The sequence below is a fragment of the Nerophis ophidion genome, linkage group LG11 (genome assembly GCF_033978795.1).
Source record: "Nerophis ophidion isolate RoL-2023_Sa linkage group LG11, RoL_Noph_v1.0, whole genome shotgun sequence".
Lineage (NCBI taxonomy): Eukaryota > Metazoa > Chordata > Actinopteri > Syngnathiformes > Syngnathidae > Nerophis > Nerophis ophidion.
The window spans coordinates 3,646,230-3,790,408 of record NC_084621.1 but is presented as its reverse complement, the minus strand read 5'-3'; the positions used below and the strand labels follow the sequence as shown (position 1 = coordinate 3,790,408).

General features: G+C 41.1%; 5 protein-coding genes across 11 annotated transcripts in view; 1 reads left to right on the top strand and 4 right to left on the bottom strand.

Moving 5' to 3' along the window:
• adgrb1a (adhesion G protein-coupled receptor B1a) overlaps positions 1-26,869 on the bottom strand; it is a 468,831-nt gene extending 441,962 nt beyond the window's left edge. For all 6 annotated transcript variants that reach the window (XM_061914951.1, XM_061914947.1, XM_061914950.1 and 3 more), the window contains exon 1: positions 26,431-26,869. The gene's annotated coding sequence lies outside the window, so the exon portion shown is untranslated. The remainder of the gene's footprint in view (positions 1-26,430) is intronic.
• Positions 26,870-55,140: 28,271 nt separating this feature from the next.
• si:dkey-26c10.5 (uncharacterized protein LOC563797 homolog) lies at positions 55,141-75,471 on the bottom strand. Its single transcript, XM_061914954.1, has 8 exons — positions 75,333-75,471; positions 75,097-75,250; positions 74,917-75,003; positions 65,316-65,420; positions 65,126-65,206; positions 57,158-57,303; positions 56,973-57,073; positions 55,141-55,579 (listed from the first exon to the last, which is right to left on the bottom strand). The coding sequence occupies exons 2-8, from the start codon at positions 75,176-75,178 to the stop codon at positions 55,405-55,407; spliced, it is 777 nt and encodes a 258-aa protein (XP_061770938.1). The 5' UTR covers positions 75,179-75,250; positions 75,333-75,471; the 3' UTR covers positions 55,141-55,404.
• Positions 75,472-75,527: 56 nt separating this feature from the next.
• On the bottom strand, positions 75,528-94,313 carry zgc:92606 (uncharacterized protein LOC100000242 homolog). The gene is made up of 5 exons (XM_061914955.1): positions 94,120-94,313; positions 91,225-91,314; positions 91,065-91,143; positions 83,717-83,835; positions 75,528-79,289 (listed from the first exon to the last, which is right to left on the bottom strand). The coding sequence occupies exons 2-5, from the start codon at positions 91,312-91,314 to the stop codon at positions 79,224-79,226; spliced, it is 354 nt and encodes a 117-aa protein (XP_061770939.1). The 5' UTR covers positions 94,120-94,313; the 3' UTR covers positions 75,528-79,223.
• Positions 94,314-96,681: 2,368 nt separating this feature from the next.
• On the bottom strand, positions 96,682-135,343 carry arhgef5 (Rho guanine nucleotide exchange factor (GEF) 5). 2 transcript variants are annotated; one of them, XM_061914944.1, is made up of 15 exons: positions 134,795-135,343; positions 125,789-128,600; positions 122,027-122,072; positions 121,865-121,914; positions 114,729-115,102; positions 112,099-112,259; positions 108,731-108,883; positions 108,525-108,654; positions 105,064-105,138; positions 101,445-101,534; positions 101,221-101,363; positions 100,931-101,074; positions 100,787-100,857; positions 97,239-97,343; positions 96,682-97,152 (listed from the first exon to the last, which is right to left on the bottom strand). In XM_061914944.1, exons 2-15 carry the CDS (start codon positions 128,577-128,579, stop codon positions 97,010-97,012), a joined length of 4,476 nt encoding a protein of 1,491 aa, XP_061770928.1. In that variant the 5' UTR covers positions 128,580-128,600; positions 134,795-135,343; the 3' UTR covers positions 96,682-97,009. The 2 variants fall into 2 exon arrangements, with proteins under 2 accessions (XP_061770928.1, XP_061770929.1); XM_061914945.1 differs by having other exon boundaries at positions 126,419-128,600.
• An 8,439-nt stretch (positions 135,344-143,782) lies between these two features.
• The window catches only part of m6pr (mannose-6-phosphate receptor (cation dependent)), an 11,788-nt gene continuing 11,391 nt past the window's right edge, over positions 143,783-144,179 (top strand). Inside the window, exon 1 of the mRNA XM_061914946.1 lies at positions 143,783-144,072. Within this exon, the coding sequence (XP_061770930.1) occupies positions 144,067-144,072 (6 nt within the window). The 5' untranslated portion in view covers positions 143,783-144,066. The remainder of the gene's footprint in view (positions 144,073-144,179) is intronic.

The following is a 144,179-nucleotide window of genomic DNA, read 5'->3' as shown; positions in this document are numbered from 1 at the left end:
AAGCACATCAAGCTGTGCGGCTTCATAGCTTACCAAAGTCATACTTAAATATTCTGATAGATTTTTGAGCGCTGTGTGTTATATTCTATATTTTCAATGGAACATATAAAATGTTGGCGTTAATTACTTGAGTCATATTGCCATCACAGTGATGTCTACACATATCTCTTATGTTTGACGGCGATCTACTGGTCACACTTATCAATACACCATGTACCAAGTAAGATTGCTTCAAGGTCGGTAAGCCAAACCAGAAGTATTACGTACATTAGGTTACAGACACACTGTCAAGTTTTGAGGGGGGGAAAAAAGGATTTTAGGGGTGGTTTACAGTCCGGAAAATACGGTATTAAGTTTATCTAATAAAACATTTTGCCGGTCCCAATAAAATGATTGGTGTTTACCAAGGCCACCCGGTCTCGTCAACTCTTACGTGCAAAAGCAGTCCAAGAGAAGCAACAAACAATCTGCAGTCACGTTGTTGTTATGATAGAATATACATTCAAATATAGCTAACACTAGCTATCCGTATCGGTATCATTGGCCAACAACACCCAAAGCTAATGCGCGGGCACAAGTTACGTAAGTAGGTAGTTACGTCATGATTTCCGTAAGAAGGGGGGATGTACTGTGTGAAATACTTTAGAAAGTTAGCGGCCTCTAAGTAACTTTGTAAATGTTGCAAACAGCAAGGAGTTACGATGCCATCGATTAACTAACTAATTAACAAGCAGCTTCAGACGGTCCCGTAATTAAAGGTGCAAAAAAGAATTGATTCCCATTCAAATCACGATTTTTACTCATTCCTATTCTAAATTGATCCATAATCTTTAAACATAGATTTGAAAAATAAATAAAAAACAAATAAATATATATATATTTTTTTAATAAGAATTAAAAAAAATTTTTTAAAAAGGTTTACAGGCCATCTCTATTGAAACAGAAGGAGCTTTTCTAACATGTAACCTGTTTTGAAAAGGTTTCATTATTATAATTATACCAAATAATACATTGCGAGAATCGTGTTCAATTGAGAATCGATTCTGAATCGAATCGTCATCCTAGGAATTGGAGTCAGATTGAATTGTTAGATGCCCAAATATTCACACTTCTACCCGTTATAATAGTTTTTTAGCAAAGGCGTGACAGGTAGCACCAAATTTAATAGTGGAAGTCCAAATGTATTTGTGGCAGGTTGCAGGAAAAGATTTTTTTTTTGGTAATACCAAAATCCCTTGATGCAATAACCTGGTCTTTCAGTACAGTCAGCTATTTTCATCGTTTTGAGCATGTAACGTTGGTGAAACTAAACCTGACTGTGAGGGGAGGAGTAGCTGGCGCTGTTTGTAGGAGTAAAAGTCACCGCCGCTGTCCGTGGTACTGAGGACGAGCACCATCGGGCAGGGGCGGGGCATGTGCTGACGGCGAGACACAGCTGGCAGGTGATTAGATTTCATAGGTGGTACGTGTTAATCTAATCATCTGTTGTCTTTAAAAGTGAGCGGCCGGAGGATGTTTGGAGAGAGACTGGAAGAAAACATCGTATTTAATGGTCGTGTTGAAAAACATTAAACCTGTTGTCAAATCTGTACGCTTGTGTACTTTGACGTGCATATCTATGGCACCGCAAGACAGCGACTTCCACACTGACCAACTGCAACAACCCTAGCAGTATTTGCTCAGTTGACTTCATGTAGTGACCTTTTTTTTTTTGGCCGGGCAGTGTATTGACAACTGTATTTATTTTTTTACAAACCTTTTTCTCTTCAGTTTTCTGTAGGTGAAAAAGGTGCTCCGTTATGGAGGTTCTCAACCAATTGGTGTGTAATAGCAAATTATCCTTCTGTGTCACCCCTGAGGCAAAGTTCCAGTGCACAGTTTTTGTGTATCTAGAGAAAATCTTCCATGTTTGGACCACTGGATTGGTGTGTGCACCAGTAGAGCTGGGCGATATATCGAGTTTTTAAGCTGTATTAAGAAAATATTGTCATATCGATGTCATTTATTTCACGTTAAAATGACCAAACACAGCTTATTTGTTGTGTTTCTTGTTCTCCCCCGCTTCCCACTCCCTCTCAAAACTCCATTGATACTAAACCCCTCACCTTCCTCCTTCCAAGACGTGCTTGCACGTATAAGAATATCCATGATTGGTTGGTTGTTTACTATGCTGAGAAAGGGCGGGTCAGGGAACCAGGAAGGGAAATCACAACATACATCCCAAAAGACGACTAGAGAGTCAAATAAGAGAAGAGTAAATTTTCAAGCGAGCAACTTCCATCCATCAATCCATTTTCTACCGCTTATTCCCTTTCGGGGTCGCGGGGGGCGCTGGCGCCTATCTCAGCTACAATCGGGCGGAAGGCGGGGTACACCCTGGACAAGTCGCCACCTCATCGCAGGGCCAACACAGATAGACGGACAACATTCACACTCACATTCACACACTAGGGCCAATTTAGTGTTGCCAATCAACCTATCCCCAGGTGCATGTCTTTGGAAGTGGGAGGAAGCCAGAGTACCCGGAGGGAACCCACGCAGTCACGGGGAGAACATGCAAACTCCACACAGAAAGATCCCGAGCCTGGGATTGAACCCAGGACTGCAGGACCTTCGTATTGTGAGGCAGACGCACTAACCCCTCTTCCACCGTGAAGCCCTATTAAGGATCCCGAGCCTGGGATTGAACCCAGGACTGCAGCGTGAAGCCCTATTAAAGATCCCGAGCCTGGGATTGAACGCAGGACTGCAGGACCTCCGTATAGTGAGGCAGACGCACTAACCCCTCTCCCACCGTGAAGCCCTATTAAAGATCCCAAGCCTGGGATTGAACCCAGGACTGCAGCGTGAAGCCCTATTAAAGATCCCGAGCCTTGGATTGAACCCAGGACTGCAGGACCTTCGTATTGTGAGCCAGACGCACTAACCCCTCTTCCACCGTGAAGCCCTATTAAAGATTCCGAGCCTGGGATTGAACCCAGGACTGCAGGACCTTCGTATTGTGAGGCAGACGCACTAACCCCTCTGCCACCGTGAAATCAGCGAGCAACTTATATATTTAAAAAAAAATGGTGGAAGATGGCAGAGGGATTCTCTTCCTTAGATTTTGGCGATGCAGACGACGTCCACATACTTGCCAACCCTCCCAGTTTTTCCTGAAGACTCACGAATCTCAGCGCCACTCCCGAAAACCTCCCGGGACAAATTTTTTCCCGAAATTCTCCCGAAATTCATGCGGAGCTGGAGGCCACGCCCCCTCCAGCTCCATGCGGACCTGAGTAAGAAGGACAGCCTGTTTTCACGTCCACTTTCCCACAATATAAACAGCGTGTCTGCCCAATGACGTTATAACTGTAGAATGATCGAGGGCGAGTTCTTGGATTCTTATGTGGGTTTATTGTTAGGCAGTTTCATTAACGTCCTACCAGCGCAGTAACAACACACAACAACAGCAGTCACCTTTTCGTCTACCATAAAGCAGTTCAGGACAATACTGCCATCTACTTTACATGCATATGTGACAATAACATTTACGGTTGTTAGAGAGTGCAGTGCACAACTGCGCATACGACAAGGAGACGAAGCAGAAGAACGAGGAATGAGTGTTATGTGTGTGCTTGGCAACTCGAGAACAGTTTTGATTGGTGCTTATGTGGTAAACAACTCAAATGAATGTTATATGCAGACGCATACATTTGTCCAAATGTGGCCAAGTAGATGCATTGTGGGTTTCCTGGACGTCCATTCTTACCAACCTTGAGACCTCCGATTTCGGGAGGTGGGGGGCGTGGTTAAGAGGGCAGGAGTATATTTAAAGCTAGATTTCACCAAGTCAAGTATTTCATATATATATATATATATATATATATATATATATATATATATATATATATTAGGGCTGGGCAACGAATAAACATTTTAATCTAAGTTAATCGCACTATTTCTCTGATTAATCGCGATTAACTGCATTGTATACGCAAAGCCCAATAATGAATTCAAAAGTAGTGTGTAGTGCACCTTTATTGGAATATTCTCCCACATGAACAAAAGCGCCAAAACATTTGTTGTGCAAACACAATTTAAATCAGTCCTTGTTAAACAGTAGCAGTTAAATAGCATATTTTATGAAAATCTACTCAAAAAATGTAAATACAAACATTTAAGCTTATTGCCACTGCCAGGGTATTTAAGTTATCCTGTTTGTTATGGAAAATAAATATAATCTACATACAAATCTCTGAGCCACAATCATAACATCTGAACAGGGAATTTCTGAGGTAACAGCAGAAACATTTTTTTTAATCAGGGATCTTATGTTTAAAAAAACTATATTATAGGTAGTGGGCTGTTTTAGGGAATTTATGATCAAATTATCCGTAGTAGCAATATTAATAATGTTGTGTTTATTCTGCGTAGTGCACTTAAAATAATTATGACCATATCTAGGAATTGATATGATGGGAATTTTCCGATTGTTTGCTTGGTGCTTTGATAAACTGAACGCATCATATACATGGTACTATATTGTGATGTTATGAGCCAGGGAAAAAAAAGAACTACCCTACTCAGCATGCAACAGGAGTGACGAGCATGCGCGGTAGCCCGGTATAGGTTGTGTCGCCATGACGGCATCTTGTATGTTGTGATATGCACGCTCTGAAAGCAAACGTTAAGAACTCAGCCAACACTCCTGGTCTGCATTATTCATAAATAGACAGACAACACATATACTCCGCTGCTTCACAGGCCGCTGGATGTAGCCGGCAAAGTATTCCCATGCTAGCTAGCCGGTCTAGCAAGCACGCCTCATTCAGTCCAAAACGGCCCGATCTATCCACATCCAGAATTGTCTGGCGGTCGTAAGTGATCCCGGAGTGACCACGCTGTAAGCCAGCCAGGAAATTTGCAGAATTGTCCGGTATTTTTGCCAAATGTTCCATCTTTACCAAGAGCCCCTCCACGCCGGGCGACGGCATCTTGTTAAGAAAAGGCGTTAACAAAATAAAAGCATGTAAACAACATACGCAAATGTGCGATAAAATAATTGTCGGCGTTAATAGATTGATGAGTTAACTCATAATTAACGCACTAATTTGCCCACCCCTAGTAAAAACATATCGAGATATACTTTCTGGTTTATATCGCCCAGCCCTCTGCACCAGTGACCACCACTACTTTGACAGGTACAATTGTACAAAGTGGTACATCATAATGTGTCTTCTGAATTTGTGATCACCTTCGCCCGAGCCGCCTTCAGATATTTTATTTTCCCCGGTGACTAATTAATGGCAAGCAGAGGCTACAGAGATGTACACTTTGATTTTGCCGATTCTGTAAACGTTCATATTCATATTCTATTAGCATGGCAGTTTTACATCCTCATGACATTTCCTCCCCCATGTGCGAGACATTTGCTAATGTGGTGTGCTTTATGAGTTATTTCCTCTTCTCTTCTCGTCCTTTACATCCCACAACTGGCGAGTGTTTCCTAGCAAAGCCTGATCTGACCTCTCTGTTCAAGAATGTCACCACTGGTTTGCAGCTTGCAGCAAAAATGTGTTCTTTTCTACTGGATTCTATTTATTGTGATCGATGATGTAAAATTACCTTTTTAATAATGATTTTCTCCATGTTGTTTTTTTAAATTCTATTTCAATCTGTGTGGGTACATTTCTATTTGTTCAAGTTTTGTTGCACGCATTACACCGGAGAAGGAGCCATTGCACTCACGTGCGGGCACGCATACAAGGGGGAGATGTCAGAGTGATGGTGCAGCAAAACGATATTGCGGTCCTTGAGCGGTTTCAGAGATCTGTGCCTAGTCGAAGAGCTTCCACCCAGTTTAATTTCCTATTTTTTTTCTACCGGGCAATTTCCCAAAGCAAAGATATTCCTCCCAACTGTACTGACAGTGTTTACCCAACCATTATATTAAGGCCCAAGTTAATGTTATTTTCCACCCTTTCACATATATTCATATATACGTGAACGGATTTGGCACAACTGGCACATGCTCTGAAATCGCGTTAAAATTGAAAGACAAGAAATGTTTCTCGCGTCATGCCTACTCCGAATCAAATGCATGCGGTCAAACGCCGCCTCCATAAAGTCAGAGTGTGCATTAACGCCGCAGTGTAAGGCGAATGTGTGGAAGCGTGCGGAACACCTCCACAGGCTTTGTTGCTTGAAAGACAGAAATTGGAGACACTCTTCTGTCATTTGGCAACACTTTGCATTTCCAGTGAAATACCAAAGATGTCCAAAGTGCTGCCTGAGTGCCATTTTCGGACCACGACAGAGCAAAAAGCGATAATGTAATGAAAAAATCAATTAAATGTTGATGCTAAAACTGACAATAACACAAATATTTGTCTTTAAACATATTTATGTCTTCATACAAATACACATATATACTCACATACACCCAATTATTCATACATATACACATACATACTGTAGGTACCTACGCTCCCACATACATACACAAATACAGTACATACCTACACACTCAAAGTTGGTACATCCACACGCACATTCACTGCACAAACATTCATATACACATACTGTATATATGTAAGCACTAGGGCTGGGCAACGATTAAAAAATTTTAATCGAAGTTAATCGCACTATTTCTCCGATTAATCGCGATTAACTGCATTGTATCCGCAAAGCCCAATAATGAATTCAAAAGTAGTGTGTAGTGCACCTTTATTGGAATATTCTCCCACATGAACAAAAGCGCCAAAACATTTGTTGTGCAAACACAATTTAAATCAGTCCTTGTTAAACAGTAGCAGTTAAATACCATATTTTATGAAAATCAACTCCAAAAATGTAAATACAAACATTTAAGCTTATTGCCACTGCCAGGGTATTTAAGTTATCCTGTTTGTTATGGAAAATAAATATAATCTACATACAAATCTCTGAGCCACAATCATAACATCTGAACAGGCAATTTCTGAGGTAACAGCAGAAACATTTTTTTGATCAGGGATCTTATGTTTAAAAAACCTATATTATAGGTAGTGGGCTGTTTTAGGGAATTTTGGATCAAATTATCCGTAGTAGCAATATTAATAATGTTGTGTTTATTCTGCGTAGTGCACTTAAAATAATTATGACCATATCAAGGAATTGATATGATGGGAATTTTCCGATTGTTTGCTTGGTGCTTTGATAAACTGAAGGCATCATATACATGGTACTATATTGTGATGTTATGAGCCAGGGAAAAAAAGAACTACCCTACCCAGCATGCAACAGGAGTGAGGAGCATGCGCGGTAGCCCGGTATAGGTTGTGTGTCGCCATGACGGCATCTTGTATGTTGTGATATGCACGCTCTGAAAGCAAACGTTAAGAACTCAGCCAACACTCCTGGTCTGCATTATTCATAAATAGACAGACAACACATATACTCCGCTGCTTCACAGGCCGCTGGATGTAGCCGGCAAAGTATTCCCATGCTAGCTAGCCGGTCTAGCAAGCACGCCTCATTCAGTCCAAAACGGCCCGATCTATCCACATCCAGAATTGTCTGGCGGTCGTAAGTGATCCCGGAGTGACCACGCTGTAAGCCAGCCAGGAAATTTGCAGAATTGTCCGGTATTTTTGCCAAATGTTCCATCTTTACCAAGAGCCCCTCGACGCCATCTTGTTAAGAAAAGGCTTTAACAAAATAAAAGCATGTAAACAACATACACAAATGTGCGATAAAATAATTGTCGGCGTTAATAGATTGATGAATTAACTCGTGATTAACGCATTAATTTGCCCACCCCTAGTAAGCACATATGCATACACACACTCATACATACAGTATAATCACGTTTAATCAAACATATATTAACGTTGTCAGCCAAGGGCAGCATGGGGCTCTTTTGCACCGCCCAAGTGGCTCTCTGGAGCTTTTGCAAAAACGTATGAAAAATGGAAAAAGATGAAGGGAAAAAATATATTTTTTGTTTTAATATGGTTTCTGTAGGAGGACAAACATGACACAAACCTCCTTAATTGTTATAAAGCACACTGTTTACATTAAACATGCTTCACTGATTCAAGTATTTGGCGGGCGCCGCTTTGTCCTACTAATTTTGGCGGTCTTTAAACTCACCGTGGTTTGTTTACATGTACAACTTTCTCCGACTTTCTAGGACATGTTTTATGCCACTTCTTTTTCTGTCTCATTTTGTCAACCAGACTATTAATGTTGCGCGTGAATACACAAAAGTGAGTTTTGTTGATGTTATTGACTTGTGTGGAATGCTAATCGGGCATATTTGGTGCCTGCATGACTGCAAGCTAATCGATGCTAACATGCTACTTAGGCTAGCTATATGTACACATTGCATCATTGTGCTTCATTTGTAGCTATATTTGAGCTCACTTAGTTTTCTTTTCATTAATTCAAATTACATCTCATGACACACTATCCGTATGTAATATGGCTTTTAAATTTGTTTTGCAGCTCCAGACAGTTTTGTTTTTGTATTTTTGGTCCCTGCCCTAGGGGAAACTGGGTAACACATGGCACACTGAAAAAGGATAACCTATTGTTACTATAACAATCTACAAGGTTAATACAGTTCGCTTATCTTTCTTCCCCTTCATGTATCTGCTTTCTCTTGTATGTTAAGTTATCATTACATATATATATATATATATATATATATACATATATACCTCCATGTTCAAACTGCTTCCACAGTGGAGTGTTTTATGTCTCGTCTTAAGACCCACTTTTATTCTTTGGCTTTTAACACTACGTGAGTTGTGTGGTCCTTTGTTGTCCTCTGTGTTTTTTATACACTTTGATTTCTATTTTACTGTTTTAATTGATTTTACCCTTTAAAATAGTTTTTAATCATATTTGTTTTTATACTGTTTTTTTAATATTGTTTTTTTATTTTTTTATTTTTGGTTTTTATTCAGTCATTGGTGGAGCATAATGTTTTTTTAACATTGTTTTTAACATGGCTGTGCAGCACTTTGGAAACGTTATTGTTGTTTAAATGTGCTATATGAATAAAGTGGATTGGATTGATTGGATATATTTATTGTCGCAATTGAAAGAATTGTATTGTTGATCATAAGAGGTAAATTATTGTTATTATTCATTATCAATAGGGATATTTCTATTGGCATTTGTATTGCTCCATTTGTAGAGTAATAATGCTCATTGTCATTTCTGTGATAATATTATGAATATTTATTACACTAACTGCTTCTTTGCTATCACTTTTACCATCATTGTTGTACAAACCCTATTCACTGAGGCTGTTCTGTTGTTGTTGATGTTGTTGTTGTCGTCTCTTTGTCTTGTCTCCCACTGTCTTCCTCCAATCCCGATCCAATTTTTTTGGCCTCAGATTTGATTTTCAGTTCCGATCTGATACTTTGACAATAAACATCTGAGGTCCTCTCCAAGGTTTCTCATAGTCAGCATTGTCACTGGCGTCCCACTGGATGTGAATTCTCCCTGCCCACTGGGTGTGAGTTTTCCTTGCCCTTTTGTGGGTTCTTCCGAGGATGTTGTAGTCGTAATGATTTGTGCAGTCCTTTGAGACATTTGTGATTTGGGGCTATATAAATAAACATTGATTGATAAACATTGAAATAATAGAACTTAAAACGTTTCACAGCGAGAAGCTAAAATATCCTATTACATTTAGAATTCAATAGTCCATCCATCCAGCCATTTTCTACCGCTTGTGCCTTTTGGGGTCGCGGGGGGTGCTGGAGCCTATCTCAGCTACAATCGGGCGGAAGGCAGCGTACACCCTGGACAATTTGCCACCTCATCGCAGGGCCAACACAGATAGACAGACAACATTCACAATTTAGTGTTGCCAATCAACCTATCCCCAGGTGCATGTCTTTGGAAGTGGGAGGAAGCCGGAGTACCCGGAGGGAACCCACGCAGTCACGGGGAGAACATGCAAACACCACACAGAAAGATCCCGAGCCCGGGATTGAACCCAGGACTACTCAGAACCTTCGTATTGTGAGGCAGACGCACTAACCCCTCCTACACCGTGCTGCCCCAATTCAACAGTAATGTTGTAAATTATATGATGATATCAAATGTGTGATATTGAACCCTACATACAAAAAAAACTAAATAAAGTTTATATTGCACAGTCACTAAACAAAACAAAAACTACTATTGGCTCTCATTTAAATGATTTGTGATTTCCCTCCTGAGTTTGTAAACAACAACAAATACAACCCCATGAATAGTTTGTAATAATACGAACAAGAAAAATAAATGATTGCTTTTGACAGCTTCGCTCGTCTTCTCTCTCGTCCACTTTCTCGTTTTTCTTTGAGTTACTGTCTCTTAATCCGCACTGCGATGTCCCACTCCCCAGATGCATTAGCATAAGCTACATCCGCCATAGGTGGACCACTCTCTTGTGCACTGTATTGAAACAGCCTTGCACTTATTTCACTCACTAAACAAATCATCGAAGCAACAAAATACAGATCGATGCTTTCTTCTAATTGAGCAATCAATTTACTGGATTTGCTCCATTGCAGCCCTAACTAGCACACAGCTGTGGTTAGAGGTGGAAATCTTTCGGCACATCACGATTCGATAACGATGACGATTCAGGAGCTACGATTCGATAATAAGTGTACTATTAATTCATCTTTAATTTATGTATATTGATGCAGTTTTACATTCATTTTCGTTTCAATAAATAAGCATTTATCGCTTATAACTTTAAAAAACTGTGTATTTGCAATAAGAAACACTTAAATTAATTCCAACATTTATTACATTATAGAAAAAGTGTGCAAAACTGGAACATAAGAGCCCTGTAATAAAGGAGCTGGTGGGATCTCTCAGTAAGGAGGCTCGCTGCAGTCAACCAAATTTTAGAACTGTCTGCCTACTTTATTTACAATAAATACAATGTTATCGATTATCGACGTTTATTAATCGATTTTATGATTGTTCTTGTCCGAAAATCGTTTATTTCCCCCAGTTCTACCTGTGGTAAATATCGAATGGACTCGCAGCTCTTCAGCCGATTACCAATCAGTTAAGAAAGGCAAATATCCGATCCAATGACCCTAGAGCCGCGGTGTCATTTCTCACACATAAAGGAAAATCTATTCCCAAGTGGGCCGGACTGGTAAAATCCTGTCATGATAACTTAAAAATAGAGACAACTTCAGATTGTTTTCTTTGTTTAAAAATAGAACAACCACGATATGAAAACATACAAATTATAATGTTGCTGTTCATAGTATTATATCTTCATTTGTGGCGATCTATCATTTCTGAATAAATTATGTGATAATGTTCATCAGTCAATAGGTGAGAGTCTGGCAAAGTTTTAAAATGCTCTCATTGGTCCATCCATCATCCATCATCTTCCGCTTATCCGAGGTCGGGTCGCGGGGGCAACAGCCTAAGCAGGGAAACCCAGACTTCCCTCTCCCCAGCCACTTCGTCTAGCTCTTCCCGGGGGATCCCGAGGCGTTCCCAAGCCAGCCGGGAGACATAGTCTTCCCAACGTGTCCTGGGTCTTCCCCGTGGCCTCCTACTGGTTGGACGTGCCCTAAACACCTCCCTAGGGAGGCGTTCGGGTGGCATCCTGACCCGATGCCCGAACCACCTCATCTGGCTCCTCTCGATGTGAAGGAGCAGCGGCTTTACTTTGAGTTCCTCCCGGATGGCAGAGCTTCTCACCCTATTTCTAAGGGAGAGACCCGCCACCCGGCGGAGGAAACTCATTTGGGCCGCTTGTACCCGTGATCTTATCCTTTCGGTCATGACCCAAAGCTCATGACCATAGGTGAGGATGGGAACGTAGATCGACCGGTAAATTGAGAGCTTTGCCTTCCGGCTCAGCTCCTTCTTCACCACAACGGATCGGTACAACGTCCGCATTACTGAAGACGCCGCACCGATCCGCCTGTCGATCTCACGATCCACTCTTCCCTCACTCGTGAACAAGACTCCTAGGTATTTGAACTCCTCCACTTGGGGCAGGGTCTCCTCCCCAACCTGGAGATGGCATTCCACCCTTTTCCGGGCGAGAACTATGGACTCGGACTTGGAGGTGCTGATTCTCATTCCGGTCGCTTCACACTCGGCTGCGAACATTGGTGTAAAATTTTAATCCACCAGAAGATGTAATAATTAGTAATATCAAACTCAAATTACAAACTGTTATTAATGTAATTTACTCGTTTTCCTCAACTGATGTCCTAACATCATGTGGTTTATTCTGTACATATGTAGCATCATCAAAACAAAACCTGTGAATTTGGACTCATTTCATGAATCACACATGAAGTTAGAAGGGGATACATGTGATTTCAGCATATTTATGTGCGAGCAGATAATGTGTCCCCAGTCCTCTATATTCTAAAGGCTTAGTGGCCACATGCGTGGACAGCACCTTTTCACTTTTATTTCCAAAATTGTGTACACTACTGAATTGGGGTCTTATGGCCGCTTATGTGGACACTTATACTGCCATCTGGTGGTTTCATAAAAGTATAACATACAATGAAATTTGGAGAAAAAAAAGTGTAAAAATAAGAATTAACATGTCACTAAACATCAAGTACACGGTTGGGCACTTATGGACTAAGTACATCATATCCAAAGATGATTCTTAGTTTTTATTCTAATTAGTAGGGCTGCGAATCTTTGGGTGTCCCACGATTCGATTCAATATCGATTTTTGGGGTTGCGATTTGATTATAAATCGATTTTTTCGATTCAACGCGATTCTCGATTCAAAAACGATATTTTTCCGATTCAAAACGATTCTCTATTTATTCAATACATAGAATTTCAGCAGGATCTACCCCAGTATGCTGGCATTCTAGCAGAGTAGTAGATTTTTTTTTTAAAAAGCTTTTATAATTGTAAAGGACAATGTTTTATCAACTGATTGGAGTAATGTGAATTTGTTTTAACTATTAAACGAACCAAAAATATGACTTATTTTATCTTTGTGAAAACATTGGACACAGTGTGTTGTCAAGATTATAAGATGCCATGCAAGTGTAAGCCACTGTGACACTATTGTTCTTTTTTTTTATTTTTATGATTGTCTAATAATAATTCGGGATTTTTAATCACTGCTATGTTGAAATTATAACTAATATTGTTACTGTTGTTGCTAAAATTAATTTTTGTTTCACTACTTTTGGTTTGTTCTGTGTGGTGTTTGTGTCTCCTCTCAATTGCTCTGTTTATTGCAGTTCTGAGTGTTGCTGGGTCAAGTTTGGTTTTGGAATTGGATTTCATTGTTATGGTATTGCTGTGTATTGTTTTGTTGGATTGATAAAAAATATATATATATCGATTTTTAAAAAAATGAACAATCGATTCTGAATTGCACAATGTGAGAATCGCGATTCGCATTCGAATCGCATTTTTTCCCACACCCCTACTAATTAGGGTCCAATAAGCCCAAATAGCAAAGAGAAACTAAAAAAAAAAAGCATGGTTTAACCGAGCACATAGCTCCGCCCCCTCTGGAGTCATGTGCACTCCTGCATTAGGGGATACAAAGAATTGCTATTGCGACATCCAGTGGACACATTTAGAAGAGCAGTTCCTTTCATTCCAAAATTTCAGCTAATTTTTATACTAACCAAAATCATCTCACGGGCCGGATAAAACCTGTTCGTGGGCCTGTTCTGGCCGGTTTGACACCCCCTGTCCTAACGGGACTGACTATTGGGCATAGCAAATGCCACAATGCACCGCTTAAACATCCCACCAAAACATCCAGTTTCTTACTCGCTAGCATTAACTCATTTAGAGACTTACACTAACTTTTATTGTCATTCAAATTTGGAACTTTACAGTACGGATAAGAACGAAATGTTGTTGCATTAGCTCGTTGTAGTGCAGGATAAAAGAGCAATATTAATACTATTATTGCGAGAAATCGACATCACTTCAGTTTTCCAACTATGGGAATGAATAAAGTAAGTGTGAAGGAGAGTACTGGGAATAAGACATAGATGATAGTCAATGAATTAACGAAACGGATAACCAAAAATCATTGTGACCATCTTTTTTTGCGTTGTTTAAAATCCAATATTTCTCATTCAAAAGTATATTTTTATTTGTCACATATTACATAATGTATTGATTGATTGACTGATTGAAACTTTTATTAGTTTACACAGTACAGTACATCGACCACTAAATGTCATCCATCCATCCATCTTCTTCCGCTTATCCGAGGTCGGGTCGCGGGGGCAGCAGCCTAAGCAGGGAAGCCCAGACTTCCCTCTCCCCAGCCACTTCGTCTAGCTCTTCCCGGGGGATCCCGAGGCGTTCCCAGGCCAGCTGGGAGACATAGTCTTCCCAACGTGTCCTGGGTCTTCCCCGTGGCCTCCTACCGGTTGGACGTGCCCTAAACACCTCCCTAGGGAGGCGTTCGGGTGGCATCCTGACCAGATGCCCGAACCACCTCATCTGGCTCCTCTCGATGTGGAGGAGCAGCGGCTTTACTTTGAGTTCCTCCCGGATGGCAGAGCTTCTCACCCTATCTCTAAGGGAGAGACCCAAACTCATTTCGGCCGCTTGTACCCGTGATCTTATCCTTTCGGTCATGACCCAAAGCTCATGACCATAGGTGAGGATGGGAACGTAGATCGACCGGTAAATTGAGAGCTTTGCCTTCCGGCTCAGCTCCTTCTTCACCACAACAGATCGGTACAACGTCCGCATTACTGAAGACGCCGCACCGTCCACTAAATGGTAACACCCAAATAAGTTTTTCAACTTGATTAAGTCGGGGTCCACGTTAATTGATGGTACACATACATTACATTTTAAGATGGTGATGTTTTCGGGGGCTAAGCACGAATGAAATTTATTTCAATTGTTTTATATACAGAACATACAAACACTTTATTTATTAAATCACAATTATTGAAATTCAACGATTGTGTGCATTTGCAAACAGCTAAAATTATGTATAAAGCAAACTACGACCTGCTACCCAAGAATGTACAACAATAATTTTTCAACCAAAGAGGAGGTACATAACCTAGAGGAAAATGTAATTTAAAACATTTGTATGCTCGTACAACACTTAAAACCTTTAGCATATCTCTATGTTAAATTATGGAATGGATTAACCCCATCCATCCATCCGTTATCTACCGCTTATTCCCTTTTGGGGTCGCGGGGGGCGCTGGCACCTATCTCAGCTACAATCGGGCGGAAGGCGGGGTACACCCTGGACAAGTGGCCACCTCATCGCAGAGAATGGATTAACCAAAGAAATCAAACAAAGCAGCAATATGATTCAGTTTAAGAGACTGTTCAAACTACAAGTGTTCACAAAGTACACAGAACAATAATTATGAACATTTTGAACCCTACCCAGTGGCCTAGTGGTTAGAGTGTCCGCCCTGAGATCGGGAGGTTGGGAGTTCAAATCCAAATACCAAAGACTATAAAAATGGGACCCATTACCTCCCTGCTTGGCACTCAGCATCAAAGGTTCGAATTGGGGGTTAAATCACCAAAAATGATTCCCGGGCGCGGCACCGCTGCTGCTCACTGCTCCCCTCACCTCCCAGGCGGTGATCCAGGGTGATGGGTCAAATGCAGAGAATAATTTCGCCACACCTAGTGTGTGTGTGACAATCATTGGTACTTTAACTTTAACATTAACTTTTTATTAAGACAAATATTATTTATGTATTTATCAATCAATCAATCAATGTTTACTTATATAGCCCTAAATCACTAGTGTCTCAAAGGGCTGCACAAACCACTACGACATCCTCGGTAGGCCCACATAAGGGCAAGGAAAACTCACACCCAGTGGGACTTCGGTGACAATGATGACTATGAGAACCTTGGAGAGGAGGAAAGCAATGGATGTCGAGCGGGTCTAACATGATACTGTGAAAGTTCAATCCATAATGGATCCAACACAGTCGCGAGAGTCCAGTCCAAAGCGGATCCAACACAGCAGCGAGAGTCCCGTTCACAGCGGAGCCAGCAGGAAACCATCCCAAGCGGAGGCGGATCAGCAGCGCAGAGATGTCCCCAGCCGATACACAGGCAAGCAGTACATGGCCACCGGATCGGACCGGACCCCCTCCACAAGGGAGAGTGGGACAGAGGAGAAAAAGAAAATAAACGGCAGATCAACTGGTCTAAAAAGGGAGTCTATTTAAAGGCTAGAGTATACAAATGAGTTTTAAGGTGAGACTTAAATGCTTCTACTGAGGTGGCATCTCGAACTGTTACCGGGAGGGCATTCCAGAGTACTGGAGCCCGAAATGAAAACGCTCTATAGCCCGCAGACTTTTTTTGGGCTTTGGGAATCACTAATAAGCCGGAGTCCTTTGAAGGCAGATTTCTTGCCGGGACATATGGTACAATACAATGGGCAAGATAGGATGGAGCTAGACCGTGTAGTATTTTATACGTAAGTAGTAAAACCTTAAAGTCACATCTTAAGTGCACAGGAAGCCAGTGCAGGTGAGCCAGTACAGGTATATATGTATGTATATATGTATATAAAGGTATATACAGTACAGGCGTAATGTGATCAAACTTTCTTGTTCTTGTCAAAAGTCTAGCAGCCGCATTTTGTACCAACTGTAATCTTTTAATGCTAGACATGGGGAGAGCCGAAAATAATACGTTACAGTAATGGAGACGAGACGTAACAAACGCATGGATAATGATCTCAGCGTCTTTAGTGGACAGAATGGAGCGAATTTTAGCGATATTACGGAGATGAAAGAAGGCCGTTTTAGTAATATGTATTTGCTTACTATGGTATATTATTCATTATTTATTTGTTCACTGTCCTGTTACAGAGAACAAGGAAATTGGATAAAACTGCCATGGTATGAAAAGGGGTAGGATTAAATAAGCTCTGCTTCTTCCTACTCCTTTTCGGACGTGCTGTAACAAAACAACTGAAAATGTGTGATGCATTACATTGTATCTTGTGAATTTTTTCAAATAAACTGAAACTGAACTGAACTGAATTCATTTCAACGGACAACGCTGTTCGGAATGCAAGTTCTTAGAGGTAGTGGCAAGGTAGGAGCTGTGCCACAGCACAAGTTTAACTTGTACCCCGAGGTACAACTGTACTCTACTGTAGCTCCCATCCATCTCACCCCCCACAAATAGATTGCAGTCTTGTCACTGCGGGACATACTGTTTTCTACACAGCAGTGCAAAATGGGTCATTAATTTATACCATTCCTCTTGAACAGGTTTATAACTTGTATTTTCATTCAACTAAAAAGCCTTGTTGTTTACTTCCAGTATATGACGGGATGTCATTTGAATCGCATTCCCAATTCCCCGCTCTCTGTATTGCATTAATCGCATGACATCTTTGATAGAGCTTGCCCCGGGATTTGACTATATATTACTTTGGAGTCAGGGTGTTTATTTGAATTTTTTCAAGATAACGGTTATATATAACTCTACATGCCCCTAAAGCTGACCAACATGCCGGACTGTAGTCAGCTGGAGGCGTGTCTTAATGAAATTAAACAATGGATGTCCGCTAACTTTTTGCAACTCAACGCCAAAAAAACGGAAATGCCGATTATCGGTCCTGCTAGACACCGACCTCTATTTAATAATACAACTCTAACATTTGACAACCAAACAATTAAACAAGGCGACACGGTAAAGAATCTGGGTATTATCTTCGACCCAACTCTCTCCTTTGAGTCACACATTAAAAGCGTTACTAAAACGGCCTTCTTTCATCTCCGTAATATCGCTAAAATTCGCTCCATTCTGTCCACTAAAGACGCTGAGATCATTATCCATGCGTTTGTTACGTCTCGCCTCGACTACTGTAACGTATTATTTTCGGGTCTCCCCATGTCTAGCATTAAAAGATTACAGTTGGTACAAAATGCGGCTGCTAGACTTTTGACAAGAACAAGAAAGTTTGATCACATTACACCTGTACTGGCTCACCTGCATTGGCTTCCTGTGCACTTAAGATGTGACTTTAAGGTTTTACTACTTACGTATAAAATACTACACGGTCTAGCTCCATCCTATCTTGCCGGTTGTATTGTACCATATGTCCCGGCAAGAAATCTGCCTTCAAAGGACTCCGGCTTATTAGTGATTCCCAAAGCCCAAAAAAAGTCTGCGGGCTATAAAGCGTTTTCATTTCGGGCTCCAGTACTCTGGAATGCCCTCCCGGTAACAGTTCGAGAGACCACCACAGTAGAAGCATTTAAGTCTCACCTTAAAACTCATTTGTATACTCTAGCTTTTAAATAGACTCCCTTTTTAGACCAGTTGATCTGCCGTTTCTTTTCTTTTTCTCCTATGTCCCACTCTCCCTTGTGGAGGGGGTCCGGTCCGATCCGGTGGCCATGTACTGCTTGCCTGTGTATCGGGCTGGGGACATCTCTGCGCTGCTGATCCGCCTCCGCTTGGGATGGTTTCCTGCTGGCTCCGCTGTGAACGGGACTCTCGCTGCTGTGTTGGATCCGCTTTGGACTGGACTCTCGCGACTGTGTTGGATCCATTATGGATTGAACTTTCACAGTATCATGTTAGACCCGCTCGACATCCATTGCTTTCCTCCTCTCCAAGGTTCTCATAGTCATCATTGTCACCGACGTCCCACTGGGTGTGAGTTTTCCTTGCCCTTATGTGGGCCAACCGAGGATGTCGTAGTGGTTTGTGCAGCCCTTTGAGACACTAGTGATGTAGGGCTATATAAGTAAACATTGATTGATATGCAACTGGCCAAGAGCGTCTACTTGATTCTGCAAGCTTGTACGTTTGCTGGACTTTGTCAAAATAATCAAATTGCTGCAAAGCTTAAGTCTATCATTAAGAACTCGATCTGGGTATGGTTCACCTCAGGGGTGTCCAAACTTTTTCTACTGAGGGCCACACACGGAAAAATTAAACAATGCGGGGGCTGTTTTGATATGTTTCATTTTCAAACCATAAAAAAATATATGGATTCTTTTTTTTTTTACCTTTAGGACTCCCAGGGACCATAGAGCAGTGGTTCTCAGATAAGGGTACGTGTACCCCTGGGGGTACTTGAAGGTATGCCAAGGGGTACGTTAGATTTTTCAAAAATATTCTAAAAATAGCAACAATTCAAAAATACTTTATAAATATATTCATTGAATAATATTTCAACAAAATATGAATGTAAGTTCATAAACTGTGAAAAAAAAATGCAATATCAGTGTTGACAGCTATATTTCAGCTATAAGGTTTAGAATTAAGTTCATGATCCCAGATGGATCTCTACTAAAATCCCAAAGAGGGCACTTTAAGTTGATGATTTTTTTCTATGTGTAGAAATCTTTATTTATAATTGAATCACTTGTTTATTTTTCAACAAGTTTTTAGTTTGTTTTTTTATCTTTTTTTCCAAATAGTTCAAGAAAGACCACTACAAATGAGCAATATTTTGCACTTTTATACAATTTAATAAATCAGAAACTGATGACATAGTGCAGAATTTTACTTCTTTATCTCTTTTTTTCCACCAAAAATGCTTTGCTGTGATTAGGGGGTACTTGAATTAAAAATATGTTCACAGGGGGTACATCACTGAAAAAAGGTTGAGAACCACTGCTATAGAGGGTCTCCGTCATTAACATGTTAAAAATAAGTCAAATCATTATTTTCATTTTTTATGTAACGCTTACAGTACATCTCTATATCAACTTCAGGTTGATATAAAGTTAAAAAAAAAAAAAAAGGTTTTATGACTTTTCTGTCAAAGACAACTTTGTTTTTTATAGTTAAACTGAAATATGCAGTATTTCCCCCATTGCCCAAAACATTCGGAAAGCAGTGTTTGATCTGAAGTAATTGGAGCCTTAAAAAGATCAATAATGCAGGACACCATTGATTTAGATGTATAAATATTTCTGAGTAATCACAGTGAAAAAATAAATAAAATCCCACTAAATATCTTTGGGATCCAAAAGGTCCCCCACTCATAAAGTGATACATTTTTATTATTATTTGTTTACTTTCAACACTTAAGTTACGAGATCAACTTCAGATATATCTGTTGAATTTACGTTTTAAATATTATTTTGTTTGTTTCATGCTCTTTTGTCAAAGAAAACACTGTTTTTATATGGCAACCACACAGTATATGCACATAATATTTTCTACATAAAACATCCATCTTCTTCCGCTTATCCGAGGTCGGGTCGCGGGGGCAGCAGCCTAAGCAGGGAATCTCAGACTTTCCTCTCCCCAGCCACTTCGTCTAGCTCTTCCCGGGGGATCCCGAGGCGTTCCCAGGCCAGCCGGGAGACATAGTCTTCCCAACGTGTCCTGGGTCTTCCCCGTCGCCTCCTACCGGCTGGACGTGCCCTAAACACCTCCCTAGGGAGGCGTTCGGGTGGCATCCTGACCAGATGCCCAAACCACCTCATCTGGCTCCTCTCGATGTGGAGGAGCAGCGGCTTTACTTTGAGTTCCTCCCGGATGGCAGAGCTTCTCACCCTATCTCTAAGGGAGAGCCCCGCCACACGGCGGAGGAAACTCATTTCGGCCGCTTGTACCCGTGATCTTATCCTTTCGGTCATGACCCAAAGCTCATGACCATAGGTGAGGATGGGAACGTAGATCGACCGGTAAATTGAGAGCTTTGCCTTCCGGCTCAGCTCCTTCTTCACCACAACGGATCGGTACAGCGTCCGCATTACTGAAGACGCCGCACCGATCCGCCTGTCGATCTCATGATCCACTCTTCCCTCACTCGTGAACAAGACTCCTAGGTACTTGAACTCCTCCACTTGGGGCAGGGTCTCCTCCACAACCCGGAGATGGCATTCCACCCTTTTCCGGGCGAGAACCATGGACTCGGACTTGGAGGTGCTGATTCTCATTCCGGTCGCTTCACACTCGGCTGCGAACCGATCCAGTGAGAGCTGAAGATCCCGGTCAGATGAAGCCATCAGGACCACATCATCTGCAAAAAGCAGAGACCTAATCCTGCGGTCACCAAACCGGAACCCCTCAACGCCTTGACTGCGCCTAGAAATTTTGTCCATAAAAGTTATGAACAGAATCGGTGACAAAGGACAGCCTTGGCGGAGTCCAACCCTCACTGGAAATGTGTTCGACTTACTGCCAGCAATGCGGACCAAGCTCTGACACTGATCATACAGGGAACGGACCGCCACAATAAGACAGTCCGATACCCCATACTCTCTGAGCACTCCCCACAGGACTTCCCGAGGGACACGGTCCAATGCCTTCTCCAAGTCCACAAAGCACATGTAGACTGGTTGGGCAAACTCCCATGCACCCTCAAGAACCCTGCCGAGAGTATAGAGCTGGTCCACAGTTCCACGACCAGGACGAAAACCACATAAAACATTATAAAGTTAAATATTTGAAGTAATTGTAGCCTTAAATAGGTCCAGAACGCGGCAGCAGGACTTTTAACAGGGGCCAGGAAACACCAGCATATAACCCCAATTCTTCAGAGTTTGCACTGGCTCCCTGTTCATTTTAGAATTGATTTGAAAACATTGCTGTTTGTTTTTAAATCTTTACATGGACTGGCACCTCAGTATATCTCGGACCTCATCCAAATTTACATTCCCGCGCGCGCTCTGAGGTCCGAGAGCCAGTTCCAGCTCGTGGTGCCCGAGACCAGACTTAAGACCAGGGCCTTCTCTGTGGTCGGCCCTAAGCTCTGGAACATTCTGCCCCTCCATGTTCAAACTGCTTCCACAGTGGAGTGTTTTAAGTCTCGTCTTAAGACCCACTTTTATTCTTTGGCTTTTAACACTATGTGTTTATACACTTTGATTTCTATTTTACTGTTTTAATTGATTTTACCCTTTAAAATAGTTTTTAATCATATTTGTTTTTGTATTGTTTTTATTGGTTTTATATTCATTTATTTTTTGTTTTTATTCAGTCATTGGTGGAGCATAGGGCTTCACGGTGGCAGAGGGGTTAGTGCGTCTGCCTCACAATACGAAGGTCCTGCAGTCCTGGGTTCAAATCCAGGCTCGGGATCTTTCTGTGTGGAGTTTGCATGTTCTCCCCGTGACTGCGTGGGTTCCCTCCGGGTACTCCGGCTTCCTCCCACTTCCAAAGACATGCACCTGGGGATAGGTTGATTGGCAACACTAAATTGGCCCTAATGTGTGAATGTTGTCTGTCTATCTGTGTTGGCCCTGCGATGAGGTGGCGACTTGTCCAGGGTGTACCCTGCCTTCCGCTCGACTGTAGCTGAGATAGGCGCCAGCGCACCCCGCGACCCCAAAAGGGAATAAGCGGTAGAAATGGATGGATGGATGGTGGAGCATAATATATATATATATATATTATTTTTTATTTTTTTATTTTTTTTTTACAATTGTTTTTAACATGGCTGCGCAGCACTTTGGAAACGTTATTGTTGTTTAAATGTGCTATATAAATAAAGTGGAATGGATTGGATTGAATAATTAATTATAAAAAAACTTTTAACTTTTTTTTTTTTTTTTTTTTAGCATTGACAATAAGAGCAAAATAAAGAAAAACAAAAGAAGAAAAAAACAGCCTGCATGGCAGCTTTGTGTCAACATTGCAACTTTTCCCCGTTAGATTTCACCTCATTCTACTTTTTTTGTGTTTTTTTTAATTTATTTTTGCAATAGTGAATTATATTTATATAGCGCTTTTTCTCTAGTTACTCAAAGCGCTTTACATAGTGAAACCCAATATCTACGTTACATTTAAACCAGTGTGGGTGGCACTGGGAGCAGGTGGGTAAAGTGTCTTGCCCAAAGACACAACGGCAGTGACTAGGATGGCGGAAGCGGGAATCGAACCTGCAACCCTCAAGTTGCTGGCACGGCCACTCTACCAACCGAGCTAAACCGCCCCATAGCATTTCCAGAATGTGTGGCGGGCCACTAAACAATTAGCTGTGGGCCTCAAATGGCCCCCGGGCCGCACTTTGGACACCCCTGGTTTACTTTAATGAAGCGAGGGTTACTGAAATGTTTGAGTAACGAAAGCTGTCTACTGTATTTATTTTAAGCCTCAGTGGGCAAAGCAAAGTCATCTATCCCTCTCAGAGGCAGCAGAATAGCACTAGTCTGTCTATGTCACACTGTGCCGTATTTACATTCCCTCTTGATAGTGTTTTTAATCCATCTTCTGTCGTCCCGCTGACGGTTTCTGTACTACCCTTCTATTCATTTCTCTTCTTTCAATAACTGCCTTTGTACTAACTGCCACACTGTCTCCTCGCCCACCCTCTGATGTCACCAATTCAGATATGAGGTTTCTTGACGGTGGACAGCCTTTGACACCGTTGTCCTGTTTTTGGGGTAAGGGGCGGGATGGGGGTTAGTGATCATAAAAGTATTTAAATGGCAACAGGAAAACGTAAGATGCAGAAACAAAAGGGGACATGTGGGTTAAAAAAGCATGCATGGATGATCCTGAAAAGGCCTGTCGTGTTGCTGGCTTGTCTCATCCCGATGACTCCCAGCCAAGTCCACAGCGTTTGCCACAAATCTATTTTCCTAATCCTTTTTTATTATTATTCGTATCCGTCTAGACGGCGCACATAACATCTGCATAAATATTAGCATGCGACATCGAACTTTGTCAAGGGAGCCTTTTTAATTCCAGTACATTGAGAGTGACCCTTCTCTTTCTTAAATCAAGTCGGTGTTTACATTTGAAAATATTTCCATTTGCCACACGATATCACAAGCAAATAAGCTTCTCATAAAGCACCATCTTTAATGATGATATACATATTTCGAATGGTGTACTTTAACGGGTTGCTTTTTAAGCCTTTTGCCAACATTCTCACTCAAAATAGTTCATATCCACTCACGTTTGGCATATTTTTTTGGAGTAATTTCCTCTTCTCAGGTTTAACTTGATTGGGTTGAGTTTTTTCTTGCCCTGGTGTGGGAACTGAGTGGCTTGTGCAGCCCTTTGAGACACTTGTGATTATCCATCCATCCATTTTTCTACCGCTTATTCCCTTTTGGGGTCGCTGGTGCCCATCTCAGCTACAATCGGGCGGAAGGCGGGGTACACCCTGGACAAGTCGCCACCTCATCACAGGGCCAACACAGATAGACAGACAACATTCACACACTAGGGCCAATTTAGTGTTGCCAATCAACCTATCCCCAGGTGCATGTCTTTGGAAGTGGGAGGCAAACTCCACACAGAAAGATCCCGAGCCTGGATTTGAACCCAGGACTGCAGGACCTTCGTATTGTGAGGCAGACGCACTAACCCCTCTGCCACCGTGAAGCCCCACTTGTGATTAAGGGTTGTATAATTAAATTGTGATTGATGGATTGATTTTACCTATCCGAAAAATATAATCTCACCTGTGGCGTTTGTCGCAAGATACTTTTTTCTTGTTTGCCTCAGAAAAATGCATCGCTTTGATTTTGAAAAAAAGACCTAAACATGCCTTTTCACAGCAATTAGCTTTTTTTTTACCCCCAAAGATGATTGTACCAAAACAGCAGATAACTATTGACATGTACCTACCTAAAAAAAATTCAAATGCACAATCTCCACCTCTCTCACCGTCTCTCGCGGTTAAAATAGATGCAGAGCTTACTTTACACTGATGGATATTTATTTTTAAGTTTAACGTTGGAAAATGAAATTTGCGTTTTTGGGAAGAAATTCCAAAATGTGTTACACATCACACTACTTCTTCTCTACGTGATTCACCACTTGTGCAACTATTGTAGTAAATTTGAATAAATTAGAATAACAATTGGTTTTGGAGATCATTTAAATCTTTTATTTACTGAATTAAAAATATTGCAATTCAAAAGACTGTGCTTTTGCAAACAGCTACAATGATGTACAAAGCAAATGATAATGTATGTACCCAATAATATACAACAATTCTCCTAAAAAAAAAAAAAAGAGGACGGATATAATCTTTGAGAAAAATGTAATTTAAAATATATGCATGCACGCACAACACTTAAAACCTTTAGCATATCAGTATGTGGGAATAAATTATGGAAAGGATTACGCAAAGACGTAAAACAATGTACTGCTATGATCCACTTTAAGAAATGGTTCAAACTCAAAGTGTTTACAAAGTACAAAGAAAAGAAATACTGATCACAATATTGAACCTGATTGATTAATGACACATAATCCATCACATATTCAGTAAATTATCTCAACCGTACAGTAAATTAACCACCAATTCATGCAAACTGTTTTGGCATTTATTCATTCATTCATTGTGAATGATTCCATCCATCCATTTCTACCACTTATTCCCTTTTGGGGTCGGTGGTACGTATCTCAGCTACAATCGGGCGGAAGGCGGGGTACACCCTGGACAAGTCGCCACCTCATCGCAGGGCCAACACAGATAGACAGACAACATTCACACACTAGGGCCAATTTAGTGTTGCCAATCAACCTATCCCCAGGTGCATGTCTTTGGAAGTGAATAATTGTGTTAGAAGAATAATAAGATGTGCTTCTTTCTTCTTCTTTTCAGACATGATAGAATGTGGAACTGTCGACATGTAAATGTAAACATCACTATGTTGTTTCTTTCTTTTATTTTATTTTTTTTAACATGTGCCTAAATAAGTATCTACAATATGTGTAATACATTTTATGGAACAGTGGTCCCCAACCTTTTTGTGGCTGCGGACCGGTCAACGCTTGATAATTTGTACCGGAGGGAGTTTTTGGGGGTTGGTGCACTAATTATAAGTGTATCTTGTGTTTTTTTATGTTGATTTAATAAAAGAATAAATAAATAAATAAATACAAATAAAAATTAAAATAAAAAATTATTCTGCGGCCCGGTGGTTGGGGACCACTGTTATGAATAGAGATTGCATTTTTTTTCTATAGCATGTATCTATTCCTCCATCATTCCATTTTCTACCGCGTGTCCCTTTTCAGGGTCATTTGATGGGAAAATCATAACACAGGTAATGTGAAAACAGACACTATTTTTAAAGTCCCCCCCCCCCCCCAAAAAAAAAAAATATATATAATAATAATAAATACAGATTGCATTTCCTTATACCAACCGAAATTGTATCATTATTAGTGTTATTGTCATTATTTCAACAAAATAAATATTTATTGATAAGCCCAAGGCACACGTTTAATTTTTAATTACCGTCAATCGCACCTTTTAAAGTTGATTCAAGAACAAATAGTGATATTATATTGCGGTATTGAGAATTAAGTGGATGGAAAAAGGGGAAGCAAATCCCTCAAAAGTTGATCTTTCTTCCAAACATAGAAGTCAGCATAAATTGAATTGACAGCTGCAAATGTTTGGTAATTATAGTCACATTAGCTCATTTTGTCAAAAAAACACCACAAAAAAACACCAAAGTGGAACAAATTACATTCATAAAACTTGATTTAAAATCAAATAGGAAACATTTACTTTACCTTGAAGTAATTCGCAGGATACTTATTCCGATATTTTGGGGGAAAAGACATGGCAATAACTCCAAAGGTAGCTCCACGGAATCCACAAATGTCTCAAATGTTTGTAATGAAATCCCAAAGAAGTTCGTTGGTTGTGATAAATGGTACAAAAATGACGACTTTAATCGCTCCTTTTTTTTTGTTACTCCTTAATGAATTGACAGAAAATCCGTCAACACGTGCTGGGATAGTTTTCAAATAATTCGTTGTTTTTTTTTTTTTGAATAAAAAAAAAAAATCCAAGAGTTTTCACAGTCTTCCGGGTGACTTGTGAGGGTTTCACCGACTCGAGCTCATCCCTGAAGCCGCCTTCCACTGTCCAGCTCGCGGCTTCGGTTGAGTCTGTCTCCGCTCCCCTCGCAGGAAACAACCGGATTCCTTATTTGGACATCTCGTGCTTCACGCCACCGTCAAAGAAGGGGATTTAAGCAAAATTACTTCCAGCTCAAAGTTTCAAAATAAAAGACATTTAATTATTCCCCGGGGAATATTTTTATTTTGAAGGCCAAAAAACACCTCAATTTCCTGTCAAATTCGCTGCGTGCTGCGTTTTAAAACTGACAGGGAAGCCCTCGCATAGAAAATTCACCCAGCAGCCCCATCTTCTGGAGACAAAGAGCATCACCCGTAAGAATACATACAATATTTAAATTAAAGAAGGTGATCTGTGGTGGAATTATCTTTAAAAAAAATCGGTATTTATGGCCACAAAATATTACAATTGTTCAAATGATGACTTAAAATGTTTGCAGAATTTACTAATGTCACAGTCACTATAGCTCAGGGGTCACCAACCTTTTTGAAAGCAAGAGCTACTTCTTGGGTACTGATTAATGCAAAGGGCTACCAGTTTGATACACACTTAAATAAATGGCTATAAATAGCCAATTTGCTCAATTTACCTTTAATATATATATATATATATATATATATATATATATATATATATATATATAAATGGGTATTTCTGTCGTATTTCTTTTCCTTTTACGGAAGGTTTTTTTGTAGAGAATAAATGATGAAAAAAACACTTAATTGAACGGTTTAAAAGAGGAGAAAACAGGAAAAAAAAGAAAATTACATTTTAAAACATAGTTTATCTTCAATTTCGACTCTTTAAAATTCAAAATTCAACCGAAAAAAAGAAGAGAAAAACTGGCTAATTCGAATCTTTTTGAAAAAAAATTAAAAAAATAATTTATGGAACATCATTAGTAATTTTTACTGATTAAGACTAATTTTAGAATTTTGATGACATGTTTTAAATAGGTTAAAATCCAATCTGCACTTTGTTATAATATATAACAAATTGGACCAAGCTATATTTCTAACAAAGACGAATCATTATTTCTTCTAGATTTTCCAGAACAAACATTTTCAAAGAAATTCAAAAGACTTTGAAATAAGATTTAAATTTGATTCTAAAGATTTTCTAGATTTGCCAGAATATTTTTTTTTATTTTAATCATAAGTTTGAAGAAATATTTTAAAAATATTTCTTCGTCGAAAAAACAGAAGCTAAAATTAAGAATTAAATTAATATGTATTTATTATTCTTTACACGAACAAAAAAAAATGACTTGAACATTGATTTAAATTCTCAGGAAAGAAGAGAAAGGAATTTAAAAGGTATATGTGTTTTAAAATCCTATCGTCATTTTTAAGGTTGTATTTTTTCTCTAAAATTGTCTTTCTGAAAGTTATAAGAAGCAAAGTAAAACAATAAATGCATTTATTTAAACAAGTGAAGACCAAGTCTTTAAAATATTTTCTTGGATTTTCAAATTCTATTTGAGTTTTTGTCCCTCTTAGAATTAAAAATGTCGAGCAAAGCGAGACCAGCTTGCTAGTAAAAAAATAAAAATTAAAATAATAGAGGCAGCTCACTGGTAAGTGCTGCTATTTGAGCTATTTTTAGAACAGGCCAGCGGGCGACTCATCTGGTCCTTACGGGCGAGCTGGTGCCCACGTTGGTGACCCCTGCTATAGCTGTTCCTAGTTAAGAGAAAAAAATCTGCAAAAAATCAACAATCGTGGTAATGTCAGGTAAATAATACTGTGATGAGAATAGTCATCACACAAGTTGATCATCATAGTATATACATTAAATTATTTACATTATTTACAACGATGAGGTGGGTTGATATCAGTACTTCAGTCATCAACAATTGCATCAACAGAGAAATGGACATTGAAACAGTGTAGGTCTTACTTAGTAGGATATGTACAGCCAGCAGAGAACATAGTGAGTTCACATAGCATAAGAACAAGTATATACATGAGAAATATATTCGATTATTTACATTAGGTTATTTACAATCCAGGGAGATGGGATGTGAATGGAGGAGGGTGTTAGTAAAGGGTTGAAGTTGCCTGGAGGTATTGTGGTGCATGTACAGTAGATGGCAGTATTGTCCTGTTTGAGTGTAACAGGGTCAATTACGTCTTGTAAATAATTTATTTCCTAATGTTTTATTATTGTTATAATTACACAAAATATGTAAGTTACATGTAAATACCTGAACATTGTTTGATGTTTTGTCAATGTGGAACCATTGTCTCGTTGTCCCTCCTACTGCAATAATAACTGTGACACCTGTCTTTTTATATGCGTTGGACACGCCTTCCAACTTCCCTTTTTGTCCACGATAACGGGAGAGGTAGGCGTTCATGCGACGACAGAAAATGTCTTGTTACGAACTTTAATTAATTTCTTGTTCGTTATTATATTTGTGTGGGGGCTCGACGATGGCACAAAGTTTTTAAAGACTATTGTATTCTGTGTTATCAGTAAAGTGCGGTGGAGAAACCCATGGTGTCGGTTGTCTTGCATAAACAACACACAACGCAGAGGAAAAGACCACCGGTTACATGAGAGTGTCATAACATTGCTGTTTATGGCAGACGAACTGCTTTACGGTAGACGAAAACGTGACTGCTGTTGTTGTGTGTTGTTATCGCACCGGGAGGACGTTAATGAAACTGCCTAACAATAAACCCACATAAGAAACCAAGAACTCGCCCTCGATCATTCTACAGTTATAACGTCTTTGGGCAGGCTCGCTGTCTATATTGTGGGAAAGCGGACGTGGAGCTGGAGGGGGCGTGGCCTCCAGCTCTGCCTGAATTTCGGGGGATTTTCGGGAGAAAATTTGTCCTGGGAGGTTTTAGGGAGGGTTGGCAAGTATGGTATATCTTATGTCCTCTGTCTTATTTTTATAAATTCCATGACATTTTAGATATTATGGGATGGCGAATGCAAAAATTCAGTCACATGTTTCTCACATTTATCACACTGTTGTCCCATTTAGCACACAGGTTAAAATGAAATGTTGACTCAAAATTGGTGGGAACTCGCATGTCTGCTGTTGTGTGTCACCGAGTATGCAAGAATCCAGGAGAGTTGAGTGAAGGTAAGAAAATAATTTAATACTCATAAGAAACAGAAATAAACATGAAGCAGTCTTGTATAGTAAATTCTCCAACATAAATTTTATCATCGAACACTGAGGAGTGCTCGAGTGAAACATAAATAGAGACTAGTGTGATTGACAGCAGGTGTGAACCGCTGCCAATCAACGAAAACAGAAAAACAGTGCTCCGTGAATAAAACAGGAAATACAACAAAATAAGAGCACTGAACAGGAAGTAAATACAAAAACACGAAAAACTAACAGAAATGAAGTGACAGATTGTCACAAAAATTTTACATCGAAAATGTTAAATCTAAATACAAATGTTAAATTCAAATCTAAATGTTAAATCTAAATACCAAATGTTACATCTAAACCTGAATGTTATGTCTAAATGTATATGTTAAATCTAAATCTAAAATATAAATATAAATGTAAAAGAGTCTGTATTTTAAATATAAATGTTAAATCTGAACTGCTATGTATGCATTATTTACAAATTTGTAAAGAAAATAAATAAATAAATGAATAAAATTAAAAAGTCCTTGCACACAAGATTGTTACGCTTGTGTGGCATTGTAATGCCGGATTCGGTCCTCCGTGGATGCGTCCGCAAGAACACAGCAAAAAGGTAAGAACTAAGGGATTTATTAAACAAAAGGAGCTATGAACAAAAACACTGATACAAATAGAAAAGGCAAATAAAAGCGCTAGCATGGAAAGCTAGGACAAACAAACCGAAGCACAAGGGCACACAAAAGGAAATACAAAACAACTAGCGTGAAAGCTAGGAATAAAAATAAAGCTTAGCGTGAGAGCTAGCGAAAACGAGAGTGAGAGACAAGTCGTAAACAGATGTGAACAAACTAAGATCCGACAATCAGTGAACAGAAAACGCTGGCTTATAAACAGTTGGTGATTAGTAAAGACAGGTGTGCTGGAAAAGAGAGTAGCAGCTGAAACTAATGAGTGACCATGGAAACGAACAAAACAGGAACTAAGTATGTCAAACCGCAGAGTGATATAAAAATGGAACAAAAACAACAATATGGTGATGATCCGACCATCGGATCACAACAAAGATGGCTTTAAGTCAGATTCAGATCCTGTGCCAATTGTAATTTTTGCTTTTGTTTACTTATTTTACACTACTGACTTGATTTTTGCTCAAAATATTGTACCTAAATCAATCAAGGGACAAAAGGAAATGTTACATTATTTTGCGGCTATCGTTACATTGTTTTGTATTTTGTGGCGTCAAAGGATTAATATTTACAGTGAAGAAAATAAATATTTGAACACCCTGCTATTTGGCAAGTTCTCCCACTTACAAATCATGGAGGAGTCGGAAATGTTCACGGTAGGTGCATGTCCACTGTATGAGAGATAACCATCAATCAATCAATCAATGTTTATTTATATAGCCCCAAATCACAAATGTCTCAAAGGACTGCACAAATCATTACGACTACAACATCCTCGGAAGAACCCACAAAAGGGCAAGGAAAACTCACACCCAGTGGGCAGGGAGAATTCACATCCAGTGGGACGCCAGTGACAATGCTGACTATGAGAAACCTTGGAGAGGACCTCAGATGTGGGCAACCCCCCGCCCCCTCTAGGGGACCGAAAGCAATGGATGTCGAGCGGGTCTAACATGATACTGTGAAAGTTCAATCCATAGTGGCTCCAACACAGCCGCGAGAGTTCAGTTCAAAGCGGATCCAAGACAGCAGCGAGAGTCCCGTCCACAGGAGACCATCTCAAGCGGAGGCGGATCAGCAGTGTAGAGATGTCCCCAACCGATACAGGCGAGCGGTCCATCCTGGGTCCCGACGAGCGGTCCATCCTGGGTCTCGACTCTGGACAGCCAGTATTTCATCCATGGTTATCGGACCGGACCCCCTCCACAAGGGAGGGGGGGACATAGGAGAAAGAAAAGAAGCGGCAGATCAACTGGTCTAAAAAGGAGGTCTATTTAAAGGCCAGAGTATACAGATGAGTTTTAAGGTGAGACTTAAATGCTTCTACTGAGGTAGCATCTCGAACTGTTACCGGGAGGGTATTCCAGAGTACTGGAGCCCGAACGGAAAACGCTCTATAGCCCGCAGACTTTTTTTGGGCTCTAGGGATCACTAATAAGCCGGAGTCTTTTGAAGGCAGATTTCTTGCCGGGACAAATGGTACAATACAATCGGCAAGATAGGATGGAGCTAGACCGTGTAGTATTTTATACGTAAGTAGTAAAACCTTAAAGTCACATCTTAAGTGCACAGGAAACCTAAAAAGATCATTTCCAGAAATCACAATCTATGATTTTTTAACAATTTATTTGTGTGATGCAGCTGAAAATAAGTATTTGAACAAATTAAAGACTCAAACCAAAATCCATCAGTGAAGACTTGATACTGATACTGATTATCAGCAGGCCTATCGTGGCTTGTATCGACCCTTTTGCGTCAATTTTACAGTATTTCTATCCAGTCATAATGTGAAATATTCATATTTTTATAATAATAACACGGCATACGAGAATCAACAAAATCTAACGGTTTTGCAAGAACTTATTTGAAAAAAAAAAAAAAAAAAAGGAGTGTTTTAGTGATTGTGTGTGCCTCCTGTTGCAATTGTGTCGAAGTACTTTTGTCCCGCATGTGCGTCTTAATGTGGTTCTTTGGAATATTTTTGTTATGGAGCTTTGACTTGACTTGATTAATAATTAAAAGTCTTCTTTTTAAACCTTGGCAAAAAGTACAAAATAAAAACTTTATGAACATGTCTGACATGACAAGGTTGGTGTAATAAATAAGTTAAAGACCAGCAAGAAGGTTCCTGCTGCTTTTCTTTCTTCCATACATGAGACAATTTGGAATAAAACATCTGAGGTTTTACGGCATGTTAGTTCCAGAAAAATATTACTGCTTAAAAACATGCACGGCGTACATTTTATAAGATAAATATTTGGATGCCGAGCCAAAAAAAGTATCCAATTCTGTTTTGTCAGAGTGATGTTTTTGTGCTTAAATTCCTTCTGTTGTTTTCATGTTTTTTTTTTTTTTATGTGACACTGGCAAGTGTTCCACCAGAAATACAAATCATGAAATAGTTCTTCATCGTTCTCCCTTATCATCATCATCATTATCATCAGTCAGCTCACACTTTAACAAGGCACATTTAAGCAAGAGTTAATACAAAACCTAAAACCAAAGAAGTTGGCACTTTGTGGAAATGGTAAATAAAAACAGAATACAATGATTTGCAAATCATTTTCAACCCATATTCAGTTGAATATGCTACAAAGACAACATATTTCATGTTCAAACTGATAAACATTTGTTTTTTTTTGGTTTTTTTTGCAGTTAATCATTAACTTTAGAATTTGATGCCAGCAACACGTGACAAAGATGTTGGGAAAGGTGGAATGCTCATCAAACACTTATATAGAACATCCCACAGGTGTGCAGGCTAATTGGGAACAGGTGGGTGCCATGATTAGGTATAAAAACAGCTTCCATGAAATGCTAAGTAATTCACAAACAAGGATGGGGCGAGGGTCACCAATTTGTAAGCAAATTGTTGAAAAGTTTTAAAACAACATTTCTCAACGAGCTATTGCAAGGAATTTAGGGATTTTACCTTCTAAGGTCCGTAAAATCATCAAAAAGTTCAGAGAATCTGGAGAAATCACTGCACGTAAGCGGTGATATTACGGACTTTTGATCCCTCAGAAGGTACTGCATCTAAAACCGACATCAGTGTGTAAAGGATATCACCACATGGGCTCAAGAACACTTCATAAAACCACTGTCAGTAACTACAGTTGGTCGCTACATCTGTAAGTGCAAGTTAAAACTCTACTATGCAAAGCCAAACCCATTTATCAACAATATCCTGAAACGCCGCCGGCTTGGCTGGGCCCGAGCTCACCTAAGATGGACTGATGCAAAGTGGAAAGGTGTTCTGTGGTCTGACGAGTCCAAATTTCAAATTATATTTGGAAACAGAGGACGTGGTGTCCTCCAGAACAAAGAGGAAAAGAACCATTCCGATTGTTATAGGCGCAAAGTTGAAAAGCCAGCATGTGTGATGGTATGGGGGTGCATTAGTGCCCAAGGCATGGGTAACTTACACATCTGTGAAGGCACCATTAATGCTGAAAGGTCCATACAGGTTTTGGGACAACATATGTTGTCATCCAAGCAACGTTATCATGGACGCCCCTGCTTATTTCAGCAATACAAGTGTTACAACAACGTGGCTTTGTAAAAAAAAGAGTGCGGGTACTTTCCTGGCCCGCCTGCAGTCCAGACTTGTCTCCCATGGAAAATGTGTGGCGCATTATGAAGCGTAAAATACGACTGAAGCTCTACATAAAACAAGAATGGGAAAGAATTCCACTTTCAAAGCTTCAACAATTAGTTTCCTCAGTTCCCAAACGTTTATTGAGTGTTGTTAAAAGAAAACGTGATGTAACACAGTGGTGAACATGCCCTTTCCCAACTACTTTGGCACGTGTTGCAGCCATGAAATTCTAAGTTAATTATTATTTGCAAAAAAAAAAAAAGTTTATGAGTTTGAACATCAAATATGTTGTCTTTGTAGTGCATTCAACAGAATATGGGTTGAAAAGGATTTGCAAATCATTGTATTCTGTTTATATTTACATCTAACACAATTTCCCAACTCATATTGAAACGGGGTTTGTATATTCAATTGAATAGACTGCAAATACAAGACATTTAATGTTCCAACTGAGAAACTTAATGACTTAAGTTAGAATTTAATGGCAGCAAAACATAGCAAAAAAAGTTGGGACACGGGCATTTTTACCACTGTGTTACATGGCCTTTCCTTTTAACAACACTCAGTAAAGGTTTGGGAACAGAGGAGACCAATTTTTGAAGCCTTTCAGGTGGAATTATTTCCCATTCTTGCTTGATGTACAGCTTAAGTTGTTCAACAGTCTGGGATCTCCGTTGTGGTATTTTAGGCTTCATATTGAGCCACACATTTTCAATAGGAGACAGGTCTGGATTACAGGCAGGCCAGTCTAGTACCCACACTCTTTTACTATGAAGCCGCGCGGTTGGAACACGTGAGGGGAGCAGTGAGCAGCAGCGGTGGCCGCGATTGGGAATCAGAAAGAGTTGCTCCTCATAACGTAATTCAATCAATCAATCAATGTTTATTTATATAGCCCCGAATCACAAATGTCTCAAAGGACTGCACAAATCATTACGACTACAACATCCTCGGAAGAACCCACAAAAGGGCAAGGAAAACTCACACCCAGTGGGCAGGGAGAATTCACATCCAGTGGGACGCCAGTGACAATGCTGACTATGAGAAACCTTGGAGAGGACCTCAGATGTGGGCAACCCCCCCCCCCTCTAGGGGACCGAAAGCAATGGATGTCGAGCGGGTCTAACATGATACTGTGAAAGTTCAATCCATAGTGGCTCCAACACAGCAGCGAGAGTCCCGTCCACAGGAAACCATCTCAAGCGGATCAGCAGTGTAGAGATGTCCCCAACCAATACAGGCGAGCGGTCCATCCTGGGTCTCGACTCTGGACAGCCAGTACTTCATCCATGGTCATCGGACCGGACCCCCTCCACAAGGGAGGGGGGGACATAGGAAAAAGAAAAGAAGCGGCAGATCAACTGGTCTAAAAAGGAGGTCTATTTAAAGGCTAGAGTATACAGATGAGTTTTAAGGTGAGACTTAAATGCTTCTACTGAGGTAGCATCTCGAACTGTTACCGGGAGGGCATTCCAGAGTACTGGAGCCCGAAATGAAAACGCTCTATAGCCCGCAGACTTTTTTTGAATTGTGAAGTCATGTACTAGAAATGATCCAAATCACCCCCAAAATAGAATCACGGGTTTTTTTAATCCCATTTCTAACATTTAATGGCAGCAATCATCCATCCATCCATCATTTTCTACCGCTTATTCCCTTTCAGGGTCGCGGGGCGCCTATATCAGCTACAATCGGGCGGAAGGCAGGGAACACCCTGGACAAGTTGCCACCTCATCACATGGCCAACACAGATAGACAGACAACATTCACACACTAGGGCCAATTTAGTGTTGCCAATCAACCTATCCCCAGGTGCATGTCTTTGGAAGTGGGAGGAAGCCGGAGTACCCGGAGGGAACCCACGCAGTCACGGGGAGAACATGCAAACTCCACACAGAAAGATCCCGAGCTTGGATTTGAACCCAGGACTGCAGGACCTTCGTATTGTGAGGCAGACGCACTAACCCCTCTGCCACCGTGAAGCCCTGGCAGCAACCAATCAACCAAAATTTTACAAGGGTTGGGATGTTGATTTGACCATTGAATTTTGGTCATTTTTCAACCAATATTTTAAAACATATACATAACGTTGAAACAAACATTTATTCAATGTCAGGTTGTGACGTTGATTTGACCATTGAATTTCGGTCATTTTCCAACAAATATTTGACCACATATATACATACAAGCGACCGGAATGAGAATCAGCACCTCCAAGTCCGAGTCCATGGTTCTCGCCCGGAAAAGGGTGGAGTGCCATCTCCAGGTTGGGGAGGAGACCCTGCCCCAAGTGGAGGAGTTCAAGTACCTAGGAGTCTTGTTCACGAGTGAGGGAAGAGTGGATCGTGAGATCGACAGGCGGATCGGTGCGGCGTCTTCAGTAATGCGGACGTTTGTACCGATCCGTTGTGGTGAAGAAGGAGCTGAGCCGGAAGGCAAAGCTCTCAATTTACCGGTCGATCTACGTTCCCATCCTCACCTATGGTCATGAGCTTTGGGTAATGACCGAAAGGATAAGATCACGGGTACAAGCGGCCCAAATGAGTTGGGTCTCTCCCTTAGAGATAGGGTGAGAAGCTCTGCCATCCGGGAGGAACTCAAAGTAAAGCCGCTGCTCCTCCACATGGAGAGGAGCCAGATGAGGTGGTTCGGGCATCTGGTCAGGATGCCACCCGAACGCCTCCCTAGGGAGGTGTTTAGGGCACGTCCAACCGGTAGGAGGCCACGGGGAAGACCCAGGACACGTTGGGAAGACTATGTCTCCCGGCTGGCCTGGGAATGCCTCGGGATCCCCCGGGAAGAGCTAGACGAAGTGGCTGAGGAGAGGGAAGTCTGGGTTTCCCTGCTTAGGCTGTTGCCCCCGCGACCCGACCTCGGATAAGCGGAAGATGATGGATGGATGGATGGATGGATATACATACAATGTCAAATATCTTGTCTTTGTAGTGCATTCAATTGAATATGGGTTGAAATGATTTGCAAATCATTGTATTCCGTTTATATTTACATCTAACACAATTTCCCAATGCCCTGCGATGAGGTGGCAACTTGTCCAGGGTGTACCCTGCCTTCCGCCCGATTGTAGCTGAGATAGGCGCCAGCGCCCCCCGCGACCCCAAAAGGGAATAAGCGGTAGAAAATGGATGGATGGATGGACAATTTCCCAACTCATATGGAAACGGGGTTTGTAGATTATTTTAAACCTAATACTCAATATACTGTTACTGTTTATAGTATGTTGTCTATTGCCGTTCACTCACTTTTTGGCTTTTATCTCAGTTTTTTTGTATGAGTGAGCGTCTTTGATCACGTTGAAGCCTGGCTGTATTATGAGGAATATAAGTTGTGGTGCAGAGTGGGAGGGAGGGGTGGTGTCGAGGTAGAGCCTGTCAGATTTGCTGTCTGTTGCTTCTGCTGATCTGGGGGGAGCTCAAGAAATGATCAAAGCACAGGTTAAGTCTCTAATAGAGCTGTCATTTAAGATAATCTACTGCCTCCCTCTCAACTCTTCAACCAACACTGGGAACAGCGAGCCTATTCCAACACACACAAGTCTTTTAGGCTGGTTGTTTAAGTAATCATTACCTGATGGATTAATTTAATGAAACAATATTTATCAATTAGATATTCCTTTGTATTCTTGATGTTGTTGATGACTTTATTCGCTCAGATTGTCAGTCTTTGTGTGTTGTGCCTTTTTTGTAGTCGAGATGATCTTTGATATTTCCATCCATCCATCCATCTTCTTTGTGTTTGTATATTTGGTTCCGTTATTATTTAACAACAGGTACTTTGTATTCCTTTGATCTTCCATTGATGCTGATGTACGTTTTGAAGTTGATCCTTTAGATCAGGGGTCCGGAACCATTTTGGCTGAGAGAGCCATGAAAGCCAAATATTTTAAAAACGTATTTCCGTGAGAGCCATATAATATTTTGGTAATACTTTGATATGGGGAACATATTCACCATTAATTAGTTGCTTATTAACATGCAAATTCGTAACATATTGGCTCTTAATTAGTCATTTTAAGTACTTATTAATGCCTTTTTCTGCATGGCCTTATTTTACAAGCAGTAAGCCTTTAACAAAGAGTTTTCCCTCAATAACCTCAGAATTATTGCTTATTAGTACCCCTAACCCTTATATGGTCCCCTAGTGGCCAAATAACTCTTAATTAAGTCTTTGTTACTTAGAATATCTTCCCCATACTAAAGTGTTACCAATATTTTTTAACAGTGAATACAACTAAATGTGTGCAATTTAAAGTTAGACCAACATTTTTAGAGCATAATAAGTCTCTTATTCTTTTTATTAACATTGTTATTCTAAAGCTAACAAATAATAAATAAAATACTTCTTACCATTAATGCAACTTCTAGGATTGATGGAATAAAACGCATGAGAATGTTTTTCATTTTGAACGTTATTTTTAACTTTGTGATTACCAGCCGAATCATTCATTACTTATCGTGTTAACCCTTCTATTATGTTGAGGGTCAATTCGACCCATTTCAGTTTTTGTGTTTATCAAAGTACTGGTTATCCTTTCTTTTTCTTGCTGAAATTTGGTGACTTTTCCTCATCTAGGGTCATGAACTGGTGTGTAAAATCTGGACACTTTGTTGTGTAGTGGAATGTTTGTGCATGGTTTGTATACAAAGATGATGTTGCGGGTCATTTTGACCCTGACGCTTTAATGTGGGTAAATAGCTGTTCAGATCCAAAAATAATAATGTCTCCTTGATGTACTTTTTACTCGTGTGTGGTTTGTTGGTAGCGGGGAGGGGGTGTATATTGTAGCGGTCCGGAAGAGTTAGTGCTGCAAGGGGTTCTGGGTATTTGTTCTGTGGTGTTTATGTTGTGTTACGATGCGGATGTTCTCCCGAAATGTGTTGGTCATTCTTGTTTGGTGTGGGTTCACAGTGTGGTGCCTATTTGTAACAGTGTTAAAGTTGTTTATACGGCCACCCTCAGTGTGACCTGTATGGCTGTTGATCAAGTATGTAGAAGCCACATATATTACGTGAGTGGGCCGGCACGCTGTTTGTGAGGAGGAAAAACAGTATTGATGACAGGTTGTAGGTGATGCTAAAGGCAGTGCCTTTGAGGCACACCCCCAATATTGTTGTCCGGGTGGAATTCGGGAAAATGGTTGCACCGGAAATTCGAGAGTCTCCCGGGAAATCGGTGAATGCGGTGTTACAGCGGCACCGCTAGATAACACCGGCGGGCCAGCTCTAATGTTAATTTGATATTGCCTCAAGGGCCAAATGAAATTACCCGGCGGGCCAAATTTGGCCCGCGGGCCAGAGTTTGACAACTGTGGTTTACTGAGTGTTGTTAAAAGGAAAGGCCATTTAACAGAGTGGTAAAAATGCCTTTTGCAATGTGTTGCTGCTATTAAATTCTAAGTTAATGATGATTTGCAAAAAAAAAAATTTAAAGATCTAGTTTTTGGAGTCTATTCCATTGAATACAAGTTGAAAAGGACTTGCAAATCGTTGTATTTTATCTTTATTTACCATTTACGAAACGTACCAACTTCATTGGTTTTGGGTTTTGTATTGTACTACGCTTTTCTACCTTCAAGGTACTCAAAACGCATTAACACTATATCCACTTTTACCTACTGATGACGCAGCCTTGGGAGCAACTGGAGGTTCGATACCTTGCCCAAGGATACTTTGACATGGTCACCGAGGGAACTGAGGATTGAATCCACAAACATCGGGTCAAGCCATTTAGTCGCCATTATTTACTACAACAGGCAGCTAATAGCTAGTCAACAAGAGTTGTGGTTGCTCACTCAGTAAAACACTGCTCTCCCGTGCTGCTTTGGAAGAGAATTTTAAGTCATGCGTAAACCACGGCAGACATAAATCAAGACGCCGTCAGAGGACATGCAAGCTATGTGACACCAGAGCATATTTCAGCCTCGAGCCTGGCATCTCAGCCGCTAGTGGAACCACTTCCCAGCTCCAAAAAAATGTCAAAGAATTCGTACCTCTGGCCAGACAATTTCCAGTCGAGGGTGTTTGCAGGTCATCTTACAATTATGGTCACAATTTGTGGTCAGGAAAAGCATCAAATAGTCCAAAATATCAATCCCAGGTACCGTATTTCCTTGAATTGCCGCCGGGGCGCTAATTCATTTAAAACCTCTTCTCACTCCGGCGCTTACCAAAGGCATGCGGTAAATTTAAGCCTGCATTTATAAATTTGAGTGTGATGTAAGGATACCATCATGAAAAGCACATTTAATAAAAAAAAAACTTTATTATGGTCTTACCTTTACTTATAAATGAAGTCCATGGGCTGCTCCTTCTGATCAAAAGCATCAATATCTTATCAAATGTTAGAGTTGTATTATTAAATAGAGGTCGGTGTCTAGCAGGACCGATAATCAGCATTTCCGTTTTTTTGGCGTTGAGTTGCAAAAAGTGGTACAAGCTGGATGTGTGGCATGTCCTGATTTATCAATCGCATGACCTGAGGGTAGAAACTCCTCTGGAGTCTCTTGTTGTGTTGTGTAACAGCATAATTATACTTTTCCCGGCGAGGTAAGATTAAAATGGGGATTTTCTACGTTCCATGTTTACATTTGGTGCAAAGCTCTTGTTGCCGCTGACATTTTCAAGATCACAGCGCCGACGCAACTGGTCAAACAGGGCTAGCTGGTCTCGTAGGCTCCGAAATCCGAAAGTGCAATTTGCGTCACTTTTGTCAACAGATGGCCGTGCATTAGCGAGAATGATAGAATGAAGTGTGTCGCCGGAGGATAAGACCGAGGATATACAGAGGCATTAAGTTTGCACTGTCAGGGTGGGAGAGAAAGGATGGCAGAGAAAGTTTATAAGGCAAAGTTTAGGCAAAAAAAAACGCATGAGAGAAGAGAGGGAATCTGTGGTGGCCAGCTGCAAGAGGGGAGATAGCGTAGAAAGGCTTTTAATTCTCAATCCCTACAGAGCCTTTGAAAATTACCAATCTTCTTATCACATACACAGGGCTGCTTATGCAAATTGTTGTGGAGTGGAACATTTAAATGGAAAATTACTCGACAGCATTTTTCCCCCCCTCCTTCTTGCCTCTTCCCTCTCCCTCTCTCCTCCACACAAAAAGCCTGTTTGGAGTCTCAGATAAGAAGATGAATTGCGCTTTCCCTGCTTTGAAGCGCATCAGGATTTAAAGACTCCAGCCTCAGCTCTGGTCTAATGCTCCTGCTCTTTCCGCCTTTGTAGAGGAAAACATGTGGAAATTGGAGAGAAAGAATTTCAAAAACAACGTACGCATTCTTCGCCGCAACGCATTGTCCGCGCATGGGGAGCGGGCAAACAATAACGGAGTTAATATACCATAACCCCTGCTCTTCATGCCGTTTAATTTCATCTTTTGTTTAACACTTATCATTCATTTTCCAAACAGTGGAAGTCATTGATGTCTAGAATATGGGGGCGGGGGCGTCCAAGAGTAAACTCAAGTCAGCTTAGAATGAACTGAATTGAAGGTCAACTTGAGGTTTATCGTATTACACTTTTGTGTTCATCCATCAAATCCGTTGGTGTAAAATTCACCAGGAAAAACAGGAACGCTACATAAAAGTAGCAAAAAGAGCAAATAGTATTACAATGTTTGGAGTAGTGAAGTGGGACCCTTGTCCATCCATCCATTTTCTACCGCTTATTTCCTTTTGGGTTCGCAGGGGGCGCTGGCGCCTATCTCAGCTACAATCGGGCGGAAGGCGGGGTACACCCTGGACAAGTCGTCACCTCATCGTAAAAACTGAATACATTGATTAGCAGATCCTTTTCAACCTATATTAAATAAATAAATGGGTTGTACTTGTATAGCGCTTTTCTACCTTCAAGGTACTCAAAGCGCTTTGACACTACTTCCACATTTACCCATTCACACACACATTCACACACTGATGGAGGGAGCTGCCATGCAAGGCGCCAACCAGCACCCATCAGGAGCAAGGGTGAAGTGTCTTGCTCAGGACACAACGGACGTGACGAGGTTGGTACTAGGTGGGATTTGAACCAGGGACCCTCGGGTTGCGCACAGCCACTCTCCCACTGCGCCACGCCGTCCCTTAAGTATTCAATATATAATATATAATATTCAATATTCAATTGAATAGACTGCAAAGACAAGATACTTAACGTTCGAACTGGGAAAATCCTTGTTATTTTTTGCAAATATTACCTCATTTGGAATTTGGTGGCTGCAACGTGTTTCAAAAAAGCTGGCACGAGCGGCAAAAAAGACTGGGAAAGTTGAGGAATGCTCGTCAAACGCTTATTTGGAACATCTTACAAGGTGAACAGGCTAATTGAGAACAGGTGGGTGCCATGATCGGGTATAAAAGCAGCTTCCATGAAATGCTCATTCGTTCAAAGACGAGGATGGGGCGAGGGTCACCACATTATTAAACAAATGCGTGAGCAAATTTTCGAACAGTTTAGGAACAACATTTCTCAACGAGCTATTGCAAGGAATTTAGGGATTTCATCATCCACGGTCTATCTTTAAAAGGTTCAGAGAATCTAGACAAATCACTGCACGTAAGCCATAATATTACGGACCTTTGATCCCTCAGGCGGTACTGCATCAAAGCGTGTGTAAAGGATCAATCAATCAATCAATCAATGTTTACTTATATAGCCCTAAATCACTAGTGTCTCAAAGGGCTGCACAAACCACAACACAAACCACTACGACATCCTCGGTAGGCCCACATAAGGGCAAGGAAAACTCACACCCAGTGGGATATCACCACATGGGTTCAGGAACACTTCAGAAAACCACTGTCAGTAACTACAGTGGGTCGCTACATCCGTAAGTACAAGTTCAAATTCTATTATACAAAACGAAAGCCATTTATCAACAACACCCGGAAACGCTACCGGCTTTGCTGGGCCCGAGCTCACCTAAGATGGACTGATGCAAAGTGGAAAAGTGTTGTGGTCTGACGAGTCCACTTTTCAAATTGTTTTGGGAAACTGTGGACGTGGTGTCCTCCAAACCAAAGAGGAAAAGAATCATCCGGACTGTTATAAGCGCAAAGTTCAAAAGCCAGCATTTGTGATGGTATGGGGGTGTATTAGTGCCCAAGGCACAGATTATTGTCGTGCTACATGTCATGTCATGGGGCGGCATAGCTCGGTTGGTAGAGTGGCCGTGCCAGCAACTTGAGGGTTGCAGGTTCGATTTCCGCTTCCGCCATCCTAGTCACTGCCGTTGTGTCCTTGGGCAAGACACTTTACCCACCTGCTCCCAGTGCCACCCACACTGGTTTAAATGTAACTTAGATATTGGGTTTCACTATGTAAAGCGCTTTGAGTCACTAGAGAAAAGCGCTATATAAATATAATTCACTTCATGTATTGTCGCTCCTGTCGTGTCGTATCTTTGCAGCGTAGCGTTAAGCTATATTTCGTTAGATGTTTGTAGCTTACTGTTTTTTGTTCCCTGCTTCCAATTTGTCATTTATACAACATGTAACGACTTCTGTTCCCGGTTCTGTTTATGCTAGCCTCCATGCTAAGCCCTATTTGTTTTTGCTAGCTTCCATCCATCCATCCATTTTCTACCGCTTATTCCCTTTTGGGGTCGCGGGGGGCGCTGGCGCCTATCTCAGCTACAATCGGGCGGAAGGCGGGGTACACCCTGGACAAGTCGCCACCTCATCGCAGGGCCAACACAGATAGACAGACAACATTCACACACTAGGGCCAATTTAGTGTTGCCAATCAACCTATCCCCAGGTGCATGTCTTTGGAAGTGGGAGGAAGCCGGAGTACTCGGAGGGAACCCACGCAGTCACGGGGAGAACATGCAAACTCCACACAGAAAGATCCCGAGCCTGGATTTGAACCCAGGACTGCAGGACCTTCGTATTGTGAGGCAGACGCACTAACCCCTCTGCCACCGTGAAGCCCTTTGCTAGCTTCCATGCTAAGTTAATTTTTGTTTTCTAGCTCCCACGCTAGCTCCCTTAGTTTGTTATCCGCCTCATAGAGAAAGTTTTCAAGAGTGTATAAATTAGGAGTGTAAACATTGATCTGTTATTCGGTTTAACTTTAGAGATATGACTACATAATTTGGCGAGCCTCTGGATCGATCTTTATATAGTATGGGTCGATCGATGTCCGGTTGGAAAGTCGTGAATCGGTTGCTTGTAGATCAGGGGTCGGCAACCTTTACCACTCAAAGAGCCATTTTGACCCGTTTCACAAAGTAAAGAAAACAATGGGAGCCACAAAACTCTTTTGAAATTTATGATGAAATAATACTGCATACAAAGTTTTTTTTTGCTTTGTGCTATGTATAAACCAGGGGTCTCAGACACGCGGCCCGCGAGTTTTATATGAATGCCGCTTGACAGCGTCACACCTGCCAACCCTCCCAATTTTCCCGGGAGACTCCTGAATTTCACAGTAATTATTCTCTCGAATGTACGCTGGTGTTCACCCGATGAACAATAATAAGGGCGTACAATGATGGCACTACCGCTAGCGCCCTCTACAGCTTATACAAATAGCTTGCCAGCCCCAAAAATTGTTTGACGAGGCTATTGCAGACATACGAAAGAGACTGCGGGGCATCCTTGTTCAGCGGCCATACGGGTCACACTGAGGGTGGCCGTTTGAACAACTTTGGCACTCGGCGTGGCGCAGTGGCAGAGTGGCCGTGCGCAACCCGAGGGTCACTGGTTCAAATCCCACCTAGAACCAACCTCGTCACGTCCCTTGTGTCCTGAGCAAGACACTTCAATCAATCAATGTTTATTTATATAGCCCCAAATCACAAATGTCTCAAAGGACTGCACAAACCATTACGACTACAACATCCTCGGAAGAACCCACAAAAGGGCAAGGAAAACTCACACCCAGTGGGCAGGGAGAATTCACATCCAGTGGGACGCCAGTGACAATGCTGACTATGAGAAACCTTGGAGAGGACCTCAGATGTGGGCAACCCCCCCCCCCTCTAGGGGACCGAAAGCAATGGATGTCGAGCGGGTCTAACATGATACTGTGAAAGTTCAATCCATAGTGGCTCCAAGACAGCAGTGAGAGTCCCGTCCACAGGAAACCATCTCAAGTGGATCAGCAGCGTAGAGATGTCCCCAACCGATACAGGCGAGCGGTCCATCCTGGGTCCCGACGAGCGGTCCATCCTGGGTCTCGACTCTGGACAGCCAGTACTTCATCCATGGTCATCGGACCGGACCCCCTCCACAAGGGAGGGGGGGACATAGGAGAAAGAAAAGAAGCGGCAGATCAACTGGTCTAAAAAGGAGGTCTATTTAAAGGCTAGAGTATACAGATGAGTTTTAAGGTGAGACTTAAATGCTTCTACTGAGGTAGCATCTCGAACTGTTACCGGGAGGGCATTCCAGAGTACTGGAGCCCGAACGGAAAACGCTCTATAGCCCGCTCCTGATGGGTGCTGGTTGGCGCCTTGCATGGCAGCTCCCTCCATCAGTGTGTGAATGTGTGTGTGAATGGGTAAATGTGGAAGTAGTGTCAAAGCGCTTTGAGTACCTTGAAGGTAGAAAAGCGCTATACAAGTACAACCCATTTATTTATTTATTTATTTATACGCGCTTTGTGTTAGTACCTTTTTGTTTGTTCTTGTTCTATTATTTTAATTCAATCATGTCTCCTATTCACTGCCTGCCTCCATCTCCGCATCTTGGGGTTCGTCACCAACTAACATTGACTCAGTACATATCTTTATTTCCTGTCAAAATAAAAAAGAAGAAAAGATAAACTACTACATTGATGCATATTATTTCCAGGCTTTCACGGGTCATTCAAAATAATTGAGTTTGACACCTGTGCACTACGTGATATGTTGTTTTTAATACATAGTATTATGATCAATAGTCCGAGTCCATGGTTCTCGCCCGGAAAAGGGTGGAGTGCCATCTCCGGGGTTGGGGAGGAGACCCTGCCCCAAGTGGAGGAGTTCAAGTACCTAGGAGTCTTGTTCACGAGTGAGGGAAGAGTGGATCGTGAGATCGACAGGCGGATCGGTGCGGCGTCTTCAGTAATGCGGACGTTGTATCGATCCGTTGTGGTGAAGAAGGAGCTGAGCCGGAAGGCAAAGCTCTCAATTTACCGGTCGATCTACGTTCCCATCCTCACCTATGGTCATGAGCTTTGGGTCATGACCGAAAGGATAAGATCACGGGTACAAGCGGCCCAAATGAGTTTCCAGGTCTCTCCCTTAAAGATAGGGTGAGAAGCTCTGCCATCCGGGAGGAACTCAAAGTAAAGCCGCTGCTCCTCCACATCGAGAGGAGCCAGATGAGGTGGTTCGGGCATCTGGTCAGGATGCCACCCGAACGCCTCCCTAGGGAGGTGTTTAGGGCACGTCCAACCGGTAGGAGGCCACGGGGAAGACCCAGGACACGTTGGGAAGACTATGTCTCCCGGCTGGCCTGGGAACGCCTCGGGATCCCCCGGGAAGAGCTAGACGAAGTGGCTGGGGAGAGGGAAGTCTGGGTTTCCCTGCTTAGGCTGTTGCCCCCGCGACCCGACCTCGGATAAGCGGAAAATGATGGATGGATGGATGTAATATTTTAAATGATTTACAGGATGTAGTATTATTTGTGGTGGTGTACCCCGCCTTCCGCCCGATTGTAGTTGAGATAAGCACCAGCGCCTCCCGCGACCACAAAGGAAATATGCGGTAGAAAATGGATGGATGGATAAGGATACTTTTTCATGTATTCAATTACCAATGTGGAACGTTATGTAATACATACTCAATGCTAAAATTACTAAATATTTATCTACAGTAAATATGTTATAATGTATTATGTTTACTAGTATTATCAACATCATATCATGTCTATTATTATCACTATCCTTATCATTATTATTATTACCATTATCTTCAATATTATTACAACATTTAATGTAGCTTTTTTATGCAGTAATGCTATTACTGTATTACTAAATAGCTTCATAGTTGATCCTTAGGCTGTTGCCCCCGCGACCCGACCTCGGATAAGCGGAAGATGATGGATGGATGGATGGATGATCAATAGTTATTCAGAACTATGCAGCCCATTGATTTGTGACCATTAATGGTGCACCGAGACAGATCCGAAGCAAAGACGGAACATTTTGGACTTTCTGACGCAGCAAGGGAAGTTCTTTGGGCGGACCGTGGTTAAGCCGTGTCTGAACAAGTGTGACAATAAGATCTGTTGGAAAGGCAATCCTCTTAGGCAAAGCTTTTTGGGTAAACTCACTTCATGCAAATTCTAAGCCCCATTAGCTTTAAGCGACCAGCCAGCGGCATTGAGATTAATGGCCAACTGACTACCTGATTTAATAGGGTTATTTGACATCTTAAAGGAACAAATAAACAACAATTTTAATGCAATGCATTCATCACTGACAAAGTCAATCCCAGCACCTTTTCTTTTGTGCAGAGACTGCTCCTCCGAGTGTTTATGAGGTTTCGGATGAATACAGGGACAGTTTTATTTCCAGGGTTATTAATAAGGAAAATTACAGAAGCTAGTTATTATAAGAGCTATGGACTTTCACAATAAGGGGAGCATTTGGGTTGTATTTCTTTCTGCAAATGTTGGTATTGATTCATTACACACGTCTGCACGACCAATACCCATTGTTGTTATTATCTAACAAAATAATTTAGCAGAATGATATTTTGCATTCATTTTTTTAATCATGGTTATAATCGGAATAATACACAATCATTTGTTTATTTTTTCAAATCCAACAAAATGTAATTTCAACAGTATAAGACGAGGGGTGTCCAAACTTTTTCCACTTAGGGCCGCAGACTGAAAAATCAAAGCAAGTGGGGGCCATTTTGGCATTAAAAAAAAAACAAAAAAACAATACAGTATATGTATAAAAAATATACATTCAGGCCTCCGCTCAAGCTTGATCGCGGCGACCCCAAAGGGTTTTGATCAAAAAAATATTAAAAATGTGTCATTATTCAGTATTATTTTGTTTTATTATTATTCAAGTTTTAATCTCCAGATCAACATTAAGTCTATCTCCCACTTCCAAAGACATGCACCTGGGGATAGGTTGATTGGCAACACTAAATTGGCCCTAGTGTGTGAATGTTGTCTGTCTATCTGTGTTGGCCCTGCGATGAGGTGGCGACTTGTCCAGGGTGTACCCCGCCTTCCGCCCGATTGTAGCTGAGATAGGCGCCAGCGCCCCCCGCGACCCCGAAAGGGAATAAGCGGTAGAAAATGGATGGATGGCACTGTATCAAAAACCGACATCAATCTCTAAAGGATATCACCACATGGGCTAAGGAACGCTTCAGAAAACCACTGTCACTAAATACAGTTGGTCGCTACATCTGTAAGTGCAAGTTAAAGCTCTACTATGCAAAGCGAAAGCCATTTATCAACAACATCCAGAAATGTCCAGGCTTCTCTGGGCCCGAGATCATCAAAGATGGACTGATGCAAAGTGGAAAAGTGTTCTGTGGTCTGACGAGTCCACATTTCAAATTGTTTTTGGAAATATTCGACATGGTGTCATCCGGACCAAGGGGGAAGCGAACTGTTCAGACTGTTATCGATGCAAAGTTGAAAAGCCAGCATGTGTGATGGTATGGGGGTGCATTAGTGCCCAAGGCATGGGTAACTTACACATCTGTGAAGGAACCATTAATGCTGAAAGGTACATACAGGTTTTGGAACAACATATGCTGCCATCTAAGCGCCGTCTTTTTCAGGGACGCCCCTGCTTATTTCAGCAAGACAATGCCAAGCCAAGTTGTATGCTCTTTTTTTCAAAGAAAACCCTGTTTTTAGATTGAAAAAAAAAACCAACACAAAATATGCAATATTATCACCCAATATTTTTTTAAGTGGAATATTTGAGATTATATAATAATTGGAGCCTTAAAAAAGTCAATAACTAATAACACCATTCATTTTAATTAATTAATATTTTTTGAGCAATGACACTAAAAAACAAATCACACTTAAATGATTGGGGATCCAAAAATGTTTAACACTCATTAAAATGTTAAAAAATAAATTATACATTTTTTTACTGTTTACTTTTAACACAATATCCTCGAGATCAACTTCGGATCTATCCGTCAATTATAGGTTTTATTGTTGTTTATGTTTTTTGTTTGTTCATTTTAGGCCCTTCTTTAAAAAAAAACAGCAGTTTTTTATATGGCAAACACATAAAATGCAACATTTTCCCCATAAAATAACTCAAAGTGGAAAATTTAACGTTACATAATTGTCCAGGGTGTACCCTGCCTTCCGCCCGATTGTAGCTGAGATAGGCGCCAGCGCCTCCCGCGACCCCGAAAGGGAATAAGCGGTAGAAAATGGATGGATGGATAATTGGAGCCTTGAATAGTTCAATAATTCATAATGACATTGATTCTGATTCATTATTATTTTTTAAAGAAAGAAACAGCCTGCATGGCAGCTTTGTGTTATTAGAGTCAACATTGCAACATTTTCTTGTTACATTTCACCCGTTTGCTCCTTTATATCACTTTTTATGTTTTAAACATTTTTCAATCGTATTTTCAAAATGTGCCGTGGGGCCGCACTTTGGACCCCCCTGGTATGAGACAAACATAATACAATGAATCCCTGTCATTACTTACAATTGTTTGAGCATCATATAGTCAATAGTGCAAAAATAACTAAACAAATATTACTGTCACATTACTATCATTTGATAATATGAAAAAACAAAAAACATTGTGAAAATAAATATATAAAAAGAAAATCATTCATTTTTTCAACCCATCACACTAGTATCAATCACCGATACTAACCTTGATATCGATACTGTTGATATTTGGATCGATCCACCCACCTTTAGTACAGCTGCTGGGTATCACTGGCACGTGTAGAGCAGGGGTCACCAACCTTTTTGAAACCAAGAGCTACTTCTTGGGTACTGATTAATGCCAAGGGCTACCAGTTTGAGACACACTGGAAAAAAATTGCCAGAAATAGCCAATTTGCTCAATTTACCTTTAATAAATAAATCTACATATATAAAAAAATTAGCATTTCTGTCCGTCATTCCGTCGTACATTTTTTTTCTTTTACGGAAGGTTTTTTGTAGAGAATAAATGATAAAAAAAAACACTGATTTGAACGATTTAAAAGAGGGGAAAACATGAAAAAATTTCAAATAAAATTTTGAAACATAGTTTATCTTCAATTTAGACTCTTTAAAATTCAAAATTCAACCAAAAAAAAATGAAGAGAAAAACTAGCCAATTTCAATCTTTTTGAAAAAAATTTAAAAAAGAATTTATGGAACATCATTAGCAATTTTAGAAATTTTATGACATGTCTTAAATAGGTTAAAATCCACTTTGAAATAAGATTTAAATTTGATTCTACAGATTTTCTAGATTTACCAGAATATTTTGGGGGAATTTTAATCACAATAAGTTTGAAGAAATATTTCACAAATATTATTCGTTAAAAAAACAGAAGCTAAAATGTAGAATTAAATTAAAATGTATTTATTATTCTTTACAATAAAAAAAAAAATAATTGAACATTGATTTAAATTGTCAGGAAAGAAGAGGAAGGAATTTAAAAGGTAAAAAGGTATATGTGTTTAAAAATCCTAAAATCATTTGTAAGGTTGTATTTTTTCTCTAAAATTGTCTTTCTGAAAGTTATAAGAAGCAAAGTAAAAAAATGAATGAATTTATTTAAACAAGTGAAGACCAAGTCTTTAAAATATTTTCTTGGATTTTCAAACTCTATTTGAGTTTTGTCTCTCTTAGAATTAAAAATGTCAAGCAAAGCGAGACCAGCTTGCTAGTAAATAAATACAATTTAAAAAATAGCGGCAGCTCACTGGTAAGTGCTGCTATTTGAGCTATTTTTTAGAGACCCCTGGTATAGGGATTCCCAATAATTGTTATATTTAATTGAATTGGTCCGAAATGTTATATTTATTAATAAAGCTTGTGTAAAATTAGGGTTGTTACTGTTATCGCGAAAATAATAGAATAATATATACCACAGAATTTTCATATTGATATACTGCTACTCACGTCAGGCGCATATTGAGAAAATATAAACCTAAAATGAAAACGAATTACATTTTTATAAACACAGCAGGGCAAAACAAATCAATAACGCAGCTAATTAAGTATGAAATCGACATAAAAGGACGTTGAAAAATATCCGAACTCGTGTAAAGTATTTAAACCGGAAGCCTAATTTTCAAGTGTTTTTATTTCCTGGTCTTTACTGCCACCTAACGGGCGTTTGCTGTAACTACAAGGCAGTTCACTTAAAATGACACTTGCTGTAAATCCCAAGCATGTTAGCTAATATTAGTCAATCAAACATGTATGACATAGATGGAGCTTTTAGAACATGCAAGGAAATGTATTATTATAGAAACATATAAATGTATTATTACAGAAACATATAAATGTATTATTACAGAAACATATAAATGTATTATTACAGAAACATATAAATGTATTATTACAGAAACATATAAATCCCATCATCTGCCATCAGGTAAACATCATTTACTGGCATGTACCGCCCAAAGTGTTGCATGCAGGAGACCAAAGATTTGGAACCAGCTTAATGAGAGCCTCAAGATGCTGTATCCATTCTCCAACTTCAAAAAGAAACTGACAACTTACCTATTAACCACATATCTTTAATGCCTCATGTGGGGTAGACTATTATTGGGTTTTGCATGGTTGAATGAATGAATGTATGCTTGCTTTAGTACTATTATCTTGTGTTTATCATATAGCTTTGTTGTTGCTTTGTTTTTGTTTTGTTGTCGTTGTGCTTGCTAGCATGTTTCATCTTTCCATGTAAATACTGTCTTCTGGACCCCCTGTCAAAAGCTTCTTCTAGCTTATTTGGGTCACATACCAACATCTTTAAATGATGAAATTCACCACTATTGTAATTGTTATATAGTATTGTGAATAAACTTGAAATATGTGCATGAATATAATTACACGGTATGGCTAGTTCACTTTATTAAATGTAATAATGTCATCAGAAATAAGTAGCCAGTGTTATATATTGTGGAGGTGAACCTAATTAGGGATCCAGTTAACAGTTTCAAATAAATGAAGTTGAAGCAGAAACAAAAAGTTTATGTATATATATATTTATTTATTTATGACAATAAAACTTTATTGAAGCAAACCTAAAACCAATAGCTTTGAGTAATATGGAGTAAGAATGTAGAGTTCAGGCCAAAAGTTTGGACACACCTTCTCATTCATTTTCATGACTATTTACTATTTACTATTTACGTCAGGGGTGCCCACACTTTTTCTGCAGGCGAGCTACTTTTCAATTGACCAACTCGAGGGGATCTACCTCATTTATATATATCATTTATATTTATTTATTTATGAAAGAGACATTTTTGTAAACAAGTTAAATGTGTTTAATGATAATACAAGCATGTGTAACACATATAGATGTCTTTCTTTCACAAAGACAAGAATATAAGTTGGTGTATTACCTGATTCTGATGACTCGCATTGATTGGAATCAGACAGTAATGATGACAACGCCCACATTTTCAAATGGAGGAGAAAAAAAGTTGTCCTTTCTGTACAATACCACATGAAAGTGGTTGGTTTTTGGCATCTAATTCATCCAGCTTCCATACATTTGACAAGAAAAACATTGGCGGCAAATTCCGTAGCTTGCTTGATTGACATTCACGGCACCCGAGGGTCTTGTGAGATGACGCTGGCTGCTGCCAGTTCATTATTATGAAAAAATGACAGAGAGGAAGGCGAGAAACACTTTTTATTTCAACAGACTTTCGCGCCGTCCCTTCCGTCAAAACTCTAAAGGCCGACTGCACATTTCCTATCTTCACAATAAAAGCCCTGCTTCATGCTGCCTGCGCTAACAAAATAAGAGTCTCGGAAAGCTGGCGTGCACAAGTGATGTGCACGCCAGTTTTCTGAGGGATCGCTTCTGCACGCCAGTTTTCCGAGACTCTGTATTTAGTTAGCGCAGGCAGCATGAAGCAGGGCTTTTATTGGGAAGATAGGAAATGTGCAGTCGGCTTTTAGAGTTTTGACGGAAGGGACGGCGCGAGAGTCTGTTGAAATAAAAAGTGTTTCTCGCCTTCCTCTCTGTCATTTTTTCATAATAATGATCTTGCAGCAGCCAGCGTCATCTCACAAGACCCTCCGGTACCGTGAATGTCATTTAAGTGACGTCTTGGTGAAGATTGATGATCACTCATTTTTAGGTCTATTTTTTTTTTTAAAGCCTGGCTGGAGATCGACTGACACACCCCCCGCGGTCGACTGGTAGCTCGCGATCGACGTAATGGGCACCCCTGATTTACGTGGACCCCGATTTAAACAAGTTGAAAAACTTGTTCGGGTGTTACCATTTAGTGGTCAATTGTACGGAATATGTGCAATCAACTTATAAAAGTTTCAATCAATCAATCAATTTATATTGTAGATTGTCACTGAAGGCATCAAAACTATGAATAGACACATGTGGTGTGGTGTTATGTACTTAACAAAAAAAAGGTGAAACAATTGAAAACATGTTTTAAAATGATGACAGAGGTCTGTCATTTTCATCATAGGTACACTTCAACTGTGAGAGACAGAATGTGAGAAACATTCACATTGTAGGAATTTTAAAGAATTTATTGGTAAATTATGGTGGAAAATAAGTATTTGGTCAACCATTCAAAGCTCTCACTGATAGAAGGAGGTTTTGGCTCAAAATCTCACGATACATGGCCCCATTCATTCTTTCCTTAACACGGATCAATCGTCCTGTCCCCTTAGCAGAAAAACAGCCCCAAAGCATGATGTTTCCACCCCCATGCTTCACAGTAGGTGTGGTGTTCTTGGGATGCAACTCAGTATTCTTCTTCCTCCAAACACGACGAGTTGAGTTTATACCTTCCATCCATCCATTTTCTACCGCTTATTCCCTTTCGGGGTCGCGGGGGGCGCTGGCGCCTATCTCAGCTACAATCGGGCGGAAGGCGGGGTACACCCTGGACAAGCCGCCACCTCATCACAGGGCCAACACAGATAGACAGACAACATTCACACACTAGGGACCATTTAGTGTTGCCAATCAACCTATCCCCAGGTGCATGTCTTTGGAAGTGGGAGGAAGCCGGAGTACCCGGAGGGAACCCACGCATTCACGGGGAGAACATGCAAACTCCACACAGAAAGATCCCGAGCCTGGATTTGAACCCAGGACTGCAGGAACTTCGTATTGTGAGGCAGACGCACTAACCCCTCTGCCACCGTGAAGCCTTGAGTTTATACCAAAAAAAACCCAAATGAAACCAAAATAGAAGTTTTTTTTTTTTTTTTTTTTGAGTTTATACCATAAAGTTCTATTTTGGTTTCATCTGACCACATGACATTCTCCCAATCCATTTTTGGTATAAACTCAACTCGTCGTGTTTGGAGGAAGAAGAATACTGAGTTGCATCCCAAGAACACCATACCTACTGTCAAGCATGGGGGTGGAAACATTATGCTTTGGGGCTGTTTTGCTGCTAAGTGGACAGGACGATTGATCCGTGTTAAGGAAAGAATGAATGGGGCCATGTATCGTGAGATTTTGAGCCAAAACCTCCTTCCATCAGTGAGAGCTTTGAATGGTTCTACCATAATTTACAAATAAATTATTTAAAATTCCTACAATATGAATTCCTGGATATTTTTTTCTCACATTCTGTCTCTCCCAGTTGAAGTGTACCTATGATGAAAATTACAGACCTCTGTCATCATTTTAAGTGGGAGAACTTGCACAATCGCTGGCTGACTAAATACTTTTGTGCCCCACTGTAACTCCACGTGTTCATTCATAGTTGTGATGCCTTCAGTGACAATTTAAATAATCAAGAAATTAAAGAAAACACATTGAATGAGGAGAAAGTGTGTCCAATATTTTTTGGCATGTACTGTATAAGCATTCAATAAGAGCAGAGTGGCATTAAAATGTATCAAAAAGATACCAACCATTCATTGTTTAAGTAGTTTGCAGCTTGACAAGCATCAGTTTGTTATGCAAGTAAAATAATCGACTGTACTGTATGTAACGATGAGTAAATGTGTTGGGGTGCCTATTATTATGGCCGATAAGTCTTCCAGCTCTCACATTCTAAAGCACAACGCACACACATTTCAGTAGCGCACATTATTCAGCTGGTACCCTCAGGTACTCTTGAAAAGGCTGCGGGTGCTGTTCAAGAGGCTGCTGACAAACAAAGTAGGAGTGACTCTCGCATTTATATCCCATCCAGTTGTTCTCCGTCTGCTCTTTACTGATAAGCAGCCCACATTCCCCTTTGCTGTCTTTCTTTCCCCAGTAACTGCAAAGCAAACAGCATAGCATGTATTTACATTGTATTGTTAATTATTGGTATCATTGTGATGATTAACAATAATATTTGATGTGTTCAATTACTCTTTTTTTTTTTTTACGCCGTATAGGTTTTAATGAATTTATAAGTATTTTTTCCAGACATTTTTTATATAGTAAAATTATAGATCATTAATTTGTAGTTTATGACTACTATTTTTAATCACTTAGTAATGCATCTATTCCTATTATTAGTTACCATCACTATTAATACTACTATAGTATTTATATTAGTATTAGTAGTGTGAAGTGAAGTGAATTATATTTATATAGCGCTTTTTCTCTAGTGACTCAAAGCGCTTTACATAGTGAAACCCAATATCTAAGTTACATTCAAACCAGTGTGGGTGGCACTGGGGGCAGGTGGGTAAAGTGTCTTGCCCAAGGACACAACGGCAGTGACTAGGATGGCGGATGCGGGAATCGAACCTGCAACACTCAAGTTGCTGGCACGGCCGCTCTACCAATACTAGTAGTAGTATTGGTACTAGTTGTAGTAGTCCTAAAGTCATTCATCCTCGCTCATCCTGGGTTTCCCTGCTTAGGCTGTTGCCCCCGCGACCCGACCTCGGATAAGCGGAAGATGATGGATGGATGGATGTAATATTTTAAATGATTTACAGGATGTAGTATTATTTGTGGTGGTGTACCCCGCCTTCCGCCCGTTTGTAGTTGAGATAAGCACCAGCGCCTCCCGCGACCACAAAGGAAATATGCGGTAGAAAATGGATGGATGGATAAGGATACTTTTTCATGTATTCAATTACCAATGTGGAACGTTATGTAATGCATACTCAATGCTAAAATTACTAAATATTTATCTACAGTAAATATGTTATAATGTATTATGTTTACTAGTATTATCAACATCATATCATGTCTATTATTATCACTATCCTTATCATTATTATTATTACCATTATCTTCAATATTATTACAACATCTAATGTAGCTTTTTTATGCAGTAATGCTATTACTGTATTACTAAATAGCTTCATAGTTGATCCTTTGTTCGTTGTCATTATATCACAATATTTAATGTCACATGTATTTACTTATAGGCTATTTTAATACTCCCACAAAATAATATATTTAGCAAAATAAGTATAAACATCCATATATAAAACCCAAATAAAAGAAAACCCTAACATTTACACAGTTATATAATTGTATGAAGTAGAATTTATTTTCATTCAAACATATCATATTAGTATTATTGGATTGGTTTGATTCGAAATACATAATAATAGTTAATGCACTGTTTTAATGTAACCACTACTAGGCTATTAAGACTTAAATATTCTATTAGTATAAAAAAAATATTATAAAAAGATAGAAGTCACCTTTGTTCCAGAACATTGTTGTTGACCCATGTCCACGTTCCCCCAGTGAGTCGCAGGCCGATCCAGTACCACAGGCCGTTCCCCTTTTGAGTCAGAAAGTTCTAGAAGAGAGCAGCTCATTCAAAAACAATTACAACCTGCCAAAAAAGAAAGCTACAGTTTTCAGTGACTGGGGTGAGAAGCACCTGAACGTCCCGGCTGCTGACCACTGCCAAGGAGCCTCCTCCTACTGAGCAGTTCCTCCGGCTGTCTTCCCAGTTCAGCCGGAGAGTGGAGAGGTAGAAACAGGACTGGTCCAGCCTCAGCCACCCGGTGGGACACCCGTTGGGAGCTGCTCACACAAGAGAGGGGACATCCATCTGTGTTTCCACTATGCAGATTGTGCACAAGGAAAGATTTGCAAAGAAAGGTGTCCCACAAGGATGCCTTTTAGGTCCATTGAAGTTAGCATAATCATTGTCATCTAATACAAAATCCAAAACCAATGAAGTTGTTTAAATAGTAAATAAAAACAGAATACGATGATTTGCAAATCCTTTGCAACCTATATTCAATTGAATAGACTGTAAAGACAAGATACTTTATGTTCAAACTGGTAAACTTTGTTATTTTTTGCAAATATTAGCTAATTTGCAAATTGATGCCTGCAATATGTTTTAAAAAAAGCTGGCACAAGTAGCAAAAAAGACTGAGAAAGTTGAGGAATGCTCATCCAACACTTATTTGGAACATCCCACAGGTCCATCTCCATCCATCGCGGGGGCAACAGCCTAAGCAGGGAAACCCAGACTTCCCTTTCCCCAGCCACTTCGTCCAGCTCTTCCCGGGGGATCCCGAGGCGTTCCCAGGCCAGCCGGGAGACATAGTCTTCCCAACGTGTCCTGGGTCTTCCCCGTGGCCTCCTACCGGTTGGACGTGCCCTAAACACCTCCCTAGGGAGGCGTTCGGGTGGCATCCTGACCAGATGCCCAAACCACCTCATCTGGCTCCTCTCCATGTGGAGGAGCAGCGGCTTTACTTTGAGTTCCTCCCGGATGGCAGAGCTTCTCACCCTATCTCTAAGGGAGAGACCCAAACTCATTTCGGCCGCTTGTACCCGTGATCTTATCCTTTCGGTCATGACCCAAAGCTCATGACCATAGGTGAGGATGGGAACGTAGATCGACCGGTAAATTGAGAGCTTTGCCTTCCGGCTCAGCTCCTTCTTCACCACAACGGATCGGTACAACGTCCGCATTACTGAAGACGCCGCACCGATCCGCCTGTCGATCTCACGATCCACTCTTCCCCCACTCGTGAACAAGACTCCTAGATACTTGAACTCCTCCACTTGGGGCAGGGTCTCCTCCCCAACCCGGAGATGGCATTCCACACTTTTCCGGGCGAGAACCATGGACTCGGACTTGGAGGTGCTGATTCTCATTCCGGTCGCTTCACACTCGGCTGCGAACCGATCCAGTGAGAGCTGAAGATCCCGATCAGATGAAGCCATCAGGACCACATCATCTGCAAAAAGCAGAGACCTAATCCTGCGGTCACCAAACCGGAACCCCTCAACGCCTTGACCGCGCCTAGAAATTCTGTCCATAAAAGTTATGAACAGAATCGGTGACAAAGGACAGCCTTGGCGGAGTCCATCCCACAGGTGAACAGGCTAACTGGGAACAATTGGGTGCCATGATTGGGTATAAAAGCAGCTTCCCTGAAATGCTCCGTTACTCACAAAAAAGGATGGGGCGAGGATCTGTCAGTAACTACAGTTGGTCACTACATCTGGCCATTTATCAACAACACCCAGAAGCCGCCGGATTCACAGGGCCCAAGCTTATCTAAGTGTGACGGTTGGCTGGCAATATAGTGATGGTTCGTTCTCTCGCATGATGCAGTTGGACTTGGACACAGCGTCGAGGTAAGAAAGTATGATTTATTAATACTAACAAAACAAACTAAAAACAGAAACACTTGCACAAGGCACTAAAGGCAAAACAAACAGAACTAGCATGGGAGCTAGAAAGAATAAAAAGCGCTAGCATGTGAGCTAGGGAACAAACAAAGGAGTAGCGCGGGAGCTAACAAGTACAAGAAATAGATTTTTACCACAATTGGGAGACAGCGTCGTCACCTGTCGTACGGAACATAAACCAGAATGCGAGAGCGAGTAACGAAAAAGGCAGGCTTAAATAAGGAGAGTCATTACGAGGCAGGTGCGCGTCAAAAAAAAAAGGCAGGTGACACTAATGTGTAACTATGGCAATGGAACAAAAAAGGAAGTGCCACCAGGAGCTAAGGAAGTCAAATAACAAAACACCATACAAAGTAGCGGATCATGACACTAAGATGGACTGATGCAAAGTGGAAAAGTGGTCTGATGGGTCCACTTTTTGAAATTGATTTTGGAAACTGTGGACGTCGTGTCCTCCGGACCAAAGAGGAAAAGAACCATTCAGACAGTTCTAGGCGCGAAGTTGAAAAGCAAAAGGACGGCGTGGCGCAGTGGGGAGAGTGGCCGTGCGCAACCCGAGGGTCCCTGGTTCAATCCCCACCTAGTACCGACCTCGTCACGTCCGTTGTGTCCTGAGCAAGACACTTCACCCTTGCTCCTGATGGGTGCTGGTTGGCGCCTTGCATGGCAGCTCCCTCCATCAGTGTGTGAATGTGTGTGTGAATGGGTAAATGTGGAAGTAGTGTCAAAGCACTTTGAGTACCTTGAAGGTAGAAAAGCGCTATACAAGTACAACCCATTTATCATTTAACCCATTTAAAAGCCAGCATCTGTGATGGTAACTTACACATCTCTGAAGGCACCATGGAGCAATATATGTTGCCATCCAAGCAATATCTTTTTCATGGACGCCCCTGCTTATTTCAGCAAGACAATGCCAAGCCACGGGTCACAACAGGGTGGCTTCATAGACCCCGGACTGTTGAACAACTTAAGCTGTACATCAATCAAGAATGGGAAATAATTCCGCCTGAAAAGCTTCAATATTGGTCTCCTCAGTTCCCAAATGTTTACTGAGTGTTATTAAAAGGAAAGGACATGTAACACAGTGGTAAAAATGCCCCTGTGCCAACTTTCTTGCAATGTGTTGCCGCCATTAAATTCTAAGTAAAGGATTATTTGCAAAAAGAAATTATGTTTCTCAGTTGCAACATTAAATATCTTGTCTGTGCATTCTATTCAATGGAATACAAGTTGAAAAGGTTTTGCAAATCATTGTATTCTGTTTTTTATTTACAATTTACACAACGTGCCAACTTCACTGCTTTTGGGTTTTGTATGTGATAATGGGCTTGATAGACGCTGGGAGTTAAGTGGATGCTGCTTATTTCATAAAAAAATATTGTGGAAGAAGAAAAGAATGAAGGAAAATATCTAATTAGCACCCACATCCTTCCATTTTTGTACTGAATCTATCTAAATTGTTTCAGGCACCCCGATTATGTGGCGGGCTACTTTAAATGATGCGGTGGACCACATTGAATGACATGGCAGGCCACATTTAAATGATGTGATGGACCACATAAAATGATGTGGCAGACTACATTGAATGGCACAGCAGGCCACAATAATAATGTGACTGACCAGCATAAATGATAATTGATGTGGCAGACCACGTTGAATGGCATGACAGGTGACATTAATGACGTGAAGAACCACATTAAATGATGTGGCAGGTCACTTTAAATGATGCGGTGGACCAAATCAAATGAGTGGCACTTTAAATGATGTTCCAGTTCCTTGAATGAAAAGGCGTGCCACCTTAAATGACAGACAGGCCAAATTAAATAACGTGATGGACCACGTCAAATGAAGTGGAAGCCCACATTGAATGACTTAGTGGTCGACATTAATGGTGTGATGGACCACATAAAATGATGTGGTGGGCCCCTTTAAATGAAGTGGCAGACCACATTGAATGGCAAGGCGTGCCACGTTAATGACGTGATGTACCACATTTAATGACGTGACAGGCCACATTAAAAAATGTTGCGGGCAGCTTAAAATGAAGTGGTATACCACGTACAATGACATGGCGACCCACGTTAATGACGTGAAGAACCACATTAAATGGTGTGACAGGCCTTTTTAAATAAAGTGTTTGACCCCATCAAATGAGATGGTGTGCCACTATAAATGATGTGACAGGCCACTTTAAATAACGTGGTGGACCACATCAAATGAAGTGAAAGCCCACATTGAAAGACTTAGTGGTCAACATTAATGGCGTGATAGACCACATAAAACGATGTGGTGGGCCCCTTTAAATGACGTGGCAGACCACATTGAATGACAGGGCGTGCCACCTTAAATGACGGACAGGCCACTTTAAATAACGTGATGCACCACTTCAAATGAAGTGGAAGCCCACATTGAATTACTTATTGGTCGACATTAATGGCGAGATGGACCACATACAATGATGTGGTGGGCCCTTTTAAATGAAGTGGCAGAATGGAATGGAATGGCGTGCCACAATAATGACGTGACGTACCACATGAAATGACGTGGCGGGCAACTTTAAATAATGTTTAAATGGATGGATGGATGGATGGATGGATGAATGACATAGCATGCCACGTTTAATGACGTGACAGGCCACATAAAAAAAGTGGCAGGCTGCTTTAAATGAAGCGGTAGACCACGTAAAATGGCATGGCGACCCCCATTAATGATGTGAAGAACCACCTAAATTGGTGTGGCAGGCCACATTAAATAAAGAAGTTGACCACATCAAATGAGTGGCAGCCACATTGAATGAGATGGCGTGCCACTTCAAATGATGTGACAGGCCACTTTAAATAATGTGGTGGACCACATCAAAAATGAAGTGGGAGCCCACATTGAATGACTTAGTGGTCGACATTAATTACGTGATGGACCACATAAAATGATGTGGTGGACAACTTTAAATGAAGTGGCAGACCACATTGAATGGCATGGCGGGCAACATTAATAAGGTGACAGACCACAATAAATGATAAATGATGTGGCAGACCACGTTGAACGGCATGGAGGGCCACTTAATGATGTGACGTACCACATAAAATGATGTGGTGGGCAACTTACATGATGTTTCAGTACACATTGAATGAGATGGTATGCCACATTAAATGACGTGGCAGGTCACTTTAAATGATGTGGCGGGCTGCTTAAAATGCTACGATAGACCACGTTGAATGATATGTCGAGCCACACTTAAATGATGTGACGGACCACACAACATTTTGTGGCAGGGCACTTTAAATGACATAGCAGGCCAAATTAAATGACGTGATGGGCCACAAAAATAATGAAATGGGCCAATTCAAATGATGTGGAAGGCCACAGAGAATGACATAGCAGGTGACATTAATGATGTGACAGACAATGTAAAATGACGTGGTGGGCCAATTTAAATGATGTGGCAGACCACATTGAATCACGTGGCGTGCCAATATAAATGACGTGAGGGACCACATTGAATGTGGCAGGCCAGAATGAGTGACATGACGGGCCAGATTAAGTGATGTGGTAGGCCACTCTAAATAATGTAGCAGACCACGTTGAATGACATGGCGTGCCACTATAAATGATGTGACGGACCACATTGAACGTGGCAGGCCACAATGAGTGACATGACGGGCCACTTTCAATGATGTGGTAGGTCACTTTAAATGATGTAGCAGATCACTGTGAATGACATGGCGTGCCACTCTAAATGACATGACAGACCACTATGAACATGGCAGGCCACAATGAGGGACATGACGGGCCAGATTAAATAACGTGGTGGGCCATTTTTAAATGATGTACCAGACCACATTGAATGACATGACGTGCCAAAATAAATGATGTGACGGCCACGTTGAAAGTGGCAGGTTACAATGAGTGAAATGGGGGGTCAGATTAAGTAATGTGTTAGGCCAAATTAAAAAATGTAGCAGACCACATAGAATGGTTTGGCGTGCCAATATAAATGACGTGACGGACCACATTGAATGTGGCAGGCCACGATCAGTGACATGACGGGCCAGATTAATTGACGTGGTAGGCTACTCTAAATGATGTAGCAGACCACATTGAATGACATGGCGTGCCACTCTAAATGACGTGACAGACCACATTGAATGTGGCAGCCCACAAAGAGTGACATGACATGCCAGATTATGTGATGTGGTAGGCCAAATTAAATGATGTAGTAGACCACATTGAATGGCATGGCGTGTCACTATAAATGACATGACGGACCACGTTGAATGTGGCAGGCCACAATGAGTGAAATGGGGGGCCAGTTTAATATTGCGGTAGGTCACTTTAAATGATGTAGCAGACCACATTTAATGGCATGGCGTGCCACTATAAATGACATGAGAAACCACTTTGAATGTGGCAGGCCACAATGAGAGAAATGTGGGGCCACGTTAAATAATGGGGTAGGCCACTTAAATGATGTAGCAGACCACATTCAATGACATGGCGAGCCACACTAAATGACATAACGGACCACTTTGAATGTGGCAGGCCACAATGATAGTGACATGACGGGTCAGTTTAAATTACGTGGTAGGCCACTCCAAATAATGTAGCAGACCACATTGAATGACATGGTGTGCCACTATAAATGGCGTGACGGACCACATTGGACGTGGTAGGCCAAAATGAGTGACATGACAGGGCAGTTTAAATGACGTGGTAGGTCACTTTAAATGACGTGACGGACCACATTGAATGACATGGTGTGCCACAATAAATGACGTGACGGACCACATTGAACGTGGCAGGCCACAATGAGTGAAATGGCGGGCCAGATTACATGATGTGGTAGGCCACTTTAAAGGATGGAGCAGACCACAGTGAATGACATGGCGTGCCACTATAAGTGACGTGACGGACCACATTGAATGACATGGTGTGCCACTATAAATGACGTGACGGACCACATTGAATGACATGGTGTGCCACTATAAATGACGTGACAGACCACATTGAATGACATGGTGTGCAACTATGAATGACGTGACGGACCACATTGAATGACATGGTGTGCCACTATAAATGACGTGACGGATCACATTGAATGACATGGTGTGCCACTATAAATGACGTGACAGACCACGTTGAATGACATGGTGTGCCACTATAAATGACGTGACAGACCACGTTGAATGACATGGTGTGCCACTATGAATGACGTGACGGACCACATTGAATGACATGGTGTGCCACTATGAATGACGTGACGGACCACATTGAATGACATGGTGTGCCACTATAAATGACATGACGGACCACATTGAATGACATGGTGTGCCACTATGAATGACGTGACGGACCACATTGAATGTGGCAGGCCACAATGAGTGAAATGGCGGGCCAGATTACATGATGTGGTAGGCCACTTTAAATGATGGAGCAGACCACAGTGAATGACATGGCGTGCCACTATAAATGACGTGACGGACCACATTGAATGACATGGTGTGCCACTATAAATGACGTGACGGACCACATTGAATGACATGGTGTGCCACTATAAATGACGTGACGGACCACATTGAATGACATGGTGTGCCACTATGAATGACGTGACAGACCACATTGAATGACATGGTGTGCCACTATAAATGACGTGACGGACCACATTGAATGACATGGTGTGCCACTATAAATGACGTGACGGACCACATTGAATGACATGGTGTGCCACTATGAATGACGTGACGGACCACATTGAATGATGCAGGCCACAATGAGTGAAATGGCGGGCCAGATTACATGATGTGGTAGGCCACCTTAAATGATGGAGCAGACCACAGTGAATGATATGGCGTGCCACTATAAATGACGTGACGGACCACATTGAATGACATGGTGTGCCACTATAAATGACGTGACAGACCACATTGAATGACATGGTGTGCCACTATAAATGACGTGACAGACCACATTGAATGACATGGCGTGCCACTATAAATGACGTGACAGACCACATTGAATGACATGGTGTGCCATTATGAATGGCGTGACGGACCACGTTGAATGTGGCGGGCCACTGTAAATGATGCAACATGCCATTTAAAATGAAGTGGCCCACGGGTCTTGAGTTTGACACCTGTGCTCTATCATCTACTCATAAATGCAGCAGTCTTGGTTTTGTTGTTGCACTCACATTCAGGCGCCCTCTGTAGACCCTTACAAGTACCGCACTGATTCACGACGTATGAGTCCGCCCTGCGGTCGGTGGATCCGGCTGCGATTAGAGTTTAGAAAACAAATAAACGGTGAGTAGTAGTGATTCATTTGCGCCATTTCTTGGGCTGCTTGTGTTGCGTTCCATTGTTCTGTGAGTGTTCACTCACCTTTGACACAGAGGACGATGACGACCAGCAGCAGCACCAAGCAGACCAGAGACAGGATCAAGCATCCAACACGGAAACGCTGCATGCCGCCTTGAGCCTGTTTGTCTTGACAAGTCATGCATTTATTGTTATCAGCCAGATAACATGTTATGTTCAACATGCGTGGCAGAATTGCACTCCAAAATATCACAGGTTTATATACTTGCACAACAACATTTAGTAGAGAGAAGAGCTAATGTGATCCTGCTCCTTGACCAAGTCTCAGTAATTGTTAATAGTCTGTTTTGTTTTTATTCAAATATGATTGTTTGCTTATGCATTGTGTTAGACAAGCTGAAGAGAAACTAAACTTGCCGTTTGATTGAACTTAGGTTGACCTGCCAACCTCAAAGAGGAGTTTGGGGATGAGACAGAGCAACACTGGAAGTTACTGCATCTTTTGTATTTGCAGGTGTTATGTTCTCACCACAGCTGTAAATCCCCCTTCCTCCCTTAGTACATACTTGCCAACCTTGGGACCTCCAATTTCGGGAGGTGGGATGGGGGCGTGATTGGGGGCGGGGTTAAGAGGGGAGGAGTATATTTACAGCTAGATTCACCAAGTCAAGTATTTCATATATATATATATATATATATATATATATATATATATATATATATATATATATATATATATATATATATATATATGTAGGTGTGGGAAAAATCACAAGACTACATCTCTACAGAACTGTTTCATGAGGGGTTCCTGCAATCATCTCCTGATGATTGCAGGAACCCCTCATGAAATACACCCCCCGCTACCACCAAACCCCGCCCAACTCATTTTTATTTTATTTTCGAATTTGTTAGCCTGTGGAAAAAGTTAGAGTTGATATTTACCTCAGAAAGCTGCAAATAAAAAAGAGGCATTAATTTTTTGAATTAAATTTTATTTAATATACCACTGATGTTTTTTCGTTAGTTTTTTTAAAGTTGATTTTGCACTATTATGTCATATAAGCTCTGCCTGTTCCATGGAGGGAACCCACGCAGTCACTGGGAGAACATGCAAACTCCACACAGAAAGATCCCAAGCCCGGGGTTGAACCCAGGATTACACAGGACCTTCGTATTGTAAGGCAGACGCACTAACCCCTGTTCCACCGTGCTGCCCTATTTAAGCCTTGCTTGTTCAATATTCATTGCAAAACTTGTTTGGGTCCCTTTTAAAAGGTTAAATTCTTCAACCTTTGCCCGCGGCTTTGTTCAGTTTTAAATTTTGTCCCACTCTGTATTTGAGTTTGACAACCCTGTTTTAAATGAATGAAATCAGGATAAATGATATCACACAACGTTGTTCCAATTAAAAACGTATAAATGCATTATTTCAGGCGAATGATATCAGAAACAGTGGGATTCATTAAATAATAACGGATTAAAGAATTCATGACAAATGATATCAGACAAGCACTTTGTAGCAACACATGTGTTCACTTCCCGTTTTCAATATGTAGCAAGCTTTTCTAAATACCACAGTTCTCTTTATTAATAGTCAAGTCATTTATGATTCACAGAAGAGATGAATCATATCTTATTTTGTTTTCCGTCCTTCTACATTGTAAACACTTTGTGTCGGAACAACCTCTCAAACTGCATCAAGTTACATTCTTTGACTTCTTTGCTTAATCCAATCCATAATTGAATTCCATATGCTGAAGGTCTTAAGTGTTGTATGTGCATACAAATGTTTTAAATTACATTTTTGTCTGGGGTTATAGTTTGCTTTGTCATAATGCTCGTAAACCATCAACAAAATTGCACTTCCCCTTTAAAAATGTATAAATTAATGAATTGGGGATAAAATATTAATACAGGCACTGTGGTTCTAATTAAAAGAATATAAATAAATAAATTCAGGATAAATTATATCAGACACTTTGGTTCTAATTAAACATGTATGAATGAATGAAATCAGGATAAATGGTTTTAAGGTAGTGGCATTCATTAAATAATAATGAATACATGTCTGATTTTGTTTATATTCAACATAAACAATAACAGATACCTTAGTATTCATCACATAATAAATGAATTTCAGATATTAGACACTGGTATTTTCTCCTCCTGTTGGCTTGCACTGTTTCTCAAAGTGGCTCATATTGGTACTATTGTATTTTTATTGTACTATTGTAGTTCTTTGCGGAAGTCTTACTCCAAATACTGATATAGTATGTTTAACGTTTGTGCACAAAGTGTGGCAAGGAGATGAATCAATTTATCTTATTAGTCTGTCATCAAGGAACAGTTTGTTGTTGGATTTTAGCTGCTTGAAATATGCAGTTTTGGGAATTAAAAATATGTGTCTTTTCTTTATGGTAAGAAAATTTCTACATATTTTCCTTCTCCTAAAGCTCAACAAGACTGCTAATTAAAAAAGAACAACGTATCCCTCGGCTCTTTACAGGCTGCACTTATCTTGTTGTCATAGCAACGCCACATTGCTTATCCTGATGTTTATGAAACTTTGGCCTTGAAACTTTCAAACATGGACATTGTGTCTCTTGATGGCGTCACAGTGAAACTAATAAGTGTTGCGGGCCAAAGCATGAAATGTAACCACATTTTAGTTTTGACATCCGCATTTTGTTTTCCCAAAATTGTTTTTAAATATTAATACAGATATAAACTCCACTTGTACTTCAATTTTTGTATCAGTGACGGTAGTCGTAACAGATTTTTTAACCACAACATTGAAATATATATAAAAAAATATATATATAAACAGGAAATATAGTTCAGAAAGTAGTTTATCTTTGTTCCATTGTGTTACTGTATTTTGTCTCATATAGCTTGAAAATAGTGAGGATTTTTTTTAAGTGTCTGTATGACATTTTTTCCATTAAAAATCCACAAAAGAGGCAAATATCGTCTTTTTAAGTTTTTTTTATATAAACATTTTCTTTTAAAGACAAGTCATTTAAAATAAAAACATATTATACTTATCTAATAGTACAATTATGATACATATTTAATACTTAGCAACAGTTTTGACACACACAAACAAACACAGACACACAACTGCCACAACTTCTTCTTTAGGTTGAAAAAAAATTGTGTCACCTTTTTATTTCAGAGAATATTTCTTATCTCGGCTTCACATAAACGCATTTGCATACTGTAAAATATGGTGATGGCGAAATGCCCTGAAAGGATGCGTCAACCTCACCAACTACTTCATAAGGAAATATTAATAATTGTACGTCTTCGGGGTGGAAGGAAAACTTTAATTGGATTATTGTATTATTTTCATTATACAATATATGTTAGCACGTATTTTTTTCATTTTCTTTCTTTCATAACTGCCTAAGCTATCAATATATTACGAGTAGTGCTGTCAAATGACATTTAAAAAATCTGATTCATTTGGATTCATCACAAGTTATTACTTGATTGCATAATTTAGATTAACTTAAAAAAAGCCTAATATTTGGACACATGCAATTTTATTGTCAGAATGTCATACAGGATTTGTAAAAAATATTTTACTTGAATGTAACGTCATTTATTTGGTAACGAGGAGGAATTTTCCAGCAAGCACAATAGTCAGTCCCTCCTCCCTCATCTTTGCACTGAGGTATGCATTACCTGACCACTTACCCTACAGCCTTCCAGATAACCATCCACAGCTATAATAAAGCAGCATATGCAGTCAAAATAAATTGCGTGATAAATTTCTGTATACACACGATTAAAGGCCGGATTTTTTGTGATCAATCACATGAGTTAACCCAGGGGTCGGGAACGTTTTTGGCTGAGGGAGCCAAAAAGCCAAATATTTTGAAATATATTTCCGTAAGAGCCATATAATATTTTTTTTAACACTGAACACAACCAAACGCGTGCATTTTTAAGTAAAACCAACATTTCTAGAGTATAATAGGTCCCTTTTTCTTTGTAATAACATTGTTATTCTGAAGTTAACTGTGGAGGGGGCGTGGCCTGCGGGCCTGCTGCGACAGGTGCGTAGATGGCCCACCTGGGCCTTGTTATCTAATCACCTGTCGCTCTGTTATAAGCAGCAGCCAGGAGGAGAGATGGGGTTGGGGCTGGAAATACAATTGCTGGAAAACAACTGAGAGATTTATTGAAAAATAAAACAATATTGTAACCCTGAAACAGGCTCTCATGTCGGTGCTTGGGGGTCTGAAAAACCCCCAGGAAGGCAAGCCCTACACTAACCAATAATAAATAAATAACTTCTTACCATTGACGCAACTTCTTGAAGCGGTGCGGTAGAAAACGGATGGAGGGATTAAAAATGCATGAGAATAATTGATATTTTGAGCATTATTTTTAACACTGTGATTACAAATGGAATCATTCATTACTTATCGTGTTAAGCAACGTCAGCTCAGATTTATCCGAGAGCCAGATGCAGTCATCAAAAGAGCCATAGGTTCCCTACCCCTGGACTAACCCGTTATTTTTGACAGCCTTCATCATTACACATTCTCTATTCATTTACTCCTTGTGTCTTTATGTTCATAGTCACATTTTAAACACAGTAATTGTTGAGACACAAAAAAAGGGTAAGTTTACATTAATTATGATTTGCTTCTTCTTACTCGTTTTTGGATACGTTAAAAGTGTAAACGTGACGATCTTTCATGTAACTTTACCAAGCGAGTCCAAAACAAAACAATGACCACCTTTGGATGTACACCAACATGAATATGTATCTTACATAAGCTGTGCTTCTTCCGACTCTTGAGACCTCCGATTTCAAAACACGACGACTTGAGTTTATACCAAAAAGTTCTATTTTGGTTTCATCTGACCACATGATGTTCTCCCAATCCTCTGCTGTATCATCCATGTATCCATTTTGGTATCAACTCAACTGGTCGTGTTTGGAGGAAGAAGAATACTGAGTTGTATCCCAAGAACACCATACCTACTGTGAAGCATGGGGGTGGAAACATCATGCTTTGGGGCTGTTTTTCTGCTAAGGGGACAGGACGATTGATCCGTGTTAAGGAAAGAATGAATGGGGCCATGTATCGTGAGATTTGGAGCCAAAACCTCCTTCCATCAATGAGAGTTTTGAATGGTTGACCATAATTTACAAATAAATTCTTTAAAATTCCTACAATGTGAATTCCTGGATTTTTTTTTCACATTCTGTCTCTCACAGTTGAAGTGTACCTATGATGAAAATTACAGACCTCTGTCATCATTTTAAGCGGGAGAACTTGCACAATCGCTGGCTGACTAAATACTTTTTTGCCCCACTATATATATATATATCCATCCATCCATCCATCCATCCATTTTCTACCGCTTATTCCCTTTCACGGTCGCGGGGGCGCTGGCGCCAATCTCAGCTACAATCGGGCGGAAGGCGGGGTACACCCTGGACAAGTCGCCACTTCATATATATATATATATATATATATATATATATATATATATATATATATATATATATATATATATATATATATCCATCCATCCGTTTTCTACCACTTATTCCCTTTGCACACACAGATATATATATATATATATAAACACACACACACACACACACAATTGTTAATATTATTCACATAATTTCTTGATAATATTCTTGTATTAGTGACTGCAATACTTTAATTTGGAGCTAAAGTTGTTTATATTTATTGTACGCTACAATCGGTAAACAGCAGTTGGATGATGTCACTTCCGCTAAATTTCTTCCTGTTGTTTGACTTCCGGTATTCGTTCGAAAGCAAGTCATACATGTTGCGATCTTCTCTAGTCATTTCTGTTGCCATCCTACACAAAGCGGCGAGAAAGCAATGCTGTAAGTTGTCTTTAACAAGTTAACAACATTTCAGTTACGTTAACAAGGGGAATAGTGCCGATATGTTAAATTAAATTGTTTATATAGATAACAAGGGGAATAGTGCCGATATGTTAAATTAAATTGTTTAAATAGATAACAAGGGGCATAGTGCCGATATGTTAAACATAATTTTCGAACAAGACACAATGTGTTCAAGTCATTTAGGCAGACGGGAGTCTCCGTCTGCTGGATCTTTTGGGACTTCACCGTTACATTTTATATGTCATTATAGACAAATATGTACAGAGGCAATAAGTGTGTTGGTGTCTCTTTGTCCTTTTCAGTTTTTCACCATCTTGTATATATATATATATATATATATATATATATATATATATATATATATATATATATATCCATTTCCTACCGCTTATTCCCTTTGGGGTCGCGGGGGGCGCTGGTGCCCATCTCAGCTACAATCGGGCGGAAGGCGGAGTACACCCTGGACAAGTCGCTATCCCTTCGCAGGGCCAACATACATCCATCCATCCATCCATTTTCTACCGCTTATTCCCTTTCGGGGTCGCGGGGGGCGCTGGCGCCTATCTCAGCTACAATCGAGCGGAAGGCAGGGTACACCCTGGACAAGTCGCCACCTCATCGCAGGGCCAACACAGATAGACAGACAACATTCACACACTAGGGCCGATTTAGTGTTGCCAATCAACCTATCCCCAGGTGCATGTCTTTGGAAGTGGGAGGAAGCCGGAGTACCCGGAGGGAACCCACGCATTCACGGGGAGAACATGCAAACTCCACACAGAAAGATCCCGAGCCTGGATTTGAACCCAGGACTGCAGGAACTTCGTATTGTGAGGCAGACGCACTAACCCCTCTGCCACCGTGAAGCTTGGGCCAACATACATACATATATATATATACACACACATATATATATATGGCGACTTGTCCAGGGTGTACCCCGCCTTCCGCCCGATTGTAGCTGAGATAGGCGCCAGCGCCCCCCGCGACCCCAAAAGGGGCCAACATACATACATATATATATATACACACACATATATATATGGCGACTTGTCCAGGGTGTACCCCACCTTCCGCCCGATTGTAGCTGAGATAGGCGCCAGCGCCCCCCGCGACCCCAAAAGGGAATAAGCGGTAGAAAATGGATGGATGGATATATATATATATATATATATATATATATATATATATATACATTAACGATATCTTTTTTTATATAAGCTGCGAAAAAAATATTTAAATTTTATTTTAAAAACTGGCAGCTCAGTCACCAGAATTTTTCAGTAAAAGTAGTGGTTTCTTACAGCATATGAAAAAATTTAGAAAATGGAATGGAATGAAAAAACAATACTACTGTTTTAGCGGTAAAATTCAAGCAACGGAGCTGCCAGTTTTTTTTTTACCGTATAATCTTGTTGTTTTAATATTTTTTTGTTTGTTTTTCAATGTTTTAGTGTCTTACTGCATATGGAAAAAAACAGTACCAACTTTGATTGTACCGTAAAAAACTCAGTCGGCGGAATTTAACCGTAAAATCTATTGTCAATTTTACAGTCCACTCATTCATTTTGAAATCATAAGTCAAGCAGATATTTAAGTACAGTATTTACAGTATGTTTGTTTTAACCCCAAAAATTTTGAAGACATGATAATATAATATTTGGATTTTGATAATATTGAATTATAAAAGATATGCAATTGCATGCAATACATTATTTTTAATGTCAAAAGGGAAAGAACAAATATATTTGGTAAGAAAAGAGTAAGTATTTTATTAACGCATATTATTCCCAGGCTTTCTCGGGCCAACCCTCCCGATTTTCCAGGGAGACTCCCGAATTTCAGTGCCCCTCCCGAAAATCTCCCGGGGCAACCATTCTCCTGAATTTCTCCCGATTTCCACCCGGACAACAGTATTAGGGGCGTGCCTTAAAGTCACTTCCTTAAGCGTCCTCTACAACATGTCGTCACGTCTGCTTTTCCACCATACAAACAGCGTGCCGGCCCATTCACAGATCTTACACACACGTAAGTGAATGCAATGCATACTTGATCAACATCCATACAGCTCACACTGAGGGTGGCCGTATAAACAACTTTAACACTGTTACAAATATGCGCCACACTGTGAACCCACACCAAACAAGAATGACAAACACATTTCGGGAGAATATCCGCACCGTAACACAACATAAACACAAACTAACAAATACCCCGGAACCCCTTGCAGCACTAACTCTTCCGGGATGTTACAATATACACCCCCCCCCGCTACCACCAAACCCCGCCCCATCTCCTGAATTCGGAGGTCTCAAGGTTGGCAAGTATGTTCGCGGGCCATTTAAAATAACGTGGCGGGCCAGATTTGGCCCCTGGGCCTTGACTTTTACACATTGGAACTACATCATTAGCACACACACATATAGGAATTATATATATATATATATATATATATATATATGTATATATATATATATATATATATTAGGGGTGGGCAAATTAATGCGTTAATTATGCGTTAACTCATCAATCTATTAACGCCGACAATTATTTTATCGCACATTTGCGTATGTTGTTTACATGCTTTTATTTTGTTAACGCCTTTTCTTAACAAGATGGCGTCGCCCGGCGTTGAGGGACTCTTGGTAAAGATGGAACATTTGGCAAAAATAGCGGACAATTCTGCAAATTTCCTGGCTGGCTTACAGCGTGGTCACTCCGGGATCACTTACGACAGCCAGACAATTCTGGATGTGGATAGATCGGGCCGTTTTGGACTGAATGAGGCGTGCTTGCTAGACCGGCTAGCTAGCATGGGAATACTTTGCCGGCTACATCCAGCGGCCTGTGAAGCAGCGGAGTATATGTGTTGTCTGTCTATTTATGAATAATGCAGACCAGGAGTGTTGGCTGAGTTCTTAACGTTTGCTTTCAGAGCGTGCATATCACAACATACAAGATGCCGTCATGGCGACACAACCTATACCGGGCTACCGCGCATGCTCCTCACTCCTGTTGCATGCTGGGTAGGGTAGTTCTTTTTTCCCCTGGCTCATAACATCACAATATAGTACCATGTATATGATGCGTTCAGTTTATCAAAGCACCAAGCAAACAATCAGAAAATTCCCATCATATCAATTCCTAGATATGGTCATAATTATTTTAAGTGCACTACGCAGAATAAACACAACATTATTAATGTTGCTACTACGGATAATTTGATCAAAAATTCCCTAAAACAGCCCACTACCTATAATATAGGTTTTTTAAACATAATAAAAAAAATGTTTCTGCTGTTACCTCAGAAATTGCCTGTTCAGATGTTATGATTGTGGCTCAGAGATTTGTATGTAGATTATATTTATTTTCCATAACAAACAGGATAACTTAAATACCCTGGCAGTGGCAATAAGCTTAAATGTTTGTATTTACATTTTTGGAGTTGATTTTCATCAAATATGCTATTTAACTGCTACTGTTTAACAAGGACTGATTTAAATTGTGTTTGCACAACAAATGTTTTGGCGCTTTTGTTCATGTGGGAGAATATTCCAATAAAGGTGCACTACACACTACTTTTGAATTCATTATTGGGCTTTGTGTATACAATGCAGTTAATCGCGATTAATCGGAGAAATAGTGCGATTAACTTCGATTAAAATTGTTAATCGTTGCCCAGCCCTAATATATATATATATATATATATATATATATGTATTATATAATTAACAATTAATTGATGAACAAAACCTGCTGTCTTGGTGGCAAAAGTAGCCTCGGCATAGATGTCCTCAGGTGGCTTCTGCAGTGAACTGTAGCCTGCTTGGTCTTCTTCCACTAAAAGGACACATTCCATCAAAGTCCAGTAAATTCAAGTTGCCCCACATCAAATCACACGCTGATAAATTTAGCAGTTGTCTAAATACATACCTTTATTGTCGAGTTCCATTATTTCTTCATACTCTTCTTTACCCCCTGAACTTTCTCGTTTCTTGACGGAGACCTTCTTCATCTCTGTGATCGCGTCCTTCTTCCACTAACTTTCACTTTCCCTGGAAAAACTCCACCCGGTCAGGATGAACACCTAGAAGAGAGGCAGGGGTTAACGTGTGTCCACATTAGTGTAATTGCTACCGGCTAAAAAGCTGAGGTCCGACAAGCGCTACCTTGAAGATGTACACTCGGCAAAAGTTGACAGACGTGTCCAGCTTTCAGTCTGTGGCAGACTGCAAACTTCCCCTTATAAAGATTCTCTTCGTGTGTCTTTGACCTTCCTGTGAGCGTCTTGTGTCAGGTACTAGTGATTTGCGAGGGTAGGACAAGATAGAATGTGGAAAAAAAATGAACCTCTCCTCAACATGTTTGCTTTTTTTTCCCTTTTTTTTCTGCATCTTTTATTTGCCATAAAATTGTACAAAAACACAATTAAATACTGAGATGAGGGGAACTCTATCAAAGATCATAAGACGACTTCCTTTTTCCATCACTGTTCCTTTTTTAGTTCTTTTTTCGATTTCCAAGAAAAAGAAGGCTAAGCCTTTAATGGTAATAAAACTGCACTTTTCAGCATTCGTCCAATACACTGATATAGTAGAATAAAAACAACGTGGTACCTCGGTTTTTGTACGTCCTCGCTCTTCCAGGAACACGCAAAATTTGGCCCCGGTTTTCCTATAGTGTAATGTACGGCTGTGGAGCGAGCCGTCGCGGGGCCAAAGAAAGTCCTGAGTGTCAACACTTTGATAAAGAAGGTGAGAAACACTATTGAATGCTTAAAAGAACTCATAGCAAAGTACGAAGGTGACTTTCTTCTCCCATCCTCCTTGTCTAACATTTCTAAAAGACCTGCCTTGTGGTTAGGGTGTCCGCCCTAAGACTGGATGGTCGTGGGTTCAAACCCCGGCCGAGTCATACCAGAGATTTTTAAAATGGGACCCATTGCCTCCCACTCAGCAGCAAGGGTTGGAATTGGGGGTTAAATCACAAAATGATTCCCGAGCGCGGCCACCGCTGTTGTTCACTGCTCCCCTCACCTGCCAGGGGGTGGAAAAAGTGTATGGGTCAAATGCAGAAGGTAGTTTAACCACACCTAGTGTGTGGGTGTGGGTGTGTGTGTGTGTGTGTGTGTGACTCTCCTCGGGACTAACTTTTAACTTTTTTTATAGATAAAGCCAAAGACTATAAAAATGGGAGCCATTACCTCCCTGCTTGGCACTCAGCATCAAGGGTTGGAATTGGGGGTTAAATCACCATAAATGATTCCCGGGCGCGGCACCGCTGCTGCCCACTGCTCCCCTCACCCCCCAGGGGGGTGATCAAGGGTGATGGGTCAAATGCAGAGAATAATTTCGCCACATCTAGTATGTGTGTGACAATCATTGGTACTTTAAACTTTAAGAGGAATGTTACATTTTCATGTTAGATGTTAATTTATACGGATTACACTTAGTTGCAAGGGTTGGAATTGGGGGTTAAATCACCAAATGATTCCCGAGCGCGGCCACCGGTGCTGCTCGCTGCTCCCCTCACCTCCAAAGGGGTCGGAAAAAGGGGGTGGGTCAAATGCAGAGGGTAATTTCACCACACCTAGTGTGTGTGTGTGTGTGTGTGTGTGTGTGTGAGACTATCGTTGGGACTTTCTCTACAGACCAGCAAATACAATTTAAGAGATGAATCTAAGTTTATTTTACCAAAAGCAAGACTTGTTGTTAAACGTAGATGTTTATCTGTTCTCGGTGTTAATTTGTGGAATTCTGTTGGTAAAGAAATAAAAAAGAGTGACTCAGTATTTAATTTCAAAAAGAACATGTGACAATGTATTTTAAAAAGTTATGTGAACTAGAAATGCATGTTTGTTTGGTTAAATGTTGTATTTAGAAGGTATGTATGTTTATCTATTTACAAAAAAGTACATATTTGTGTATTGTCTGTTAAAGGGCAACTTAAATGTAAATGCTGAATGACTATATTTCTTTTTGTGTTGCAGAATTATTAGAAAAGGTAACTTAATTGAATGTAAAACATTTTTATGTTGGGCATATAAGCTTTTTTGCTTCTGCCTGCTTCAGTCATGTTATTCATTTTTGAATCGTGATCTATGTTTGGATATGTTTTTGTCACACTGAAAATAAACTGAAAAACTGAACTGAAACTTTCCACTTTTAGCTTTTTTAATCGATAAAGGCAGGAGGAATGTTAAATGTTCATGTTAAATGTTAATTTATACGGATTACACTTTTTTTTTGCATGTAAAACTACATAAAGTGTTTATGTCTGGAAGGGATTAATCTGATTTACGTGATTTCTTACAGAGAAATTTGGTTGGGTCTTCACCTGAGATTTTGGACTTTAGACCAGGTCTATACTCTGGACAGGGTCCTTGAGGGTGCATGGGAGTTTGCCCAACCAGTCTACATGTGCTTTGTGGACTTGGAGAAGGAATTCGAGCCTGTCCCTCGGGAAGTCCTGTGGGGAGTGCTCAGAGAGTATGGGGTATCGGACTGTCTTATTGTGGCGGTCTAGAGGTCTGCATTGTCAGTGGGGGTTGAACTCCACCAGGGCTACTTTTTGTCACTGATTCTGTTCATAACTTTTATGGACAGAATTTCTAGGCGCAGTCATGGCGTTGAAAGGATCCGGTTTGTTGGCTGCAGGATTAGGTGTCTGCTTGTTGCAGATGGTGTGGTCCTGATGGCTTCATCTGGCCAAGATTTTCAGATCTCACTGGATCGGTTTGTAACAGAGTGTGAAAGGACTGGGAGGATAATCAGCAATTCCAAGTACAAGTTCATGGTTCTCGCCCGGAAAAGGGTGGAGAGCCATCTCCAGGTTGGGGAAGAGATCTTGCCCCAAGTGGCGGAGTTCAAGTCCCTCTGAGTTCACAAGTGAGGGAAGAATGGATTGTGATATCGACCGGTGGATTGGTGCGGTGTCTGCAGTAATGCAGACACTGTATCGATCCGTTGTGGTAAAGAAGGAGCTGAACCAGAAGGGACGGCTCTCAAATTACCGGTCAATCTACATTCCCATCCTCACCTATGGTCATAAGCTTTGGGTTATGACCAAAAGGACAAGATCTCGGGTACAGGCGGATGAAATAAGTTTCCTCATCAGGTGGCGGAGATCTCTCTTAGAGATAGGGTGAGAAGTTCTGTCGTCCAAGCCGTAGGAGGCCACGAGGAAGACCCAGGCCAAGTTGGGAAGATTATGTCTCACGGCTGGCCTGGGAATGTCTCGGGATCCCCCGGGAGAAGCTGGACGAAGTAACTGGGGAAGGAGAAGTCTGGGCTTCCCTACTTAGGCTGCTGCCCCCGCGACCCAACCTCAGATAAGCGGAAGAAAATGGATGGATTTTGGACTGACATCACGCTTCAAATATTGCGGCTTCACCAAATTTCATATTTTTGGGAGATATTGTATATTTTAAGCATATTCTACAAATGTTTATTTTGGCTAAAAATCAATCTATTCATCTTCTTCTGTTTATCCAAAGTCGGGTCGCGGGGGCAGCAGCCTAAGCAGGGAGTCCCAGACTTCCCTCTCCCCAGCTACTTAGTCCAGCTCTTTTTGTCTTGTCTAAAAATGTTTGCCCCAAATTAATACATTAGAAGCATAAAAATGGTTAAATTAACTAAAAAAATCAATATGACAGTCGTAATGGCCTCTATATGAGACCAAACCAAGCAGCGCACTCTGTTTAGTATCGTGGCCGCTGATTGGCTAAGCCTCAGGCAGCATTACTATATTGGATTAAGAGTGTAAAGGTGACTAAAGGTTGGTATTTCATATCTAGAGGGATGTCATTATGGTAGTAAACACATTTTTTATGCTGTAGCTATGAAAATATTCAATTAATGATTAATTATTCCTACTTTGCAGAAACTAATTTACCGTGGTAAATGAACAGCGATATATGAGGGACGACTGTATTTACAAAAACCGAGGTACCGCTGTAATAGCCTGAAGTTTTAGCAAACAGAACACTTTAGTCCTCCTCTCTTCCCTCCATCCCCCCAATTTCTTGTTGTCGTCTTAACGGCTGATTCGGTGTGCTTTTGTCAAGCCCCGTAGACGCTCTCGTTGCTGTAGGTCAGGTAGAGGAACAGGTCTTCTTCATGGTGCTCCTGCAGGGCGACAAAAACCAGGTCAGATTTTCAGCTCGTTCACTTTCACCTTCAAGACGCCACCTGTTTGTACAAACATATATCTCAATAATTCTATCATTTTTGTCTGGAAACTTAATTGGAAGCAGGAGTTAACTGGAAACAGGTTGTTTTTTCACAAATGCAAAAACTCAGTGGCGCTGTTTTCTTTAACAAGGCCAAAACGAATGAAACTCACATATTTAAAGACAAATCTGCTCAAGGTAGAAACCGACTAAATGCTAACAATACTTACCATTCATCTTGTGGTGTTCATTAAAATAACACTACATTTTTTGACCCACCACCTACTAAAGACCCTGACGCTCTGAGAGTTGTTTGCTTTTGTCGACCATGCAAATAGTGACTATAGCAAACTGTCAATTACCGTATTTTCCGGAACATAGGGCCCACCGGATTATAAGGCACACTGCCAATGAATGGTCTATTTTTGATCTATTTTACTATATAGGGCCCAGCGGATTATGAGGCGCATTAAAGAAGTCATATTATTTGATTTATTTTTTTCTAAATGTGAAAGGGGCTTCACGGTGGCAGAGGGGTTAGTGCGTCTGCCTCACAATACGAAGGTCCTGCAGTCCTGGGTTCGAATCCAGGCTCGGGATCTTTCTGTGGGGAGTTTGCATGTTCTCCCCGTGACTGCGTGGGTTCCCTCCGGGTACTCCGGCTTCCTCCCACTTCCAAAGACATGCACCTGGGGATAGGTTGATTGGCAACACTAAAATTGGCCCTAGTGTGTGAATGTGAGTGTGAATGTTGTCTGTCTATCTGTGTTAGCCCTGCGATGAGGTGGCGACTTGTCCAGGGTGTACCCCGCCTTCCGCCCGATTGTAGCTGAGATAGGCGCCAGCGCCCCCCGCGACCCCGAAAGGGAATAAGCGGTAGAAAATGGATGGATGGATGGATAAATGTGAAAGACTTCATTGTGGTTTACAAACCCCGTTTCCATATGAGTTGGGAAATTGTGTTAGATGTAAATATAAACGGAATACAATGATTTGCAAATCCTTTTCAACCCATATTCAATTGAATGCATTAAAAAGACATGATATTTGATGTTCAAACTCATAAACTTTATTTTTTTTTTGCAAATAATAATTAACTTAGAATTTCATGGCTGCAACACGTGCCAAAGTAGTTGGGAAAGGGTATGTTCACCACTGTGTTACATCATATTTTCTTTCAACAACACTCAATAAACGTTTGGGAACTGAGGAAACTAATTGTTGAAGCTTTGGAAAGTGGAATTATTTCCCATTCTTGTTTTATGTAGAGCTTCAGTCGTTCAACAGTCCGGGCTCTCCGCTGTCGTATTTTACACTTCATAATGCCGCACACATTTTCGATGGGAGACAGGTCTGGACTGCAGGTGGGCCAGGAAAGTACCTGCACTCTTTTTTTACAAAGCCACGTTGTTGTAACACTTGTCTTGCTGAAATAATGAGGGGCGTCCATGATAACGTTGCTTGGATGTTGCTCCAAAACCTGTATGGACCTTTCAGCATTAATAGTGCCTTCACAGATGTGTAAGTTACCCATGCCTTGGGCACTAATACACCCCCATACCATCACAGATGCTGGCTTTTGAACTTTGCGCCTAGAACAATCCGAATGGTTATTTTCCTCTTTGTTCCGGAGGACACCACGTCCTCTGTTTCCAAATATAATTTGAAATGTGGACTTGTCAGACCTCAGAACACCTTTCCACTTTGCATCAGTCAATCTTAGATGAGGTCGGGCCCAGCCAAGCCGGCGGCGTTTCAGGATATTGTTGATAAATGGGTTTGGCTTTGCACAGTGGAATTTTAACTTGCACTTACGGATGTAGCGACCAACTGTAGTTACTGACAGTGGTTTTATGAAGTGTTCCTGAGCCCATGTGGCGATATCCTTTACACACTGATGTCGGTTTTTGATGCAGTACCGCCTGAGGGATCAAAAGTCTGTAATATCATCGCTTACGTGCAGTGATTTCTCCAGCTTCTCTGAACTTTTTGACGATTTTACGGACCTTAGATGGTAAAATCCCTAAATTCCTTTCAATAGCTCGTTGAGAAATGTTGTTCTAAAACTGTTTGACAATTTGCTTACAAAGTGGTGACCCTCACCCCATCCTTGTTTGTGAATTACTTAGCATTTTTAATTGAAGCTGCTTTTATACCCAATCATGGCACCACCTGTTCCCAATTAGCCGGCACACCTGTGGGATGTTCCATATAAGTGTTTGATGAGCATTCCTCAATTTTATCAGTATTTATTGCCACCTTTCCCAACTTCTTTGTCACGTGTTGCTGGCATCAAATTCTAAAGTTAATGATTATTTGCAAAAAAAACAAATGTTTATCAGTTTGAACATCAAATATGTTGTCTTTGTAGCATATTCAACTGAATATGGGTTGAAAAGGATTTGCAAATCATTGTATTCTGTTTATATTTACATCTAACACAATTTCCCAACTCATATGGAAACGGGGTTTGTACATAACATGTGATGGTGGTTCTTTGGTCAAAATGTTGCATAGATTATGTTTTAGAGATCATCTTCAAGATGCTTTCTGACAGTCGCTTCTGGATGCGCCGTTTTGTGGGCGGTTTTATTTATGTGGCTCACTTTTGACAGCTTCTTCTCCCTGTCATCTTTGTTGTAGTGGTGTAGCGTGCAAGGACGGAAGTCGAAGAAGTGTCAAAAGGTGGAGCTAACTGTTTTAGTGACATTCAGACTTTACTTAAATCAATAACGGAGCAGCATCTCTTCACCCGGAAACAAAAACAAGGCCAATGATGTAAAAAAATGTCCGACCGGAACGTTCTAATAACTACATTAAAGATTAAGATTAGTTGATTTCAAAGGGGACAATGCAATTTCATAAAACACATGATTACACATGGTTGAAAAAAACTGAATTAGCCAGAAGGCTTGTTTTCATCTGTAGTCCCCTAAAGTTCCTTGGGTGAATAATATAAACTCAGCGCTTTCATGGCGAGTTTACTGACAGATATGAGTAAGAACTTTACACTACTTTATATTAGAAATGGCAACAGCGCAGGATGAATGTCCCATTACGAGAAGATAGAGAAAAATATGAGCTAATCGATTACGGTGTCTCCACGGACTACAAAGGTGGACGTGCGTAATTTTTCAGGATTCATGCAGATCCCAAATACAGATCAGCAGGTGCCAGAAGGTAAGAAAAAATGTTTTTGCATAATATTGCGAAACAAAACGCCAGATAATATGTCTCACCTTATACACACCATAATAATACATGTATGTTTAATGCGCCGACAATCCATCAAGTGGTGCGGCTTCATAGTTTACCAAAGTCGTACTAAAACATTTTAATGGATTTTTGAGTGCCGTGTGTAATGCTCTATATTTACAATGGAACATATAAAATGTTGGTGTTGTTTACTTGAGTCATATAGTGCAGTCTACACATATCTCTTATGTTTGACTGCCATTTGCTGGTCACACTTAACATTTCACCATCCATCCATTTTCTACCGCTTATTCCCTTTCGGGGTCACGGGGGGCGCTGGCGCCTATCTCAGCTACAATCGGGCGGAAGGCAGGGTACACCCTGGACAAGTCGCCACCTCATCCAAGGGCCAACACAGATAGACAGACAACATTCACACACTAGGGCCAATTTAGTGTTGCCAATCAACCTATCCCCAGGTGCATGTCTTTGGAAGTGGGAGGAAGCCGGAGTACCCGGAGGGAACCCACGCAGTCACGGGGAGAACATGCAAACTACACACAGAAAGATCCCGAGCCTGGATTTGAACCCAGGACTGCAGGAACTTCGTAATGTGAGGCAGACGCACTAACCCCTCTGCCACCGTGAAGCCATTCCACCATGTGCCAAATAAGATTGCTTCGAGACCGGTCAGCAAAACCAGAAAAATATTCCGCACAATGTCGAGTTTTGAGAGAAACAAAAAGGATTTTAAGTGCGCCTCATAGTCCTTAAAATACGGTAACTAGAATTAAAGTATAATCCTTGGAGTATACAAAATATGTATTGGAAAATGGAAAACTATCATATCTAAAGGAATAAATAGTGTTTTGATATAGGAAAATAATAGGGACAGACAGATTTCAAAATGAAAACATAATGAAATGAGAAAAAGTAGTGACAGTTGGACTGTTGAAGTGACAAAGCCTATTTCTGTCCATATATGGTCAAGGTGTACTAGCTGGACCACAGGAGATGGTGTCAGACAACATATTATAAATAACTATGCTGTCAAACACTTGTCTATTAGTGGTAAACAACGTGACCCATGTTGGTCAACACTTTGCTAACCGTGTGTGTGTGTGTGTGTGTGTGTGTGTGTGTGTGGAGGCGGGGTACACGTGTGTGTGTGTGTACAAATGCAGTTACCTCATAGACGGCAGAGAGAGGCGAGCTGGAGGGGGGCAGGGAGTTGTTGACGAAGAAGAAGAGCGCCTCCTCTGGCCTCAAAGAAACGCGCTGACGGATCAGGAAGCACAGCTGGCCCACTGAATGAGTAAACATCAGGAAAACCATGTGAGATGATACGCTGATGTCACGTTTTTCATGTTATGTGATTGAGAAGGAAACAGAAAGCAAAAGTGATGACCTACAAAAAGGACTTCAACAAAATGACTAACATACCAATAAAGTCAAAGATCTTCTGTGTGTGATAGGAGCACTTTGCTGTTCCCGAGGGTTTACAAGTCAAAGGTCCTCCATAAAATGAAAGGAGAGCCCTGGTGGTTTTATGGGACTGACTGTGAAGAACGCAAGTCAAAGATCCTCTATTTGCGACAAGGGTTCACTTCCGCTTTTAAGGACCTACTAAAAAACACTAGTCAAAGATCGTCTATATTTGACAATAGTATTGTTCTGCTTTAAAGGACTGTTACGTTCCACGTAGTGGTGGTTTGTTGTTTGTGTTTCTTCTTCTTTCGTTTGAACAGGTCACACTCAACCACCACCTCTGCTGCCAATCAACCGGTTTCTGTTCCCAGCTGTTCCTCATTTCACCTGGTGATCAACCAGCCAATCATCCTCCTGTGCTGCTTTAAATCACCTGCTCACCACTGGCCAGGGGAATTCTTTTTCTGACATGCTGTCTGAACAAACCTTAAACATTCCCGGTAAGGTTTATTCAGGTGTACTGGAGAGGAGGCTACGCCGGATAGTCGAACCTCGGATTCAGGAGGAACAGTGTGGTTTTCGTCCTGGTCGTGGAACTGTGGACCAGCTCTATACTCTCGACAGGGTTCTTGAGGGTGCATGGGAGTTTGCCCAACCAGTCTACATGTGCTTTGTGGACTTGGAGAAGGCATTCGACCGTGTCCCTCTGGAAGTCCTGTGGGGAGTGCTCAGAGAGTATGGGGTATCGGACTGTCTTATTGTGGCGGTCCGGTCCCTGTACGATCAGTGCCAGAGCTTGGTCCGCATTGCTGGCAGTAAGTCGAACACATTTCCAGTGAGGGTTGGACTCCGCCAAGGCTGTCCTTTGTCACCGATTCTGTTCAGAACTTTTATGGACAGAATTTTTAGGCGCAGTTAAGGCGGAGAGGGGTTCCGGTTTGGTGACCGCAGGATTGGGTCTCTGCTTTTTGCAGATGATGTGGTCCTGATGGCTTCATCTGACCGGGATCTTCAGCTCTCACTGGATCGGTTTGCAGCCGAGTGTGAAGCGACCGGAATGAGAATCAGCACCTCCAAGTCCGAGTCCATGGTTCTCGCCCGGAAAAGGGTGGAATGCCATCTCCGGGTTGGAGAGGAGACACTGCCCCAAGTGGAGGAGTTCAAGTACCTAGGAGTCTTGTTCACGAGTGAGGGAAGAGTGGATCGTGAGATCGACAGGCGGATCGGTGCGGCGTCTTCAGTAATGCGGACGTTGTACCGATCCGTTGTGGTGAAGAAGGAGCTGAGCCGGAAGGCAAAGCTTTCAATTTACCGGTCGATCTACGTTCACATCCTCACCTATGGTCATGAGCTTTGGGTCATGACCGAAAGGATAAGATCACGGGTACAAGCGGCCCAAATGAGTTTCCTCCGCCGGGTGGCGGGGCTCTCCCTTAGAGATAGGGTGAGAAGCTCTGCCATCCGGGAGGAACTCAAAGTAAAGCCGCTGCTCCTCCACATCGAGAGGAGCCAGATGAGGTGGTTCGGGCATCTGGTCAGGATGCCACCCGAACGCCTCCCTAGGGAGGTGTTTAGGGCACGTCCAACCGGTAGGAGGCCACGGGGAAGACCCAGGGCACATTGGGAAGACTATGTCTCCCGGCTGGCCTGGGAATGCCTCGGGATCCCCCGGGAAGAGCTGGACGAAGTGGCTGGGGAGAGGGAAGTCTGGGTTTCCCTGCTTAGGTTGTTGCCCCCGCGACCCGACCTCGGATAAGCGGAAGAAGATGGACGATGGATGTCTGGAGTTCTGAGAGACCCTACTTTGTCTTTGGCGACACTTTTTTTTTCTCTTCAGTTTTTTTGGACCTTTCAACCTTTGTGAGCATCTGCAGTCTAGTCTTGGGAAAGGTTAGACAGAGGCCTTTATACATTACACACGTAGGATAAATGTTTGTGTATAGAGACACCAGGCTTAGTGGTGACTGTTTTGGACCCCCTCTTTGGTTAGAGTAGTTAAGTAGGTTTTTGGTTTATGCTCATTAAATAGCTTTAGTTAGTCAGCTTACCTTTCTTTTCTAGAGGTGTATTTTGGTATGTTTTGTCCATTTCTTTGACAGCACCAGTAGTCCCAAGCTAGGCTAGCATTGTGTCCTTGTTGTACCCGCCCCACCACCTGGTCACTTTTCAATACACTAGTTTTTGTTTTCAATTCTTGGCTTCAGTGTCTTTAATTTACAACTCATTTGATTTATACACTTTTATGTTGCGTTCCCCTATGATCCCTAGACTTCCAGCCATCTGGAACGTAACAAGGACCTAATATAAAAAACCCTAGTCAAAGATCCTCTATAATGTCAAAAAAAGAGTGTTCCTCTGCTTTGAAGGCCTACTGAAATGATATTTTCTCATTTAAACGGGAATAGCAGGTCCATTCTATGTGTCATACTTGATCATTTCGCAATATTGCCATATTTTTACTGAAAGGATTTAGTAGAGAACATCGACGATAAAGTTCGCAACTTTTGGTCGCTAATAGAAAAGCCCTGACTTTACCGGAAGTATGTGCGCGTGACGTCACGAGTTGCAGGGCTCCACACATATTCACATTGTTTATAATGGGAGCCTCCAGCAGTAAGAGCAATTCGGACTGAGAAAGCGACAATTTCACCATTAATTTGAGCGAGGATGAAAGATTTGTGAATTAGGATACTGATAGTGAAGGACTAGAAAGAAAGAAAAAAAAGCGACGGCTCCGGGCAGCGGCAATGTGAGCGTTTCAGATGTAATTAGACACATTTACTAGGATAATTCTGGAAGATCTCTTATCTGCTTATTGTTTTAATAGTGTTTTAGTGAGATTTTAAAGATTGTAAAGACATACCTCGAGGTCGGGTGGCTGCGGTGAACATGCAGTGTCTCAGAGAGAAGCCAAGGAGCCAAGCTCACAGCTGCCTTTTTTGACAGCTGCTGCAGGAGGACGAATAATCCACTGATGTCTCCGGTAAGATATATATCACAATTTCCCCATCCAAAAACATGCCGGTTGACGTAGAGAAAACATGTTCGCTTGACCGCTCTGCTTCACAACAATCAATCAATCAATCAATGTTTACTTATAGAGTCCTAAATCACTAGTGTCTCAAAGGGCTGCACAGACCACCACGACATCCTCGGTAGGCCCACATAAGGGCAAGGAAAACTCACACCCAGTGGGACGTCGGTGACAATGATGACTATGAGAACGAAGAAACACCGGCTGTGTCTCGGTGCTAAAGACAGCTGCAATCCACCACTTTCCACCAACAGCATTCTTCTTTATAGTCCCCATTATTAATTGAACAAATTGCAAAAGATTCAGCAACACAGATGTCCAAAATACTGTGTAATTATGCGATGAAAAGAGACGACTTTTAGCCGTAAGTGGTGCTGGGCTAATATGTCCGCTCAACCAATAACGTCACAAACACGCGTCATCATTCCGCAACGTTTTCAACAAGAAACTCCTCAGGAAATTTAAAATTGCAATTTAGTAAACTAAAGCGGCCGTATTGGCATGTGTTGCAATGTTAATATTTCATCATTGATATATAAACTATCAGACTGCGTTGTTGGTAGTAGTGGCTTTCAGTAGGCCTTTAAAGGCCTAGCGACCACGCAGTCTGATAGTTTATATATCAATGATGAAATATTAACATTGCAACACATGCCAATACGGCCGGTTTAGTTTAATAAATTGCAATTTTAAATTTCCCGCAAAGTTTCTTGTTGAAAACGTCGCGTAATGACGACGCGTGCGCGTGACGTCACGGACTGTCAGGAAATATTAGTCCAGCACCACTTACGGCTAAAAGTCGTCTCTTTTCATCGCGCAATTAAACAGTATTCTGGACATCTGTGTTGCTGAATCTTTTGCAATTTGTTCAATTAATAATGGAGACTATAAAGAACAATGCTGTTGGTGGAAAGCGGTGCATTGCAGCTGTCTTTAGCACCGAGAGATAGCCGGTGTTTCTTTGTTTTTAACACAGAGCGGTCAAGCGAACATGTTTCTCGACGTCAACCAGCATGTTTTTGGATGGGAAAATTGTAATATATATTTTAATGGAGTCATCAGTGGATTATTCGTCCTCCTGCAGTAGCTGTTTAAAAGGCAGCTGTGAGCTTGGCTTCTCTCTGAGACACTGCCTGTTCACCGCAGCCATCCGACCTTGAGGTATGTCTTTACAATCTCACTAAAACACTATTAAAACAATAAGCAGATAAGGGATCTTCCAGAATTATCCTAGTAAATGTGTCTAATTACATCTGAAATACTCACTCTTCCGCCGCCCGGAGCCGTCGCTTTTTATTTTATTTTTTTAATTTTTTTTCTAGTCCTTCGCTATCAATATCATCATCCACGAATATTTCATCCTCGCTCAAATTAATGGGGAAATTGTCGTTTTCTCGGTCCGAATAGCTCTTGCTGCTGGAGGCTCCCATTATAAACAATGTGAGGACGTGAGGAGCCCTCACACTTGTGACGTCATCGTCTGCGACTTCCGGTAAAGGCAAGGCTTTTTAATCAGCACCAAAAGTTGCGAACTTTATCGTCGATGTTCTCTACTAAATCCTTTCAGCAAAAATATGGCAATATTGCGAAATGATCAATTATGACACATAGACTGGACATGCTATCCTCGTTTGAATAAGAAAATCTCATTTCAGTCGGCCTTTAAAGGACCTACTATAAAAACAGTAGTCAAAGATTCTCTATTTGACAATAATGCTCTGGTGGTTTTAAGGGTTGACTGCAAATAACACCTGTATATGTCACAGGAGTGCCCTGAAAGGCTTACTAGTCAAAGATCCTCTATAACAGGGGTCGGGAACCTTTTTGGCTGAGAGAGCTATGAAAGCCAAATATTTCAAAATGTATTTCCGTGAGAGCCATATCATATTTTTTAACACTGAATACAACTAAATGCGGGCATTTTTAAGTAAGACCAACATTTTTAGAGTATAATAAGTCTCTTATTGTTTTTAATAACATTGTTATTCTGAAGCTAACCAATAATAAATAAATTGTCATGTCTGTTGATCATGTTTTTGTTTGGCCATGTGCTGTTTGTCTTTTAGACTCTTTAAGTTCCTGTTTTTTTCCACTCCCTTGTCTGGTTTCCTTGGTTACTCATTTTGTCCACCTGTCTCTGGTGGACAAAATGCCCGCTCACCTACTTCCCGAGCACTAATCAGAGGCAGTATTTAAGCTCGTCTTTGCCAGTCAGTTGCCCTGTGCTGACTTGTTTCATGCCTTGCCATAGTTTCGTGCTTCATGCCATGCCAAGTAAGTTTTGTTTGATTTATGTTCATAGTCTGTTTATGCGTTAGCTTTGTTTTTTAGACCAAGTTGTGCCTCCGCTGTGAGCGATTTTTGTTTGTATATTTTTTTAGTTAAAATTAAATCATGTTTTTACCTAAATGCAATGTCCTGAGTAGTCCGTCCGTCCGCCAACCCCCCCTCATCGTGACATAAAATACTTCTTACCATTAATGCGACTTCTTGAACAGGTGCGGTAGAAAACGGATGGGTGGATTTAAATGCATGAGAATGTTTTTGTATTTTGCACGTTATTTTTAGCACTGTGATTACCAGCGAAATTATTCATAATTATCGCGCTAAGCAATGTCAGCTAAGATTTATCTGAGAGCCAGATGCAGTCATCAAAAGAGCCACATCTGGCTCTATACCAGGGGTGCCCATTACGCCGATCGCGAGCTACCAGTCGACCGCGTGGGGTGTGTCAGTCGATCTCCAGCCAGGCTTTTAAAAAAAATAGACCTAAAAATTAGTGATCATCAATCTTTACCAAGACGTCACTTAAATGACATTCACGGTACCGGAGGGTCTTGTGAGATGACGCTGGCTGCTGCAAGATCATCCATCCATCCATTTCCTACCGCTTATTCCCTTTTGGGATCGCGGGGGGCGCTGGCGCCTATCAAATATGACCGAGAGGAAGGCGAGAAACACTTTTTATTTCAACAGACTCTCGCGCCGTACCTTCCGTCTAAACTCTAAAGGCCGACTGCACATTTCCTATCTTCACAATAAAAGCCCTGCTTCATGCTGCCTGCGCTAACTAAATACAGAGTCTCGGAAAACTGGCGTGCACAAGCGATCCCTCAGAGAGCTGGCGTGCACATCACTTGTGCACGCCAGCTTTCCGAGACTCTTATTTTGTTAGCGCAGGCAGCATGAAGCAGGGCTTTTATTGTGAAGATAGGAAATGTGCAGTCGGCCTTTAGAGTTTTGACGGAAGGGACGGCGCGAAAGTCTGTTGAAATAAAAAGTGTTTCTCGCCTTCCTCTCTGTCATTTTTTCATAATAATGAACTGGCAGCAGCCAGCGTCATCTCACAAGACCCTCGGGTGCCGTGAATGTCAATCAAGCAAGCTACGGAATATGCCGCCAATGTTTTTCTTGTAAAGTGTATGGAAGCTGGATGAATTAGATGCCAAAAACCAACCACTTTCATGTGGTATTGTACAGAAAGGACAACTTTTTTCCTTCTCCATTTGAAAATGTGGGCGTTATCATCATTACTGTCTGATTCCAATCAATGCAAGTCATCAGAATCAGGTAATACACCAACTTATATTCTTGTCTTTGTGAAAGAAAGACATCTATATGTGTTACACATGCTTGTATTATCATTAAACACATTTAAGTTGTTTACAAAAATGTCTCTTTCATAAATAAATAAATATAAATTATATATATAAATGAGGTAGATCCCCTCGAGTTGGTCAATTGAAAAGTAGCTTGCCTCCAGAAAAAGTGTGGGCACCCCTGCTCTAGAGCCATAGGTGCCCTACCCCTGCTCTATAATCTAAGGAGCGCTTTCGTGGTTTAAAGGGACCGACTGCAAATAACGCAAGTCAAAGATCCTCTATTTAACAGGAATGCTCCTGGGATTTTAAGGAACCACTGCAATTAACGCCTGAGTAAATCAAAACAGGGGTGCTCTTCTGTTTTTGAAGGACCTACTGAAAAAAATGCATATCAGAGATATTCTATTCAACAGGATCATTCTGCTACAAAAAAAAGCTAACTTTAAGACCAACATTTAGGGCCAAACGTCACCTGTTAAATCTGAGGGCACCAAGTATTTCTTCTTATCCACGTCAGGGGCTCGAGACCTCTGGGCCCGCTCTACGATGATCTGTTCAAAATATACATATGTTTTGAAATATTTGATTAGTGTCACAAACACACAAAAGTTGCAGTTTGCCGTCATGCCCACCGGTATCTTGTCAGGATGCTTGGCTCGGACACGCTCTCCCTCTGCTCTCCTTACCTCCAGTGGTACTGAGCGCTGGTACTGACTCCCCATCTGAACACACACAACAACTTGTTTCTTGTGCGGACAAATGGGAAAAGATGACATCACCGACCATAGCGTCATTGTGTTGAAAAGTGTATTTAGAAGGTAGTAGTAAACATGCTTTTAATGTTATAGATTTGAAAATATTCCATCCATCCATCCATTCATTCATCCCCATGGATGGAGAAATGGATGGAAAAATTGGAAGAGATGAAATCACCGACCATAGTGTCATTGTGTTGAAAAATGTACTTGGAAGGTAGTAGTAAACATGTTTTTTTTGTTATAGATTTTAAAATATTCGAATGATGCGTATTTCACGGAAATGTATTTATTGTGGTCATTTCCGGTGTTCTGTCGAAGTTGGCAGCTTCTTCGAAAAAACAACCGGTTGCATAACTTGATAATGGGGTCTGCTGAATTATGCAACTTTAAGTTACGGAACGCCGATTTCACCGATAACGCTCCCACTGTAGAATTGCAAATATTTTAAATGATGTGTTTGCTAGGTTTACTTTGTCAGTTGGCAACATAAATACTTTTATAAATGCCTATTTATGAATTTTCTCATGCTGTATTTGTCTACCTGCTTACACTAAATTGGCCCTAGTGTGTGAATGTGAGTGTGAATGTTGTCTGTCTGTCTGTGTTGGCCCTGCGATGAGGTGGCGACTTATCCAGGGTTTACCCCGCCTTCCGCCCGAATGCAGCTGAGATAGGCTCCAGCACCCCCCGCGACCCAGAAAGGGACAAGCGGCAGTAAATGGATGGACGTATGGTCTTTTTATTAGAGTAAGCCAGCGTTTTGGGGTGTTTTTTTGTCAGATGCACAAATATTGTTTTACTGCTTGGAATGAAATTGAATTAAATGAATGTGTCTGCCAATATGGAGGGTTATATCCTATATCCAAGATGAAATACTTCTCTAAACTGGACTTTAAGAAAAAATGAATGTGATCATACAAAGTACGTTTTTACGGAGGACAGCTATTGCTGCTTCAGATACAAATACAGAAAGGTAAGCTACACTCCCAATATTTGATTTATTTTGTTAAAAGCAAATGGGACCAAAAAGTATTTGATAACAACTTTATAAAATACATTTTCTACCCATAATATCATTATGATAACGTTTTTATGAAAGTTAATAACTCCCTTTTTTTGCTTGTTACTCTAATGTGTAACCTAAATCAACAATGATTAGAGCTGCACATATGAATTTAAGTAAAAAAAAAAAGAAGAAAAAACCTCCAAAAGTATCTATGCCTCACCTGGTGTTTAGTTCACCGCACGTCACTGGTATACCGCTGTCTACCGCAGTGTTTTTCAACCACTGTGCCGTGGCACACTAGTGTGCCATGAGATACAGTCTGGTATCTAATTTCACATACTTGGGTTAAAAATATTTTTTGCAAACCAGTAATTATAGTCTGCAAATGATGTGTTGTTGTTGAATGTCTGTGTTGTCACGAGCTCAGCAGAGTAACCGTGTAATACTTTTCCATATCAGTAGGTGGCAGCCGGTAGCTAATTGCTTGTAGTTCTCGGGGACAGCGAAAAGGCCGCTTGCAGGTCAAAAGGTACCTAATGCTTAAACCCAAAATAAACAAAAGGTGAGTGCCCCTAAGAAAAGGCATTGAAGCTAAGGGATGGCTATTCAGAACGAAACAAACTGAGCTGGCTACAAAATAAACAAAAACAGAATGCTGGACGACAGCAAAGACTTACTGTGGGACAAAGACGGCGCCCACAATGTACATCCGAACATGACAGGACAATCAACAATATCCCCACAAAGAAGGAAAAAAACAACTGAAATATTCTTGATTGGTAAAACTAAGCAGATGCGGGAAATATTCGCTCAAAGGAAGACGTGAAACTGCTACAGGAAAATATGAAAAAAAGACACCAAAATAGGAGCGCAAGACAAGAACTAAAACACTACACACAGGAAAACAGCAAAAAAAACCTCCAAATAAGTCACAGCGTGGTGTGACAGGTACACCTACTTTGAGACAGGAGCTATATTGATGCATGCTTGGTTATGCTTTAAAGTCATATCCAACAATTGTGACGACTTTTTACGGTCAACTGAGTTTCATTTTTTAATGATTTCTGCTGGTGGTGTGCCTCCCGATATTTTCAAAGCAAAAAATGTGCCTTGGCTCAAAAAAGATTGAAAAACACTGGTTTACCGCATAAATGTTTTCCATATTATGACAGCTTACCGGAAGTGATGAAACACCACGCCGATTGCATCGATTTCAAAACAAAAGCATTAACGGATGTTAAGCAAAACAAACATTTCAAAGATTTAAACTAATTATGCATACATATAACATCCAATATACCTTAATACTTCCAAATGTGGGAGAACATTAAACAGTAAGATCACCTAAGAATTCTTATTTCACGGAAAAGGCAAAAGACGCCGTTATCATGTTGTGCTAGCTAAGCTAGCAGTGGGCGGGGTTAAAGGGGCAGTAAACAACAACCACAATATAAACATAGAAACGCTCAATGTTGTTCAACCGCATTTATCTCACATTCACTGCTTTTTGTCACGTTTGTGCGTCGAAACGGAAGGAAAACACGATGATTATCCGACAATAACAAGGCCACGTCTCTTTCCACAACAACAACAATCGTTCAGACTGCTAACCAGCCAGCTGTGTTTTTTTGACAGGTTATGAACATGGCCATAAAAAAAACTTTATAAACAGTAGTAATTGTTACGGTTATTTAACCCACATTGTGCAGGGACGTCAAACTAGTAAACCATAATGTCTAAATGTTGCAACGAACTTTACGTACCTTTTGAAGACAATAAAAAGACGTTCGACTGAATCACCAAGCAAAAAGCCTCCACTTCTCCCTAGTGTTCGTAAAGTCCCCCCAAAAAAACTATTATTCAAAACAGAAAAAAAGATTTTAGTGTTTACTTCAGTCGCCGCCAGTAAAGATGTCGACTGCGTTCCTCAACAAAAACAACACGTACAGCACCCGCCCACAAATCTTTCTGACCAATCACAGACGGCTACAGTTGAAGCAAGACGCTGTTTTACTGGTCCATTACATCGGTTCATGGAAATATCCACCAATCAGCGCTTTCGAATGGCCCTAGGAGAAACGCCCACACGGGGGTTACGTGCCTTGCGTGCGTGCCTCGGGTGTGTGACGTAAGAATGTGCTCAACGTGACAGAACCAGTAGAAGAAATTCCAATCCAGACATTTGTGTGCAGGTACATAAAGTACTGAAATGTGAAAACACGCAGTTTAATGGACATTTGCTGTATATAATAACTATTTTTAATCACAAAAACTATGTTTATTGTTTTTCGCATTGCTTTTTAAAGGCATTTATGTTGCAGATCCTTAGACTTAGACAAATTTTAATGATCCACAAAGGAAATTCTTCCACACAGTAGCTCGGCAACAAAAGATGGAAAGTGCAAGGATGGAAAGGATAATGCAGTTATAAAGTAGTAAAACTTTGCTGCTGTAGCAATATAAAATATGTAATATTTACATATTATATATACAAAATATGATACACCGTATTTCCTTGAATTGCCGCAGGGGCGCTAATTAATTTAAAACCTCTTCTCACTCCTGCGCTTACCAAAGGCATGCGGTAAAAGTAAGCATGCGCTAATTATTTTTTAAACCTCTTCTCACTCCGGCACTTACCAATGGTATACAATAAAAATTTGAGTGTGATGTAAGCTTGGACCTTAAATCCCACTGAATAGCTCTTAATCTTCTTCCCTTTATGCGATTTCAAATTAGGATGGAAAGGATAATGCAGGTTATAAAGTAGTAAAAATTTGCTGCTGTAGCAATATAAATTATGTAATATTTACATATTATATATACAAAATATGATATACCGTATGTCCTTGAATTCCCGCCGGGGCGCTAATTAATTTAAAAGCTTTTCTCACTCTTGCGCTTACCAAAGGCATGCGATAAAAGTAAGCATGCGCTAATTATTTTTAAACCTCTTCTCACTCCGGCACTTGCCAATGGTATGCAGTAAAAATTTGAGTGTGATGTAAGCTTGGACCTTAAATCCTACTGAATAGCTCTTAATCTTCTTCCCTATATTTGCGATTTCAAATTAGGATGGAAAGGATAATGCAGGTTATAAAGTCGTAAAAATTTGCTGCTGTAGCAATATAAAATATGTAATATTTACATATTATGTATACAAAATATGATATACCGTATGTTCTTGAATTGCCGCCGGGGCGCTAATTAATTTAAAAGCTCTTCTCACTCCTGCGCTTACCAAAGGCATGCGGTAAAAGTAAGCATGCGCTAATTATTTTTAAACCTCTTCTCACTCCGGCACTTACCAATGGTATGCAGTAAAAATTTGAGTGTGATGTAAGCTTGGACCTTAAATCCTACTGAATAGCTCTTAATCTTCTTCCCTATATTTGCGATTTCAAATTAGGATGGAAAGGATAATGCAGGTTATAAAGTAGTAAAAATTTGCTGCTGTAGCAATATAAAATATGTAAAATTTACATATTATATATACAAAATATGATATACCGTATGTTCTTGAATTGCCGCCGGGGCGCTAATTAATTTAAAAGCTCTTCTCACTCCTGCGCTTACCAAAGGCATGCGGTAAAAGTAAGCATGCGCTAATTATTTTTAAACCTCTTCTCACTCCGGCACTTGCCAATGGTATGCAGTAAAAATTTGAGTGTGATGTAAGCTTGGACCTTAAATCCTACTGAATAGCTCTTAATCTTCTTCCCTATATTTGCGATTTCAAATTACCGGCATTGAAATCAGCCTCCTCCATTTCGAAGATGATGACAGGGGAAGTGTCACTCGTGACGTCACGAGTTTGACCTGGCGGTAATAGTGAATTATATTTATATAGCGCTTTTTCTCTATTGACTCAAAGCGCTTTACATAGTGAAACCCAATATCTAAGTTACATTCAAACCAGTGCGGGTGTTACTGGGAGCAGGTGGGTAAAGTGTCTTGCCCAAGGACACAACGGCAGTGACTAGGCTGGCAGAAGCGGGAATTGAACCTGCAACCCTCAAGTTGCTGACACGACCACTCTACCAACCGAGCTAAACCGCCCTAATACTAAGCATGCGCTAATTATTTAGGGAAGCGAGTTTGACCCGGCAGTAATTCAAGGCAGGCACATACTAAATGCCCTGCGGCAATTCAAGGAAATACGGTGTACTGATATATTATTATATTTTGATATAATATACACAATATATAACAATTACCATGTACAATATTGCAGTATATGTAACAGCTGCAGCATAAAAGAGAGTAGATCCTGTAACGCATCCCATAATAGTCATAGCAAGAAATAAAAAAAACCTTCAGTGTGATGCAGTGTGTAAATGCGCTGAATTTATTGGAACATATTTACTGTGTAACCTAAAACATTCTCTACACAGTCGGGTCTACTGCATGCACAGGGCTCATGTTGCAGTAAAACATGCATCTTTAGCTACTATTTTCCATTCGAGTCAATATACAAATATTATTACGCATTGCTCCAAAGCCAGCATAGATTGTCCTTATTCTGCACGGCCTAATCATAGGAGACGCCGACTCTCCACTTCGTCCTACTGGAGCTGTGAAGATGCCCAGGAAGACCTTTCATTTCAACCTGGATGTCTGTGTGCGGCTTTTTTTTTTTTTTTTCAGTCCCTCTCATACTGCAGCCGTGGCCGTGGTGAGTTTGAGGGCATCAGATAGATTGCGCTGTCGGACCCTGAAGTTGTTAATTAACTCCAAATGCAACTCCGGCACCCATCCGCGATGTCGGTCGGACAGCCTGGTGCCCTCTACCCAATCTGCGAGGGCACAAACCAATGATAAGCACAGCTTAAACTTAACCAAAGGGTGAGTCGTTCATAATTAAGTTTGGAGATGTTCTCACGGTCGCTGCTTTGTTGGTGCACCAGGATGATGTCAGCTTTTTCTAAAGACAACTCGTCAGGCTGCTGGGCGACGAAAGCTCGGATACATTGCATCTGTGGGAAATCTGTGAGGAAAGATCAGGTTAAATATAAAGACATGAATAACTACTATTTTTTTAATATTAGATGTGTTGCATTCCAGGATTTTAGGCATAAAGTGACTAACAGTTGGCGGGGAAATCACACATGTATTTGTTCCGGTGTATGTCATCAAGCTGACACGCTAACTGTTTTTAGCGCTGGAACAACTACTTGTTATGAGGCTACTGTCATACTTGCCAACCCTCCCGGATTTTCCGGGAGACTCCCGAAATCCTCCCGGGACAAATATTCTCCCGAAAATCTCCCAAAATTCAGGCGGAGCTGGAGGCCACACCCCCTCCAGCTCCATGAGGACCTGAGTAACGTGTCAGAGCGTGTGAAGTGAATTATATTTATATAGCGCTTTTCTCAAGTGACTCTAAGCGTTTTACAAAGTGACACCCAATATCTAAGTTACATTCAAACCAGTGTGGGTGGCACTGGGAGCAGGTGGGTAAAGTGTCTTGCCCAAGGACACAACGACAGTAACTACGATGGCACAAGCGGGAATCGAACCTGCAACCCTCAAGTTGCTGGCACGGCCACTCTACCAACCGAGCTATGTCTGCCCAATGACGTTATAACTGTAGAATGATCAAAGGCGAGTTCTTATTTTCTTATGTGGGTTTATTGTTAGGCAGTTTCATTAACGTCCTCCCAGCGCAGTAACAACACACAACAACAGCAGTCACGTTTACGTCTACCACTCTACCGTAAGGCAGTCCGTCTGCCGTAAACAGCATGTGACACTCTTAAACAGGAAAATACTGCCATCTACTGTACATGCATCAGCACAACACCTCCAGGCAACTTCAACCCTTTGCTAATTTGCTAAACCTCCTACATTCACATCTCATCTCTCCGGATTGTAAATAACCTAATGTAAATAATCGAATGTATTTATAATGTATATAGTTGTTCTTATGCTATCTGAACTCACTATGTTCTCTGCTGGCTGTACATGTCCTACCAAGTAAGACCTACACTGTTTCAATGTCCATTTCTCTGTTGATGCAATTGTTGATGACTGAAGTACTGATAACAACTAAAGCTCCTCATCCAACCCCCCGCATTGTTAATAATGTAAATAATTCAATGTATATACTATGACAGGGGTGCCCATTACGTCGATCGCGAGCTACCAGTCGACCGCGGGGGGTGTGTCAGTCGATCTCCAGCCAGGTTTTTGAAAAAAATAGACGTAAAAATTAGTGATCATCAATCTTCACCAAGACGTCACTTAAATGACATTCACGGTACCGGAGGGTCTTGTGAGATGACGCTGGCTGCTGCAAGATCATTATTATGAAAATATGACCGAGAGGAAGGCGAGAAACACTTTTTATTTCAACAGACTCTCGCGCCGTACCTTCCGTCAAAACTCTAAAGGCCGACTGCACATTTCCTATCTTCACAATAAAAGCCCTGCTTCATGCTGCCTGCGCTAACTAAATACAGAGTCTCGGAAAACTGGCGTGCACAAGCGATCCCTGTGTTCTATATGTTATAGTTATTTGAATGACTCTTACCATAATGTGTTACGTTAAAGGGGAACATTATCAGCAGACCTATGTAAGCATCAATATATACCTTGATGGTGCAGAAAAAAGACCATATATTTTTTTAACCGATTTCCGAACTCTAAATGGGTGAATTTTGGCGAATTAAACGCCTTTCTGTTTATCGAGCTGGAGGCGATGACGTCAGAATGTGACGTCGCCGAGGTAACACACCCGCCATTTTCATTTTCAACACATTACAAACACCGGGTCTCAGCTCTGTTATTTTCCGTTTTTTTGACTATTTTTTGGAACCTTGGAGACATCATGCCTCGACGGTGTGTTGTCGGAGGGTGTAACAACACTAACAGGGAGGGATTCAAGTTGCACCACTGGCCCGAAGATGCGAAAGTGTCTGCCGCCAGACCCCCATTGAATGTACCAGAGTGTCTCCACATTTTACCAGCGAGGCTAAGACAGACATGGCACAGAGATGTATGGATAAACTGCAGATGCATTTGCAACGATAGTCAACGAAATCACAAAGGTGAGTTTTGTTGATGTTGACTGCCAGCTAATCGATGCTAACATGCTACGCTAATCGATGCTAACATGCTATTTACTGGCGGTGCTAAAGTAGACATGGCACAGAGATGTATGGATAACCTGCAGATGCCTTTGCAACTATATTACTTTTCCTTCCACCCACATTTAATGCGAAACAAACACTTACCAATCGACGGATTTAAGTTGCTCCAGTGTCACAAGATGCGAAAGTCCTGATCGTTTGGTCCGCACATTTTACCGGCGGTGCTAACGCAGCTATTCGGCCATGCTATGGCTATGAATAGCGTCAATAGCTATTCGCTCAATAGCTTCAGTTTCTTCTTCAATATTTTCATACTCCAACCATCTGTTTCAAAACATGCGTAATCTGTTGAATCGCTTAAGTCGCTGAAATCCGAGTTTGAATCCGAGCTAATGTCGCTATATCTTGCTGTGGTATTCCCATTGTTTGTTTACATTGGCAGCACTGTATGACGTCACAGGGAAATGGATAGTGGTTTCGAAGATAGTGAAAATAAGGCACTTTAAAGCTTTATTTAGGGATATTCCGAGACCGGTAACATTTTGAAAAAAAATTCAAAAAATACAACAAGCCACTGGGAACTGATTTTTATTGTTTTTAACTCTTTTGAAATTGTGATAATGTTCCCCTTTAACATAGCAGGCACCTTCTCAGTTGGTTATTTATGCTTCATATAACGTACACTTATTCAGCCTGTTGTTCATTATTCTTTATTTATTTTGAACTGCCTTTCAAATGTCTATTCTTGGTGTTGGGTTTTATCAAATACATTTCCCCAAAAAATGCAACTTATACTCCAGTGCAACTTATATATGTTTTTTTTCTTCTTTATTATACATTTTCGGCAGGAGCGACTTATACTCCGGAGCGATTTATACTCCGAAGAATACGGTAATTTCCCGATCCGGCCCTCGGGCCTTTAATTTGACACCTATGGACTACACCATTTGTATTTCCTTTGTATCGTCAGATGCATTTCCAGGAGTAAAGTGCTGCTGAGCAGCAACGTTTGGCACAGTTGTGTTAATTAAGAAACTCTACACACAATGCATAGAAAAACCACAGCGGTTACACTTGGTGCCGTGACCCGGATGAGAATAAGGTGTCGGCGGTGAGTGTAACTGGCAAAAAGTAAACCTCACTCTCTTTTAGTCCAATGGACAGCACACTCGACTCTCAACACAAATGATCAGGGATCGAGTCCCCGTGCGGGATGCGGTAAAAAAGCATGGGGGGCCCGAACCAGCTGGGTTAAACTTGATCACGGCAATAATTGAGAAAGGAGTTAATGATCAATAAAAGAGAATTGGTGTCACTTGCACCAGGAAGCATGCGTCACCTTGTGCGGAAGAAAAATCTATCTCAGGATGAGGTCGGGAAAGGGCGGATATCCAACGTAGCTTATCACTCCTAACGGGAAAAGAAAAAAAGGTGGCCTTTTTGTTGTTGTTGTTAAAAGAAGCAAAGCGATGCTGTGTCTTACTGTGTGTCGGTCCTCAGCAGCAGCGACTTGTTCAACATGTGCAGCCGGAACAGGTTCTTCTGCAGGGAATGAAGTTTGACGCGGCAATTCTCTGCACGCAGCTCCGCCACGGGGGCGTGGTCTATCACCGTGAACTTGCCCCCTCTTGGGAGAGGCACAATCGAGATAAATTGAGGAGGCGGCAGGAAGTGAAATGATGTGACTGACAGGATATGACAGGATGTAGTAAACGTGAACTAGTGTGATGTTGACGAATCATTGATCAAACGGTAAAAAGCAAGGTGACTCACTCTTTTTGTTGCGAGAGCAGCAGGTAGTCGTTAAATAGGTGCATGTAAATATTCCTCTCGGTTTCCTTGAGGGAGAAGTCCATCAGTTCGGTGACGGGTCCCTCTCGCACTAACCTCCGAGACTGACTGATGAGAGGAAGAGTCTGCGGCAGACGCCACACACAAATATGCTCAACACAAACAGCAGTGCGGTGAGTCCTTCAGTCCTTGAACGCATCACTTACCCTGCACTCAAAGTCCACCTTGGCACTGAGCGACACCAGCGACTCGATACTTTTCATCTGAGTGATGCTGTCGTTGCTCTCTTGGATCAGCTGAAGGTCAGACGAGAGTTAGCGTACGTTCACAATGTCATGTTTTGCTGCGGTTAAAAAGAACTGTAGGTTGTGAGTTCAAAAAACCCAGACCGAGTCATACCAAAGATTATAAAAATGGGACTCATTATCTCCCTGCTTGGCACTTAGCATCAAGGATTAGAATTGGGGGTTAAATCACCAAAAATGATTCCCGGGCGCGGCCACAGCTGCTGCTCACTGCTCACCTCAACTCCCAGGGGTAATCAAAGGTAATGGGTCAAATGCAGATAATAATTCCGCCACATCTAGTATGTGTGTGACAATCATTGCTACTTTAAATTTAACTCCAACAAGCAGCGATGTGCGTTACCACTGATTTTCTTTCCAAAACCACACCGGGTAAAATTCAGGCTGGTAACGGCGATACCGATTTGATACTGTCTATAAAATAAACCTATTGTGTCTGCTGAAATTTCAAAAATAGTGTATTTCAAGTGGTGTGGTTCTTGAAAAATCAGTCAAATGCATAAAAAAATAATCACATTGAGAAACAAATAATGGCCTTATTCTGCACTGAATGCTGCACCCTATTTAAAGTCAACTCCCTATGTAAAGTCTTCAAAAAACATGGATGTCAAAGTCAAATACATCAGAGGGCCAAAAAAAAACTACTTTGCTACAAGGCAGGGAACAGGACTGGTTCAATGTTCATTAAAACATATTAAAATGATTGCACATTTTATTGAACCAGGACCTAACACAGTGTCCTGTATTTTATTTAATAATTTAATGAATACTCCAACATTTTTGTATGGCTGTGTCACTAATTTCAAGTGAAAACATTTTTCAACCCCGAAAAGGACAAGCGGAAGAAAATGGATGGTTGGAACAGGCTCAGAGTCAAAAAACTAAGTTCCTTCAAAAAAAAAATCACATGTCCTGTACATTGGATGAAAAAAGCAACATTTTCTTATTGGCTCTGTCAGTTATTTCAAGGGAAAACATTTTCAACAGGCAAACAACACACAAGTAAACGTCCTTCAAAAATAAAATATGTTCCTTTAATATTAAGAGGAATGCATAAATGAAATTGCATGCATTATGAACGGAAAATGCAATAATATGATTTATACTTGTATAGCGCTTTTCTACCTTCAAGGTACTCAAAGCACTTTGACACTATTTCCGCATTCACCCATTCACACACTGATGGTGGGAGCTGCCATGCAAGGCCCTAACCACGACCCATCAGGAGCAAAGGGTGAAGTGTCTTGCTCAAGAACAAAACGAACGTGACTAGGTTGGTAGAAGGCGGGGATTTAACCAGGAACCCTCAGGTTGCTGGGACGGCCCCTTTTCCCAACCGCGCCACGCCGTCCCCAATTTTGTCCTGCTCTGTTATCCTACCAGTTGCTGCTTTCAAACAGTAAAATGAGAAAATAAAACATACATAAATCAAATCAGTTGTGTTCTTTCTCACTGCAATTTTCCCTGAGTCCATGCGTGCAAAACAGCAGCAGGCGGCTGTGGCCTGCGGGCTGGTTCTAATACTAATCATCCCGGGTGCCATAGATAATTTATCCGCGGGCCGGACTTTTACACAAAGGGCCTACAATAAAAGTATAAATCCACTTATTTTTTTAGAATCCATGCCAATAATTGTCTGGCTTGCACATTACGTACTTACCATGGCGGAAGAAAAAGTAGTTCCCAATAATCGAGTTTCATTTAGACAAGATCTCAGTTATTTACTTACTTTACACTGTGTTCCTGTTGATATTTCATTATCTCAAAAAACTAAAGTATCAAAAGCATCGATACTTTGGTTTGAGATTCTATATTAGAGCATGCAGATCTGGTATCAGCGGGATTGATATTTCAGTATCGATCAGCACATCACTACCAATTAGTACATGTTTGTTTTTTTTTTGTCAAGAGTGAGCGCGGTCACCTGAACTCTGGTGTGCATCAAACAAGCAGACCGAGACCGCTTTCTAGATTGGTCTCGGTTTGCTGGCAACTGTTGCGATTTGGTTCACAAATGTGAACGCGATACGGACCAGTGTTAGAACGACAACACATGGCACGCAGAAATGACTAACCTGTAAGACAGGGGTCGGGAACCTTTTTGGCTGAGAGAGCCATGAAAGCCAAATATTTTAAAATGTATTTCCCTGAGAGCCATATCATGTATATATTTTTTAAAACTGAATACAACTAAATGCGTGCATTTTTAAGTAAGACCAACATTTTTAGAGTATAATAAGTCTCCCATTCTTTTTAATAACATTGTTATTCTGAAGCAGAACCAACAATAAATAAAATACTTGTTATAACGGATAGATGGATTCAAATGCATGAGAATGTTTTATATTTTGAACATTATTTTTAACACTGTGATTACCATCTGAATTATTAATTACTTAATGTTAATTAATTACTGTTCATGTTAGCTATGATTTATCTGAGAGCCAGATGCAGTCATCAAAAGAGTCACAACCGGCTCTAGAGCCATAGGTTCCCTACCCCTGCTGTAAGAGATTAAAATGTCTCTCTGTTCTATATCTTGCCGCGGTTTTCACATGCTGTCTCGGATATTGCACAAACATTGCGTGTAAGATACTAATCTAGTTGTATGGCGGTAAAACAGTCCAAACATTCTCGCGCGTAAAAACCTTACTCTGCATGCGTGTGGCACGAAGACTAATCAGGGGGCAGGCATTGAATACACTCCCTTCTCAAGAAGAGTACTTTTTAAGAGTCTAAAGAAGGGGTGTCAAACTCATTTTAGCTCAGAAATACCAGTGTTACCGCGAGGTGAACCACATCAAGGTATGCACCATTTAAATGGTAAATGGTATATACTTGTATCGTGCTTTTCTCCCTTTAAGGTACACAAAGCGCTTTGACACTATTTCCACGTTTACCCATTCACACACACATTCACACACTGATGGAGGGAGCTGCCATGCAAGGCCCTAACCACGACCCATCAGGAGCAAGGGTGAAGTGTCTTGCCCAAGGACACAACAGACGTGACTAGGATGGTAGAAGGTGGGGATTGAACCAGGAACCCTCAGGTTGCTGTCAAGCCCACTCTCCCAACTGCGCCACGGTGTCCCCATTTAAATTTCAGAGCACCGAACTACAGCCTAAAAGTCCCCTAAGGACAAAACCTGCATTTATAAAAACACAATACGAAGGTCCTGCAGTCCTGGGTTCAAATCCAGGCTCGGGATCTTTCTGTGTGGAGTTTGCATGTTCTCCCCGTGAATGCGTGGGTTCCCTCCGGGTACTCCGGCTTCCTCCCACTTCCAAAGACATGCACCTGGGGATAGGTTGATTGGCAACACTAAATTGGCCCTAGTGTGTGAATGTGAGTGTGAATGTTGTCTGTCTATCTGTGTTGGCCCTGCGATGAGGGGGCGACTTGTCCAGGGTGTACCGATTGTAGCTGAGATAGGCGCCAGCGCCCCCCGCGACCCCAAAAAGGGATTAAGCGGTAGAAAAAGGATGGAATATAAAAGTCTGGAGGTACAATTTTTACCTTTTCTAGAAGCTTCAAAGCTTTAATGGCTTGTGTCGCATCTGCAGTACCAGGGGTTGTTCTCTTCACAATGTTCTGGAAAATAAACAAAAACTCTGTGTGAGAAAGTCCTAAGTAGCAGTTAGACAATCCTAGAATCCTAAGGAAAATATGATATAAAAGTAACTGAAGTAATTTTCCTTTTTTTATGGCTTTGTGAAAAACACACTTAAATAGAACAGCAGAATGGACTGTAAGGACAGCAGCAAAGAAGGGCATGAGCAGACTCTTTTTCTTGAGGAAGCTCAGGTCCTTTAATGTGTGCAGCAAGCTGTTGTGGCCAGTGCCCTGTACTTTGCAGTGGTCTGTTGGGGGAGCAGCACCAGCAAAAAGGACTTAAACCGGATATTTTCACACAGATGAGGCCTTTGTGTCAGTGAGGGACAGGAGGACACTGGCAAATTGCTCGCCATCATGGACCATCCTGCCCACCCGCTCCACCAGACAATTGAGGGACAGCGGAGCTCATACTCCAACAGGCTCCTTTAGCGTCCTTCCCACAGTGTTCCATTCAAGTACTCCTTCATTCCGCACTCCATCCAGCTGTATAATCACTTGTCATACAGCAATAGATGATGTCTGTCTATTACCTGACACCTTCTATGTTAGCTACCTCTCTTTGTTTATAATGTCTATTTTCTGCTGGATCTACTCTCTATTTTGCAGCGGTTACGTATACTGTAATATTGTACATGGTACTTGGGATTTGTTATACATTGTATATATTATATAAAAATACAATATGATGTAATAATCCATCCATCCATCCATCCATCTTCTTCCGCTTATCCGAGGTCGGGTCGCGGGGGCAGCAGCCTAAGCAGGGAAGCCCAGACTTCCCTCTCCCCAGCCACTTCGTCTAGCTCTTCCCGGGGGATCCCGAGGCGTTCCCAGGCCAGCTGGGAGACATAGTCTTCCCAACGTGTCCTGGGTCTTCCCCGTGGCCTCCTACCGGTTGGACGTGCCCTAAACACCTCCCTCGGGAGGCATTCGGGTGGCATCCTGACCAGATGCCCGAACCACCTCATCTGGCTCCTCTCCATGTGGAGGAGCAGCGGATTTACTTTGAGTTCCTCCCGGATGACAGAGCTTCTCACCCTATCTCTAAGGGAGAGACCCGCCACACGGCGGAGGAAACTCATTTCGGCCACTTGTACCCGTGATCTTATCCTTTCGGTCATGACCCAAAGCTCATGACCATAGGTGAGGATGGGAACGTAGATCGACCGGTAAATTGAAAGCTTTGCCTTCCGGCTCAGCTCCTTCTTCACCACAACGGATCGGTACAACGTCCGCATTACTGAAGACGCCGCACCGATCCGCCTGTCGATCTCACGATCCACTCTTCCCCCACTCGTGAACCTGATGTAATAATATGAGTATATATTGTATACTCTATATATATATAATATGCAAATATTACATATATGTTATATTTGATTTGATTAGATTTTTATTAAGGATCCCCATTTGCTGGTTGCCACAACAACCCACTAGTCTTCCTGGGTTCCACAACTCAATACAATTACAAGTAAAAGCAAAAAACGTATTTCCTTGAATTGCCGCCAGGGCGCTATTTAATTTAAAACATCTTCTCCCTCCTGCGCTTACCAAAAGGTATGCGGTAAAGGTAAGCATGGGCTAATTATTTTAAAACCTCTTCTCACTCTGGCACTTACCAAAGGCATGCAGTAAAAAATGTAGTGTGATGTAAGGATACCATATTGAAAAGCAATACAAAAAAACGTTTTTATGGTCTTACCTTTACTTGTAAATATAGTCCATGCCAGCTACTTCTGATCAAAAGCATTGATAACTTGTTTATAGAAGTCTTCCTTATCTTTCTTCAGTTTTAAGAGTCTCTCTGTCTCGATGGAGATCTTCCTTTATTACCTCCTGCTTTGATTGAAAGTCCAGTTTATAAAACTGCTATCAGACCGCTGCTATCAGTTAGCTCGGCTCCCCAAGTGCGGACGACGACAGAATTATCCTCGGACAACTCCCGCTCCTGTTCTGCTCCGTGGGTGATCTCTTCATCCCACCGCTGCCACCATGAAGTGTAATTGTATAAATAATACACTGGGTATTTAGGACTGGAACATACTTTATTTCAGCCCGGTTGTTTACATAGCCAGCATAAGAGTAGTGGTGTTAAATCCTAAAAGGTCCGTCGTGCACCCCCAGCGTCGTATCTGTCCCAGCACACAACACGTCACTTATTGTCACTTCTTCTGCAGCCGAGTAGTCGCAAGCAGGATCACTAGCGCCCTCTACCACTCGGAGTCGGGAGTCATTTAATGACTCATATTTGACACACGCAGCTACGGTATATTAATAAAACATAGCTGCTTACTGTCCTTTTTAGCATACCGGTATTCAATAACTTGGACCTTAAATCCTACTGAATAGCTGTTAATCTTCTTCCCTTTATGCGATTTCAAACTACCGGTATTGAAATCAGCCTCCTCCATTTTGAAAATGATGACAGGGGAAGTGTCACCCGGGATGTCACAAATTTGACCAGGCGGTAATACTAAGCATGCGCTAATTATTTTGCGAAGCGAGTTTGACCCGGCAGTAATTCAAGGCAGGCGCATACTTTATGCCCGGTGGCAATTCAAGGAAATACGGTAATTATAACTACACAATACATCCATCCATCCATCCATTTTCTACCGCTTGTCCCTTACGGGGTCGCGGGGGGCGCTGGCGCCTATCTCAGCTTCAATCGGGCGGAAGGCGGGGTACACCCTGGACAAGTCGCCACCTCATCGCAGGGCCAACACAGATAGACAGACAACATTCACACTCACATTCACACACTAGGGCCAATTTAGTGTTGCCAATCAACCTATCCCCAGGTGCATGTCTTTGGAAGTGGGAGGAAGCCGGAGTACCCGGAGGGAACCCACGCATTCACGATACAGACAAAAATAAAAAAAATTAAAGCATCAATAAGAAAACAGGCAAACAATTTACAGTCACATAATAATAATTAATATTATAATATAATATAATATCAGATAGATAGAGAGATAGTACTTTATTGATTCCTTCAGGGGAGTTCCTTCAGGAAAATTAAAAAGTTCTTTCAGGAAAATTAAAACTACATTATAATATTAATTAATTTTATATTGCTGTTATGGTAAATTTTTAGTTTACTTTATACCTGCATTATCCTTTCCATCCTTACCCTTAACGTCCTTTGTAACTGAGCTACTGTGTGGGACAATTTGCCTTGTGGATCAATAAAGTTTGTCTAAATCTAAGATTGGTTACAATCAGGTAGAATTGACATATTAATAGTACACTGTTTTAACTGCTATGAGTGTACAAATATTACCAAAACACATCTAGTTTTTCAATCTTTTCTCCTAAATGAAATAGTTTCAAAATCCAAACAGATAAGACCACCAACACACCTGGACCAGCAGCTTAATTCTTGTAATTCTTTGGAATGGGAGGACGAGGAAGGAACGAAGGGGAAGTCTTTGACAAACAGGACTCCTCTCTAACTTCTCCACGATGCGTTTGAAGCCGGGATTCTCATTCCTTGAAAGACGGACGCAGCAACAAGAGGTCACACAGTGCACATTTCAATCGGGGGCCAGCCATCAAAGTGTCTCACATGAGTCTCTGGTAGGTGGCGTCCTGGTAGGACTGGTTGGTGAGGTAGGGTACATAAACCATCTTGAAACGCTGACAGTGGCGAGCGATGATGTCACACACGGTAAATGATATGATGTCCGACTCCAGACGCTCCTCCAGCTTTGATAAGAAGCTAGAAATACACAAAAGTATGTTAATTATGCCTTATTAAAAGTACCTATGGATATGGAGTAGGGTTGTAAATCTTTGGGTGTCCCACGATTCGATTCAATATCGATTTTTGGGGTCACGATTCGATAATAAATCAATTTTTTTCGATTCGATTCTCGATTCAAAAACAATATTTTTCCGATTTAAAAGGATTCTATATTCATTCAATACATAGATTTCAGCAGGATCTACCCCAGTCTGCTGACATGCTAGCAGAGTAGTAGATTAAACACACAAAAAAAAAGCTTTTATAATTGTAAAGGGCAATGTTTCATCAACTGATTGCAAAAATATAAATTTGTTTTAACTCTTAAACAAACCATAAATATGACTTATTTTATCTTTGTGAAAACATTGGACACAGTGTGTTGTCCAGCTTATGAGATGCCATGCAAGTGTAAGCCACTGTAACACTTTTTTTATTATTTTTATAAATGTCTAATGATAATGTCAATGAGGGATTTTTGATAACTGCTATGCTGAAATTATAACTAATATTGATACTGTTGTTGATAATATTCATTTTTGTTTCACTACTTATGGTTTGTTCTGTGTGGTGTTTGTGTCTTCTCTCAATTGCTCTGTTTATTGCAGTTCTGAGTGTTGCTGGGTCAGGTTTGGTTTTGGAATTGCATTGCATTGTTATGGTATTGCTGTGTAGTGGTTCGTTGGATTGCTCCAAAAAAATTATAATAATAATAAAAAAATAAAATTAAAAAAAATAAATAAATAAAAAATCGATTTTTTTAAAATGTGAATCGATTCTGAATCACACAACCTAAACGATTCGTATTCGAATCAATTTTTTCCCACACCCCTAATATATAGTGTGGTTCATTTTCTTTTTGGTGTTTTGAATATTAGTCAAATTTACCCAAAAATATTAATGGGATCCATTATTGAAACATGTTTTAAGTATTAAATGAACCAAAATATGACTTATTATATCTTTGTGTAAAATATTGGACAGAGTGTGTTATCAAGCTTATGAAATGCGATGCGTTGTTCATTTTTTTAAATTATTTTTTTGTATTAAAGTTTTTAATGATAATATCAATGAGGGATTTTTAATCACTGCTATTTTGAAATTGTTACTAGTATTGATAATATTAATTTTTGTTTCACTACTTTTAGATTGTACCGTGTCATGTTTGTGTGTCCTCAATTGTTCTGTTTATTGCTATTCTGAATGTTGCTGGGTCGGGTTTGGTTTTGGAATTTGATTGCATTATTATGTATTGTTTTGTTGGATTGATTAATAAATTAATTAATTAAAAAAAATAAATAAATAAATATATATATATATATATATATATATATATATATATATATATATGTCTTGATTGGATTATCCAGAGAATAGTGCTCGATACCGTGGTAGAGCGCAATCTCCTGATGATTGAGGGAACCCCTCATGAAACAGTTCTGTAGAGATGAAGTAGTCTTGTGATTTTTTCCCCACACACACATATATACATATATATATATACATATATATATATACATATATATATATATATACATATATACATATATATATATATTTCAGTCAGTTCGTGTGATTCTATCTGCTTGTGATGAAGAGGAAGGCAGTACATTGCTACCCACTGTGACTGAAATGTAGGACGGGGTGGGGGTGTTATTCTTATTTAATTGTTATTTTTGTTGTAATTTTTTCATTTTGGGGGGTGTGGGGGGGGCAAACAAAAAGTGTCTGCTTTCTCAGTGCCTGTATAATGATTTACCTGTCAAAAGAATAAATAAATGTGATTTTTTTTTTTTTAACAAATACAAAAATATCCTATTGAAAATGCTATTTCTGATACCACATTTCACTTGACATAAACTAATTAAATCTAGTATACAGTTATTAATCAAATTTGGACATCAGCACTAGCTTTTAAATGTATTTATTTTTCATGTGTTCACTACTTTTTTCCATTTGAAGCAGGCAGAAAAAAATAAAGATTGACTGATGCATAATATCAGCACTTTGGGAAATATATTTTTTGTTTTATTTCTTTATTTTTTATTTTTTTTAAACAGGCACTATAGAAAAAATAACTGTGGATGTGAATTACTGTTGTATAGTGTAAATAAATAACTAACATATACCCCTTTAAAATATTTTATTGAAATTTGATTTTTTTTTATAATAAAAAAAAAAAGGTCATGTAAATATATTTTCCTATAAAAAGGGTTACACATTTTCTACAACTAGTACATATTTGTAAGAAAAAAATGTGTTGTTTTGTAAACAATGTATATGCATGGATTTTTATGGTTAAGTTTGAATGTAGCGTTATTTGTCATTTATGAATGTTTCTATTTATTCCCTTTTGCCTTAATGTTGAACACGTATCAAACATTTTTTTAAAATGTATTTCAATGTATTTATTGAGTTGAAAACAACCAACGAAAAAAAACTGTGTGAAATGTTAAACAATGTTAGAACAATTTTCCTTGTGGATCGCAAAAGTTCGTCTAAGTCCAAGTCTAAACCCCAGGATGAATAGCAGCTGATATTTAAGTTAAAGTACCAATGATTGTCACACACACACTGGGTGTGGTGAAATTTGTCCTCTGCATTTGACCCATCCCCCTGATCACCTCCTGGGAAGTGAGGGGAGCAATGGGCAGCAGCGGTGCCGTGCTCAGGAATCATTTATGGTGATTTAACCCCCAATTCTTGCAGCAGCTAATGGGAATATTAACGAAGAACCCAACATTTGATATAGGTACTTAGTCTTAAACTTAGACAAATGTTATTGATCCACAAGGGAACTTGTTCTCAAAGATAAGTGATAAAAAAAGCAACAAAAGTTGAGATTTATACGAAAAATAAAGTAAAATAAAGGAAATCAAAGGAGCTACTGTGATGTGCTGCCACAAAACAAAAAAAATACAATTAAAGAAAATCAAAAATAAATACAATTAAAAAAATTCTAATAAATAAATACAATTTCAGGTTGAAGTAGCTTTAAAAGGAGTGACTTGTTTAAAGTGAAAACAATTATTTGGAGCAGTTATTTTATGAATCTGACTTATTTTTTTAAATATCCATGTGAAATAAATAAGTGAGGATATTTCAAAGACCTCCCAGGGTTAAGTCTAAATAAATACATCCAATTTGAGTTTCATCCAATCCTCCTTGCACACTGTAGCATCATGTCTGACCTGTGGCTGATTGCACGGACGTCCGCCAGACGGGAAAACAGCCAGTTCTGATCTTGGGTGGCCAACAGTGCCCTCAGCTGTTTAGACTTAACAAAATGCTCGACGACGATGTCCAGACTGCGGCAGTAGGACGCCTCAGAGGTCACGACTTCAAACCGCACCTATCACAAAAAGAAGAGGAAGGAAAGGTTAGGGGGTTGATGATGAGTGATCTCTGCTTTGCTCTGCTCTGACGTCTTTTTTTTTTTTTTTTGACTGGAAGAAAAGTTGCACAACGTGTGGAAGTGAGGATAACTGGCAAAACGTTGCCAGAGAAGGCCATTTGCGAAATGTCTTGTGCTAGGAGACGAACGGGGGGAAATTCCAGTATTTCTTGTCATGGTTATAGTAGTTTGAGATATGAGGTAATAACAGTGGCCAACTGAATCATTTCATTTACGATCCGCCCGGTTTAATAAGAAATGATGTGAAATGACAGCCTGAGGCATGACTGGGCTACTGTGTATTATTGAGTGCAAATATATACAGAAAAAATGAAAAGTTAAGATGCAGGACATGTTACATCCTGCATGATAGAAATCTTTAGAAGGCCATTTGTAACTTGCATATCCTCTATGCATTATACAAACCCCAAAACCAGTGAAGTTGGCACGTTGTGTAAATCGTAAATAAAAAGGGAATACAATGATTTGCAAATCATTTTCAACCTATATTCAATTGAATAGACTGAAAAAACAAGATACTTCACGTTCAAACAGGAAAACGTTATTTTTTTGCAAATATTAGCACATTTGGAGTTAGATGCCTGCAACATGTTTCAAAAAAGCTGGCACGAGTGGCAAAAAAGACTGAGAAAGTTGAAGAATGCTCATCAAACACTTATTTGGAACATCCCACAGGTGAACAGGCTAATTGGGAACAGGTGGGTGCCATGATTGGGGAAAAAATCAGCTTCCATGAAATTCTCAGTCACTAACAAACAAGGATGGGGTGAGGGTCACCACTTTGTCAACAAATGCGTGAGCAAATTGTTTAATGACAACATTTCTCAACCAGCTATTGCAAGGAATTTAGGGATTTTAACATTTATAGTCCGTAATATCATCAAAAGGTTCAGGGAATCACTGCATGTAAGCAGCAAGGCTGAAAACCAACATTGAATGCCTGTGACCTTTGATTCCTCAAATGGTACGGCATCAAAAACTGACATCGGTGTGTAAAGGATATTACCAGATAGGCTCAGGAACACTTAGAAAAAAACACTGTCGGTAACTACAGTTAGTCCAGTGGTTCTTAACCGTGTCGGAGATACCGAACCACACCAGTTTCATATGTGCATTCACCGAACCCTTCGTTAGTGAAAAATAAAAACAATTTCAAATTCAAAACAAAGTTATGTTTTTTTTACTGGTGCACAAAATGAACCGTCCATCAACATCACCTTGTTCAAAGAACAAAACCAACACAGTGCATGAACTCACAACAAATTACACAAATGCAAATCAGTCTGACTTCTGCTGTTGCCGTATCCATGAAGCCGATAGGGAGAACTTTTTATTTACCCCTGAGTCGGGTGTGTCTTAACCTCCGCGGCGGAGGCTCCGTCGAACGCCTGAGGCTGACTCACCGAACCCCTAGGGTTCGATCGAACCCAGGTAAAGAACCACTGAGTTAGTCGTTACATCTGTAAGTGCAAATTAAAACTGTACTATGCAAAGCGAAAGCTGTTTATCAACAACACCCAGAAACCCGTGGGCCTTGACTTTGACACCACTGTTTTAGCATCAATGTATAATTTAGGGAATAAAAACAAAAATGTTTGGGGGATTTTTCTAATAAATGCATATCATTAATAATGATATGTTTCTTACCAATGTGTGTTCATTAATAAAAAAAAAAAGAAACAAGGTAGAGATAGGGTGAGAAGCTCTGCCATCCGGGAGATGCTCAAAGTAAAGTCGCTGCTCCTCCACATCGAGAGGAGCCAGATGAGGTGGTTCGGGCATCTGGTCAGGATGCCACCCGAACGCCTCCCTAGGGAGGTGTTTAGGCCACGTTTGACCGGTAGGAGGCCACGGGGAAGACCCAGGACACGTTGGGAAGACTATTTCTCCTGGCTGGCCTGGGAAAGCCTCGGATCCCCCGGGAGGAGCTGGACGAACTGGCTGGGGAGAGAGAAGTCTGGGCTTCCCTGCTTAGGCTGCTACCCCCGCGACCCGACCTCGGCTAAGCGGAAGAAGATGGATGGATGGATTTCAAAAAGGCAAGCTATTAAAATTATGTTAAAATGAGGTGCCAGGCCACGTTAAATGATGTTAAAATGAGGTAGCGGGCTGCATTAAATATTGTTAAACATGTTTTGAGAAATGTTTACATTTCTGTGTGAAGTGGTTCACAGGAGTAGAAGCTTATGCAAACAAATACATGACTACACACAGTCTGTAATTATTATTTAATGCAGCGTTTTGCAAACTTATTTAGAAAATAGATTTTTTTTTTTGTTGGTTTGAAGCCCAACCTGAAAAGCCATTCGCGCGATTGCTACATATGCTTTTATACTGTATATTAAATATATATACATATCTTAGGGACATCATCTGGTCTGACCTTTTGTCCATGAGCTGTCTTACCTCCTGCAGACGCCTCTCGTCCTCCGTGAGGTCCTCCAGCTCTCTGCTGTTGCGGACGCCGGGCAGCTCTCGCCACAGCGTGGACGACTGCGTGAGTGAGATGGAGAGCCGCGGGGAGGAAGGCCGGCCTTCACATTTGGGCCGTTCGGGCAGAGGCAAGCTTCTGATGCTGGTGATGGAGTCGGAGTGGGCCAAGGAGTGCGGGTGCGGGACGGCGGGCAGCGGCGGGAGAGGCCTGCGGGCGGGAGGCGGCGACGGCGCAGGGGAGGACGAATTTTCCCCGCTGACCAAGATGACGTCGGAAGAGCGGGACTGGCTCAGGATCTCAAAGTTCTGGGCCGCCTCGCTGTACTGCTGGTAGAGTTGGGCCGCATCTGTTTGGGAAGGGGGCACATTTATGCTGTAGTTCACTCCCACATAAAAAGACGTAAAATGACGCGGCAGGCCATAAAAAAAATAGTAAAATGAGGTGGCGGGCCACGGAAAATGATATTAAAATGAGGTGGGGAGCCACTTCAAATCATGTTAAAATGAAGTGGTGGACCACATAAATTGATGTTAAAATGACGTGGCAGGCTACAAAAATGTTAATGAGGTTGCAGGCCACGTAAAATCATATCAAATTGAGGCAGCGAGCTAATAAAATTATGTCAAAATGAGGTGGCGAGCCATATTAATGTTAAAATGAGGTGGCGGGCTAGTAAAAAGATGTTAAAATTAGGTAGCGGGTCACATAAAATGATGTTAAAATGCTGTGGCGAACTAATAAAACTATGTTAAAATGAGGTGGCGAACTAATAAAATCATGTTAAAATGAAGCGGTGAGCCAGATTTATGTTAAAATGAGGTGGCGATCTAATAAAATGAGGTTTAAATTATGTGGCGGGACACAAAATGATGTGAAAATGCTGTGGCGAACTAATAGAATGATGTTAAAATGAGGTGGCAAGCTAATAAAATTATATCAAAATTAGGTGGTGGGCCACAAAAAATTTAAAATTAGGTGACGGGCCACATAGAATTATGTTAAAATTATGTGGCAAGCTAATAAAATGTTAAAATGAGAAGGCGAGCTAAAAGAATAATGTTAAAATTAGATGGCCGGCCACATATAATTATGTTAAAATGAGGTGGCGAGCTAATAAAATGATGTTAAAATTAGGTGGCGGGCCACATAAAAGGATGTTATAATGTTGTGGCAAACTAATAAAATCATGTTAAAATGAAGCGGCGAGCCAGATTAATGTTAAAATGAGGTGGCGAGCTAATAAAAAGAGGTTTAAATTATGTGGCGGGACACATAAAATGATGTGAAAATGCTGTGGCGAACTAAAAGAATGATGTTAAAATGAGGTGGCAAGCTAATAAAATGATATCAAAATTAGGTGGTGGGCCACATAGAATTATGTTAAAATTATGTGGCAAGCTAATAAAAATGTTAAAATGAGAAGGCGAGCTAAAAGAATAATGTTAAAATTTGATGGCCAGCCACATAAAATTATGTTAAAATGAGGTGGCTAACTAATAAAATGTTAAAATTAGGTGGCGGGCCACATAAAATTATGTGAAAATGAGGTGACGAGCTTATAAAATTATATTAAAATGAGGTGTCGAGCCACAAAAAATATTAAAACAATGTCGCGGCCTAACAAAATTATGTTAAAATGAGGTGGCGGGCCATGTAAATTGGTGTTAAAATGAGGTGGCGGGCCACATAAATGTTATAATAGGTGGTGGGCCACGTGATATGATGTTAAAATGAGGTGACGAGCTAATAAAATTATATTAAAATCAGGTGGCGGGCCACCTAAAATAATGTTAAATTGAAGTGGCGGGTCACATAAAATGTTAAAATAAGGTGGCGAGCCAATAAAATTATGTTAAAATGATGTGGCAAGCGAATAAAATGTAACAATTGGGAGCGGGATCACATTAAAAATTATGTTAAAATAATATGGCGAGCTAATAAAATTATAATAAAATGTAGTGGCGGGCCACAAAAATGTTAAAATGAGATGACAGACCACATAAAATGTTAAAAATGAGGTGGTGGGCCACGTAAAAATGTGATCTGGGGTTAGACACCTGTGGTTTAGAAGATATGCAAGCATATTTGTCAATATTGAAAGAACAAATACATTTAGCATGTCTGGCCACCAAAGCCTGGAGTTCAACACTTGTGCTCAAAGCCAAATTGTTGTCTGCTCTGTGAAACTCTGCTATATTTACCAGCTTAAGTTTCATAAATAAGCTTCTAAAAAAACAACCAAATTAAAAGACAGCGTGCAGAGCAGAGCTCAAGCTATTCTGGGTTTGGATGAGTGCGTTGACGCTTCTTGACCGAACTTCCAGCAAAGCAAACACACCACAGTTAGCCAAACAAAAACATGTCGAGGGAGCAAAAGAGAAACGAGGAGTTGTATGCATTCCATTTCCACATACTTGCCGGAATATAAAGTCACAGCTGCAGTTTTCTTCCCCCGCAAGTTAGTGAATATAAGTGCTTGCACAAACCTGCCTGCATCTCATGCAGACACACATTTATATACACACTTCACAACATCCGTCTGAGTCAGACGGCACCGAGGACTTATTTAGCTTGTAACATTTTTTCTTTCCTTTTAGGTCCTTTCCATCTAAATTTTGTGAGGAGTAGAAATATTTCTGCAGAGCTGAATCACAGCGCTGAAGGGAAATGAACCAGTGCGTCACGCTTTTTCCCGTCTGCTCGCACACATTGCAGATACAATCTTAACACACCCCCGGCTAACAACTATTACGCCCTATTAGGTTTACATTAACTTTAAATGGTGGAATGCTGAAAAAGGTTTTCAAGTGGCTCAGTTCCCAGACTAGAACCCAATTTGAAACTCCCCATGACCCAAATTAGAATACTAAAATATTGCCATTAGCTGGCAATATCATCATTTATTCTATATTTATATGTAGTTTGTATAAATCATGTTAAAATGAGGTGACAGGCCACAATTTTTTTTTTTTTAAAAGGTGACAGGCCACAATTTTTTTTTTTTAATGTGGTGGCGGACCACATTAAATGTTGTTAAAATGAAGTGGTGGGCCATATAAAATAATGTTAAAATGAAGTAGTGAGCTAATAAAATGTGAAAATAAGGTGGCGAGCCATTTGAAAAAATGTAAAAATGAGGTGGCGGGCCACAAAAAATTATGTTAAAATGAGGTGGTGAGCTAATAAAATTATGTTAAAATATTTTGGCAAGCTAATAAAATGTTAAAATGAGGTGGGAGGCTATATAAGTTAATATTAAAATGAGGTGGTGGGGCACAAAAAATGATGTTAAAATTTGGTGGCGATCTAATAAAATGATGTTAAAATGTGGTGGCAAGCTAACAAAATGACGTTAAAATGAGGTGGCGGGCAAAATAAAATGTTAAAATGAGGTGACTGGCCACATAAAATGTTAAAATGAGGTAACGGACCACACAGAAGGATGTTACAATGAATTGGTGGGCCACATAAAATTATGTTAAATTGAGGTGGGGGGCCACGTAAAATTAGGTTAAAAAAAGGTGGCGAACTAATAAAATGATGTTAATTTAAGATGGTGGGCCAAATAAAATGTTAAAATGAGGTAACTGGCAACATAAAATGTTAAAATGATGTGGCGGACCACATAGAATGGTGTTACTATGAAGTGGTGGGCCACATAACATTAAGTTAAAATGAGGTGGTGGGCCTCAAAAATGTTAAAATGAGGTGGCGGACCACGTAAAATGATGTTCCAATGAAGTGGCGGGCCACATAAAAATAGGTTGAATTGAGGTGGTGGGCCACGTAAAATTAGGTTAAATTGAGGTGGTGGGCCACGTAAAATTATGTTAAAAAGAGGTGGCGAACTAATAAAATGATGTTAAATTAAGATGGTGGGCCAAATAAAATGTTAAAATGAGGTAATCGGCAACATAAAATGTTAAAATGAAGTGGCGGACCACATAGAATGGTGTTACTATGAAGTGGTGGGCCACATAAAATTAAGTTAAAATGAGGTGGTGGGCCTCAAAAATGTTAAAATGAGGTGGCGGACCACGTAAAATGATGTTACAATGAAGTGGCGGGCCACATAAAATTATGTTAAATTGAGGTGGTGGGCCACGTAAAATGACATTAAATAGAGGCAGTGGGCCACAAAAATGTTAAAATGAGGCGGCGCACCACGTAAAATTATGTTAAAATTAAGTGGTGGGCCATGTAAAATGTTAAAATGAGCTGGCGGGCCACATAAAAAAAAATGAGGTGGCGAACCACATAGAATGATGTTACAATGAAGTGGTGGGCCACATAAAATTAAGTTAAAATGATGTGGTGGGCCTCAAAAATGTTAAAATGAGGTGGTGGACCACGTAAAATGATGTTACAATGAAGTGGCAGGCCACATAAAATTATGTTAAATTGAGGTGGTGGGCCACATAGAATGACATTAAATAGAGGTGGTGGGCCACAAAAATGTTAAAATCAGGTGGCGCACCACGTAAAATGTTAAAATGAGGTGGCGCACCACGTAAAATGTTAAAATGAAGTGGTGGGCCATATAAAATGATGTTAAAATGAGGTGGTGGGCAACATAAAATGATGTTAAAATGAAGTGGTGGGCCATGTAAAATGATGTTAAAATGAAGTGGTGGGCCATGTAAAATGATGTTAAAATGAAGTGGCGGGCCACGTAAAATGATGTTAAAATGAGGTGGCGGGCCAAGTAAAATGAGGTGGTGAACTAATAAAATTATGTTTAAATTATGTGGCAGGCCACAAAAAATGATGTTAAAATAACGTGGCGGGCTAAAAAATTATGTAAAATGAGGTGGTGGGCCAAATAAAATGTTAAAATGAAGTCACCGACCACATAAAATGTTAAAATGAGGTGGCGGACCACGGAGAATGATGTTACAATGAAGAGGCGGGCCACTACATTTTTTAAAATGAGCTAGCGGACCATGTATATATAATGATGTTAAAATGAAGTGGCAGGCCACATAAATTATGTGGGCGAACTAATAAAATTATGTTTAAATCAGGTTGTGGGCCACAAAAATGTTAAAATGAGGTGGCGGACCACATAAAATGATGTTAAAATGAGGTGGCCTGCCACATAAAATAATGTGGGCTGTCACTTAAAATTATGTCAAAATGAGGTGGCGAACTAATAAAATGTTAAAATGAGGTGGTGGGCCAAATAAAATGTTAAAATGAGGTTACCGGCCACATTAAATGTTAAAATGATGTGGCAGACCATGCAAAATTATGTTAAAATTAAGTGGTGGGCCACATAAAATTATGTTAAAATGAGTTGGCGAACTAATAAAGTGATGTGTAGAATAGGTGGCGGGCCACATAACATGATGTACAAACCCCGTTTCCATATGAGTTGGGAAATTATGTTAAATGTAAATATAAACAGAATACAATGATTTGCAAATCATTTTCAACCCATATTCAGTTGAATATGCTACAAAGACAACATATTTGATGTTCAAACTGATACATTTATTTTTTTTTGCAGATAATCATTAACTTTAGAATTTGATGCCAGCAACACGTGACGAAGAAGTTGGGAAAGGTGGCAATAAATACTGATAAAGTTGAGGAATGCTCATCAAACACTTATTTGGAACATCCCACAGGTGTGCAGGCTAATTGGGAACAGGTGGGTGCCATGATTGGGTATAAAAACAGCTTCCCAAAATATGCTCAGTCTTTCACAAGAAAGGATGGGGCGAGGTACACCCCTTTGTCCACAACTGCCTGAGCAAATAGTCAAACAGTTTAAGAACAACGTTTCTCAAAGTTTAATTGCAAGAAATTTAGGGATTTCAACATCTACGGTCCATAATATCATCAAAAGGTTCAGAGAATCTGGAGAAATCACTCCACGTAAGCGGCATGGCCGGAAACCAACATTGAATGACCGTGACCTTTGATCCCTCAGACGGCACTGTATCAAAAACAGACATCAATCTCTAAAGGATATCACCACATGGGCTCAGGAACACTTCAGAAAACCACTGTCACTAAATACAGTTTGTCGCTACATCTGTAAGTGCAAGTTAAAGCTCTACTATGCAAAGCAAAAGCCATTTATCAACAACATCCAGAAACGCCACCGGCTTCTCTGGGTTTGAGATCATCTAAGATAGAATGATGCAATGTGGAAAAGTGTTCTGTGGTCTCAGGTCTGACGAGTCCACATTTGAAATTGTGTCATCTGGACCAAAGGGGAAGCGAACCATCCAGACTGTTATCAACACAAAGTTCAAAAGCCAGCATCTGTGATGGTATGGGGGTGCATTAGTGCCCAAGGCATGGGTAACTTACACATCTGTGAAGGCACCATTAATGCTGATTTCATGGACGCCCCTGCTCATTTCAGCAAGACAATGCCAAGCCACATTCAGCACGTGTTACAACAGCGTGGCTTGGTAAAAAAAAAAAAAAAAAAAGTGTGGGTACTTTCCTGGCCTGCATGCAGTCCAGACATGTCTCCCATCGAAAATGTGTGGCGCATTTTGAAGGGTAAAACACGACAACGGAGACCCCGGACTGTTGAACGACTGAAGCTCTACATAAAACAAGAATGGGGAAGAATTCCACTTTCAAAGCTTCGACAATTAGTTTCCTCAGTTCCCAAACATTTATTGAGTGTTGTTAAAAGAAAAGATGATGTAACACAGTGGTGAACATGCCCTTTCCCAACTACTTTGGCACGCCATGTTAAATATTATTTGCAAAAAAAAAAAAATACGTTTATGAGTTAGAACATCAAATATCTTGTCTTTGTGGTGCATTCGATTGAATATGGGTTCAAAAGGATTTGCAAATCATTGCATTCCGTTTATATTTACATCTAACACAATTTCCCAACTCATATGGAAACAGGTTTTGTAAAAATGAGGTGGCAAGCAAACAAAATGTTAAACTTAGGTGGCGGGCCATGTAAAATTATGTTAAAATGAGGTGGCAAGCTAATAAAATGTTTAAATTTTGCTTCACTAAAGAACTCTTGCTTTGAGCCTTCTATTCATTTTTGTCAGTACATACAGTAAAAGAAGAAAATGTTCATTAGGAATTAAAGAAATTGACCCATTTTGAGTGAAACACTCACTGAAAAACTTTGAGTTCCTTTTTCTCCTTCCAATTGTGTCCAGAACATTCCTACAGTTAAAGAAAGAAAGAAAACAAGAAAAAGGTTTACAAAAGAGAAAAAGTAGTGTAATTTGAATAGGCAACAGGTATTTCTTCCAATAAAGTTGTTTTCTGGACTCACCTTAGCTCCACCTCTCCCCAGCTTTTAGCGCGATCGTCCTCATCGTCTGGAACAAGAAAGTGTCCACTTGTCATAACATTGTACATCAACATTCCCATTCAAAATGAATGAAGTGTGCAAACGTGGCGGAGTCAGTCAGCAGCAGTGACTGATCCAAGCTCGTGCTGCAGGGTGTATGTCATGTGAGCAATCCACCACCTCCACTTATCTCCACCCGCCAGCCTTCAGTTTTACCTGTGACATCGGCGCACTGCTGGAGGGCAGATTTTATCACCGGTCTTTTTATTGTTGAGTAACAAGATTACAACTTATGTAACATACTGGAAACATGAGGCTGAATCAGTCAAATCAGAACACAATCAAGTGGTATGTTGATTCAAAGAGCATGGTTTAAAGAAAAGGGTGTCCAAAGTGTGGCCCCGGGGGCAAAAATGTTAAGTCGAAAAATTCTAAAGTGGTACCTTGGGATACGAGTGCCCCAGCTTACGGGTTTTCGGGGGTACAAAATGTATTTGGCTAATTTATTAGCTCGAAGTTAAACTCTTAACTCGTTTTCATTGCGGGCCACCTCGCAGTTATGGCAGCTTTTAACAGCAAATAATATTTACATTGACCTATATATGTAATTATTATATATTTTGTTCTGTAAACTGCAGAAAAAATAAAAATCTGCACATTTTACAGTAAAAAACAAAACTGGCAACTCAGTCACCAGAATTTTACTACAAATTAAACATTGTTTTTTTTAACAGCATATTACAGTATCGCTCGGTTGGTCGAGTGGCCGTGCCAGAAACTTGAGGGTTCCAGGTTCGATCCCCGCTTCCGTCATCCTAGTCACTGCCGTTGTGTCCTCGGGCAAGACACTTTGATCACCTGCACCCAGTGCCAGCCACACTGGTTTAAACTTTAACTTAGATATTGGGTTTCACTATGAAAAAGTGCTTGGAGTCACGAGAGAAAAGTGCTATATAAATATAATTCGCTTCACAGTAAATGGAAAAATAGTACTGCTGTTTTTTTTATGGGGAAAAATGACAGCTTAGTTCCCAGAATTTTACTATAAAATATACATTGTTTTTTTAACAATATATTATGATAAATGGAAAAATAGTACCACTGTTTTTATGGGGGAAAATGGCAGCTTAGTTCCCAGAATTTTACTATAAAATTTACATTTCAACATATTGCTGTGAATGGAAAAACCATAACACTGTGTTTTTTTATATTCTGGCAACTAAACTGCAAATCTTTTACAGATGTTTTCCCCCCCCCCATTTACAGTAATACAACAACCGTAAATTTTTAAAGTAAAAATGCTGGCAGCTCATTCGACAATTTTTACAATAAAAAACAGGGCATCATTTTGATACATTTGGTATATTAAAGATACTAAAACCAATATGATGTACTGTAGGTCAACCAATAAATGCTCCATTAACTGAACAAAACAAATTAGTGTAATATCTAATCCAGGGATTTTCAAACGGCGGTATGTGTACCACTAGTGGTACGCCAGTGGGTTTGTGTTTCTTTCATTCTGGAAACTAAACTACAAAGCTTTTATAGATATTTTTTTTCCATTTACAGAAATACAGCATAAAAACAACTACAACCGTAAATTTTATTGTAAAAACGCTGGCCGCTCATTCAACAGAATTTTACCATAAAAAAAAGTTTTTTTTTCAATCCACGGTAAATTTTACCATAAAATATATATTTTTTCAATCAACGGTAATATGCCGTAAAAAACACCGTAATTTTTACGATAAAATCTATTTCCATTTTTACAGTGTACAAGTAGATGCATAACTTGCTTTGAAATCAGACGTCAAGCAGATATTTAAGTACTTATTTTTGGGAAAATGATATTCATGCAATAGTATTAAAGTTTAAAAGTTTAAAAATGCTCATTGTCATTTCTATATTATTATTTATTTCGCTAACTGCTTCTATGCTATGACTTTTACGATCATATTTGTACATATCGTATGTGCTTGTGTTGTTCTATTGTTGTTGTTTTTGTTATGTTTGCTGTTGTTTTTGTCTCTCTGTCTAATCCTCCTCTTATCCCCACTATTTCCCCCTTTGTCTTCCTTTTTTTCCTCATTCCATCCCCTCCAGCTGCACCAAATAATAATATAAATACATTTAATAAAGTCAAATTCAAATAGGGCAACAAGAGAAGTATCCTACATTTCTCTTTTGTAAAGGAAATCTGAACAGCCAATATCTACATCAACTATATGATTTGCCTGAGAAGCTGGACAGGACAAAAAAAAAAAAGTTTAAAAGTTATGCCAATTTTTGCAGTACATATTTATTTTCCTTTAAAAAAAAAACTAAAAAAAAAACAACAAACACATTTACCATGAAATGATAAGCTACTTTATCCACGCATGTTATTTCCAGGCATTTGCGGGCCACATAAAATGATGTGGCAGGCCAGGTTTGGCCCCCGACTTTGAGTTTGACACACGTGCTTTAAGTTGTGAGCAAAAATTCAGACTACGAGCCTCCCAACCCCTGGTTAGCGTAGGGAATGCCACAGTGAACCCCATAAGATCCAACCAAAACATGCTCTCGCGTTCGTTACATAAAGCAGCTTGCGTCCCCTGACATGTTACTTGCAATTCCCTTTCCAAACGATAGAGGGCAGTGTTTTCCCAAGTGAGCAACCACAACTGTTGTTGAGTAGCTATTAGCTTCCTGTGCATTGTAGTTGTAGTAAACAATGGCATAAAAAAGCCCATCAACCACATCTCTGTGGTTTGCGTTGCTATATTTTTTTGGTGGAGTGCGTAAAGGTCCGTGCCAAAATAGCTACGTGACGCAAGAGCAGATTTTAGGCCTTACTCGCAAGCATTTTCCGACCCCTTCCGCCCGATTGTAGCCGAGATAGGCGCCAGCGCCCCCCGCGACCCCAAAAAGGGAATAAGCGGTAGAAAATGGATGGATGGATGGAACAAAGAAAGTGAGTCTGAAGAACAGCCCAGACGAGTAGTGGATGATATTCATTGTCGAATTAAAGACAGAAATCATCAAAAATATGACAGAGCGTGTAACCAGCTAACTTGGTAAAGCATTTAAATTGCAGTATTGCTAGTCTGCACCATACTGAAACAAAATGGGTCTTTCACTGTAAAAACAATATCCAAACAGCGGACATCTATCCTTGAAAATATGGAGAAGCTGCTGATGGTGTGTTTGACAGAGCTGTAAGAATGCTGTACATTGCTGTTGTATTATTTAATGAAGTACTATATTCTACTGTATTGTTTTTTTTTCATTAAAACATTTATTATTTAAAAGTTTTTCTTTTTAAAAAGCATTACTGTCTATCTGTGTTGGGCCTGCGATGAGGTGGCGACTTGTCCAGGGTGTACCCCGCCTCCCGCCCGATTGTAGCTGATATAGGACCCCCCTCCGAAACCCCAAAGGGAATAGGCAGTAGAAAATGGATGGATGGATGGATCTTACATGTTAAATTATGCTGTTTTAGCTGCCAAGCAGAAATGAGGTTGATTTCAATGGCAGGCGCTGTTTCGCAAATACGAGTTTTTCGAGATACGGGCTGCGTCCCGAAACAACACATAACTCCAGGTACCACTGTGCTTGAAATTAACAATCAAAATATCCAAAATGCCTCCAAATCCTTTGATCTATTAATTTTTTGGGTACGTAGCCCTGAGCGGCAAAAGTTTGGACAACCTGATTTGAGAAAAACAAAGCCAATTCTGATTGGTTTCCTTTTTTTTTTACCTGCTGTAGAGAATACTCGAGTTCTGCGATCCCTCGCAACACCTTCCTCCTCTTCCACCTCTACAAGCTCCTTGTTCTTCCTCTCGGCGGTTTTACGGATCCCCCTTCTCCTCAAACGAGCCTCGGCGCCCAGGTCCCGGAAGCTGCAGGAGCTCGCGAGAGTCCCGCCTCCCGGTTTCCTGGCCGCTGCGTCTGTGCTATCCTCGTCGGATTCCGACGCTAAACCGCCCTCCCCCCCTCCGTCCTGACCTTCTTCTCTTTCTGCCTCCTTCTCCTCCTCGTCACGGCCCTCCGTGGAGGGGACGAGGAGGTCCGGCTGAGTCTCGTAGTTGAGTATGGGGCAGCTGTTGGGCTTATAGAGCGTGTTGCTCACAGACAAATACATCTCCACTTCCTTCTGTCTGCTCGCTTCTCTCTCTTTCTCTCTAATCTCATCGTCTGCCTCCTCGGGCATTTTCACGTCTACGACTATGAGACCAGGCGGGGGTTCGGCGTCTTTATCCGCCGCCGTGCTGTGATCCTGCGTCCTCTGTGTGTCTATCAGTGTGTGATGATGAGTGTGTGCAGGTGTGTCAGCATGCATGGCTGAGAGAGGGTCAGCATGCATGTCTTGTCGGCTGTGCCCCGTACCTCTCGGACCCTCTTCGTCCTCTGACTGCGAGCTATCCAGGTGCATCTCGGCGGTCCCCCGCGTGACCTTGTCCGCCTGCGTCTCTTCGGGCTGCGGGAGGTCTCGTCTCGCCGAGTCGTCCAACGTCTCCTCCCCCGAGTGGCCGAGGATCTCCCTCACCACACTTTTAGCCCACTTGAGATGAGGGGCTTGGGAATGGCGCTTAGGCTCCTCAGACATGCTCCAGGCGCCGCTCATTCGGATCCGAATGGCCTCCTTCTGCTCCGGGCTCATGGCTTCGATGTTAAACCCCTCTAAGGCGGGGAGGATTTGCTCAAAAGTCACCTGAGAGTAGACATCGGCGTAAGGATTACTTGGAAGAGGATCCGTTTTGGCCATTTCTTTATTCCTCTCCCTCCACTCCTTGAGGAGCTTTTCAGTCTGAGAGTCTCTTTTCAAGGGCCCGATCTCGGCGTACGGATGCTCCGGTTTCCTCGCTCTCATTCTGGGATCCTGATGTCCAGCGTCAGGCGTCTCCTTGCACCTGTTGTCGTCCCTGTCCACTAGATCTTCATCGCTCCCCCTCAGGCGCAGGGATTCATCATCTCCGCTCTGAGAAAGGTCTCCTTCCTCATCTTGTGACAGTGACGTCCCCTCAGGCTTGCTTTGCCCGATGACGCAGAAGACGTACTTGGGCCTCTTCTCCCTCCCTCCTTGCTCCTCCTCGTTAGCACTGTCCTCCCTCGTCCGGGAGGCGTCGTCGCCCTCATCCCCGCCCTCCAAAAAGTCCTGACAGTCCACAAACTCCTCTCGCTCGTCCTCGTCGCCGCTTGACACGGTGACAAAGCCGTCCTCCGCCAAGAACACTCGGTCTCTGTCTTGCCTGCACCCTGCCTCACTTCCTCCTTCGCTCTCCTCGCTTTTGTCCTCAGTCTCCCTCCACTCCTTTTCACACTTCTGGACCTCCTCCCCTCCGTGTACAGTCTCTCCGTCTTTGCTCCTCCTGTACTCACGTCTCCAACTTTCGAGGCGCCCACTCTCGTCTTCCACCTCCCTGCGCTCACTGTCTAAGTCGTCCTCCAGTGAGGAGTCTTTGCTATTCTTGCCCCTTCGTGGTTCTAACCACATCCGTCTCTGCTCTCTCTCGCTTCTCTTTGCGCTCTGAGGACTCTTCCTGTCGCCCCTCTCGCTCACACGTTCCCCTCCGTAGTCGTCTCTTCCCGCCCTGCGTCTGTGGCTATCATTGTCCATGTCGCTGCTCCACTCTCCGCTGCTCTGAGCTCTCTGCGAGGCCGCCTCCTTCCACCTAGGGTCAGCCTCTCTTTCCTGTCTTGGCCTTTCCTTCCTGGGTTCGTTCTCTCTCCTGTCGCTCGACCAGCCTCTCCGGTCCCCGTATGGCTCCCTCTGCTCCCGCCTTCTGGATCTGTCTGCTTGTCTGTGTTCAATGTAGTCCCCCTCGCTCCTGCTGTGCTGATATGTCAACTCCTCCCGCTCTCTCCTCTCCCTCGCTCTTTCTCGCCTCTTCTCCCGCTCGTCACTGTCCCCCTCACTCCTCGTCCCCACACCTCTCTGGTGGGTCCTCCTATCCGGATGCGACTCCCTGTCCCTGCGACCGCGTGGGGAGGACCCCCTGGCTCGTCCGTCTCCCACCGGATATCTTTGCCTGGATTTCTCTTCTTTCGTGTCCCTTTCTCGCACTCTTTCCCGCCTCCAGGCGTCAGTCTCCATCCTTCTCGGCCGGGTGTGCTCGCGGCCCTCATCCCTTTCACCGCTTCTTCGTCGCATCCTAGGAAATGTGTCTCCCTTCTTCGTCCCCCGCATCTTCTCAAACTCCCATTCAACATTTGAAAGAGGCCTTCCGTTCCTCTTGTCACCATCTTGCCTCTTTTCCCTCCACTCCCGCTCAGCCTCCCTCGGCCCGCGCCGGGGGCCCCGGTCTCTCTCATAGTACCTTTCCCGGGGGTCGGTATCTTTGTACCTGGTCTTGTCTCTCATTTTCACCACTTCCCGATCCCGCCGTCTCGCTTCTTCTCGGTTGCTCTCCCGCTCAGACTGGGCGGTCATGGCCGGTCTGGGACTGGGGTCCCTGGAGTGTCTTCCACCGGGCTGAAGCTTTCCATCAGATGTGGTCCGGTTTGAAAAAGTGTCAAAGAGGGTGCAGCTTGGCCTTTTGGTCCCCATGGTTGCATACTTTGGAGAACCCTAAAAAACATGTACATCAGTTTAGTCCCACGTTGAATATACATCTTACATAATCAACATGCTTCCAGGCTGCTGTGCTAGTTGTAGGGTTGGAATTGGGGGTTAGATCACCAAACAAGAGGATGGGTCAAATGCAGAGGATAATTTCACCACACCTAGTATGTGTGTGACTACCAGTAGTACTCTAACGTTTTACTTTTTAATCCAGGGGTGTCCGAAATGGCCACATACAGAAAAGTTTAAGGTTCATGTATCATTTTGATACATTTGGTATGTTAAAGATACTAAAACCCTAAAAAACATGTGCATCAGCTTAGCCCCAAGTTGAATATACATCTTACATAATCAACATGCTTCCAGGCTGCTGTGCTAGTTCTAGGGTTGGAATTGGGGGTTAGATCACCAAACTGATTCCCGAGCATGGCCACTGCTGCTGCTCCCCTCACCTCCCACGGGGTGGAACAAGAAGATGGGTCAAATGCAGAGGATAATTTCACCACACCTAGTATGTGTGTGACTACCAGTAGTACTCTAACTTTTTAATTTTTAATCCAGGGGTGTCCGAAATGGCCGTATACAGAAAAGTTGAAGTATGCGGGCGTCATTTTTGATACATTTGGTATGTTAAAGATACTAAAACCCTAAAAAACATGCGCATCAGCTTAGTCCCAAGTTGAATATGCATCTTACATAATCAACATGCTTCCAGGCTGCTGGGCTAGTTCTAGGGTTGGAATTGGGGGTTAGATCACCAAAATGATTCCCGAGCACGGCCACTGCTTCTGCTCCCCTCACCTCCCAGGGGCTGCAACAAGAGAATGGGGCAAATGCAGATAAATTTACCATCCCTACTGTGTGCGTGAGACTATAACTTTTTAATTTTTATTCCGGGGGTGTCCGAAATGGCCGTATACAGAAAAGTTGAAGGATGCAGGCATCATTTTTGATACATTTGGTATGTTAGATACTAAAACCAATACAATGTACTGTAGGTCAACCAATATATGCTAACTTATCCAAACAAAACAACATCTTACCTATAACACAGAGGTAACGAAGCAAATTACTGTAATATTTAATCCAGTGATTCTCAAACGGTGGTATGTGTACCACTATTGGTACGCCACACAATCACTTGATTAAAGTACAGTGTTTTTCCCCTATATCCAAACTAGTGTAGTCCCGATACCAATATTTTGGTATAGGTACCAAAATTATTTCGATACTTTTTTGTACTTTTCTAAATAAAGGGGACCACAACAAATTGCATTATTGGCTTTATTTTAACACAAAATATTAAAAGGTACATGAAACATATGTTTCTGTTTCTTATTGCAAGTTTGTCCTTACATACAATAGTGAACATACAAGACAACTTGTCTTTTAGTAGTAAGTAAGCAAACAAAGGCTCCTAATTTAGCTTCTGACATATGCAGTAACATATTGTGTCATTTATCATTCTATTTATTTTGTCAAAATTACTAAGGACGAGTGGTAGAAAATGAATTATCAATCTACTTGTTCATTTACTGTAAATATCTGCTTACGTTCTCTTTTAACATGTTCTATTCACACTTCTGTTAAAATGTAATAATCACTTATTGTTCTGTTGTTTGATACATTACATTAGTTTTGGATGATACTACAAATTTGGGTATCAATCCTATACCAAGTCTTACAGGATCATACATTGGTCATATTCAAAGTCTTCATGTTTCCAGGGACATATTCCCTAAATTTATAAACATAATTTACATTTTTTCCTAGTACTATCGACTAAATACGCTACTGAACTTGGTATCATTACAGTGGATGTTAGGTGTAGATCCATCAATGGCGCTTGTTTACATTTTGACGCCGGTGAGCTAAGCTGTGTAGTGAAGCATGTTTAGCTATTCCTCGTCCTGCAGGGATGATACTTGTAGGAAACGTATTTTATTTGTCGCCATGGAGGCGAGGTTAATGATTTAGGGGGTGGCGGACCGGTACTTTTCAGAGGCGGTATAGTACCAAATACTGTATAATTCATTAGTATCGCGGTACTATGCTAATACCAGTATACCGTACAACCCTAATTCAAACACGGTCTACAGTTCAAACTGTGGGCAATGTGACAGTGGCCAAAAATATTAGATATAAGTAGAAAATAAAAACGCTGCCTTGTTTTTAATGAATACATAGACCTATTACGCTACTGTAGTTTATTGTTCGTCATCGTTGTGGTACTTGGACAGCCAAGTTTTTGCTGAGATGGTCATGGGGAAAGAAGTTTGAGAACCACTTGTCTAATTTAACCGCTTTCTTCTTATTATTTATGACTAATATTAAATGCAAAAAAATTGTACACGTCCCTCAGGACAAGTTCAGCCCTTTTGGTTTCCGGGCCACATTTTTCAGAAGGTGAATTGGGCAATATCTGGTTTTTTTTATAGTTAATGTTTAGCTCGGTTGGTAGAGTGGCTGTGCCAGCAACTTGAAGGTTGTAGGTTCGATTCCCGCTTCTGCCAACCTAGTCACTGCCGTTGTGTCCTTGGGCAAGACACTTTACCCACCTGCTCCCAGTGCCACCCACACCGGTTTGAATGTAACTTAGATATTGGGTTTCACTATGTAAAGCGCTTTGAGTCACTAGAGAAAAAGCGCTATATAAATATAATTCACTTCACTTATTCAGGACATGTTTAATTTTTCTAGAACGGGGGTGTCAAACTCATTTTAGATCAGGTGCCAGATGGAGAAAAATCTACTCCCAAGTGGGCCGGACTGGTAAAATCACGACACGATAACTTAAAAATAAAGACAACTTCTGATTATTTTTCTTTGTTTAAAAACGAACAAGCACATGCTGAAATTGTACAAATAATAGTGCTGTTGTTTTTTTACACTGGCATGTTGCGGTTAATAGTATTATATTTTTTTTTTGTCTTTATTTATCTTTTCTGAATGAATGATGTGATAATGTTCATCCGTCAACTCATTGGTGTTAATTTTCAATATATACAGATAAAAAAATAATAATATCGAAATCAAATTACAGGATGTTATTTATGAAGTTTGATTATTTTCCTCGACTGATTTACTAGCATGTGGTTTATTTTTTTACATGTGTAGTATCACCTACAACAGGGGTCGGCAACCTAAAATGTTGAAAGAGCCATATTGGACCAAAAATACAAAAACAAACATGTCTGGAGCCGCAAAAAAATAAAAGCCATATTACATACAGATAGTGTGTCGTGAGATATAAATTGAATCAAGAGGACTTAAAGGAAACCATATGAGCTCCAATATAGCTACAAAAATGTGAGTTTTCCTTGCCCTTATGTGGGCCTACCGAGGATGTGGTAGTGGTTTGTGCAGCCCTTTGAGACACTAGTGATTTAGGGCTATATAAGTAAACATTGATTGATTGATTGATTGAAATGAGGCATAATGATGCAATGTGTACATACAGCTAGCCTAAATAGCATGTTAGCATCGATTAGCTTGCAGTCATGCAGTGACCAAATATGTCTGACTAGCACTCCACACAAGTCAATAACGTCAACAAAACTCACCTTAAGAGTTTGGTGGACAAAATGAAACAGAAAAAGAAGTGGCATAAAACACGTCTTAGAAAGTCTGGCATAAAACACGTCTTAGAAAGTCGGAGAATGTTAAGCATGTAAACAAACTACGGTGAGTTCAAGGACCGTCGAAATTAGTCGGACAAAACGGCGCTCACCAAATACTCGAATCAGTGAGGCATGTTTGATGTAAACAGTGTGCTTTATAACAATTAGGGAGGTTTGTGTCATATTTGTCCTTGTACATAAACTGTATTAAAACAAAAAATACATTTTTTATGTTTTTTCCCCCCTCATCTTTTTCCATTTTTCATATATTTTTGAAAAAGCTCCCGAGAGCCACTGGGGCGGCGCTAAATAGCCGCATGCGGCTCTAGAGCCGTGGGTTGCCGACACCTGATCTACAAAGATACAAAGAATTGCTGTTGCGACATCCAGTGGACACATTTAGAACTGCAGTTTCTTTCATTCAAAAATCCATCCATCCATCCATTTTCTACCGCTTATTTCCTTTCGGGGTCACGGGGGGCGCTGGCGCCTATCTCAGCTACAAGCTAGGAAGGCAGGGTACACCCTAAACAAGTCGCCACCTCATCGCAGGGCCAACACAGATAGACAGACCACATTCACACTCACATTCACACACTAGGGCCAATTTAGTGTTGCCAATCAACCTATCCCCAGGTGCATGTCTTTGGAAGTGGGAGGAAGCCGGAGTACCCGGAGGGAACCCACGCAGTCACGGGGAGAACATGCAAACTCCACACAGAAAGATCCCGAGCCTGGATTTGAACACAGGACTGCAGGAACTTCATATTGTGAGGCAGACGCACTAACCCCTCTGCCACCGTGAAGCCCTCATTCAAAAATTTCAGGTTAATTGTAGCTGAGATAGGCACCAGCGCCCCCCGCGACCCCAAAGTGAATAAGCGGTAAAACATGTATAGATTTTTATTAGGGTTTCGGGGAAAAATCGATTCAGATACGAATCGCGATTCTCACTTTCTGCGATTCTGAATCGATTCTCTTTGTTTTGTTTTTTTTGTTTTTTATAAATCCAACAAAACAATACACAGCAATACCATAACAATGCAATCCAATTCCAAAACCAAACCTGACCCAGCAACACTCAGAACTGCAATAAACAGAGCAATTGAGAGGAAACACAAACACTACACAGAACAAACCAAAAGTAGTGAAACAAAATAAATATTATCAACAGCAGTATCAATAGTAGTTATAATTTCAGCTTAGCAGTGATTAAAAATCCCTCATTGACATTATCATTAGACATTTATAAAAATAAAAAAAAAGAACAATAGTGTCACAGTGGCTTACACTTGCATGGCATCTCATAAGCTGGACAACACACTGTGTCCAATGTTTTCACAAAGATAAAATAAGTCATATTTTCGGTTCGTTTAATAGTTAAAACAAATTTACATTATTGCAATCAGTTGTCCTTTACAATTATAAAAGCTTTTTTTTTTAATCTACTACTCTGCTTGCATTTCAGAAGACTGGGTTGGATCCTGCTGAAATCCTATGTATTGAATGAATACAGAATCCTTTTGAATCGGAAAAATATCGTTTTTGAATCGAGAATCGCGTTGAATCGAAAAAAATCGATATATAATTGAATCGCGACCCCAAGAATCGATATTGAATCAAATCGTGGGACACTCAAAGATTTGCAGCCCTTATAAGTAGTATCATCTACTAAGATACAAAGAATTGCTATTGTGATATCCAGTGGACACATTTAGAACAGCAGTTACTTTCATTCAAAAATTTCAGGTTATTTGTAGCTGAGATAGGCACCAGCGGCTTCACGGTGGAAGAGGGGTTGGTGCGTCTGCCTCACAATACGAAGGTCCTGCAGTCCTGGGTTCAAATCCAGGCTCGGGATCTTTCTGTGTGGAGTTTGCATGTTCTCCCCGTGAATGCGTGGGTTCCCTCCGGGTACTCCGGCTTCCTCCCACTTCCAAAGACATGCACCTGGGGATAGGTTGATTGGCAACACTAAATTGGCCCTAGTGTGTGAATATGAGTGTGAATGTTGTCTGTCTATCTGTGCTGGCCCTGCGATGAGGTGGCGACTTGTCCAGGGTGTACCCCGCCTTCCGCCCGATTGTAGCTGAGATAGGCGCAAGCTCCCCCCGCGACCCCAAAAGGGAATAAGCGGTAGAAAATGGATGGATAGGCACCAGCGCCCCCCGCGACCCCAGAGGGAATAAGCGGTAGAAAATGGATGGATTTTTATACTTAGCGAACTCATCCCGCGGGCTGGATAAAACCTGTTCGTTTGACACCCCTGGTCCAGAATGTGTCGCGGGCCGATAGGAAACGATCAGCGGGCCACACTTTGGACACCCCAGGCTCAATCCAATCCACGTAAAGTTTAAAGTGCAAGAAAGCAAAGACACAGAAAAGGTGACACCCTCCTGCAGTTTGCTAAGAATGCCGCACAAACCTGCAAAGCACAGCATACCAGTGAAGGAGGCCTTTGAGAAAGCAGGGGCCTGTTGCACATAGGCACGGCATTTAACACATAAGTCACAACATAACACGGCAAAAAGAACAAAACACTGACAGTGTATTTATGAGCGAGACAGCAAAGTCACTCACCTGAATGTGAAGTTGTGGGGGGAGAGCTGATCTCTCTCTCTCGCTCCCTACTTCTTGTCCAGCTCAGCTCTCAAGCATGAGATTGCACAACACACAAGTATGCATTCCCTGCTTTGTCCAAAGGTGACATATTGCTACATTCCCAATGTTTCAAAAATGAAACCATCGCCAGTGGAAAAAGATAAATGTTCACGCCTGAGATCTCTTCGCTTTCGCTGCTCTCTCCAACCTCCTTCTGCAAATTCCCAAGCAAGTCTCAACAGATTGACACTTATCTTCTCCCCTCCTACTTGTCCTCCTCTCTCACCCCCCCGTGCCTTGTTGTCCTCTAAAAAAAAAAAAAAAAAAAGATCTCACTGAACAGCTTTCTCATAAATCAAGCCAAAAAAAAAAGTCTGCACGGTCTTGTCCACTCTTATTCCCTCCTCATTCACTTGCCAGGCTGCAGTGTGAAACCCCCTGGAACAAAACTGGTCGCTGGCTGAAGACTGATCTTGCCCCATTCTTCTCTCACCAAACACAGGAAGTACACCTCTTTGCTGTTTTTTCCCTCTTGGAGCAGCTGATTGGTTGACACAGAGTAGCCGGGTGTGGCTGCACAACACACACACACACACACACACACACACACACACACACACACACACACACATACTCACAGAGCCAGGTGAGGTGATCATTGAAGGGAGGCTGGGGGAGGGGTGAAAAGGGCCTAAAACAAAAAAAGAGGAGAATGAGAAATGTGTTAGAATTTATTTTATATGGATCATGCATCCATCCAGCCATCCATTTTCTACCGTTTGTCCCTTTTGGGGTCGCGAGGGGAAAAAAAGCAATAATGCAAGAAACTTCGGGTGGTACGAACCATTATGTTTAAATGTTTATTTTGGCAGGCTGGTGTTTGTTTAATTCTTTGCGCTCATAAATTTGTCAAATCCACTGTACATTCCTCATTCCTCAGCGCGGAAAACAGGAGCTTTGCACACTGCATTGGGAAACAGGCCATTTTTAGCAGCATTCCCCCTCTGAGGAAATGCATCCAGACAGGGGCCTCGCATGGTAATTTTAGTATGGGAACAACGTACTGTAATGCAAACTATCCCCTTTATACAGAGATGGGTCAGACGGACGCTTGATCAGGACAACAATGATCGGGAATGAAAAACAAAGCCTGCAGTGCCCTTTTAAGATTTGCACAAGAACATAAAGGGGGTCCAATCTTGTTTTGCAATTGAGGTGTATTTACTTCTCATCCCAATCTTGATGTTCTTATTTTGATAACGAACAATTGCATTAGGACAGGGGTGTCAAAATAAAAGCCAAATCAAAGGTGTTGAGTTTGACGCCTGTGGATTAGAGAATTTAGACAAAAAAAAGCTTGATGTCAGTGTAATTTGACAAGGAACAACCTTGATTTACATTGCAACCTTTTAAACGATGACGTTACCATTTGTTATATTGTCATGTGAACATGTGGAAAATCGTGATCTTTAACTAACTTTAATAACTTCATGTCATTAAAGATAATTAATTTATTTTAACAGAAAACATGCTTTTCTGGATATATGCTCTCTCAGTAATTGCCCTTTTGCCTTATATAGCACTACCTTTTGTCATATAATAATAATAATAGTCAGAATAATACATTTTACTTGGTATAGCGCTTTTCAGAGTACTCAAAGACGATTTACAGAAAATGTTTTAAATATGAAACAGTTCAAAGTAATAATATAAAATATAGGAAATATAAAAGCAATACATTGTAAAAATACACAATAATACTAGAAGCATTTAAGTCCCATCTTAAAACTCATTTGTATACTCTAGCCTTTAGATCAGGGGTCCCCAAACTTTTTGACCCAGGGGCCACATTGGGTTAAAATAATTCGGCCGGGGGCCGGGCTGTTTATATATATATATATATATGTATGTATATATATATATATATATATATATATATATATATATATATATATATATATATATATATATATATATATATATATATATATATATATATATATATATATATATATATATATATATATATATATATATATATATGTATATATTTATCACGTCATTGATTGGAAAATACATTTTTAGACGATGTGATTTGCCTGAGCGGCTAGGAGACTCTGAGAGTAACAAGCAACAAGCGGTAGAAAATGGATTAGAAAGGACATCCATCCATGCATCCATCTTCTCCCGCTTATCCGAGGTCGGGTCGCGGGTGCAGCAGCCTAAGCAGGGAAACCCAGACTTCCCTCTCCCCAGCCACTTCGTCCAGCTCTTCCCGGGGGATCCCGAGGCGTTCCAAGGCCAGCCGGGAGACATAGTCTTCCCAACGTGTCCTGGGTCTTCCCCGTGGCCTCCTACCCGTTGGACGTGCCCTAAACACCTCCCTAGGGAGGCGTTCGGGTGGCATCCTGACCAGATGCCCGAACCACCTCATCTGGCTCCTCTCGATGTGGAGGAGCAGCGGCTTTACTTTGAGTTCCTCCCGGATGACAGAGCTTCTCACCCTATCTCTAAGGGAGAGCCCCGCCACGCGGCGGAGGAAACTCATTTCGGCCGCTTGTCCTTTCGGTCATGACCCAAAGCTCATGACCATAGGTGAGGATGGGAACGTAGATCGACCGGTAAATTGAGAGCTTTGCCTTCCGGCTCAGCCCCTTCTTCACCACAATAGATCGGTACAACGTCCGCATTACTGAAGACGCACCGATCCGCCTGTCGATCTCACGATCCACTCTTCCCTCACTCGTGAACAAAACTCCTAGGTAATTGAACTCCTCCACTTGGGGCAGGGTCTCCTCCCCAACCCGGAGATGGCACTCCACCCTTTTCCGGGCGAGAACCGTGGACTCGGACTTGGAGGTGCTGATTCTCATTCCGGTCGCTTCACACTCGGCTGCGAACCGAAAAAAGAAAGGACAGATAAAAAAAAAAAAAATAACTTGGGACTTCCCGCAGGCCAGATCTCGAACGCTGGCGGGCCGGATCTGGCTCGTGGGCCGTAGTTTGGGGACTCCTGCTTTAAATAGACGCCCTCTTAAGACCAGTTGATTTGCCGTTTCTTTTCCTTTCTCCTTGCCCCGCTCTCCCTTGTGGAGGGGGGGCACAGGTCCGGTGGCCATGGATGAAGTGCTGGCTGTCCAGAGTCGGGACTCGGGGTGGACCGCCCCCCTGTAAATTGGTTGGGGACATCTCTGCGCTGCTGACCCATCTCTGCTCGGGATGGCCTCCTGCTGGCCCCACCATGGATTGGACTCTTACTATTATGTTAGATCCTCTATGGACTGGACTGTCACAATATTATGTTAGACCCAGTCGACGCCCATTGCATCCGGTCTCCTCTAGAGGGCTGGGAGAGTGTGTGTGTGGGGAAGGAGGGGGGGGAAGGGGGGGTGTCACCCACATCTGTTGTTTCCAAGGCCTCTCATAGTCATTCACATTGACATCGCACTGGGTTGTGGGTTTTTCCTTGTACTTATGTGGGCTCTGAACCGAGGATGTCGTTGTGGCTTGTGCAGCCCTTTGAGACACTTCTGATTTAGGGCTATATAAATAAACATTGATCGATGATTGATTGATTTACAAAACAGGACATTACAAGACACAGAACACTAATCATTGCTTTTAACCTGTGATTAGTGTTCTGTCAATCAATCAATCAATGTTTACTTATATAGCCCTAAATCACTAGTGTCTCAAAGGGCTGCACAAACCACCACGACATCCTCGGTAGGAAAACTCACACCCAGTGGGACATTGGTGACAATAATGACCCAGTGGGACGTCGGTGACAATGATGACTATGAGAACCTTGGAGAGGAGGAAAGCAATGGATGTCGAGCGGGTCTAACATGATACTGTGAAAGTTCAATCCACAATGGATACAACACAGTCGCGAGAGTCCAGTCCAAAGAGGATCCAAGACACAGCAGCGAGAGTCCCGTTCACAGCGGAGCCAGCAGGAAACCATCCCAAGCGGAGGCGGACCAGCAGCGCAGAGATGTCCCCAGCCGATACACAGGCGAGCAGTACATGGCCACCGGATCGGACCGGACCCCCTCCACACGGGAGAGTGGGACATGGAAGAAAAAGAAAAGAAACGGCAGATCAACTGGTCTAAAAAGGGAGTCTATTTAAAGGCTAGAAGGCTAGGTTCTGTGTCTTGTAATGTCTGGTATTATTATGTATTTTACAATGTACTGCTTTTATATTGCCTGTATTTTGTATTATCACTTTGAACTGTTTATTATTTTAATTGTTTATCATATAAAGCGTCTTTGAGTACTCTGAAAGGCGCTACACCAAATAAAACATATTATTATTATTATTATATTACAAAAGGGAGTTAATCCTGCCCTGCGATGAGGTGGCGACTTGTCCAGGGTGTACGATGCCCTCCGCCCGATTGTAGCTGAGATAGGCACCGGCGCCCCCCGCGACCCCAAAGGGAATAAGCGGTAGGAAATGGATGGATGGATGCAGTTAATTCTGCTCTGATGTCATAGTGCAAGAGTTGCGAGTATGATACCCTCACAATGTGATCAAATTTATGTTATTTTATTGTTTTTAAGCACTTTACTTCATAAGGAATGATATAAGGCAGTGATTGATAAGCAGTGGTACGTGTACCACTCGTGGTATGTGGGCTCCAGCTCGTGATACGCCAAAGAATCACTCAAATTAAATATTCAAACACAGTGTAACTGTTCGACCTTTGCGTGATGTTATGGTGACCAAACATATTAAATATACGTGTTAAATACAACCTCTGCCTTGTTTTAATGAATATTTAGGCCTACAACGCTACTGTATTTTGATGTTGGTCATTATTGTGGTACTTGGAAAGCCAAGTGTTTTCTGAGGTAGTACTTGGTTACCTAGTAATATACCCTAAACCAGTTTTTTTTCGAACTGTGGTACTGTACCACTTGTGGTACGTGGGCTCCACATAGTGGTACGCCCAAAAATCACTTGATTAAAGTACAGTGTTTTTTTTTCCAACAGTGTTTGTTACTGGTTAAACTTTATGCAATGTTATGTTAAATGTTTTTTTTTTAAATACTTAGGCCTACTACGCTACTGTATTTTAATGTTGGTCATTATTGTGGTGCTTGGTGAAAAAGGTTTGAGAACCACTTTCTTAAACTAATCAGCTGGCTCTCCATACTTGAGGCGAGGCACACAAGTCGTTTGGTTTACAGCATTTTTGTTTTATTTTTATTTTTTCACAGCATTTGTGTTGTAGGATGGCGTGGCGAAGTTGGTAGAGTGGCTGTGCCAGCAATCTGAGGGTTGTTGGTTCAATCCCCACCTTCTACCATCCTAGTCATGTCCGTTGTGTCCTTGGGCAAGACACTTTACCCTTGCTCCTGATGGGCCTGGTGTGCGCATTGCATTGCATGGCAGCTCCCGCCGTCAGTGTGTGAATGGGCGAATGTGGAAATACTGTCAAAGCGCTTTGGGCTCCTTAAAAAGGGGTAGAAAAGTGCTATACAAATACAACCTATTACCATTTGGTTAAAAAAAAGGTTTAAGAACCACTGATACAAGGGGTCTGTGATGAGGTGGTGACTTGTCCAGGGTGTACACCGCCTTCTGCCCGATTGTAGCTGAGATAGGCACCAGCGCCTCCCGCGACCCCGAAGGGAATAAGCGGTAGGAATGGATGGATAGATGGATGATACAAGGGGTTATTTGGTCTGAACTTTAGACCTTCTGTGTCAATGTCAAGGTGAATGAATTATCTATGGATTTTTGATTAGTATTAGAACCGGCCCGCAAGCCACAGCTGCCTGCTGCTGTTTTGCACGCACCAATACTTCATTAGTGTTGGCGCTAGGAATTTTCAAAATCGAGTCATAAAAATGGGGTGCCACAGTACATTTTTGGAGTCGCACTTTTTTGTAACCGTTTTGAAAACAAATGATAAATGTATGCATTATTCTGTTGTATGTCACATTCTATATTGTGTTTTGGAAAAAGGATGTCATGAACGTTACTTAATTCATGAAAAAAAAAAAATATGCAGCTGAGCTAGGCTCCAGCACCCCCCGCGACACCAAAAGGGACAAGCGGTAGGAAATGGATGGATGGATGATGATGATGATGATTGCAATACTTTCAGAATGTGTTTCTTCTATGTTTAGTCAAAGTAAGACAAAGAAAACAATCTAAAGTTGCCCTTTTTTTTGGTTTTAATGCCATTATTTTAATCGTCCGGCCCGAGTGTGCACATTTTTTCCCCTACGCGGCCCCTGAGCTAAAATGAATTTGACACCCCTGCATTAAGAGTTTAACAATTTGCAATATGGGCAGCACGGTGGGACAGGGGTTAGTGCGTCTGCCTTACAAAACGAAGGGATCTTTCTGTACTCTGGCTTCCTCTCACCGCCAAAAACATGCACCTGGGGATAGGTTGACATGGCAACACTAAATTGGTCCTAGTGTGTGAATGTGAGTGTGAATGTTGTTTGTCTATCTGTGTTGGCCCGGCAATGAGGTGGCGACTTGTCCAGGGTGTACACCGCCTTCCGCCCAAATGTAGCTGACAGTGGCACCAGCGTCTCCCGCGACCCCAAAGGGAATAAGCGGTAGTAAATGGATGGATGGAATTTTCAATATGGTTGGCAACTACTGTATTTCCTTGAATTGCCGCAGGGCATATAGTATGCGCCTGCCTTGAATTACTGCCGGGTCAAACTCGCTTCGCAAAATAATTAGCGCATGCTTAGTATTACCGCCTGGTCAAACCTGTGACGTCACGAGTGATAATTCCCCTGTCATTATTTTCAAAATGGAGGAGGCTGATTTCAATACCGGCGATTTGAAATCGCATAAAGGGAAGAAGATTAAGAGCTATTCAGTAGGATTTAAGGTCCAAGCTTACATCACACTCAAATTTTTACTGCATGCCTTTGGTAAGTGCCGGTATTACTGCCGGGTCAAACTCGTGACGTCACAAGTGACACTTCCCCTGTCATCATTTTCCAAGTGGAGGAGGTTGATGGTACGATTTGAAATCGCATAAAGGGAAGAAGATTAAGAGCTATTCAGTAGGATTTAAGGTCCAAGCTTACATCACACTCAAATTTTTACTGCATGCCTTTGGTAAGTGCCGGTATTACTGCCGGGTCAAACTCGTGACGTCACGAGTGACACTTCCCCTGTCATCATTTTCAAAATGGAGGAGGCTGATTTCAATACCGGTAATTTGAAATCGAATAAAGAGAAAGAGATTAAGAGCTATTCAGTAGGATTGAAAGTCCAAGCTTACATCACACTCAAATGTTTACTGCATTCCTTTGGTAAGTGCCAATGTTACCGCTGGGTCAAACTCGTGACGTCACGAGTGACACTTCCCCTGTAATCATTTTCAAGATGGAGGAGGTTGATGGTACGATTTGAAATCGCATAAAGGGAAGAAGATTAAGAGCTATTCAGTAGGATTTAAGGTCAATGCTTACATCACACTCAAATGTTTACTGCATGCCTTTGGTAAGTGCCGGTATTACCGCCCGGTCAAACTCGTGACGTCACGAGTGACACTTCCCCTGTCATCATTTTCAAAATGGAGGAGGCTGATTTCAATACCGGTAATTTGAAATCGAATAAAGAGAAAGAGATTAAGAGCTATTCAGTAGGATTTAAAGTCCAAGCTTACATCACACTCAAATTTTTACTTCATTCCTTTGGTAAGTGCCGGTATTACCGCTGGGTCAAACTGGTGACGTCACGAGTGACACTTCCCCTGTAATCATTTTCAAGATGGAGGAGGTTGATGGTACGATTTGAAATTGCATAAAGGGAAGAAGATTAAGAGCTATTCAGTAGGATTTAAGGTCAAAGCTTACATCACACTCAAATGTTTACTGCATGCCTTTGGTAAGTGCCGGTATTACCGCCCGGTCAAACTCGTGACGTCACGAGTGACACTTCCCCTGTCATCATTTTCAAAATGGAGAAGGCTGATTTCAATACCGGTAATTTGAAATCGAATAAAGAGAAAGAGATTAAGAGCTATTCAGTAGGATTTAAAGTCCAAGCTTACATCACACTCAAATTTTTACTTCATTCCTTTGGTAAGTGCCGGTATTACCGCTGGGTCAAACTGGTGACGTCACGAGTGACACTTCCCCTGTAATCATTTTCAAGATGGAGGAGGTTGATGGTACGATTTGAAATCGCATAAAGGGAAGAAGATTAAGAGCTATTCAGTAGGATTTAAGGTAAATGCTTACATCACACTCAAATGTTTACTGCATGCCTTTGGTAAGTGCCGGTATTACCGCCCGGTCAAACTCGTGACGTCACGAGTGACACTTCCCCTGTCATCATTTTCAAAATGGAAGAGGCTGATTTTAATACCGGTAATTCGAAATCGAATAAAGGGAAAGAGATTAAGAGCTATTCAGTAGGATTTAAAGTCCAAGCTTACATCACACTCCAATTTTTACTGCATTCCTTTGGTAAGTGCCGGTATTACTGCCGGGTCAAACTCGTGACGTCACGAGTGACACTACCCCTGTCATCATTTTCAAAATGGAGGAGGTTGATGGTAATTTGAAATCGCATAAAGGGAAGAAGATTAAGAGCTATTCAGTATGATTTAAGGTCCAAGATTGTATCACACTCAAATGTGTACTGCATGCCATTGGTAAGCGCAGGAGTAAATAAAGGTTTTAAATTAATTAGCGCCCCGGCGGCAATTCAAGGACATACGGTATGTTGTTTTATATCAATTTTAAGATGAACTATACTGGCCTTTTTAAATTGTTGTTTAAAAAATAATAACATTCACATGGTCATGGCCATTTATAGTGTATGTTGTTCAAAAGTAAAAAACAAAACAAAATACTTACTATTAATTTCCCAGTTTTTTTTTCTTCTTCCGTTGCAGAGACGCTTCCGGTCTGCTGACGTCACGTAGCGGAATCTCGCGCTTCTCATTGGACGCTGCGGTCACGTGACGACACGTTTAGTTTCACTTCCGCACTTTGGAAGCACTCCACTCCTGCTCGCATCAAGTCGTGTCTAAAACACTTTTCTCCGACTAAAAAGAGCGTGGTCGTAAAGAAACGGCAGCCTTCTCGTTTGAAGGCTGGTATAAATATGTATTTGTTGGTATAATTTAGGGAGAAATTAGAAGCCGAACTCTTTTTTTTTTTTTTTTGCTGAAGTCAACCAGGAAGTGTCTCTAGCAGAAGGAGGCTCGCTGCATCACTTGTAACTTCTCCAACGCTGTTAAAGCTGACAGAATGCAGGTACGTTCACGACATTGTCGTGTTTTATGACTCTTTACGGTTTGCTTCAAAAGTTGATTTTACTTGTAGTCAAGTACATGAACATCCATCCATTTCCTACCGCTTGT

Excerpts from the sequence above, each read along its gene's own strand:
- zgc:92606 (XM_061914955.1), bottom strand. The coding sequence starts at position 91,314 with ATGGGGAGTCAGTACCAGCGCTCAGTACCACTGGAGGTAAGGAGAGCA. Across the intron at positions 83,836-91,064 it reads GGTGCCCTCAGATTTAACAG|TGGGCCAGCTGTGCTTCCTG; the intron begins GTGACGTTTGGC and ends TTACTCATTCAG. Across the intron at positions 79,290-83,716 it reads CTCTCTCTGCCGTCTATGAG|GAGCACCATGAAGAAGACCT; the intron begins GTAACTGCATTT and ends GTCGCCCTGCAG.
- si:dkey-26c10.5 (XM_061914954.1), bottom strand. The coding sequence starts at position 75,178 with ATGAAGAAGGTCTCCGTCAAGAAACGAGAAAGTTCAGGGGGTAAAGAA. Across the intron at positions 65,421-74,916 it reads TTTTGCCACCAAGACAGCAG|ACAAACAGGCTCAAGGCGGC; the intron begins GTTTTGTTCATC and ends TGACTTGTCAAG. Across the intron at positions 57,074-57,157 it reads TCAGCAGCCGGGACGTTCAG|AACTTTCTGACTCAAAAGGG; the intron begins GTGCTTCTCACC and ends GCTCTCTTCTAG.
- arhgef5 (XM_061914944.1), bottom strand. The coding sequence starts at position 128,579 with ATGGGGACCAAAAGGCCAAGCTGCACCCTCTTTGACACTTTTTCAAAC. Across the intron at positions 108,655-108,730 it reads GCCACCTACCAGAGACTCAT|GAATGAGAATCCCGGCTTCA; the intron begins GTGAGACACTTT and ends CCGTCTTTCAAG. Across the intron at positions 100,858-100,930 it reads CTGCTGAGGACCGACACACA|GAGTGATAAGCTACGTTGGA; the intron begins GTAAGACACAGC and ends TTTTCCCGTTAG.